Source organism: Cupressus sempervirens, chromosome 9, assembly GCF_028749045.1.
Source record: "Cupressus sempervirens isolate cs-2001-9-10 chromosome 9, ASM2874904v1, whole genome shotgun sequence".
In the NCBI taxonomy this organism is placed as follows: Eukaryota; Viridiplantae; Streptophyta; class Pinopsida; order Cupressales; family Cupressaceae; genus Cupressus; species Cupressus sempervirens.
The window spans coordinates 785,845,216-785,989,394 of record NC_143126.1 but is presented as its reverse complement, the minus strand read 5'-3'; the positions used below and the strand labels follow the sequence as shown (position 1 = coordinate 785,989,394).

Below are 144,179 nucleotides of genomic sequence, written 5' to 3'. Positions count from 1 at the left end.
CTTTCATATGCATATTGTAAAGTAATTAACAATATCTAATTTTGGGAAAAAATTTATAGAATACTGATTCAACCCCCCATCTTAGTATTATCTATTTCTAACAATTGGCATTGGTATTGGAGCTAAATTACTTATAAGAGGCTTAGTAACTTGAGTAAGATCCTTATGGATATGGAATAGTTGAAGGTGAATATCAAAGAAGCCCTTGAGAAAATTGATCTTCTTATGGAAGAAAAAGACAACCTAAAAGAAAGGTATGAATATGAAAAAGATTATAGTGGTAAACTAAAAGATTATATTGATTATCTCAGATCTAGAAAGGAATCTATGGAGAAAACTATTGATAGTGATGAGGTAGCAACATTTAAGAAAGAAAATGATATTTTGAAACATGAGTTGAAAATTATTGAGCTCAAGTTGAGTTTGAAGAAATATGATAGTAAGATTGAATTAGATCCAAATTTTGAAAATTCAAATTTATGATCTCATCTATCTAAAGTGACATCTAAATTAAATTCTATCAAAATAGAGCATGCAAAATTGGAAAAGTACAATACCATTGTGAAAGGAGAATTAACCTAGACCAAGTAATAGTTAGATAAGTTATATTCCAATAGTGTGAAAATTGATGAACAATTATTCTATCAAAGATCTTCTTATGATAAGATAGGTCATGGATATCTTATTGGATAAAAATCAACAAAGAAAAGTAAAGTTAGGAAGGAACTAGATCCAATGGTTGAAACCCCTAAACCTAAGGAGAATAATCAAAATAGGTGTGAACCAAGAAAATCTACAATAATACTTAAAGAAGTAGAGCAAGTCAACCTAAGAAATCTGATGAAATGAATCAAATAGAGAAAGTTGAAACACCTAGAGAAGTCAAACATGAATTCAAAGGTAGATGTTTTATATGCAATGAAGTTGGTCATATGAAGAGAGATTGGACAAGTAAGTCTTTTAAACCTATTACATTTTTATATTGTTATAATTATCATGGTTCTAGACATAAAGCAATAGACTGTAAGAATCCTAAATTTGTTAGTAATAATGGGAATAGTAGAAAGTCTAGAGATACTAACCTTGCAGGTAAAGATGGAAGGACAACTTCAAGAAGATCAAGTGATGGTGAAGGATCAAATGGAGTAAGAAGAAATATTGTGTGTTAAAAATGTAACAACTTTGGACACAATGCAAGGAATTATAGAGCACCAAATAATCAAAATGGAACCAATTAGAGAAGGAGTGTGTCTATATGTTAGTTGTACAGTAACTTTGAACACAAAGCAAGATTGCAGAATGAATAGAATAATTAGAATAAGTGTGAACCAAGAAAATCTACAGTAATACTTAAAGAAGTAGAGCAAGTAAGTCAACCTGAGAAATGTGATGAACCCAATCAAACAGAGAAAGTTGAAACATCTAAAGAATTTAGACATGAATTCAAAGGTAGATGTTTTATATGCAATGAAGTCAATCATATGAAGAGAGATTGGACACATAAGTCTTTTAAACCTATTACAATTTTCAATTGTTATAATTATCATGGTTCTAGACATAAAGCAATAGACTGTAAGAATCCTAAATTTGTTAGTAATAATGGGAATAGTAGAAAGTCTAGAGATACTAATCTTGCAAGTAAAGATGGAAGGAGAACTTCAAGAAGATCAAGTGATGGTGAAGAATCAAATGGAGTAAGAAGAAATATTGTGTGTTACAAATGTAACAAATTTGGACACATTGCAAGGAATTACAAAGCACCAAATAATCAAAATTGGACCAATTAGAGAAGGAGTACACCTATATGCTAGTTATGCAGTAACTTTGAACACAAAGCAAGATTACATAATGGATAGAAGGAGCTTCGACAAGAATCCTAACTATAGAAGGAATAATAGTGGAAATAATAGAAGGAATGATAATAGTAACAATAACAATTAGAAGGAAGCAATTAAAGAACATGTTGAATAATTCAAGGAACTTTTTGTATAGACAAAGGACCTAGTAAGTTCACTTGTGGTTTCAAAAGAACAATTTTTTGATACACCTGATGGAAGATTAAAATTAGCCATAGTGTGTGATTCGTCTTATTTGAATTAATCATCTTTTATCAAAGAAAGAGTACCAAAAAGGTGAAACATAAGTTAGAGATTGAGTTAGAAGTTGTAAAGTTATATAAAGGTAGAACCAATCTTGAGGAGGTTTTGGTTAGTAGTGCAAGTAATTTGGTAATCACATAAAGGAGAATAGAAAAAAAGAGGATTATTGGTTAATAGGAATGACTTTTTACAAATTTTGGTAGATACACAATTAATGTGAAGTTCAATTTGAAAGTTTTAAAGGATGCAAACAAGATTTTGACTACCATTCAATTGTGTGAAGAATTAAGGAGCAATTCAAAGTGATTTGATAGAAAGTAAAGGAAAATTTGAAGCATTCACAATTCAAAGTCAAAAAGCACTAGTTATGCAAAATTTAGGTTTTTTACGAAGGTTTTGAAGTGTTTGAATCGGTTGAAATGGAGAATCCCATTGTTAGTAATTTTAGTGAGAGGCAAAGGTAAATGTTTAAGAAGCACCCATTTATATCTCAAGTAGATGATCCTCTAGGAGCATTTTCACAAGTTTCAAAATACTTTTTACACATAGAAGATATCAAGGTATATATGCATTGCAAATTTGAGAGTATTGGAGACAATGAAATTCAAAAGGATTTAGACCTAGCATTCCATGGAGACTTATCATTGAAATAAGAGTTCACACACCTGAAAGAACTAAACATAGTGAATCATATGTTCTATATAGATTTTGATAATCATGAGTAGAGCATACTCATTTTGAGCCATATTCACAAAGGAATGTTTTGGGTTGGAAATCTTCCTATCAAAATTGAAAATGACATGATTCATAAATTACTTGGTTTGAGAAATGAAGGCAGAAACCTAGTCAATGAGAAGAATGTAAAGAAGATGGTGGAAACCAATCTGAAGACCAAATTAGATGGTAGGAATATGAGAATTGACCTCATTAAGAAAATTGATGTGATAGTGATCAACAAGATCATTGGCTACAAAATAAATCATAGTCCAAGCTTGTTAAACTCAGTACCAGTTGGATTTTTACATGCAACATACTTGATGAAAATAGAGAAAGAAAAGGTTAATATGTGTGACATTTTTAATCATCAACTATTGGAAAATATAGAGAAACTAAAAAAATCAAGAAGTGTGGTTTCAAGTTTGAAGCACTACTGATACATCTATTCTTCCAAGTTATTAGATAATTCCTTAGTATTCCTAATAGAAAATGGATAAAAATTAGTGCACCATGAACTTGGTGACATACTATTACAGGAAAAAATCCAAGGAGAGGATTGTAGATGATATAAAAAAATTGATGAGAATATTCCAAGAAAAAATGAAGAAAAGACAGAATTATACCCTCATTGGTGGAGAAATATAAAAAGGATATATGTTTCATGGTTGAAACAAATGTAACTTGTATGGAGGTAGTAGATCCAAGGGTTAAGTTCATAGACCCTCTGGGCTATGGGATGAGTGAAGATGTAATAGAAGGGTATGCAAAGATCATACTTGAGCTCGAGAAGGAAAAAGAAACTCCTAGATGGGGAATCTATATAGAGAAGATTAGAGAAGTGGAAAGCAAGCTCTACAACAAGGAGATTAAGAAGAATGTTGAGAAGAAAATTCAGACAATTCTCCAAGATCTAGAATGACTAGACAAGAGTATGAAGAAGTAAAAGGGATAGCATTGGAGATGAAGGCTAGCAGATAGTCTGAGGTGTTTGTGGCCACACCTCCAAAAAAAGTAGGACTTTTTGATGGAGTCACCATAGTAGAGTCATCTTCGTAGATACCTATTGTGCCCTATGTCATAGTTGCACAAGTGCAACCTATAGAAGACTAATGTAGATGTACAATTTGTTGAGGAGAAATCCATCACTCTTCCAAGCACCAAGAAGTCTGAGAGACTCACAAAGGTCAAATATAAACCTACTAAGTCCCCAAGAAAGAATAGAGTCAAGCAGTAGGCAAGTGGACCCGATAAGAGAAAAAAAATCTCTTAAAATTGTTGAAACAAAATTAGAAGAATCAAAGGATGAAGAGGAAACTTAGGAAAAGCCTGCAAAGAAGGTGGTAGATGAAGCCATAACTTCAGAAGGGAAGAAGATATGAAAACCCAAGGTAGAAAAACTAAATGTTTAGATCGTTAATAATGACAATTTCATTCAGTTGAATAAATACTATAGTATGTACACCAATATGGACATATTACAATTAGAAAATGCAATAGTTAGAAGTATGGTTTTGAAAAATAAAAGATTTGGAAATATACAAAGACATATACTAGAGGGCTTTTATAATAGATTGATAAATATAAGAAGAAGATAAATAGATGAAGACAAGAAAATCATGGATAATATGATTAGAAAGCTTTGCAAAATTACTACAGATGATGAAATTAGCAATATAATGGAGGGTATTGAACCTTTGTTAAGGAATAAAAGAAGAGCAATTCTTTTGATGGGAGATAACCACAAGGTGGTTAACAAGGAAACAAAGGAAGCCTTAATTAAGTACATGACCTATATGCCCTAGAATAGAGTATGAATAGAGGGGGAGCATTCCCTATGACTATTGAACTAACTACTCTAGTAGCAGAAGATGCAAAAGTTAAGGACACCAAGATGGTAGATCTATCTTCACAGATCTCAATTGGACATGACACAATGCAAATTAGTGCAATAAAAGTAACAATAAATCTTGCAAAGGATCCTTTTAAGGATTTTGTCGCTTGCATTGTTGGCAATATGTTGATTATACACCCTCCAATGAGGAAAATGAGAAAAGAAAAAGTGAAGCTGATGAGAACAAAAGGAAAGAAGATGAAAGGAGGAAGAAGGAAAGAGCATAAATTGAAAAAAAATAGATAGACGAAGAAAGAAAGAAGAAAAAAGAAGAAGAGAGAAAGAAAAGAGAAGAGGTAGAAATGAAAAGGTGGAAAAGAGTAAGAAAGAAGAGGAAGAAAAGAGTAAGAAAGAAGAGGAAGAAAAGAGAAAAGAAGAGGAAGAAAAGAGAAATAAAGAAGAAGAAGAAGAGAAAATTAGAGAAGAGGAAGAGAAGAAAAAGAAGGAACAAGAAGAAAAGAGATAAGAAGAAGAAAAGATGAAGAATGAATTAGAAGAGAAAAAGAAAGAGAAGAAAAAGAAGAGAAAGGAGGAAGAAGATGAGAAAAAGGTAAAAGAAGAGGAACAAAGAAAGAAGATAGAGGAAAGTGCACCTAGAACTACTCTTATCCTTGCAACACTCATAGGATTAGATGATGATTATCAATTAGAACTAATATCATCACTCAACAAGATCATGAATAAGAATAGGTAGGTCAAGAGTTTGCAGATAAATCTTATGGAGGTTACTGACAAATTGTAGGGATTCTTGATTGTGAAGTCATTTGAATCTGACCCTAAAGGTAGAGCCAAAGATGTGATTCAAGCATTTGATTTTGAATTCACAATTTTATCAAAAATTGCAGTAGCACAAGCTCGAGCAAAGCATGATGCACAAATGTTTGACACTATTTGTTAGAACATCATAAATGATTTGTTGACTCTTGATACATTCATCAATGCATTGAGGAAATACAAGCTTGAAGGAAAATATCTATATGCAAAGTGTGCAATATCTTTAGCTTTACAAAAGACATTGATGATGAACTGAAGAAGAATAATGTAGAAGTAAAGGCATTGGAAGATCAGATATGTCAACCCTATGTAACAATTGAATCAATTGAAGCATAGGTTAGCAAGGCATATAATGAAATAAGTCTATTGGAAGATAGAAATACAAGGAGTAGAAAGAGGTTCTTGCTTCTGAGAGAACACCTATAAGTGAAGTTAAGCATAATTGAATGTGATGCAGGAGCATCCAGAGGTATAAGGGCAATCCTGTGTCACCCAAAAAAATGTACTTAGACTTAGTTTCTGTTTTATGTCTTTACATTTTTGGATACCCATTTGGCTCAAATAAAGGTTCCAACTCTCATAGTTCAACTATCAGTGCATTTGAAAATCCCAAAAAAATAGGAGCATGCAATTTGACCATCATTTTGGTGACCTAGAAGGTGCGACTTGGCCAGATGAATGTAATTGAGATTTAGAGCATTCCAAAAAAAGAATCAGGTCGAAAGACCCCATGGTTTGGAAGTTATTGCAGTTTTTTGAGTTTTGGAGACCTCCTAAGAATGCTTCAAAGTCAGGTTTGGGGCATTAAATGACCTCGAAAAGGGTCGAAAAATGGGGACAAGCTAAGCTTGTCCATAGGGCTATAGAGCGCTTCGAGAGGTTTCCGAAAATGTAAACGGTTCGTCAATCGGAGCTACGGTTCAAAAGTTATGCCTCCCGGAAGTTCGGCTACCGTTTCTGGATTCTTCTAGATTTGCACCGACTTCTAACGCGGCTTCTGGAACCTTCTATTTTGTCGGTGGATGCCTACTAGCACTTTCTAGAATGTACTCCTAGTCCTTAACCCTTCGGGGTCTATTTAAGGAGACTTCTGGCATTGTAAAAGGCAGTTCGGATTGGAGCTTGAGAGGAGGTGCTAAAAGGAGAAATATTCTCCAGAGTTATGCTATTGTAAGCCCATAGGGCATGTTTTGAAGTTTATTTTCTCTGCACTGTTTGTACTAGCTTATTTTCTCAATTAATATAATTCCCCTTTTCTATCATGTCCATTCTGTTGTTGGGTTGTGTCCCCATCAGAATGTCAGTTGGAGAAATGTATGTTAGCCAAGACATCCTTTGACAAATTCATTTACTTAGATTTTAATGCAATGGAGATTGCATCTTATGGTCTATGCACTCTCCTCAGCATTTCAAAAGTAGTAAAAGACTCATGAGAGAAGAATATGAAGAATCTTATAGTTAGCTTTGGAGACTGTATTTCTCACCTATCAGCCTAATAGGGAGGTAACACACTAAAATTTTGACATGTAAATAAGTTTTGACACCTTTGTCATTGATGTCAAAGGCGGAGAAGTATATAGAATTTTTTTATAAGTATAAAGAAAGGGGGAGTAGTTGTACAAGGTTGGATAAGGAAAAGATGGTAATATGTAATGATCCACAATTTTGTAATTTTTTAATTTTTGTAAAGTCAATTTTTGAAATTTTTTTTTATGTAACATTTTGGGACTTAGCCAATTTTCCCATATATTGCCATCAATCCAAAAGGGGGAGATTTTTGGAAATATGAATAAGTTAGTAAGGTTAGAGGTTGTCATTTATGGTAACATATTATTGTGGAATAGAAGGAAGAACTTATAGTTAAAGATTTCATGATTGGAGTAAGAAAATTGTCTAAGTATCATATAGTTTATTACTAGTACAAAGGTAATTTTGGTATTTCAAAGTCTACAGTGATAATCAACATGTGCACAGTTAAGGACAAGAAGACTAGAGTGTCATGATGATGTACCTAAGTGAACATATTAATATAGTCAATACAAATGAAGTTAGAGAGTAAACACTAGTAAAGGAAGAGAAAATGACACAACATAGTGTATCATAAAAAAAGGGATAATAAATGATTAAGGTCATGAAATAATTACTTAATTATTTAGGGATAAAATCCTATATGTTTACCCTAAATTAACATGATGTGTGAAAGCGTCAAGCCGACTGCATAAGATTTTTTGCAAAAGAAAAAAGTATAAGTAAGAGATCACTACTTGCAAAGTGTGTGGATTGTATGTAATGCGAATACAAAGTATATGGTGAATATTATAACTGAGCATATGACATGTGAACTTGTATAAGAGATCTATGATGTGAAATTTTATGTAAGATTAGAGATATGTGAAATATAATAGTCAATAGATAAGAGGTTATTGAATCTATCCTATTTTGTTTAAGGCACTAAATTGTGTAATTTCTTGTTTGGGCAGTGATCTCTTCTTGCATACATATGTAAATGTAATACCAAATCCTAATAGGGTTGAAGAAACTCCTAACAAGGTTGAGTCTTTTAATAGGGTCTAGTCCTCTAACAGGGTTGAAGCAATACTATATCTCTTCTTACGTACATATGTAAATGTAATACCAACTCCTAACAAGGTTGAAGCAACTCCTCACAAGGTTGAGGTTTTTAATAGGGCCTAGCCCTCTAACAACGCCTAAGACACTATATAAAATCCATAGACTCTTAATTAGGTCAATATCCTCAACATGATTCTTTTTTTTAGTGGATCATTTTGTGGGTACCATCCCCACCAAGGTTTTCCCTTGTCCAAGGTTTCCCAAAGTTAACAAAATATGGTGTTATGAGTTCTCTTTGTGTATAGATTTATTCATTGTTCAACATTACTAGTTTACTTTCATATGTTTTATATAAAGTAATTAACAATATCTAGTTGTGGGCAAAATTTTGTAGAATACTGATTCACCCCCCTAGTATTATCTATTTCTAACATAGTCTTATAGAACCATAGGAGTCGATTAAGCCATGCAACAAACCCTGTGAGGGATGTTGGTTCAATGCCAATAGGAAGCAGTCATTAAGGTTATGACATACTTTAGGGACATTGAAGTGCTAGAAAGACCTAAAAAGACAAAATAATGTTAACCACTTTTAAACCTAGCAAAGGAGAAGAGAGAACAATGTTGGGGGAGGAATGCATATTCCAACTACAACAATAGTAGTAGCAAAGAACAAAAATATGAAAGAGGCAAAAACCAACAAAGTAACAAAAGAAACACCATCATATGCACCTCAAATTACAATCAACACTAATACAATAAATGCTGATAGTACAAATATCGCAATAGATGTAGGAAAACATCCTTTCTAGGATTATGGCCCTATTGTTAACAATGTGGTAGACTACACACATTTTGAGGACAAGGAGAAGGAAGATAAAGAAGAAAAAGGAAAAAAAGTTGAAAAGAAGAAATAAGAAGATAAAAGGAAGGATCTAAATTTGGCTACTTTAGTAGATGGACTTAAAAGAGTTTATAAGGGAGTGCAAAATAGTTAGAAAATAATTGCACAAGAAAATTCTCATTTTTCATTACAAATAAAAAATGTAGAGATTGAAATCAAAACTATTATGAGTTAGTGAGAATATGATGTAGAGAAATTAGTTGATGATAGCTAGAAATTAAAAGAGACATAGGCTACCACTCCATTTGGAGATGCAAGTAGAGAAGAAAAAATTTCTTCAAAGTCACCCCTTGAGAATTTGACTACAAACATAATGATCTCTACACCACATATATCATTTGAAGACTATAAAATAGACTAGCTTATTAAACTATCACCTTTGGCAACTAGAAAAATAATTAAAAAGAGAAGAGGGAATAAAGGGACCCAAGAAATTTTTTAGAGGATCACAAAGAAAATGGGGAACCTGATAAATATATAAATCAATGAGGACAATGTACAAAGAAAGGAAACCAAAATGTTGGAAGAATTTCATAGTAACTTTTAGACTATGATACAAGTAGCTATAGATAAGGCTCATATAGAACATGATACAAACCTATTTATAAAGGTATGGAAAAACATGTAAGATGACTTAGCTAATCTAGATATCTGTATTAAAGAGTTAAGAAGAAATATTCATGAAGGCAGGGAGCTACATGAGAAATTTGTGTTAGCACATAAACACACGAACACATTCACATCTTTCATCAAGGAAAAAGAGGATGAATTGAAGAGTATAATTAGTGAGATCAAGAATACAAATGCTCAAGTGGTTCAATTCAAGCAAAAGATTAGAAAAAATTATTGTGAAAGGAGAATTTTGGAAAGCAACAATGAGAAGTTATTGTAGAGGTTCTCTTTGCTAAGAGAATTTCTATCTATGAAAATTAACATAGTTTAGAGATAGATGGAAGAATGTTTGAAGGAAAAATAATAATACAAATATTTAAGTTATCCATTCTTTCAAGTAACTGAGTTAGCATCCTATAGATTATGTGCACTTATTACATTGTCAGATTTTATGAAAGGAGCATGGAATGAAGGAATAATCAGCTTGAAGACACAATTTATCAGCATAAAGGAATGAAAGGTAGACTCCATATTTTGAAATGTATATAGTTTTTGACTCATTCTTGTCATTCATGTCAAAGGGGGAGTGATAGTGTATGGAAAATTGTTCATGTAATATGTAAAGGAGAAATAAGGTAGAGTATAATGAAAGGGGAGTAGAATATGTTGGAATAGTAGAATAACTTAAAGAGGGGGTGAATTAGTTATCCAAGGTCTAATAATCCCAATAAAAGTTTTCAGTGCTTAAAAAAACTCATACATATATCTCCTTATCATGTATCTTGCATGCATCCATTATATCATTCAAAACTTAAACTTGTAGGTTACTGTCCTAGGTCAAAATCACTTTGCAGAAATGTAAACATGAAACATAATAGAATCATTCACACATATGACACAAGGATTTTACATGGAAACCCAGTTTGGGAAAAACCACCAGTAACATGCCACTAATTCTCACTCTTCTAAAGTGATTTCCTATGAAATGCCAACCTTGTTAAAGGTTACAATAAAAATTGTTAAATGTGACCTAGTTAAAAGATTTCAATCATCCTATTAGGAGTGAGCCTTTTTTAGAGGACTTTAGACCATTGCATTAGAATGTTACCCGATTAAAGGATTTACAAATGATTGTTAGGTCAACCTCAATCCAAAGGATTTACCCTAAATTGATACAATTATTAGAGAGTAACTATAAGGCTTTGATCTAATAATAACTCACAACTCACTTGAATATTATAGATCTCTATTTTAGTCCTCCATTCTGCTCGGCTTCATTCACTTCAAATCTAATAGCTTGTTCACCCTTCAAGCATTCATCATCTTAAGCCTTCTTGCTTTGCATGCCAATTGTATACTCTATAGTTTGATCACCATATGAAGAAACACCCTAGGCTCCTTTTCTTCCTTGGGTTCTCACACATGCCAACTATTGCTTCAAGCCTTGTATCCCCTTATAAAGAGAATTTAAGTTTTTTTTTGCTCACCCACAATTGTTCGTCTTAAGATTAGGTTAGATTCATTGAATCTTCCCTCTTTTCCATTTTTCTCCCTCTAAAAAATTCCTTCAATATCCTCCTTGAATTCACATCAAAATGGTTTACTTTGAATTCTATGCCACTAGCTCATCAATCTTATCTTCCACAGAGTTTACACAATCCAAGAAATCAACCTTGTCAACTTAGATTCATCAAATTTATTATCTATCTCATAATCCTATCACTTGACATTAACTAATCTCTAATGCTCGGAACACACTGTTTCTTGGTATCCACTAATAGTTCACTCGACACATACTAAAGTTTATTGATTCTCAACACCAACTAAACTTTACTTGACACATACTACGTTCACTTGGCATACACTAAATTTCCACTTTGCTTGGCACCAACTAATTTTCTACTCGGCTTGCACTAACATTTCTCAGCACCAACTATTCACTCAGTCAAGCTCAATAGACATATTTTTCTTTCTATGTTCTTCTAGACTTAGTTAGTGTATCCATCCTTTGTAGCCTTAAGTAGATAAATAATACACTATATCATCACTATCTTAATTGATCTTTGTACTCCTTTTACATACCATATAACTCAACCTTTCCTCTAGGTGCTCTTGTTATCTCATTTGATCAAATCCTCTTCATTAATCAAACAAATGATAGTACTCAATTCAACTAGGAAATTATCTTACCAATAAGTAGAAAGTTTTACATTAGTGATAAAATAATGATTTTAACACATTCTCATACTTGCATCAATATTTTCTCAACAATCTCCCTCTTTGGCATTGATGAAAAACGAATACCAACAACAATACCAAAAAGTAAATAATACCTTGTATTGAAATATTCCCCTCTATCAATAGCTTCCATCTTCTGTATAGGCTACAAACTTATGTTTTGATCAAAAATTCAATTCACTATTTCTTATGACTCCCTCTTTGTTAGTAACTTTAATCTTCATATCTCCCTCAATATTTCATCTTGCAGGGCTTCTCCCTCTGTTATATTAGGTTGTATCATCTTCCTTTTCTTTGTTTCTCCTTCTTCTAACTATAGATCTCCCTCTAAATTGTTTTTGATCTATTCTCTGACTCCCTCTCTGTTGGTATTTCATATATATTTCTCTTTGACAACAATGCCAAGGACTTGTCATCTCAACATGTAGATAGTAGAAATTTTAGGTTCTCCATCTAGCACCTAACTTGTGATTGATCTTCTATTTCAACTCTTTGATTACTTTAGGCAGACCCTAAAGTAAGATCCACTGCATCAATGTGTAACTTACATCATTCTTAGTTGATGAAGGGCACTTCTCATGCTTCTTAAATAGCTTTGGATAGTGGTATCACCCCTAGTTCACCTGTTAGATACTCATGTGAATCATTAGGTAAAGCTTTTGTGAATATATCAACTATTTGTTCTTTGGTATTCACATATTCCATCTTCACTTCTTTGTCTTGAACCACCTCTCTCCAGTAATGATACTTGATAGCTATATGTTTTGTCTTTGTGTGTATCACAGGGTTCTTAGATATGTTTATTATACTAGTTTCATAATAGTAAAGTATAACAAGTTCATTAATTTACTCCTTCATTCCTTTGAGTAGCTATTTGATCCATACAATATTGGTACAATTCACTATAGCATCGACATATTTAGCTTTAGCAGTAGATTGAGATATGCAATTTTGTTTCTTACTAGTCCATGTAACTAGTATCTTTCCCAAGAAAAATGCTCCACCACTTTTAATTTTTCTGTCATCAACATTTCTAGCTCAATCAACATCTATATAGGCTCTCAATTAAAATTTCTCATTTTTCTTGTAGTATAGATCAAAGTTCTATGTTCCTTTCAAATATCTCATAATTCTCTTAATAGCCATCAAATGATTCTTTTTAGGATTTGCAAAGAATCTTGCAACAATCCCAACAACTAATTCAATGCCAAGTCTGCTATGAACTACATATTGCAATTTTCCAATCATAGGCTTGTACAAAGTTTGGTTTACATTAGTAGAATCACCATTCTTTTATAGTTTATGTCTTGTCACCATAGGTGTGCTAATAGGCTTTGAATCTTCCTATCCAAAAGTTTTCAATATTTCCTTCAGATACTTAGACTAAGTGATGTAAATACCATATTGCATTTGGTACACTTGTAACCCAACAAAGAATTTAATTTCTCCAAACATGGACACTCAAATTCTTGCTTCATTTCATCAACAAATGTCTTGAAAAGTACATTTCAACTTCCAAATATGATATCATAAAAAAAAATCAGCTAGTAAAATACCTTTACCACCTTCAGTCTTCAAGTACATATTCTTGTTTTCATCAATTCTCTCAAAACAATTCTTCACAAGATAATTATGAAGTCTCTCATACCATGATCTAGGTGCTTTATTTAAACCATATAAAGCTTTGATTAGTCTACATACTATGCTCTTGTTGTTAGCATCAACAAATCCTTCAGTTTGTTCAATGTAAAACTCTTCTTCTAATATACCATTCAGAAATGCATATTTCACATCCATTTGGTAAACTTTGAAACCTTTGTATGCAGAGTAAGCAAGTAGAGTTCTTACTCCTTCCAATTTTGTAATAGGGGAAAATGTTTCTCCATAGTCTATTCCTTCTTATCGAGCATACCCCTTGCAAACTAATCTTTATTTATTTCTTGTGACTTCACCATTTTCATCTAGCTTATTTTTGTACACCCACTTGGTTCCAATAACATTCTTGTAATCTAGTCTGGGTACAAGTGATTGGGTTGTCTTCTTCTCAATTTACTCAATCTCTTCTTTCATGGCTTGACTTCATTCCTCATTTTCCAATGCATCCCTAACTGATTTAGGTTCATGTATTCTTAATGGAAATGTATCACTTCTCAACTTGTTTCTTGTCATAGGTCTAGCCTCTTTATCTCTAATAGTTTGTGTAGCAGGGTGATGTCTCTTGACATACTTTGACAATCTTAGTTATGCTCTATTTTCTTCAATGGATTTCTCAACTTCAGAATCACTATGTGCTTCTCTATCAGGTAATTTAGCATATTTTTCATGTGTATTGGTCTCATTATAAGAATCTACCTCTTCTTCATTTTGAAACTTGGCTCCTGATAGTAACTCAATTGCTAAATGCAGTTCAAGATTCATTGTATGTGACTTGGTAGTCACTAAAACTTGCTATTGTTGATTTTCAACTTGGTTTACAACATCGTTATCAATCATGTCATCATAGAAATACATAAAAGATTTATAATCTTTAGGTTTTTTGGCCTGATTTTTTGCATGATGAAATTTCCCTAACGTAGGTATAAAAAAAAAGGTTGAATCCATCGTTGGTAAATAGGGTTTCTTGTTTACTCATCCAGATTTTGTTTGCCTTTGAAAAATCTCGTTAAACCTTATGTCTCATTTCTTTTAAAGGTCTTGGGCACAAAATCTTTTTAAACTTTGGCTAATATTCTATTTTCATTTTAAAATTTTCACGCCCCCAAGCAGTCTTGTTCTCTTATGTCTCTCACTGTCTGATTCTGACAAAATCTACGGCTATCGCTACTTCGCTATGGTGAGTTGTCCACTTCTTATGAATAGCAAGGTAGCGAATGCCGCAAAACTAAAGAATGAGACTGTAAAATGGAGATGTTGTAGCCATAAAATATGTTGCGGCCAAATTTTTAGTCACATGCATTTTGTAAGAATTGTCAGAGTAGGAAAAGAAACCTAGTAAAAGGTGGGCAGAGGATATCACTAGAATATTGATTTTTTTAATGATTCACTACTTCGCTAATTGGAAAAACTAAGCATCTCACCATTAGCGACATAGCAAGAAGCTGAAGAATGTATTACACGGCAGCTGTCAAACTTCTCGATGGTCATTAAGAGTTCCAAGTGGCATAATAAATGATGATATTATTGTTGTGTCAAAACCATGAAGTGGGTAATTGTGATGTGACATGCTTTTACCTTCTAGTGCTGAGTTTTTGTTAACTCACTAGAGCTCACTACCTCACTATCAAAAAAGTTAGGCATCTCGCCGTTAGCAACATAGCAAGTTGTCGTGAAATGAACATATGGTGGGACCTAAGAAACATGGAAAGGTGATTGGGATTAAAATATGGTTTTTATTTTGCTAGCTGTGTAGGATTTATCACTTCATCAGTCTTCTGGACCCATGCACCATTCATAAAATGCAAGAGGGATTCTGATCGTCAGATCAAGCTGAGATCAATGATTCTCACTATCTTGCCATAAAAAGATGTGCATTGTTTACTCTTAGCGACATAGTGAATATGGGACCCACCATTGTTCTTCTAAACAATGCAATAATGTGTCATCCATAGGATCGAGATTAAATCAACAACTGTCACTACTTCACTATGGCAAGGTGCTCATTCTTTATGTATAGCGAGGTAGCGACCTGTCGACACATGTCCTCAGTTGCAAGTGGGTCCAAATGGAAATTTCATCAAAGAAGGAGTTGTATATGTGGTTAGTTCTCATTGGATTGACTGGTCATCTTGTCAAGTGGAACGCCAGTCACCTTTTTCCACATCCCTTGATCGTACGATTTTTAAAGATTGACGGCACAGGTTTAAATGAAGAAGGTGGTGCCACTCTATGTATTTATTAGAGATGAAAGCTTCACATGTGAGAAAAAATAGAGTATAAAAAAGAATATTTTCTCAGTTTCACCTTACATGAACAAAGATTTTGAGGCTTTTTTGAGAAAAAGCAATTACTAAGAAGATCATGTTGAATTTGGTAAGATTGTGAAGCAACCTGTTCGCGAAGAAATTGCAGAAGTATAGAGAGGAACAAGAATGGAATTCAAGTAAGTAATTACACTGTAATCTCTATAAATGTTTTAGTTCTACAAAGCATAAGTGAAGATGCCTCCAAAGAAGGAATTTTCAGGTTAGGAAAATTATTTGGATAGAAATGTACATGATGATTTGCTTGAGTTGCTTCCTCAGTCTACTATTGAGATAGCACAGGTTAAGAAATTGACCTCATTAAATCGTAGGTTGAGGATAGTAGATGGATTGTTTGATAAAGGAAACTAGGTCCGGGATGCTCATACCTCACAAACTGGTTTAAATTTGTTTAAGAAATGGTTTGTAGAGAGGAAACTGTTTGCCCCACATGCATATATATGGAATTTTGATCTAGGAAAGCTAGTGGTCCCCAGTGTTTTTATGGATTATGCTCTCCTTGAGGCTGTGAAAAAAATCTATGATCAAGCCACTAGGGTAGTAAGAAGAAATTCTAGTCACCATCAGCCCAGAGGAGATTAGAGAAGTTTTTCATTTAGGACCTCTCACTAGGTATCATGTGCCCATTAATTTGAATGATTTAAAAAAAGAATATATGTCTAAGAAGGATATAGTTAGACAAGGTGCACTGAAGGCCCATATTGGAAAAATTGGAACCCTACCAGCAATAACATCATCCTCTAAAGAACCTTTCAAGAAAGCATACTTCAATGCTAGGGCAATAGAGATATACAGGACCCTGTACAGAGTTTTCAAAGAGGATGAAGAAGATTTTATGCCTGTGAGTTTCATGTATGTGATTACTCAAATCTCTGCTTTCGGTGTGGAAATAATTTTTTATTTTTCTTCTTACTTAGTTGTTGAGATTCATAGTGGATTGGTTGGGATTGCTAAGGGCAAGGTGGAGAAGGTTTGGGGTCACTACTCTCTGTTGATGCACATTTTTCTGTTTAAAGGGGTGACATACTTTGGTAAAGAAATGGTTTTGAACAAAGAACAAGAAGCAGAAGCACTGCCAATTAAATTGTGGAGCATAGACATGACTGGTGAATCAAAAAATGTCAATTTTGTTAGATTTGACAGGTATTTTTCCTCCAAGCTAAGATGTCTTATATTGAGTGATAATCCCAGGATCCCTAAGGCACTAATGCACCTCGTTAGGCCTATGGATAAACCCCATAATTTGAAAGTTTCACATAATTGGGGAGAATCATCCCATATTCAGTTTCAACTATTATCAAAATTTATGGATTCAAAGGAACACCCCATGTACTACCTTACTAGGTGCCCTTAAAGGTAGGAGTAGTTGAATTCTTGTGGCAGTTGGGAGGAGTAGAAGAATCTTTTTTGCACAAGAGGGGGACGGGATCAATTTTTCCCACTTGCACAATAGCCCACCAGTTTGTAATAACCAAGGAGGGGTGGGTTTTCCTTTACAAATTTTTGGATCAGTATAAGATGGTTGTCTCTCACCCTCATTTTTGTGATACAGAGGGTTTCTATCATTTGGCTCTTAGGAATAGGATCAAGCTTGGTCTAGTTGAACATGAATTTTATTTTCTTGAAGATATAATAAGGAATGAGTACTCTCTATAGGAGCAAGAGACAAAGAAAGAAAAATGGAGAGTCTACTCAAAAATTTTGAGTTTTATTAATTATTTTGATAAAGATTACAACCCTCTAAGTAATGTTGTAACTACTGCAAATAAAATTAATAAACTTATGAATACATTCCCTGAAATAATGGAGGCAATGAATGAGAAGAAGCAATATTTCATTAATTCTATTCTAGATAAGGCCAAGGAAATAATGAGGAGATTGGGTTTCACTCCCAATATAGGGGCAGGTCCATTAATTGTTCAAAGGAGGCCAAGATATACTATCATTTAGAATCAAAGGCCCATTATAGATAAAGGAAAATAGGTAGTTGAATCTACTAGTGTTGTTCTTGAAGAAAGGCCTTCTGAACCTTCTCCTAAAAGGAGAAAGATAATAAGGGAAGAAGAACATCATGTTGAGGAGTACTCACCTTCCCAAACCCCCATGAGAATTGAGGAGGAGCAGCTCACTGATGAGCAGGTTAAGAAAATTGAATCACAAGGGGGATTTTTTGTTACCCAAGCAGAGATTGATGAAGGGAACCTCCAGGAGCCTCCTATGCCAAGTTTTGAATTGACTATTGCAGATTACAGAGGAAGGGAATTGGAACCTATTTTGGAAAAAACCAGTCAGCAATTTTTGTCTGATGATAGTTTTGTAAAGTCTAAGGCTTTCCATTAGTTTTCTTGGAGGGAAAACATGAATAGTTTTGATGAAAGATGTAAGAATTTGCAAAGAAAGCATCCAAAAATGGATGAAACCTCCATTACAAATCAAATAAAGGAATAGATGATTCAAGAGTTCCAAAGGATAATCCCTGAAGAGGGGAGACAGATGGTAAAAGCTACAAATATTTTATTATTATCCAACTGAGACATTGCTGATGCATTAATTTTCAATTCTATGTCAAATAATTTGGGATTGCAAGATCCAAATAAAAAAGAGTTCTTGGGAACTGCATTTAGTAATGACCAAGCTGCTCTTGTCATGTGGTCACTGAGAAGAGGATCTAGGGCTATTCCATCACAACCTGATGATTCAAGATTGATAGGGAATATCATTGTAAGGAGAGTTGCTGACACCTCACGTGTACAAGCAGCCCATATGAATGTGGATTATTCTCAATTTTCCTTGGCTACTGCAGAAAGTGAGGAAAAAGAAACGATTGAGTTACAGAGCAAGTATGAGGCAGTTGTGGATGCCTACAATAAAGAGGTAAAGAGGAGAATTAAACTTGAAAACAAGTTTTTGGAAAGGTCCACAAGGCCAAGAATAACATACCCTCACCCCCTAGTTGAACCTTTCAAATCCACCCCCCTCATAGAAGTACCAGATACACCCCAAAGGCCAAAGTACTACACAACAGAAGATTTTGAGGAAGAAAAAAGTAAGCTGTGGGCATTACATGTGCAGTTGGGGTCAAAATATGAAGATAAATTGAGAAAAGCTCTTACATACTTGGCTAATAAAATTGAATGGCCATTAGTTAATGACCAATTGGCTAGGGTGGTAAATATCTGGAATGAATTAAAAGAAAATGATGAGGCTTTAAAGCCTATTGTGAAAAAATGGGGAAAGAAACAAAGGAAGAGAGAGGTGACCTTTTTGTGTTACTTTGTTATAAGGTCATCACATGATATGATTGAGAGAACCTATGACATGGTTGTTGATCTCCTAGAGTTTGATGAAAAGAGAATTCATTTACAAAGAATAATTATTGGCTATTTAGATAAATATAAGAAGCAAAGGTTTAGCTTATTCCCTCATGCCCTAGATAGAAAAAATAAATTGAAAACTAAAGATGAATGGACCAAGCAGTTAGATGATTTATTTTTGTTAGAATGAATAAAGTTATCAATGAAAAAGGGCATGCATGGTGGGCTACAAGTAATGAAGAAATGGTAAATGTTCAACTATTCTTTGATTCTTTGAAACAAGAATTCGTTAATATTGACAATAAGGCAGAGTTTGTTATCCAAAAGCAACAAGATATTTTGTAGTTTGATTGGCCAGATGACACATTGTTTGACAAGTGAATGGTAGAAATAGCTCCTAATGAATAGTTTGAAGAAATTGAAACTGACAGTGATATGGTGCAGGGTGATGAGATCCAAATCATTGACACTACCACTACACAAGGCCCATAGGAAGAAGAAGACAAGAGTGATCAGTCAATTTTAGTTGTAGGCCCAGACTGACAGGATGCTGACACAACCGAAGAAGAGGGAAAGCCAGAAGTTACTCCCATAGTACAAGATAACGATGTTGAAAACCCACGAGTGGAGGTTAACCTACAATCATCATAAAAAAATTCATCATTAGCTAGCTTGGCAGTTGCATACACGAAGGAATCAGAATAGCAGCCAAATCAATGACATCAGAGGATGTAACATAAAGGGACCCACCAAAAGGAATGTTTGATCTAGAAATCTTTTTGTTACTCACTTTTTTATCATTTTGTGATAGGTGTATGTAAATATCTCTTGTCAAAGACACCTGTCAATTATCTTAGCCTGAAGCTTGTTGCATCTCACATTATATAAGTGAGATTCTAGGGCTAGAGAATGGTCTGATTCTTAATACTTTTTAGTCATATACTTAGTTTGTTTTTGGTCTAGTAATTTTGAGCAAGTCTTATGATGTATTTTCTTTGCAAGTTTTCTGAGAATACATGAATATAGAATGACCTATGTGTTTCTTTCTATGGTCATTCTGGGTTAACTCCATATGTATACAGTTTTCAAGGAAAATGAATAAAAATTATGAGTTGTCTCCATATCAGTTCTTTCTAAATTTTGTCTCCTCTTGATTACTTAGTTATCTTGATGTTGTGTGAGTAAAAGCTTGTGCAATTGAATGCAATCCATTTAGGTTGTATATTTTTTCATCATTGCTATTAGTTCAATGAATTAAGTAAAAGCTTTGATGAATTTGATAAGGTTGTTGTAGTAATGGGAAGGATGTTTTGAATGATGAATTATAGTAAAAATTACTGATAATATTTGTTGTAAAGAAACAAATCAGATCCATGGAATTGTAGTAGACTTTGAATCCCAATGAATTAGGCATTGGTCAAATTAATTTAGTCAATCAGAGAAATAGATCATAGATGAACATCAAATGAAAAGTTATAACCAATTCCACTTTTGTTTCCTAAAGATCTTCAAAGCTGGTCAATACTTGTTTGCATGAAATATTCTAGCCTTAGTTAGCCACTATTACAAAGAATATTTGCAAATCTATAGAAGAATTTATGACCAAATCTGTTAAATGGAATGCATTCTGTTTAAATGCCACAATTAGCTATGTGTTTAAGGATTGAGGATGAGAATCAGAATGAAACTAATGTAGTTCTTGCACAACAATAGTCAAATTTGAATTATCCCTAGGTATACCCACCTTGGTTTTGCAGAGCCTAAAGTGAAGGAAACCATTCTTGGTTTCGTAGATGTTGGGTCCAAATGGTTTGCATATGTAATTGAAAGTAGGAAATGGCTAATCCTTAGATTGCATAAGTGTTATCATTCTGGTATTACGCATTTTGTTTCTCAGTAGTTTACAAACACCAACAAGGTTCTTTTGCAGGTTAAACTTCATTACTTCTATATATTGATCTAATTTCACATTTGCACTTTCCACAACTTTGTCAGTGTTAGTAATTAAAAAATTATAAGCTTTACTCCTTGTGGAATAGCCTAGCAATACACCTTCTTCACTTTTAGCTTCAAATTTTCCATTCATGTTATCCTTAAGAATATAGCACTTGTTTTCAAATACCTTAAAATATTTTACATTAGGTGAGTATTTATACCATAATTCAAAATGTGTTGAATGAGTACCTTTCTTGACTTGTATGCAGTTCAAGGTATAGACAATTGTACTTGCATCTTCTCTCCAATATTTAAAAGCAACATTCTTCTCCATCATGATTTTTGTGGCATAGTCCATCATAGATCTATTTATCCTTTCAACAATCTCATTTTTTGGAGGGGTTCTAGTTGTCAAAGTTTGTCTTTTGATTCCTCTATCATTACAAAAAATCTCAAATTAATTTGATGGAAATTCTCCAGCTCTATCAGATCTCAAACATTTCAATATCTTATCAGTTTCCTTTTCCACTCTAGCCAATTACCATTTAAAAATTTGAAATGTATCATATTTTTGTTTCAAAAACATATCTGTCATCATCCTAGAATAATCATCAAAAAATAGGATAATGTACTTGTCAGCTTTATAGGTTTGTATTGATTGGTCCACATAAATCAATATGAACTAATTCAAGAATTCATTTTGAATGGCGAGTCTTGCTTTTAAAACTTGATTTAGCCATCTTTCCTAACTAACATTGTTTACATATTATATTGTTTGGTTTCTTCAATTTTGGTAAACCTCTAACTCTCTTCATCTTACTGATACTCATAAAATTATCAAAATCAACATGGCATAGTCTTTTGTTTCATAGCCACGCATCATCCAATTGCACAACTAGATAAGTAGCATCATTCATGTCAAGGTAAAAAATATTACCTCTAGTTTTATCACCATTTCCAATTAGCTCTCCATTAGCATCTTAAATCTTGGCTTTTCTATTTCCAAATTCAACCTTAAAGCCATTACTATTCAGTTGTGACACACTTAGAAAATTATAATTCAATCCTTCTACATAATAAGCATTGTCACAAATGATCTTATATATCAATTTAATTGATCCTTTTCCTTTGATAAGACATGGTGCATCATTCCCAAATCTAACACTATTACCATCATAATGCACAAGGGAATTGAACTTACTTTTATCTCTAGTCATGTGATTGGAACATCCACTGTCAATAATCCATCTTCCACTCTTATTCACATAGAATACAAGTTTAGTTGCCTAATCTTCATCTGAATCATCCTTCATTATAACATAGACAACTTCGTCCTCATGATCATTAGATTCTTCATTGGATTCCTCTTTAGCAACGTAGCAAGATTTCTTTCCTTTATCTTTGTAATCTTTATTGATCTCATCTCTTTTTCTTCTGAATTTTTCTCCAGTTCTATTGTTCTTCTTCTCTAGACATCTAGCAGCAATATGACCAACCTCATCACAATTGAAACATATGATAGGCATCTTACCTTTGTATTTTCCTTTTCTTCTATGAAATCTCCTAGCCAACAATGCTTCAAGTTGTTCTACATCCTCCTCATCTATATCACTATCAGTTTGGAAACATTTTTTCTCTTTTTCTTTTTCTTTTCATTAGGTTCTTTTAGTGACAACTTAGCTTTACAAGAAGATTCAACATTCTCATATTTTAAGTTATCAAAATTAGAGAGTTCAAAGGTAGTAAGCCTACCTATCAGTCCTTCAAGTGTCAGACTAGTGCCAGCTATACATCTTAGTTCTTGTATGGAAGAAAATATAATAGCATAGATGGGAAAAAGTGTCTTCAATACTTTGCTCAATATAGTATCATCATCAATCTTATCAGTTTCTTGTCTTATAGCATTTACAACTTCTTTTATTCTAAAGAAATACTTAACAATCTTCTCACCTTCTTCCATTCTCATGTCATCAAACTTACCTCTAAGACTTTCAGATTTGGTTCTCAAAACATTTTTGTCTCCTCTATAGATGGTGTGAAGAAAATCCTACATCTTCTTTGTAGTATCACAATCCTTGATGTCATAAAACTCATTATTACTTAGGGTAGATGTCATCTCAAACATTGCTTGATTGTGCTCTTTCTTCTTTTTCAAATCTTAGGAAATTAGGCTCCAACAGGGTCAACATGTTCAATAGTAATGGTAGTTTGTGCATGATCACCAAGTCCTCCTAGATGTAGCTTCATCAAAATTTTCCATGCAGGAAAGTTCTCCTTGTAAAGCTTGGGTACCTCTCTCTTAGGCATTTTGATCTTTAACTTATAGTACCTTCAAACTATCTCTCACAAGAAACCAATGCTCTGATGCCAATTATTGGAATAGTTTAGATTACTGAGAGGGGAGGTGAATCAGTTATCCAAGGTCCAAAACTTCCAATAAAAATTTTAAGTGATTAACAAAAACTCATACATATATCTCCTTATCATGTATCTTGCATGCATCCATTATATCATTCAAAACTTAAACTTGTAGGTTACTATCTTAGGTCAAAATCACTTTAAAGAAATGTAAACATGAAACATAATAGAATCATTCACACATATGACACAAGAATTTTATGTGGAAACCCAATTTGGGAAAAAGAACTTGTAACATGCTACTAATTCTCACTCTTCTAAAGTGATGCCCTATGAAAGGCCAACCCTATTAAAGGTTACAATACACATTGCTAAATGTGACCTAGTTAAATAATTTTAATCACCCTATTAGGAGCGAGCCTTATTATAGAACTTTCAACCATTCCATTAGAATGTCACCTAGTTAAAGGATTTACAAATGACTATTAGGTCAACCTTAATCCAAAGGATTTACCCTAAATTGACACAATGATTAGAGAGTAACAATAAGGCTTTGATATGATAATAACTCACAACCCACTTGCAGATTATAGATCTTTGTTTCAATCCTCCATTCTATGGCTTCATTCACTTTAGCTCTGATAGACCCTTCAAGCATTCATTCTCTTAAGCCTTCTTGCTTTGCATGCTAATTGCATAGTCTATAGTTTGGCCACGATATGAAGCAAGATGCTAGACTCCTTGTCTTCATTGGATTCTTGCACATGCTAACTATTGCTTCAAGCCTTGTATCCCCTTATAAAGAGAATTTAGGTATTTTTTCACTCAACCACAATCATCCATTTTAGGGTTAGGTAAAATTCATTGAATCTTCCCTCTTTTCCATTTTTCTCCCTCTAGAAAATTCCTTCACAATCCTCCTTGAATTCACCTTAAAATAGTTTACCTTGAATTTTGTGCCACCATCTCATCAACCTTATCTTCCACATAGTTCACACAATCCAAGAAATAAACCTTGTCAACTCAAACTTTTTGAATTCATGATCTAAATCACAATCCTATCACTCAACATTAACTAACCTTTGATGGTCAGCACACACTGTGTTGCTCAGCATCCACTAACAGTCCACTTTGCACATACTAAATTTTACTAATGCTCAACACTAACTCAACTTTACTCGACACATATTAAGTTCACTTGGCATACACCAAATTTCTACTTTTCTCGGAAATAACTAATTTTCTTCTCGGCTTTTAATAACATTTCTTGGCACCAACTATTCACTCAGTCAAGCTTAACAAACAAATTTAGCTTTCTATGTTCTTCAAGACTTAGTCAGTGTATCAATCCTTTGTAGCCTTAAGTAGATAAACAATACACTATATCATCATTTTCTTAGCTAATGTTTGTTTGTACTCCTTTTACATACCATATAACTCAACCTTTCCTCTAGGTGCTCTTGTTATCTCATTTGATCAAATCCTCTCCATCAATCAAACAAATGATAGTACTCAAATCAACTAGGCAATTATCTTACCAGTAGGTAGTAGGTTTGGCATCATTAACAAAAAAATGATTGTAACACATTCTCATACTTCCATCAATATTTTCTTTATGGTACATTATTTTAAGAGATATAAGGATGTAAATATGGTATAAATAGAAAATGATCTACCATCATATGAAGAACTTCATATTTTTTGAGACTTTGATTTTTGGGACTTAGCCAACTTTCCCAAATATTGTCATCAATGCAGAAGGGGAAGATTGTTGACCATTTGGCTGGGTGTATTAAGTTTGATTTCTTATTCATGGAAACATATACTTAGTATTAAGTGAGAAAAGTATGAAGATAAAGTTTTGGTAGAAAGACTTACAAAATTTGTGAAGTGTCATAAAGTTTATCTATCAACACGAACATAGTTTTGATTAGTGAGCTTCATAGAGACATGATTGGAATATGCATAGCTAGAAGATGATAGTAAAGTATGTTAGGATACCATATTTGAGTGCACAAGTTAGTATGATTAGTATGGATAGAGTTATTACACATTTACCAATTGTAGTATTAAAATTAGAATCAGATAGAGTTAAGGAATTGGATTTTTTAGTTAAGAAATTATTTTTTTAGCAAAAAAATTACTTCACCAACTAGGGATGACATCCTAAATGCTAAACCAAAGTGATAAAATGTTAGTTTTGGATTTTGGGATGTGTGAAGGTATAAAAGATGACAATATAGAAAAAAATGGTACAAAGCATAGTCTTGAAATGAGAAGTTGTGTAATATTGTGTGAAAGTATTATCAATGTGACGATATTATTCTGTGATGCAAAATTTGATGTTGAGAGAAGTAAAAGGAAGTACATGAAAAGATATTAAAATGAGCTACAAAGATCATATTATATATTGGAGATATCAACATTTACAAGATTTTATTATATCTATTTCTTTTGTATAAAAATATCATTGTATATTGCATGTTTGGGAAGTGGGTTGATCTTACATACATAATGTAATTATAATAACAACTCCTAATAGGGTCGAGGCTTCTAACAAGACTGATATACTATACATATGTAATAGACTCCTAAAGGGTTCAATATCATTCACAAGATACTTTTGATTAGAGGATCATTTTTTGGGTACCATTCCCACCAGGGTTTTCCCTTGGCTAGGGTTTCCCTAGTTAACAAATCACAGTGTTATGTATTGCATTGGTTTATGGTTTTGTTTAATATTCAACTTAATCATTTTAATTATTTATTATAGTTATAATATTTTTAATGATATCTATTGGGACTCAAAATTGAAATGTTGATTTTGAGTACCATTCTAAAAACTAAGTCTAATCAAGCAAGTATAAGAACTTTTCTTGCATATGTACCCAATTGTCATTTTGAAGCCTATGATATGTTTCAAGTGTTTAACACCTTTTATTTAGTACATAAATGTGTTTGATGATGATAATTTTCCATTTTGTGTCATTTTGTGAAGTTTCATTTTAAGCATTTGAGAAATCTACATTTTTGCCTAAGTGCCAAACAGTGATGTAAAGCCAAGTTTGCAATAAAATATCTTGCACCTGGTAAAGATTCAATAATCACCACTTTGGGAATGTCTAGTGTAAATATCATAGAATTTATGTTTCATATTTTAAGTTGTTTCAATTTTTTTTGACAATGTTTTGAATCCCTCAAATTTGGTTGTTCATTATTGTCAATTTGATGCATATTGTTTAGAACTTTGGGAAGTCTTGTTTGATAATGAATATTTTATGACCCATTGAAAATTTTGAATAAATGGTCATAAAATTTCATTTTAGTCATAAATGAAATCTTAAGTTTGAAATTTCAAGATCCGATGAATTTGTTTGATAAGTTTTCCAAACTGATTCCATTTGAAAAAAAAAAAACTTTAAACTGCCCAGTTGTCCTTTATGATAGTTTACCAGAAGCTTTTTTAGACAAGTTATAACTTTGAACTAGTTGACCCTATTGGGAAAATTATTTTAGTATTACATTCTAGGGGTTAGAGACATGTTATGTTTCATATTTGAGATTATGACGAATTTGTTTGTCTAGTTTTCAAATGTGATTTCAAATACAAATTTTAATGTTTTATTGGTAACTAAAAGTGCAAATTGATTGATAAGCCTATTTGGATTGTTATAATTTCAAACCTATAATAGATGAAAAGAAACTATTTGTACCCCTATTTCTTAGACTAAAAATAATCCAAGTGTGCCAAGTTTCAAATCTTGATGACTCTATGCACATACTTTCCCAAGTCTTGTCTGTTTGCAAAAATATTTTTTCGATGTGTCCATGTTCTACATTTCCAAACAGCCAACTTTGTGTACTTACTAAATTCATATAATTAGTCATCATTAGCCTAAATTATACATTAACATTCTCCTTAGAAGAATCTACCAATGCCTCGAGTTTCATCTACTCAAGTGGTCGCTTGACCAGTTTTTAAAGTCTAAACTGGATGCAATTTATTGTTTTTGGCATGTTTGAATGCAAGAATAGTTTGATAGGGGGTGATTAATATCTTTTTATCTGGTTGTCTTCATAAGAAAAAATCTAATAGGGTAGGATTTTGTAGACCAGAGAATATGAATGCAAAGTTTTAGGGCCTAGTCAAGTGATCTTGTTAGTTTTTAAAGCCAACTCAAAGGCCTCTCAACATGGAAATAACAGATTTCCAAAAGAGAGAAAGTGAAGTTTTAGGAATGATCAAGCAATATTTGATTTTGAATCTAAGGATTGGTTTGAGAGATTAGGTGTTTAAGTTTGATTTTTTTTAGTTGGACACACTCTGGGGCTTAACTAATTTCATCAAATTGACAAGATATTGTAGGTTTTGAATGTGTTAAAAAAGGATCCAAATTGATTATAATTAGATAAAATGGAATGATCTAAGATTGGTGTGAACCAAAATATAGATGAAGTATTCAAATTGCCTCTCATGTTATGAGCTAATGGTACCCTACCCACATTAAGGAGATACCCACTTGGCATTGGCATGAGTTTTATACATAATGAAAGGTGATGTTTTCCCATCAAATGTGATGCCAGAAAATGCTTGCAAGACAAGGTTTTCAATGAAAATGGTCTCATTTAGTGTAATATTGGAGAGACAACTATCAAAGTTGAGTGTAGAGAGAAATCAATGAAATTGTTGATGCATGTTAAATATTTGCAATATTTGATATGTGGACTATGAGGAGATAATATTTCTAATCCATTGACAAAGATGTAGATGTGTTTGATAATATATTGACTGTACTCAAATTTAAGTCTCTATTTCAAGCTTCATTTCTTGAAATTGATCACACATACAATAAGAGAATGACCTATTCAAATAAAATTTGATGTCTACACATCATACAATAGACAACGCAAATCGTTGATACAAGAGAAATTCATAATATTGATTATTCGTAGATCTGGTTGAACAAACATTGACCCCATATGACCATTTGCATTTTCAAATACAAATCTAAAATGTTTTCCAAATCTATGCCAGAAGCACAGGATAACTTGAACATTGACTAGTGTCAATCACTCCCAGTTAGAAAGGGATAGAAGACATTGTCAGAAGTTATCTGATTCATCAGATGTCCACATGGCTATAAAAAAAAATGAGGTAGATTGCACAAGTCTAAGATATAAAAATGCTTATAGTTCAACCAAGGAAAATATATGGATGGTAGTGTGAAGTCAGAATGCCAAAAATTGAACTATAAAATCAATGTGTAAAGATTCCTCCATGCAAAGGACTATGAGATTGAGGGCATACATGTGGAGCTATGGTTGTTCGAACTAGTGACTGTCTAAATAGCCTTTTGATTTCCTATAACAACCATCACTAGATTCTTAACACACATTTTAAAATGACATCCATAGTATGCATCAAAAGGAAGGTGGATTGGTCCATTGGTTTTTTACAACACATGTTAAGTCTAGCAAAGGGGTGATGTCATGGATATAGAAAATGAATGCAAAAAACCATGTAAAATGTTTGGAGCCAACCAGTGAGGATACTTGAATCAATGAGAACCTAAGAAGTATGATCGCTCACTCAGTATTCACTCCAAATGCACACCAAAATTAGAGGGTACCATTGTGTGTGAGCAGGAGGTTGTTCCTTGGTCTATTCTATTTATCCCACATTTATGGTAAAGAGGAGTTTCTACTTGTTTAAAACAACCAAAACACAAATAGCAACTATTTTAATCTTTTCTTGTAGATAAGAATATAAGCTCGTATGGGACTAAACTAGGGCTAGTTAGAGTATTTGACATAATTTTGAACATGAAGACTGAGAGAAAATGATGTGATGTGACAACCAATTTGACCAAGGAGCAACTGACACATGGTAACCTAAGAATGAATAGGAGTGTGACATGTGGCACACAACCCAAGGAGATGAGTTGATAGAGGTGGGCACATAGAAAATTGTTACTATCTCATGTTGATGTGGCAAATGAGTGAGTTTAGGATAGTGCACCAAATTTTGTTATGTGTCATCAGATCAACAGTCATCACTTAGTCACCACATAAAGATGCATGAAAGATAACCAAAGTGACATGGTGACCCAATCATGAGGTGACATGTGGCACAATGTGATAGTCATCCTAGGAATGATGTAGCTAATTTGTGGACCAATCAAAATGTGCCATGTGGTGCCTACATGGCAATAGTACTCGACTAGGTGTTGAAAGAGTAGTAATTGTGTAGTGGGCGATGAACCACATGGTGACACATGTCACTTGGTCAGTTAACTAGGTTTGACTCAGATTTGAAAAAAAAAAAAGAGAAAATTTCACAGTGTTAAAAATATATATTTTTTATTACATAGCTCAATCTAAACGTGTAGGTCATTTCAATAAATGGGTTTTATATTGTAAAGTTTAATCTTTATAATAAGGAGAATATTTGCAAAGTTTCAATGGGTCTATTCATCCACTTTACCTAGAACTTCAAATCAATGCCCTAGACCTAGTTTTTAAGCCAATATATGACTATTTTAGTTTTTCTATTAGGTTTTGCATGTGTATCAGTGGTTAAGAATTATTTGCAGATTTGTCTGAGGTACTCCAATTTTAATTGATTTCTGGTTAGGTAGTTCAGATTTAGTTTGTGACAAAATGGTGAAATGGGTGTCTGCCAAATTTGGAGAGGGTCATGCTAGCAGTGTCATTTTGCCTTCAAATCATTTTAATAAGACTTTTGACAATATTTTGATTCCAAATCTGATGTTTCATCAGAAAGGGGTTTCTCATCATTCTAGAAGAGATATTTTTAGAGTTTGTTATGTACAATCATGATATTTGATCCGGATTTTAGTTGTAGAAAAATGAGAGAAGCTTTGTTTCAGAAATGGATGGAGATTCAAGTGGACAAGTGTTAGTTTGATATTAGATCTAGGATATTCATTCTTCTATATCTTCTTCTTCTTTCTCTTTGTATAGGGTTGGATAGGTTGGTTCCAGATTTTTGGACAAGTTCCATAGTTGTGATTTTACCATTCTCTTAGCATTCTCTTTGTGTGAACAACAATATTGAAATTCTAGTGAATAGTTTAGATCTATATGGTGTTTTATAAGTTATTTACATGCATCTTGAAATTATTTTCTTTAAAGAAATTACTACGAAAGCAACAAAAGAAATCATTTTCATTATGATTCTTGTCTCCTATATGTGTTGTTTGTAATCTTTTGTGGTTTATGATTAAAGATTGTAGATCTCAGTTACAACTAGTTTTGGGATGTGTATTTTGATATTTTTTTATTAATTCAAAGAATCATGTAAATGTTTGATATGTCTTAATAGGGTTGCAAATTTCATAGAAGGATCTGATGAGTATGAGACTCAGTTTGAACATAGATGTCTGATTCACAAAGTGAATGGATAGATCACCAATATATTGATGTATGTTGTGATTTTTGGAATAGCCAATGGATAGGGCATTGATCAGTCATAGGATCTGCATATATCTTGTTGTTTCATATGTGGGTTATGTTGATAATCAATCAATTAATCAAAATCATTTACCTTTCATGTTGTAGAGATGAAAAGGATACCCGCACTTAGCTTGTGAATCTTATAGGTCATGTTATTAGAAATTTCATGTCTTTTTCATTGCATGAGCATAGAAGGTTTTGGGGTTTTTGTCTACTTAATATAGAATTAGATTTATGTTTAAGTAACTAGTTCCATGTGATTGAATATGAGGTCTACCCACCTAATTTGTGTAGAGCCTGAACTGAAGAAGGAGTTCAGCCTTATAGTTGGGCTCGATGTCTAAATAGGTGTGTTTTATATGGGAAGTAGTTATACCTTAGACATATTTTCTCTTATCATTGGGTTCTTCAAATCTTGTTAAATTAGGAGCCAACAAAATGGCAACTCCCTTGGGGATGTATTGAATCTTTCTAGTAGACGAACCTTGGGAACATAAAAAGAGATTCAATATAGCAAGAAAGGCATGAATTTTTTTTCTACAACAGTAAGGTTGTGATGTTTGTTCCATTTCCTTGTTGAGGATTCATGTCTCTTAGTAATGTATTATCCATTTACAACAATAGCTTTGAGATTTTGATGTAAATTGCATTGTTACAAGTGAATTCATCATCAATTAGTTCATCTATATGTAAAGTACTATTGTAAAATTCTCATTCAAGAATGATCATATGTGTTTTCCTCTTTTCTAAGTGTGTAAATATCCAAGAGTAGTTTGATGATTTTAAATTTTCCCACAAGTTGAAGGTTTGTTTCAAATTTATCAAATAAGAAATTATTCTTTAACTTCTTTCTCACAAGTGTGAGTAACGACTCAAAGATCACTGTACTAGTTGTAATTGATTTCATATAAAATATTTAAAGGACTTTCAACATTTTGTTAAGAAAATTTGAAGCTTTTGTGAGTAGTTCTTGAAAAAAGAAGTTATAAGTTCTTGATTTACAAATTTGAGTGTTTTTTTCTCTTACTGATTTCATGGTGGTTGAAGTGTTAAAAAGAAAACCACATATGTGATTTTGTAGTCCTCTTTTCAAGGAGGTGGTGGCTCTACATGGTTTTCATGTATGGTATGAGGGAGTTTCATGCCTACAACTGTTCCAAATCAACACATGAAGTTTCAACATTAACACTTAAGGTACTTTAATTTTCATGATTTTTCTTTCCATGAGAATTAATTGGTAAAAGTAGTGCCTCTATTTGGCATATTTAGAACTAGGAGAAAGAGGTATAACTTTAAAATGGATTTGGAACTTGAATCTAAAAATGGTTTACCAAGTTATGAAAGTGTGTGTGAAGACATTTCTATGTTGACACAGGAACTTTATTATCAACTCATTACTTTCATAAGAAATGAAGTAGGAAGTGTTCAGGATCAAATTAAACTTCAAGCTTACATGAGGTTTAAATCAAAACTCATAAATATTCATGATTCACTAGGACCTAAAGAATCTTCATGGCCTATTGTCTTCCTAGATGTCTTCATGCCTAATTCAGTCAATTGGTCATCATATTTGAAATTTGAAAAGGCTATCTAGGTCAAAGAATCTATGAAAATGATTGACAATTATTTACTTGAAATTGGATAATATATTGATTCTTTCAATGGTGAATGTGAAAATGTTGAAAATCATAATGAGTATGATGCATCCTATGATGACAATACATATCATGATTGTAAAGATGAGGATTCCTAGCTTAATGAATTGGATGAATTTAATCAACAGTTTGAAGATAAACATGTGACTAATTCTCCTTTTTATGACAATATGCATGAGGAGGAAAAGTATAAGAGAATTGGGGATCACTCTTCTTGAGATGAAAATTAATGTGATAATGTACCTCATGTTGAAATATCACATAGAGAAGAGAAAATGTTTTGTAATAGGGCTCCTAGTTGTTCAAGCTATGCTTTTAATGATCTTGTTGTTATAAGTTTTTCATATTATCTAGACAATAATCACAACCAAGAAGGGGAGACTTGTGATGAAGTCACACTAAGTACTAATGAATTTTCAAAATTATTGGCTCATGATTTTGAGAGGCACACATATAATGATTTTTCAAAGTTGTTTATGCAATTTTAAATGAAGGTGAAAGTAATACTAGAGATGTAAGGTATGATGCATATTTGGATCTTTCTTCCTCTCATGATTAGCATACATGTTGTAAAAAGACTAAGCATAAACATGAAGGATTTCATAGTAATAGTGCACACAATGAAGATGGATCTACTAATTTATTTGGTAAAGAAGGCATTGATGATGATATATCTTTTTTTATGTAATCTCCCTTATGTTGGCCATACTTTAGTGATGTGTAATGGTCAAGACCATGAAGAAGTTGTTTCTTTATCATATTTGGGAAAAGTGGTTGACATTTATTTGCATTAATGTATAATTAGTTTTGATAGTTCATGTGAAGAAGAGGATGATACTAAAAGTTTTGATTCATATTATGAGTTGTCCTCTTGTGTTGATAAATCTGAGGATACTAATTTTCATAGATTCAAGGTTCATTCCAATGAGTTATTCAAGAAAGACAATGATCATAGTAATCAACATATTATATGTGAACACTTTCCTAGTAATTCTTATATCTTGGTGATTAATCCATTGTTTGAGTGTGAAGAAGTTTTAGCACATGTTAAATTTGATTAGATGAATGATAAGGTTGTAAATGAGGAGGAATCAGATTTCATATACCCTTCACAAATGGATACACAAGGTGAGTTTCAAATTCATGATGTATGTAACTCATTGAGTCAAATAGTGTATGAGGCCTTTGTGTTTCCATTAGATAGCATGCATCAGTCATATGTTGATGAAGGGATTTAGTTTGATTTTGAAGTCCAAGAGCATGTTGATTTGTTCTTCCATAGTGAGTGCTATGATGATTTTCATTCTAGGTTTTGCATGCACTATGAAAGTGAAGAGATAAAGTTTGTTTTTCGAAGTGAACTAATTGAGAATGTTGATGTTGTTGGTAAAACTAATAGAAATGATATTTTTAGCTTATCTCAAGAAGATGTCCATGAAAATCAGGTTTATGATAGAGGTAAGAATCTTTGTTGAAGTTTTTGGTGGCTCAAGGCCACCATTTGTACAATTAGAAGTAGATTTTTTGTTTTCAAAAAAGTTATTCTAGAGAATTTTGGAGTTGTCTCCTTCACCCAGAGATCTAGATCCTTTCCATGCCAAAAAGGGACATGCATCCCCAAATAGGGCCACTATTGGGGCTCAAAATTGATATGCTAATTTTGAGTACCATTATAAAACTAAGTCTAATAAAGCCCCTATAAGAACTTTTCATGCATATGTACCCAACCATTATTTTGAGGCCTATGATATGTTTCAAGTGTTTAGCACCTTTCATTCAGTATATACATGCATCTCATAATGATAAGTGACTATTCTAAGTCATTTCGCAAAGTTTCATTTTGACCATTCGAGAAATTTGCATTTTTCCCAAGTGTCAAATAGTGATGTGAAGTCAAGTTTGTAATTGAATATCTTGCACCCAATAAATATTCGCAACTCACCAATTTGGGAATGTCTAGTATGCATATCAGAGAATCTATGTTTCAGATTTTGAGTTATTTTTATTTTTTTGACAAGGTTTTGAATCCCTCAATGTTGGTTGTTCATTGTTGTCATGTTGATGCACATTGTTCAAAATTTTGGTAAGCCTTGTTTGATAGTGAATATTTTATGACCTGTTGAACATTTTAATGAAATAGTTATATTATTGCATTTTAGTTATAAATGACATCTTAAGTTTACAATTTCATGTTTTCATGAATCCATTTGATGAGTTTCCCAAATTGATTCCATTTGAAAAAAATCTTAAAACTGCCCAATTGTCCTTTATGACATATTACCAGAAGTTTTGCTTGACCAATTATAACTTTGACCCGGTTGACCCTATTTAGAAAAAAAAATTGTATTCTTGGGGTTAGATATATGTTGTGTTTCAAATTTGAGCTTATGATGAATTTGTTTGACTAGTTTTCAAACATGATTCCAAATGCAATTTTTAAAGGTTTACTAGTAATTGAAAGTGCAAATTGATTGGTAAGCCTTTTTGGAATGTTATAAGTTTAAAACCATAATAGATTAAGATGAACTAATTGTACCACTATGTTCTAGACTAAAAATACTCCAAGTGTGCCAAGTTTCAAATCTCGATGAAACTATCTGGACACTTTCCCAAGTCCATTCCATTTGAAAAAATTGTTGTTTTGATGTTTCCAAGTTCCGCATTTGCAAATAGCCAACTTCATGTACTTTCCAAATTCTTCTAGTTATCCATCATGAGCCTAAATTATACATTCATATTCTCCTTATGAGAATCTACCAACGCCCTGAGTTTCATCTACTCAAGTGGTCATTTGACAAGTTTTCAAAGTCAAAACTGGACGTAACTTATTGTTTGTGACTTGTTTGAATGCATGAATAGTTTGAAAGAGGGTGGGGTGAGGGGGGCCGGGGGACTTCGGTGATTAATGTATTTTGATATGAATGTTTTCATGAGATGAAATTTGACAAGGTAGGAGTTTGCAATCTTGAGAATATGAATGCAAAGTTTTAGGGCCTAGTCAAGTGATTTTGTTGGTCTTTAATGCTAGCTCATAGGCCTCCTAGAATGAAAATAATAGGTTTGTATAAGAGCAAAAATGAAATTTTAGGAATGATCAAGCAGTTTTTGATTTTGAATCTAATTAGTGAAAGAGCCCACTGGATTGGTTTGAAAGATTAGATGTTTGAGTTGAATTTTTTTTTAGTTGGACCCGCTCCAGGGCCCAACTGATTTCATCAAATTGATAAGATATTGTGCAGGTTTTGAATATGTGTAAAAAAAGGAGCTAAACTGATTCTAGTCAAATAAAATGGCATGATCTAAGATTGGTGTGAACCAAAATACATATGAAGTATTCAAACTGTCTCTCATGTTATGAGCTAATGATATGATGTCCACTTTAAGGAGATGCCCACTTGGCATTGGTAGGAGTTTGATGCATAATTAAAGGTAATGATTGACAATCAAATGTGATGCCAAAAAATATTAGAAAGCCAAGGTTTGCAATGAAAATGGTCTCCTTTAGTACAATATTGGAGAGACAACTATCAATGTTGAGTATAGAGATCAATCGGCGAAATTGTTGATGCATGCTAAATCTTTGCAAAATTTGATTTGTGAGCTACAGGGAGATAATATCCCTAATATGTTGACAAAGAAGTAGATTTTTTTGCTAATATCTTGACTCTAATAAAATTTAAGAGTCTCCAATTCAAACTTCATTCCTTGAAATTGATCACGTGTACAAGAAGAGAATGAACTATTCAAATAAAATTTGATGCCTACACATTCTACTCCAGACAATGAAGATTAGTGACATAAGAGAAATGCATAATAAGGATTGTCCACGTGGTTGTACAAACATTGACCCTAGATGACCATCAGTGTTTCCAAATACAAACCTAATTTTTTTTCCAAATCTACGACAAAAGCATGGGATAGCTTGAACATTGATCGATGCCAATCATTATCAGTTAGAAAGGGATAGAAGACATTGCCAAATGTTGTCTGATTCATTAGATGCCCACACATCTATAAAAGAAAAACTTGAGATGGATTGCAGTGGTCTAAGATATAAAGTTCTTGTTGTTCAACAAAAGTAAATAAATGGATGGTAGTGTGAGGTTGAAATTCTAGAAAATGAACTATAAAATCAATGTGCAAAGATTCCTCCATGCAAAGGACTGTGAGGTAGAGGGTATACAAGTGGAGCTATGGTTTTTCAAACTGGTGACTATCTAAATAGCGTTTTGATTTCCCAGACCATCCATTAGTGGAGTCTTAACACACATTAAAATGACATCAATAGTACACATTAAAAGGAAGATGGATTTTTCCATTGATTTTCCACAGCACGTGTTAAGCCTAGCAAAGGGACAATGCCATGGTTGTAGGAAATAAATGCAAAAAGCCATGTAAAATGTTTGGAGCTAGCCAGTGAGGAAACTTGAATTGATGAGAACCTGAGAAGTATGACTGCTCACTCATTATTTTCTCCAAATGCACAACAAAGAGGGTAGTGATGTGTGTGAGTAGGAGGTTGTGCCTTGGTCTCATTTGTAGTAAAGGGGAGTTTCTACTTGTTTAAAACAACCAACACACACATAGAAAGTATCTCAAGCTTTTCTTGTAGATAAGAATATAAGCTCATGTGGGGCCTACTTAGGGCTAGTTAGAGAACGTGACATAATTTTTAATGCAAAGATCAAGAGAAAATGACATGATGTGACAACCAATTTGACCAATGAGAAATTGACACGTGGTAGCCTAAGAATGAATAGGAGTGTGACACATGGCACACATCCCAAGGTGATGAGATGGAAAAGGTGGGCATGTGGAAAATCATCACTATCTCATGATCATGTGGTAGGTGGATGACTAGGAATGCAAAAAAGCAATGTTCCAACACATGGCAGGCACACTAATGTAGCAAAGTGATAGTTGGCATGCAAATCAAGGTGATGAGGTGGAGTGAAGACACCATGTGTCAAGTGATAACATAGTCATGATGACATGGCGGTGTGTTGGTGAGGCATGTGACAAAGTGACATGCTGACATATGGTAGATGAGGGAGTTCAAGATAGTGTACCAAATTTTTTCATGTGTCATTAGATCGAGAGTTGTCACTTAGTTGCCATGTAAAGTTGAATGAAAGATAACTAAAGCAACATGGTCACCCAATCACAAGGTGACACACGGTGCCATGTGGCAGTCGGCCCAAGAGTGATGTGGCAGATCTCTAGACCAATCAGAATGCACCATGTGACACCTAGGTGATAGCAGGACCCAACTAGGTACTGACAGAGTAATAACTATGCAGTGGGCAATGAACCACAAGGTGACATGTGTCACCTAGTCGGTCAACTAGATTTGACCTAGATTTTAAGAAAAAAAGGTAAATTTCAAAGTGTTAAAAATAATAATTTTTTATTATTTCCCTCAATTTGAATATGTAGGTCATTTTCATAAATGGGCTTTATAATGTAAAGTTTAAACTTTATAATAAGGAGAAATATTTACAAAGTTTTAATGTGTTTGTTCATCTATTTTACCTATAATTTCAAATGGATGCCCTAGACTTGGTTTTTGAGCCAATATGTACTATTATATATCATTGAAAAGCTCTTAGAGTCTACATTCCATTTTTGCCATAAAATTTTGCATTGATATCAGTGGTAATAATTATTTGCAAATTTTTCCAAGGTACTCCAATTTTAACTGATTTCGAGTTATGTAGTTCAAATTCAATTTGTGACAAAATGGTGAAGTGGGTATCCGCAAAATTTTGAGAGGGCCATGGTAGTAGTGTTATTTTGCCTCCAAATCAGTTTAGTGGGATTTTTGGAAACAATTTGATACCACATCTTATGTTTTATCTGAAAGGGGTTTCTCATCATTCTGGAAGAGATATTTTAAGAGTTTGTTATGCACAATGATGAGATTTGATATGGATTTCAGTTGTAGAAAGATGAGAGAAGCTTTGTTTCAGCAATGGATGTAGATTCAAGTGGAAAAATGTTAGTTTGATATAAGATCTAGGATATTTATTCTTCTATATCTTTTTCTTCTTTCTCTTGGTATAAGGTTGGATGGGTTGTTTCCAAATTTTAGACAAGTTCTATAGATGTGATTCCACCCTTATCTTGGCATTCTCTTTGTGTGAACAATAGTATTGAAATTCTAGTGAATAGTTCAGATCTATTTGGTGTTTTATGAGTTATTTCCATGCATCTTGAATGTATTTTCTTCAAATAAATGAATACGAAAGAGGAAAATGAAATTAGTTTCATTAAAATTCTTGTCTCCTATCTTTGTTGTTTGTAATCTTTTATGGTTTATGATCAAAGATTGTAGATCTCAGTTGCAGCAAGTTTTGGGTTGTGTGTTTGATATATTTTCCATTGATTCAAAGAATCAAGTAAATGCTTGATATGTCTTTATAGGGTTTCAAATTTTATAAAAGAATTTGATGAGAATGAGACTCAATTTGAATATAGATGTCTAATTCACAAAGTGAATGGATAGATCACCAATATCTAGATGCATGTTGTGATTTATGGAATACCCAATGGTTATGGAACTAATTAGTCATAAGATCTACATGTATCTTGTTGTTTCATTTGTGGGTTATGTTGATAATCAATCAATTAATCAAAATCATTTCCCCTTGCATGTTGTAGAGTAGAAAAGGATACTCATGCTTAGCTTGTAAATCTCATTGGTCATGTTATTAGCTATTTCATGCCTCTTTCATTGCATGAGCATAGAAGGTTTCAGGGTTTTCATCTACTTAATAAAAACTCAGATTTATATTTTAGCAATTGGTTCCATATGAAGGAATATGAGGTCTACCCACCTAGGTTTTGCAGAGCCTAAAGTGAAGAAGGAGTTCAACATTATAGTTGGCCATGATGTCTGAATAGGTGTGTTGAATATGAAAAGTATTTATACCTTAGAAATATTTTTTCTTATCATTAGGTTGTTCAAATCTTGTTAAATTAGGAGCCAAAAAAATCTTTGGCATGCCCACAATGGACATGCATCCCCAAATAGATCCACTATTGGGACTCAAAATTGAAGCATTGTTTCTAAGTACCATTATGAAAACTAAGTCTAAATGAGACCCTATCAGAGTTTTCCATGCATATGTACACGACTATCATTTTGAGACCTATGTGTGTTTCAAGTGTTCTACACCTCTAATTTAGCATATGTATATGTTTCATGATGATTAATTTCCATTCCAAGTCATTTTGTGAGGTGTCATTGTGAGCATTTGTCAAATCTGCATTTTTGCCTTAGTGTCAAACAATGACAGGAAGCCTAGTTTGCAATTGAATATCTTGCACTTGATGAAGTTTCATGATTCATCACTTTGTGAGTGTATATGCATATCAAAAAATCTATTTTTTAGATCTCTAGTCATTTTGACATATTTTAATAAGGTTTTGAATCTCTCAAAGATAGTTATTTATTGTTGTCATGCTAATGCACATTGTTTAGAATTACAAGAAGCCTTGTTTGACAATGAATCTTTTGTGATCCATTAAGCATTTTGAAGAGATGGTCATACTACTATATTACAATCCTAAATGAAATCCTATGTGTGCAATTTGAAGATTTGGTGAATCTGTTAACAAATTTCCCAAGTTGATTTCATTTGCAATTTCTCAAAATTGTTCAATTGTTCTTTGTGGTTGTTTGCCAGTAGCCCTATTTGATCAATCATAACTTTGACCTAGTTGACCCTATTGGTAAAATTATTTTTGCATTACATTCTAAGGGTCGTAGATATGCTATGTTCCGAATTTGAGCATATGAAAAATTCGTTTGACTAGTTTTTTAATGTGATTCCAAATGTCATTTTTGAAGTTTTACTAGGTAACTAAATATGAAGATTAGTTGAAGGTCCTGTTTCAAATGTTATAACTTTTAAATTGTAATAGATGATACCAAATGGATCACACCACTATAGTCTAAACTAAAAATACTTCAAGTGTGCTTGTTTTCAAATCTTGACAAATCCATATGCATACTTTCCCAAGCTCATTTCGTTTGTAAAAATCATTATTCTACTAGTGTTCACAATTTTGAAATTCCAAATAGTCAACTTTGAAAGCTTGCCAAATTCAACCAGTTATTTGTCATGAGTCCAAAATTCATTGTCGTATTCTGCACGTAGAAGCGTATCAATGCCCCAAGTTCCATATCCCCAAGTGATCATTTGATCAATTTTTAGAGCCAAAACCAAATGCAATTTCATGTTTCTTACATGTTTACGAGATAAGTTTGAAGTAGGTGACTTTGGTGATTAATTTTTTTTATATGAATGTCTTCATAGGATTAAAATTGATAGGGTAAAGGTATATGGAACAAAGAACAAATACATCAAATGTCGGCCCCTAGTTGGGTATTTTCATTAGTTTTCAAAGCTGTGCCAAAGGCCCCTTGGCACAAAATTGTACAATTTGGATTAAAGTTTAAAAGCAAGTTTTTAAAAATATTCAAAAAATGATTGATTGTAAATCAAATCAATGCCAAGGTGGTAATGGATTATTTTAGAGGTTCTGGTGTTTGAGTTTGAAAATATTTTTAGCCAAGTCCACCTTGGACCTGATTGAGCTTCTTTTTATGTCATTATTTTGATGGCTAAGATATTGATTATCTTTGAAGCCTTGGTTTGAAATGACCAAATCATAAATGGAGATGTGTTTGAAAATCATTTGAGGCATTTTCTCTATATTACCACATTGATAAAAAAATAAGGGGAAATTCTATTCAAACAAAGGATTTTGTGCATTTAGACAAAAAGTAGAGTAGGCATAAGTCAAGTTTCCAGTTGTTAGTGAAATTAAGGGAAGTCATTTGTTGACCATTCAAATGAAGAAAAAAAATATTAACACCAATCATAGATGGAAATTGATGAGTCTCATTTACCAGTTTGATGTAAATTCCTAAAAGTTATATATTAACCATTTCCAAAAACATGACTTCAATTGTCTAGAAACAATTGCAACAATTTTCTTACTCATTCATCTTTCCTTCCATATCTTCCATGGCATCTTTGGTGAATAATGTTAGTTCTAGCATTTCAAAAGAATTTTTTGATATATCCTCAGAGCCTACAAGAAATTTCCAAGTGGTAGTAGTTGCCACATCAACAATGGGCATTGGAAAGGATGGGAAGCTTCCATGGAAACCATCCTCAGATCTAAAGTTCTTCAAGGAAGTCACATCTCACATGCCAAATTCTTCAAAGAAGAATGTCATCATAATGGGTGTTGACATTATGGTCAAATCATTTGTTAGTTAGTGACTTAAAACTTAATTAGTTTGATTGGTTACATTGCTACCAAGCTTCACAAATAGAAAGCAACGTAAACTGAGCTTCACAGTGTCTACTAAGCTTCACAGATAGAAATTAGTTTAAGTCGAGCTTGACAAAGTCTATTGAGATTCATAGTGTAAACCAAGTAGGAAGAAGTGTTACCCAAGCTAATAGTGTCTACCAAGTCAACCATATTAACCAAGTAGAAGGAAGGTAGTGTTGAACCGAGATGCAGTGTCAACTGAGCCCTTCAATGTCTACCAAGTTATCCAGTGTTTGTTGAGTCATCAATGCTAATTGAGTTCACACTACTCCTAAGTGATCAATGTGGACTATGCACCAGTGTCAACCAAGTGTCGTAGCTTTCTAATTTGATAGTGTTTCCAAGTGTAAAAATATCATTTGAGTGGTCTTCAGAACCCAAGGATCAGTAGTAAGCCAACTTAGTGAAGATTATTTGAATTTGGTGTTGTAGTTGACTCCAAAAGGTAATTAATTGGATTGGTATATATGTAATATATCTTGTGTGATCCAAATGATAAAGAGTAACAAGAATAAGAAGTATGAGTGTGAATTAAAAGACAAAGAGCTACAAGCAGTATAAGGAAAGTAGAATCTTATCTATCAAAGCAAAGTGATTAGTTTACATCAAAGGAATTTAATTCAGCAAATTGAGTTGTAGATCAGAGATCTACTACTGATTCATCCTAGTATGTGCATCAGTCAAATCTTTTAACAAGGTGGACTTAACAATCTTATGAAGAATCTCCTAACCAAGTGCACACTTCATTATATTGTATAAATCCTTTTACAAGGTGGACCTAACAATCCTTATTGCTTCTAACAAGATAGATCACCAAAAGTGATCAATTATAAGCTTTAACAGGATAACTTTATACTGTAGTACTAAAGATTCTCGGTATCATCCCACCCAAGTTTTACTTTCTATTTGAAAGGTTTATGGGTTACCAAACATTGTGTTATGAATGTTTTATTGCTTTCAATCTTTCATGCATGTAATTAGATCATATTAGATTGTGAAGGTTTAATTGGTGAATTAAAGTAAAAGTTTTATTGGTTCCTAATTCACACCTCCCCTAGTCACCTAGTCTATACTACATTTCCAACAATTGATATCAGAGCTTTGGTTCTCACATTAGAAGTTTAGTAGCTAGAGAAAAGATTAGAGGAAATGGAAGTATATAGATTGGAGAAAGCTATTGAAAATGAAAATCTAGATCTATAATTGGCCATGGATCAATTCAAGATAATGAAGGAGCAACTCTCTAAATCCCTACACAAAAGAATTAGCAGTACAAATGAATGAGAATCTCTACATAGAAGAGAGAATTGAAGATATTTTAGATGATAGAAGTTCAGATGAAGTTGATGCAGCAATCAAATACCTACTAGAAAAGAATCTCACTCTACATGAAGAAATTAGAAAACTAAAAAGAGAGCAAGAAATTCAGTCAGTCAGAATGTGCAAAATCATAGAGCAAAAGAACATGGTAGAAGAAGATAAAAGATTGCTAACTGAAAGGATATAAGAAAAGGATAATGAAATTCAACACCTATCTCTTCAGCAAGTAGATTTGGTAAACCAACTAAAATTGTGCCAATCAAGAACTTATCAACTTGAGGATAGACAATGAAAGATTGTAGAATGATCTTAGCATAGAAAGCAAAATCAATAAAATCTCAAGAAAGCATGAATCAATTGAATGAGAAAAATCAATTCAGACACAAAGGCAAAGAAGGATTAAGCTATATTAATGGAAGAAAATCATCTCAACAAGGAGCTCAAAAGAACAAAAGGCCTACATGTAATCATTGTGGAAAAATAGGGCATAAATCAAACAAGTGTTAGAGAAATGGTAAATCAATATTTAGTGGAAAATGTTATAGTTGTAACAAACATGAACATAGACCAAGTGAATGCATAGAGAAAACCAAGTTTGAAGGAAAGTATTTCAATTGCAATAAACAAGGGCACAAATCTTCATATTACGAGACCAAGAAATGGAACCCAGCAGAATCAAAGCTATATTTGGTCAAGATTACAACACATGGTGTAGATGTCACTTTTGTGGTGAGTATGGACATATTGGAACAAATTGCATAAAAACCCACATGAGGAAGACAGACACTACAAAGAGATGTTTTGTATGCACAAAACTTGGACATCTAGCTAGAAACTGTATGAATTGAGGTAAAGTTGAAGATGAAAAGAAAGAAAAAACTAACATCAGAAGTCAAATGAGGTAGCAATGGATAAAGAAATCTCTAGAGAATGTAAGTCAAAGTCCTTAAAGTGTTGACAGCCAAGTCAATGAGTTGGGTGACTCAACCATTTCAAACAAATTAGCCATGGAGATTATTGGAATTATGATTTAAAGGAGATATCTCATACCAATTCTAGTCAGCAAGCAAGAAGATCCAAATCAGCATTTGAGATGCACTAGGATCACTGAGTTAAGATGTTAGTTGAAGTAATGTCTTCGACCTTACCAAGATAGGTCAGACTGTAAGACCTTACCAAGCTAGGTCAGGTTGTAAGACCTAATTGAGCAAGGTTAGGTTGCATGACCCAACTGAGCTTGGATGTAGTTGGCAAGTTTGGAGTCCCAACCAAGTGTTGAAGGCGTATATCGAGTTTAGAGACCTAATTGGGCATATCTTTATTGAGTTGAAGATCAAAGGCATTTTTTGAGTTGAAAAGTCTATCACCGAGATGTCTAAAGTACCACTCATTAATGACGACTTATAGAAAAAATTTGGTTAAAAGAAAGAAATTGAAGGTTTTGTTTTCACTGCAAATTTTAGAGAAAATAGAGCAGAGCATCCTTGAGCCCCCGAGTGATTCAGAGCAATCTTATCACAAATTATCTTTGCATCACTGAGAAAAATGCCACCTTCATCTAGCAGAAAAGTGCAGAAAGGTTCTAAGATCTTGGTCAAAGGTGCTCAACATGAAACTCCAACATTCAAACTGTCCCGAGTGATCGCAGAGGAATTTGACCAAGTTAGAGCACAATCACAAATCCCTCCAGAGGTACTCTTGATTCATGATGTTAAGTCATTCTATCATTGTTTGATTTAAGAATTAGGTGCCCTAGAGTTAAATCAAGCATATGAGACATTGTGTGTGGATGGTAACTTGAAACCTGAGTTCAAGCACTTGGAAGAAAAGGGTTTAACCCACATTTTGCATATGCTAAGGGACTTTCAAGGAAAATGGATTAGGCTTATCTTGAGTCAAGTCTATGACATATGATTCTAGCTTGATCAACCTATTTAGATAACAAAGAAGATGATTCATAGTATTACTAGGTTAGCTATGACTAGCAAGGAAAAGACAACCAAAACCCTAGGTCACATTGAACTAGCAAAGAAGATTCTTATTGAGTCGGATGGCAGAGGAATGAAGTTGAATGGAGTTATAGACATGGAAATTAATTTTAGGATTCATGTAATTGCTCACAAAATCTATAGTTCCAGCCAACTTAGTAGTATTTTGTGTGAAGCTGTTGACCTAGCATTCAAGGTGATCAAACATAATCTACCATTTGACCTTGCTGAGTTGCACTAAACTAGCTAAGAAAGAATATGGAGAGCATCCGAGCATCAAAGACTTATCCATGTAAGTTTGACTAATTCTTGGCATGTCTATTCTTTTATGTTCATAAATTATTTCCTTCCAAGGGCACCATGGTATGGAAGGATATACCTATTATATATCAGATAAATGAATTTATAGTTGAAATGGGAGATAATCTTGAGGGAATTATGGATGCATATTTTGAGACATTCAAGGAGAGAATGTAGAGAAGATTTAGAATTCCCAATCAACTAGTTGATGACTATGAATAGGATATCTGTTTCCTTGTGGATTGTGACAAGGTACACATTCAAGTAGTTAGGCCAAGAGTGGCATGGGTAAAACCTCTTGGTTATGAGGTAAACATTGATGACACAAGAGATATCATTAAAGCTCTTGTAAATGAGCACGTGGATCCTAAGGCACCATAGTTTAGTACCTATGAAGAGGCTAAGACAAGGATTTCTATGGAAATCAAGTTACCTCTGATTTTGAAAAGAGGAACAAAGAAGGTGGAGAAGAACCAAAAGGAAAGCAATAAATTTGGCTCCCATCTTCTCCTCACAGAAGGAAAGGGAGATGACAATGAAGAAGAAGAAGAAGATGTAGAGGAGGAGGAAGAAGCATAAGAGGAACCTCCTAAGAAAAAGGGAAAAGTAATTATAAGAAAGAAACCTACAAAGTCATCTCCTATATTCTTCACCAGAATGCTTGCCAAGTCAAGGAAGAAGCTTAGGCTTCAAGATGAAGATGATGATGAAGAAGGGCAACAGGTAACTTTTCAAAAGTCTACTCCTACATTTGAAGAAAGGTTAAGACGACTAATAGAAGGAGGAGGTATGTCATATCTCAAATCTCTCAAGTATGAAACTCAGAGAAAGGAAGAACAAAACTAGATTAAAGAAGCCTTAGTACCAAAAATGGCTAAATGGAAGTATTGTGCAAGTGAATTGAAGAGTCAAGCTCCATATATCATACTAAGGGAAATGGCACCACAATGGGACAATATTGTAGTAGTTTACAGGGATATCAGGGAACAAACTTGGAGAAAGGCTATGCCAGATCTTTCTAACAAGGAAGTGAAGGAAGCATTGACCAAGCATGAACAAAAGCTAACTGCCAAGTTCAATGCATTCCTGATCCTGTCAAAAGATATTGAACATGTTGTGCAATCAAATACAACTACATGAAAGAATATCTATGGATTGCATGTTGTAAAACCCACTAAAGAAATTGTACAAGTAGATGATGTTGATGATGAGGAAGATAATAATTGAGAAAGATGATGAAGAGGATGAGGATGATCTAACAATAAGTGAGGATCTTCTTGAGATTCAAAACATTCAAGATTCAAATATTGAGAAGATTGCAGCAGAGTTATGGCCTCCCTTCCTAACTCTTTGAGCAAAGCCTTAATGTCATCTAGCTCAGAGAAAGTTGCAATCAAGTCACAGACAATTGAACTAAACATTATTCCACCAAGCACTTAATTGACTATTGGAGCTATTCTACTGAGTGCAATGATGAGTGTTGTAACTACCACTTCATTTATTGAGCAACAAGCTCCACTCTTCATAGCAGCACACCAGACCGAGTCTCAGCAAAGTATTACAAATATTCCTACTATTGTTGTTTCTCCTATAAGTGATATTATTTATGCTTCTAGTGTTTCAACAATAAGTGCAATGATAGTTGAGGTTAAGCCTCAATTGAGCACAAAGGATTTGAATAAAGGAAAAGAAATTATTCCTTCTATTGTTCAATAGGAAAAAGGTAAAGAGGTAGAAGCCTCCAATGACAAGATTGATCTAGAGGATACATAGTTATTCCAAATTGGGATCTTTCTAATGTTGCTCCTAATCAAATGGACACTCTAGGATAGCTTTGGAAGAAAAGGGAAAAACAAAAAAAGCTGAGAGTTGAAAAGAAAAAGAGGAATCAAGTGCTTGAAGACATTAAAGGTATATTTTTTGATGTACTTAGTATAGAGGTTGATGAAAAGAAACCTATTTCAGATCAACTTGTTGACATAGTTCACAAGTTTAATGAAGAATTGAATGTGTTGAAAACAAATTGATACAAGTATGATAAATGTGTTTCAGTCATTGTGTTGTCATTGATGTCAAACCGACTACTTTCTTGTAAGACAATTACTTATATAATTTATGCACTATCATTTATTTGATTGATGAAGAGGATTTGATCAAATGAGGTAACAATATCATCTAGATAGTGATATTATAGTGCATAGATAATCTACTTAAGGTTGCAAAGGTTGGTTACACTAAGTAAATTTAGAAGAACAAGTTAAATGAAGTTTTTCTGCTAAGCTTGACCAAGTGGATAGTAGGCGTCGAGCAGAAAATCAGTTGGAGCTGAGCAAAGTCAATTTTAGTGTAAACTGAGTGAAATAGTGTAAGTCAAGTAAAGTTTAGCTAATACTGAACACCAGTAAATTTTAGTTTGTGCTAAGTGTTTTGACAGTGGATGTCAAGCAATGTAGTATGTGTCGAGCATCAGAAGCCAGTTAATGCCAAGTGTTAGCATTATGAGAAAGATTGAGAATTTGATGAATCTTAGCTAACAAGTTTGATTTCTTGGATTATGTGAACTATGTGGAAGATAGGATTGATGAGCTGGTGGCACAGAATTCAAGATGAACCATTTTGAGACGAGTTCAAAGAGGACTAAAGGAGAAGTTTCTAGAAGGGAATGAAATGAAACAACGGGTGGATTCACTGAATCCTACCTAATCTAACCTAACCCTAAAATAGACGATGGAGGATGAATGGTAAAATATCTTAATTCTCTATTTAGGGAGATGGTTGGTCAAAAGAAAGGGTTGTCACTTGTGAGAACCTAAAGAAGACAAGGAGTCTAGGGTATTTGCTTCATTCAGTGACCTAAGAGAAGGGACTACATTGGCAAACAAAGCAACAAGACTTAAGGGTATGGATTCTTGAAGGGTGAACAAGATATCAGAGTTGAAGAGTGTGAAAGCCAAGTAGAATGGAGGATTGAAATAGAGATCTATAATCTACAAATAAAGTTGTAAGTTGTTGTCAAATCAAGCCTTTTTGTTATTCTCTAATCATTGTATCAGTCTAGGGTAAATCCTTTGGATTAAGATTGACCTAACAATCATTTGTAAATCCTTTAACCAAGTGACATTCCAAGTGAATGATCTAAAATTCTCTAACAAGGCTCACTCCTAACAAGGTGGTTGAAATCCTTTAACCAAGTCACATTTGATAGTGTGCATTGTAACCTTTAACAGGGTTTTCCTTTCAATGGGCATCACTTTAGAAGAGTGAGAATGAGTAGCATGTTACTAGTGGTTTTTCCCTAAATTGGGTTTCCACATAAAATCATTGTGTCAAATGTGTTATTAATTTTTTTATGTTTCATGTTTACATTTCTGCAAATTGATTTGACAGTAACCTACAAGTTTAAGTGATTACATAATCTAATGGATGCATGCATGATGAAAATGTTTTATTGATATGGGTTCACTAAGATGTGAAAAGTTTTAATTGTACATTTGGACCTAAGATAATTGATTCACCCTCCACCCCCCCCTCTCAGTTATTCTAAAGAATTCCAACAATTGGTATCAGAGCCATCTACTTAAGAGGACTAGTTTGAAGGTACTAGAAGCACAAAAGATCAAAATGTCAAAAAGAGAAGTGCCTAAACTTAATAGAGATAAATTTCCTACATGACAAAGTTCAATGAAGCTACACCTAGTAGGTCTTGGAGATCATGCATAATCTACCATTGTTGTTGAGCATATTGATCCTACTGGAGCCCTAACTGTTGAAGATCTGAAAAAGAATAAACAACACAACCAAGCAATGTTGGAGATTGCCTCTACCCTAAGCTATGTTAAGTTTGATGATATCAAAAGTATTGATAGTGAAAAGAAAATGTGGGATGCTCTACACACTATCTATGGAGGTGACAAGAATGTTCTAAGAGCCGAAGCTGAAAGTCTCAGAGGTAAGTTCAATGATATGAGAATGTAAGATGGTGAGAATATTTCTCAATATTGCTCTAAGATAAAAGATGTTGTTAATGCAATAAGAGGAGCTACTGGTACAATAGATGATGATACTGTACCAAGCAAAGTTTTGAGAACATTGCTGCCTATATATGCTATTAGAGCTTCTACAATACAAGAACTAAGATGTATACCAGGGAATAATCTAAGTCTTGAAGGTCTACTAGGTAGGCTCACTACTTTTGAGCTATCTAACTTAGATAATTATAAACCTAAAAATATGGAATCTACTTTCAAAGCTAAGTTGTCATTGAAGGAACCTAATGAGAAGAAGAAGAAGTGAAAGGCAAAATATGTGTCTAGTGACAGCGATACAGATGAGGAAGATCTTGATAAACTTGAAGCACTATTAGCAAGGAGATTTCATAGAGGTAAAGGAAAGTTAAAACGTAAGCTATGTATCATGTGTTTCAATTGCAATGAGGTTGGTCATATTGCTGCTAGATGTCCAAAGAAGAAGAATTACCAAAGGTGGTGACAAGTACAAATTAAAAGTAGAAGAGATAAAGACAACAAAGACTACAAAGACAAAGGCAAGAAGTCTTGCTACATTGATGAAGAGGAAACAAAAGAAGGATCTGAAGATCATGTTGATGAAGTGGTGTATGTTTCAATGAAGGGTGAATTTGACAAGGATGAGGCAACTGCACTAGTGTCTTGTGTGAAAAAGAATGACAAATGGATCATTAACAGTGGGTGTTCACATCACATGACTGGAGATAAAAGTAAGTTCATTACCTTGATTTACTATGATGGAAATAGTGTAAGGTTTAGTAATGATGCACCATGTCTGATAAAAGGAAAAGGTTCAATCAAGCTCATGGAAAAGATTTTATGTGGCAATGGTTATTATGTTGAAGGACTTAACTATAACTTGTTAAGTGTGTCACAACTAAATAATTTGGGTTGTAAGGTTGAGTTTGAGAACAAAATTGCTAAGATAAATGATAATGATGGAAAACTAATTGTAAAGGGTGGTCAAACTAGAGGTAATCTATTCTACCATGATAGAGAGGATGCTACTTGTTTAGCTTTGATGATGTGTGGCTATGGCACAAGAGGTTATCCCATGTTAATTTTGATAACTTGGTTAGTATTAGTAACATGAAAAGAGTCAAAGGTTTGTCTAAGTTGAAAAAGCTTGACAATATAATTTGCAAACAATCTTAGTTAGACAAAATGAAAAAATCAAGTTTTAAGAGTAAGATTGTTCATACTGACTTTTGTGGACCAATTGAAGTGTAAAGCTACAAACGAGATAAGTACATTATGTTGTTTGTTGATGATTATTCTAGAATGATGATAGTTATGTTTTTGAAATAGAAATCCAATGCTTTCCAAATGTTTAAGTGGTACTTAGCAAGAGTTCAGAAAGAAACAGGTAAAAGTTTGAAATGTTTGAGATCTAAAAGAGGAGGAGAATTTATACCAAATGAGTTTAAGATGTTTTGTAATGACAATGGAATAAAAAGACAAACATTTACTCCTAGAACACCCCCCCACAAAATGGAATTGCTAAAAGGAGGAACAGGTTTGTAATGGACTGTACTAGGACACTCATGATGGAGAAAAATGTTACTTTGAAATACTAGAGAGAAGTTGTAAGTATAGCTATCTATACCTTGAACCGTGTACAAGTCAAGAATGGTACTCATCAACACCCTTTGAACTATGGTATGGATACTCACCTAGTGTAAAATATTTTATGGTATTTGTCAACAAGTGTTATATTCTCAAAGATTTTAGGAATGGCAAACTAGATGAAAAAAGTGAAGAAGGTATATTTCTTGGTTATTCCACAAGAAGAAAAACTTATAAGTGTTTAAGTATTAACACTAACAAAGTTGTGGAAAGTGAAAATGTGAAATTTGATGAATATATAGAAGTATATGAGGTTGAACCTATGAAAGAACTAGAAGAATACAGATCATTTCTATACTTTTATGAAGGTATGCATATTGAACAAGATGATTTAAATCAAGTTCTAAGCTAACAAAAAAATTGAGTGACTGTTGAGTCACATACTATGAATGCCAAGTTGCATTCAGGAACCAAGCTACATTTAGGTGTTGAGTTATAGAATGAAGCTGAGGCACATTCTGATTCTAGAGTTAGTGTACATGAAAGAGATGTTGAACTGCCTGATAGAGAGGTACATACTGATTCAGAAGTTGAGAGACCAAATGTAGAAGCCAAAACTAAACCAAGATTGTTTAAGTATGTCAAGAGACATCATCCTATTGCACAAATCATTGGTGATAAAGATGTTAGACCAATGACAAGGAACACGTTGAGAAATAATACATGTTTGTTGAGCATGCAAGAACCCAAAACAATGAAATATGTCTTAGAATATGTGGACTAGAGTAAAGCCATGGAAGAAGAGATTGAACAAATTGAGAAAAATAAGACATGAACTCTAGTGCCTAGATCAGGAGACAAAAATGTGATTGGTACCAAGTGGGTATATAGAAACAAGTTAGATGAAAATGGTGAAGTCACAAGGAACAAGGCAAGATTAGTCTATAAAGGATATGTAGAAGAAGAAGGGATATATAATGGAGAGACATTCACTCCTGTTGCAAGGTTGGAAGGAGTAAGAACTTTACTTGCTTACTCTGCATACAAAAAGTTCAAAGTTTATCAAATGGATGTTAAATCTACAATTCTGAATGGTATATTAGAGGAAAAGGTTTATATAGAATAGCCAGAAGAATTTTTTGATGCTAACAACAAAAACATGGTATGTAGACTAAACAAAACTTTTTATGGTTTAAAGAAAGCACCAAGAGCATGGTATGAGAGACTTCATAACTATCTTGTGAAGATTGGATTTAAGAGGACTGATGATAACATCAATCTATACTTGAAGATAGAGAAAGGCAAAGGTATTTTTTTATCTTAAATTTTTGTTGATGATATCATATTTGGAGGTCAAGATATTTTATGTAAGGCTTTTGCAAATGAAATGAAGCAAGAATTTGAGATGTCTATGTTTGGAGAGATCAAGTTCTTTGTGGGTTTGCAAGTACATCAGATGAAATATGGTATATATATCACTCAGTAAAAGTATGTTAAGGAGATACTAAAAACTTTTGGATTGGAAGATTCCAAGCTAGTAAGCACACCTATGGTGACGGGACATAAATTGTCAAATAATGATGATTCAGCCAAGGTGAATCAAACATTATATAGGTCTATGATTGGTAAATAACAATATTCAGTACATAGAAAAATTGATATTGCATTATTTATAGGGATAGTTGCAAGATTCTCTGCTAATCCCAAGGAGAATAACTTGATGACAGTAAAGAGAATAATGAGATATCTAAAAGGAACAGAGGAGTATGGTCTATACTACAAGAAAAATAAGAAATTTGAATTGAGAGTTTATATTGATGTTGATTAGGCTGGAAATATTGATGACAGAAAGAGCACCAGTGGAGGAGCATTTTTATTAGGCAAAATGCTAATTACATGGACTAGCAAGAAACAAAACTACATTTCTCAATCTACTATTGAAGCTCAATATGTTGCTACTGCGGTAAATTGTACAAATATTGTATGGCTCAAATAGCTACTCAAAGGTATGAAGGAGGAAATCATTGAACTGTGATACTTTATTGTGATAATACAAGTGCTATAAATGTTGTTGGCCAAATTTGCCTTCCTGCCAAAATTGCCACATTCAAATTCAAATGTTAAACGGTCATGCCCAACATTTAATATTAAACAATGCCAATGGAAATATGAAATAAATGGAATTAAAACCTTATATATTTCCATATTCTCCTAAGTTTACTTTTGGGCTTCAGCAAATTTTTTGACCGTCAGATGTTGCATAGATCCACAGCGGGCACTTTCCTGCTTTTTCAAAATGAACAACCTTTAAATAAAGTAGGGAAGTGCCTCACTATCATGTGGCATGTGGGTCCTATTTCCTTGTGGATCACAAGAAAAGTAAAGCTATCATTCAAGTTGGCATACAAAAGGCTCTTGGTTGGCTGAGGAACCAACACAAGTTGTTAGTGGATCACGTGTTTCCATCCACCATCAGATCGAAGATGATCAACGTTGGGCACTTTTTTGCTTGGTCAAGATGCAAGTTTTTTTTGCAAATGCGAGCAAGCACCTTGCTGCCACATGGATTATGTGGACCTTTCGCTATCAAAGCCGCAAAGGTAAACTTGTCAGAATAATCGGGTAGTTGTCAGAGCATGTTGGCATGCATTGGTAGTTTGGATCATTTCATTGGTTGAGATACTGACTGTGTAATCAATGGGACAGTTTTGTTCTTTGTCATCGAATGTAGGAAGATCTATGGTTGGCACTTCCCCACTTTATGAAGTTACAAGGATTTTAGATGATGCAAGGAAGTGACATGAAGACATGTGTCCTTGCAAGCTCGAGTAGAGAGTAGCAATTTGCAATGGCGATTAGGTTAGTAGTTTCATAAGCCTTCACGGTTAAGTTAGGAGGATGGCAAGGTTAGCTGGCCAAATGGCAGTTAAACTTTCAAATACCTAGTGAGGTAGTAAAAAGAAATAATGCTACTGGCCCACGTGGCTCATCTTGGTTGCAAGAATTTGTTTGATTGCTGACCTCACTGATTGTAAGCTAGAAATGAAGGAAATTTGGGTTTCTCACATAATCTGATCTTTCTAATCAATCCCAACCACTCCAAATTAATGTTGGATTTTAAATGATGCAATGGACACTCTTCCCACCATCTAATCATCTATTTTGAGGATTTTTAGCATTGATTGGTGTCATTTCCATTGCTTTAGGGTTTGTTCTAGTTAGGGTTTCCATGATTTTCATGCCTCTGCAAGTATACCAAATCAAATCTATTGCTTGAATCACCTCGATTATTCTCTGAGCATTTGATGGTAGTAGTTGTAGATAACTTTAGTTAGAAATATCTTAGTTATGCCTGAGCTATAAAGGCAAATTTATTAATCTTTGTAAGGGTTTATCTTTCTTTGATTCTCTAGTATTGCTTCTATGCATGCTACTATAATTTCTCATGCCTCTAAGCCATTGTAATACTTTGTTGAGTCTCTATTAGCCATTAACACACTATGCAAGATTTTTTTGCCTTTGGTTAATGTTTTTGTCTATATTTTGCAATTTTCATGATTGTATCTACTTTTGGCATTTGAATGATATTAAATGAAGTCTCCTCCTATAGTATTCTTTTCTTATCTGATCTACATGTGGTCATTGAATTAAGAAAATTCTATATCTATATTCTTTGAGGTTATAACTAGTTAATTGCATATTTATGGGTAGAGATAAGGTCAAACACTCTATTTTGGTGCATCACCCCTTAGGTTAGAGTAGGTAGATTTCCTTTCATGCATTCCTTCTCCCTTTTCCTCTCCAAGTGTAATTAGGTGCACCCTGATAGTAAAGGAAGCCAACCTTCTCTGAAGACTCAACCTCACAGTTCAACTACCAAAGCTTGGAGGTTGTTTCCATATTCCACAAGGTTGTCCTTAGGTAAAAAACTTTGGACGAGGGTGCAAACTTTTGCGACAATAGTTTTTGACATGCCCAATGGGACACTATAACAAGAAGATTTCAAGTCTACTAGTGTCAAAAAGAAATTTTCATAATTATGCTGAAGAGATAGTAATAGCTTTAGTATTCAAGCCTTCAAGAGGCTCATTCTTCAAGTGCTTGGCAACTTCGAGCTTCAAATACATCTAGTTTCATACCTAGTTGCTATGATTCATGCCCAAGGCTAAAATAAGCACATCTTCTAGAAGAAAATTTTAGTATCAAGAGCTAACATTTTCAAATCCTAGAAGAAGAAAGACTAGATTGTCTCTATCACTAGTTAGGAGCATAGAGGAAATACATACCCTTACAAGATCAATCTCCACTCCTCCTGTTGTTAGATCTCAACCTAGGTTTCCATCAACTCATATTAATGGAATACTTTCTTATATGGCTAGAGCTCATGCTTTTTCCACCTTTAATGGTGGGAGTCCTTTCTTATTTTCCCAAAGACATGACATACCATTAGTTGCACTTAAAAGCATACCTAAATTTACTAGAAAAACTTCTATCTCTCCCATAGAACACATTCAAGAGGTTACAAATGTGTGCAATATCCAAGGTATTATAGAAGATGATGTGGCTATTAGACTCCTAGCTTCATCTTTAAAAGTGAAAGCCCTAAAATGGTATAGGGCCCTATCACATGGTTCTATAATGGACTAGGATGGATCAGGAGCAAGACTATGTAAACACTTTGAGGGAAAAAATGACTATTTGTCACTTTTAGAACAACTAACTACTATAAAAAGAGACCCCCATGAATGTATGATTGATTTCGACTATAGATTTTAGAAGACATGGAACATAATACGTACTTCAGTGAAGCCTACCCCTGAAAGTGCCTTCTTGCATTACCTCAAAGCTTTTAACAATGACATTGCCACCACAATCCAAACCATGGGAGGAGATACCTTACCTGATGCTTATGAAATAGCAATAAGGGTAGAAAACATATTGATACAAGGAGGAAAGTTAGCTCCAAGACCCCCCATGCCTTTCTTCCTTGATATCCTGAAACACCAACTAGCGATGGCGCCTATTCCCACAACTTCCACATCACAATCCCTTGTTTTAGTCCATCAAGCCTCCACATTCTCAAATGGAATAGAAAAAATCAAGGAGATGATATAGTCTATGATGTTGAACATAGATAAAAGATTGCAAGGCCAAGAGAAGAAGTTGGAAGATAGCTTCTCTGTGATGCAGAAAGTGAGAAACAAAGTGGTGACTTTGGAAAGGTAGCAAACTCAAGGTAATAAGGCTCACTAATTGTAATATCAAACTCTGGACAATGGTAGGCTTCCAAATCACAACTATGGGAATACTTCTTTTGATCAAAGTAGGCAAAATAGTCATGCTTCTACCTCAAATGCAAATCAAAGTAGGGCCATAGTCTCTCAAAACAATATGGCTCAAGATCAAGATTTTTGTCCCTCCTGCGACTACTCATTTTCCTATTGCATGTGTCAAAAGGTTGAATCTTATTTAGCTTTGACCACCCAAGAGCCTACAACAAGACATTCATATAATGAGAACCAACCCAAAGATGCTTTACATATGCAAAGATAGGGTGATTGCTCCTTCATGAATCATCAGGTAGAGGAACATTATAATGTAAACCAGGACTTTGTTGCTCACAAAACTAGGAGAAAAATAGGAGCTATTGAAGATGCTACCCCTCCTCCTCCTAATCAAGCTTCAACGTCAAATTCATCACCTCATTTACAAGCAGCAAATGAACAAGCCAATACCCTCCAACAACAAAAATAGAGTAATTCTAGAGGAGATATGAATGGCCCCTAGGTTATTCCAACTCAATCCCTAGGTCAAGAATTTAATGATATATTTTCTTGGACATATGATGATTTAAAGGGTTTTGACCCAAGTTTCTTTTAACATATCATAGACTTGATTGAAAATGTCAAACTAGTAAGGCAAAAATAGAGACCAGTGAATCCTAAGATTGAACCCTTAATGAGAAAAGAGCTATCTAAGCTAATTGAGGATAATATAATTCTCCCTATCAAACACTCATCATGGGTAGCAAACCTTGTCCCTGTTAGAAAGAAGAATGGAGAAATTAGATTGTGTTTAGATTTTAGGGATCTTAACCAAGCCTCTCTTAAAGATCACCATCCCCTTCCTTCCATTGAGCAGATATTGTCCAAGGTCAGTGGTTCAAAGAGGTTCTCATTTCTTGATGGATTCTCTGGTTACAATCAAGTATTGGTCAAAGAGTTTGATAGATACAAGACTGTATTCACCACCAAGTGGGGCATCTATGCTTATAGTAAAATGCCTTTTGGTCTAACAAATGTAAGTATCACATTTCAAAAGGCAATGGAGATGGCCTTCAAAAACATGATTAAAAGTTTTGTATTGGTTTACCTTGATGATATCATAGTGTATTCAAAAGATATAGTAGATCTTAGACATCTCAGACAAGTGTTCATAAGGTCTAGAGAGTTTGGGGTATCCCTTAACCCAAGAAAGTGTGTCTTTGCCACCAATCAAGGAAAATTATTAGGACACATTGTATCAAAGGATGGTCTAACTATTGATCTATAAAGAACAAAGGCAATACTTGCTCTCTCCCATCCTAGTCATAAGAAAGGTCTACAAATTTTTCTTGGTGGAATAAATTTTGTGAGGAGGTTTATCCCTAATTTAGCTACCATGGTGAAACCTCTTACAGCCATGCTTAAGAAAAATATGGTCTTTTCATGGACCAAGGAAGGGAAGGTAAGTTTTGAAGAGATCAAAACAGCCATAGCCTCAGCCCCTACTCTTATCAATCCAAATTTCAATAAGGATTTCATTCTTTATACCTTAGGTGGTGAGTCAAGAATTTATGTTGTCTTAACTCAAGCAAATGATAAGAATGAGGAATAAACTATTGCCTTCTTTAGTGGAGGGCTTAAGGAATATGAAGACAAATATAGTTATGTATAAAAACAAGCCCTTGCAATCATAAGAGCTTTGAAGAAATTTAGACACCTTTTGTCTCACAACAAAATCCATTTGTTAGTACCCCATCCAAGTGTGAAGGACTTTCTTTTGAGAAGAGATATTAATGAGAAGAGAGTTGGATGGATCCTAAGGTAATGGAGTATGATGTGGACATTTAGATTACCAAGTTGGTAAGAGGGATGGTATTGTGCAAACAGATGATCTCATCTCAAGAGTCAGATGAGGAAGTTGTCTTGGTATTGACAAAGGAACAAGACGCAAGATATGATAATCCAAAGAGTTGGATGGATGACATGAAGACTTTCTTAATAGGAGATGGATATCCTTAAGGGTTGGATAAGGCTAAAAGGAGACAATTTAGATTATAGTCAATCCCCTATGCTATAGTTGATGGTACCCTATTTAGGAGAGACTTCAATGGAGCCCTATTGAGATGCATTGATACAAACCAAGCTAAAAGAATAATCAAATAACTTCATGATAGTCTTGATGGTGGCCACTTTTTAGTGAGGATAACTGTGATGAAGATCATGAGAGCTGGCTACTACTGGCCATCCTTATTCCATGATTGTCATAAGTATGTGAGAAAGTGTAAAAAATGTGCTTTCTTTTTAGGTAAGCAAAGACTTGCAGCTCTTCCACTTCATCCCATTTAGGTGGACCAACCTTTTTCTCAATGGGCATTGGATTTCATAGGCCCTATCAATCCTCCTTCTAGCTTTGGCCACAAATGGATTCTAGCTACTATGAATTACCTCACTAGATGGACAAAGGCAGTTGCATTGAAGGATGCCACAAAATCTTTAGTTGTTCTATTCCTTGATGGAATTGTGACCAAGTTTGGTGTCCCTTCAACAATTATTTTAGATAATGCAAAATCTTTTGTAGGAACTCAGATTTGTGCATGGGCAGTTGATCATAATATCTATTTAAGCACATTCTCGAACTATTATCATCAAGGAAATGGATTAGGTAAGTCATCTAACAAGAACCTAATTAGAATTATGAAAAGGACTATAGAGGATAATTAGAGGTGTTGGCATCAAAAGTTGAAGACAACACTATGGGCTGATAGAATAATGCCTAAGATGGCATTACAAAATTCACCCTTTATGTTGGTATATGGCAGGGAAGCAAGGCTTCCAATTTTATTGGAATTCCCATCTCTAGAACTAGTTCATCAATTAGAGCTAATGAAAAGTGATTCCATGACAGTAAGAATGGAAGAGCTGATGGATTTGGAAGAGAAAAGAAAACGAGTCATGTAGACCCTAGAGGCACATCGGTAGCAAAATAAAAAAGAGCTTTGATAGGAAGGCCAAGGTCAGAATCTTCAAAGAAGGTGATCTAGTATTAAAGTGGGATGTAGATAGGGCAAAACCAAGGAGGCACTGAAAATTTGATGTACTATGGAGTGGTCCCTATGTGGTCATCAACTGCAAACAAGCCAATGATTTCTAATTAAGCAGGCCTAATAATGAAATTATGCCTATTCTAGTTAATAGAATATATCTTAAGTCCTACTTCTAATAAAAGATGAACATTTCATGTATATAATTAGGTTAGTTTCCTTCCTATGGTTTCCTATTTTCAAGAAGTGCACAAGCACATGTGTTTTGTAGAGGTTGCATGGGGTTTTGGTTCATGGTTACAGTTGCAAAATTCTTGTTTTGTAGTCAGAGGTAGGATATTCAGAGTTTTGTTGTTACAAAGGTAGGGTTAGCATTTCATAACACATAGGATCCTTTTTTTTTACTCTATAGTCCAATGCATGTGCAAGCCACTAGTCTTATGCATAGTTGGCTTGCATCCCCCCTTAGTTGCTAGAATTGTCGGCCAAATTTGCCTTACTGCCAAAATTGCCACATTCAAATTCAAATATTAAACGATCACGCCAAACATTTAATATTAAAAAATGCCAATGGAAATATGAAATAAATGGAATTAAAACCTTATATATTTCTATATTCTCCTAAGTTTACTTTTGGGATCTCACAATTTTTCAGACCGTCAGATCTTGCATAGATCCATGGCGGGCACTTTCTCACTTTTTCAAAATGAATGACCTTTAAATAAAGCGGGCAAGTACCTCGCTGCCATGTGGAATGTGGGTCCTATTTCCTTATGGGCTATAGGAAAAGTAAAGGTTTCAGTCAATTTGGCATACAAAAGGCTCTTGGTTGGCTGAGGTATTGACACAGGTTGTTAGTGGATCACGTGTTTCCATCCACCGTCAGATTGAAGATGATCGACATTGCGCGCTTTCTTGCTTGGTCAAGATGTAAGGTTTTTTGTGAATGCAGACAAACACCTTTTCGCCATGTGGACTTTGTGGACCTCTTCCTATCAAAGTTGCAAAGGTAAACTTGTCAGAACAATCAGGAAGTTGTCAGAGCACGTTGGCATGCATTGGTAGTTTGGGTGCATTTCATTGGTGGAGATGCTAACTATACAGTTGGTGGGCCAATTTTGTTCTTTGTCACTGGATATAGGAAGATCTATGGTTGGTGCTTCCCCACTTTGTGTAGTTGTAAGGATTTTAGACGATTCGGGGAAGAGACATGAGGACAAATGTCCTTGTGGGCTTGGGTGGAGAGTAGCAGTTTGCAACAGTGGTTAAGTTGGCAGTTTCATAAGCCTTCGCAGTTAAGTTAGGAGTATGGCACGATTAGTTGGCCAATGGGAAGTCAAACTTATGAAGACCTAGTGAGGTGGTAAAAAAAAAAAATTATATTAGCCCACGTGGCTCATCTTGGTTGCAAGACTTTGTTTGACTGCTGACCTCGCTGATTTGTTAGCCAGAAATGAAGAAAATCGTGTTTGTCCCATAATCTAATCTTTTTGATCAATCCCAACCACTCCTAGTTAATGTTGGGTTTTAAACGATGTAATGGACACTCTTCCCACTGTCTGATCATCGATTTTGAGGAGTTTTAGCATTGATTGGCACCATTTCCATCGCTTCAAGGTTTGTTCCAGTCAGGGTTTCCATGATTTTCATGCTTCTGCAAGTGTACCAAATTAAATCTACTGATTAAAACATCTTGATTATTCTCTGAGCATTTAATGGCAGTAGTTGTGGAATAACTTTGGTTCGAAATATCTTGTTATGCCTAAGCTATAAAGGCAGATATTGTAATCTTTGTAAGGGTTGATCTTTCTTTGATTCTCAAGTATTGCTTCTATGCATGCTTCTATAATTTCTTATTCCTCTAAGCCATTGTAATCCTCTACTAAGTCTCTTTTAGCCATTAACACACTGTGCAAGATTTCTTTGCCTCCGGTTAATATTTTTGTATATATTCTATAATTTGTATGATTATATCTACTTTTGGCATTTGAATGATATTAAGTGAAGTCTCTTCCTATAAAATTCTTTTGTTGTCTAATCTACATGTGGTTGTTGCATTAAGAAAAGTCTGAATCTATATTCTTTGCGGTTATAACTAGTTAGCTACGCATTTATGGGTAGAGATAAGGTCAAACACTCTATTTTGGTGCATCACCCCTTAGGTTAAAGTAGGTAGATTTTCTTTCATGCATTCCTTCTCCCTTTTCCTCTCCAAGTGTAGTTAGGTGCACCCTAATAGTAAAGGAAGCTAGCCTTCTCTGGAGACTCAACCTCACAATTCAAGTCTCATAGCTTAGAGGTTGTTTTCATATTTCACAAGGTTGTCCTTAGGTAAAATACTTTGGATGAGGGTGCAAACTTTTATGACAACAAATATATCAAAGAATCATGTGATGCATACAAAGACTAAGCACATTGCAATTAAGTATCATTACTTAAGAGAATTAGTTCAAGTTAAAGAGGTGAATATGAAATATGTCAACACAAAAGAGCAAATAGTTGATATCTCATAGCTTAGAGGTTGTTTTCATGTTTCACAAGGTTGTCCTTAGGTAAAAAACTTTGGACGAGGGTGCAAACTTTTATGACAACAAATATATCAAAGAATCATGTGATGCATACAAAGACTAAGCACATTGCAATTAAGTATCATTACTTAAGAGAATTAGTTCAAGTTAAAGAGGTGAATATGGAATATGTCAACACAAAAGAGCAAATAGTTGATATCTTCACAAAAGCATTACCTAATGATTCTCATGAGTATCTACCCCTATCAAAGGCTATCTAAGAAATATGAGGAGTGCCCTACATCAAACAAGATGATTAACATATGTTACACATTGATGTAATGGATCTTACTTTAAGAGCTACCTAAAATAATCAAAGAGCTAGAACTACAAATCAGTCACAAGCAAGGTAACTGAGGGAGAAACTAAAAATATTCATATCTACATATGAAGATGACAAATCTTTGACATTGTTGTCAAAGAGGGAGAAAGTGTACTTAAGAATCAACTGAGGGAGATGAAAGAGAAATCTTAATCTTGCTAAAGGAGAAATCCTTACTGCTGAGGGAGTAAGTGTACTGAGGGAGAAAGTGTGTTTGCTGATTACATCTACCTAGTAAGAGGGAGATAATGTTGAGGGAGATATAAGAAGTGATCAAGAGGGAGTCGTAAGGATGAGTTGATTGTATGTTGATCATAATAGAATTTTGTAACCTATTCAGAAGATGTAAGTTGCTAATAGAGGGAGAGATTTTAATACAAAGAATTATTATTATTTTTGGTATCTTGATTGGTCATACTGATTAAGTTTGGTTAGTTTGGTTTGACATCAATGCCAAAGAGGGTGATTGTTAAAAATAGATTGATACAAGTATGATAAATGTGTTTCAATCATTATATTGTCACTGATGTCAAACCTACTACTTGCTGGTAAGACAATTGCTTATATGATTTAAGTACTATCATTTATCTGATTGATGAAGAGGATTTGATCAAATGAGGTAACAATAGCACCTAGAAGAGAGGTTGAGTTATGATATGAAAAGGAGTACAAGAATCAGTTAAGATAGTGATATTATAGTGCATTGATAAGCTACTTAAGGTTGCAAAGGTTGGTTACACTGAGTAAGTTTAGAAGAACAAATTAAACGAAGTTTGTCTGCGAAGCTTGACCGAGTGGATAGTAGGTGTCGAGCAAAGTTCGTGCAAGCTGAACAAAAAATTAATTGGAGCCGAGCAAAATCAATTTCAGTGTAAGCTGAATGAAATAGTGTAAGATGAGTAAATTTTAGTTGATGTCGAGCACCAATAAACTTTAGTTTGTGCCGAGTGTTTTGACAATGGATGTCGAACAAAATAGTATCAAAAGCTAGACAATGTTGAGTGTCAACATTATGAGAAAGATCAAGAATTCGATGAATCTAAGGTAACAAGTTTGATTTCTTGAATTGTGTGAACTGTGTGGAAGATAAGATTGATGAGCTGGTGGCACAGAATTCAAAGAGGATTGAAGGAGAAGTTTCTAAAAGGGAATGAAATGAAATAAGGGGTCAATTCATTGAATCCTACCTAATCTAACCTGACCCTAATGGACAATGGAGGATGAATAGTAAAATATCTTAATTCTCTATTTATGGAAATGGTTGGTTAAAAGCAAGGGTTGTCATGTGCAAGAACCTAAGGAAGATAAGGAGTCTAGGGTATTTGCTTCATTCAGTGACCTAAGAGAAGAGACAACATTGGCAAACAAAGGAAGAAGGCTTAAGGGTATGGATGCCTGAAGGGTGCACAAGCTATCAGAGCAAAGAGTGTGAAAACCAAGCAGAATGGAATATTTGAAACAAAGATCTATAATTTGCAAATGAATTTGTAAGTGTTTTCATGTGGAGCATAATCAAACTTAGAGGTTTATTCAGTGTAGTTTTCCTCTAGATTATTTATATGGGGGTTTGGAGGTAGCACCCCCAAGATGGGGTCAAGGGGTAGCACCCCAAGTGTGCTCCTTATTGCACTACAGAGTGGGGTAGACGAGCAATGCCCCCGTGGGAGTTTTCAAAGGCAACACCCTCAAAACCAAAAATGACCTTATATTGTAAAAGGCATTAGCTACTATTTTTATATTATTCTAGCCATAATTTTGTAAGCGACAAAAAGCTTATATAAAAGGCTTAGGGTTAGGGATTTTCATAATGTGTGATGCAAAAATTGGTTCTTGTGGCAGTATTGGGTTGTAAGGGATTACAGATTGTAATTAAGTTGTAATCATTAGATAATAATAATATTGGACTTGCTATTGGTAGATGTAGCCCAGGAATTGGGTGAACCTTGTTAAATCTTAGTGTCTTGTGTTCTCTTATATGTGATCTATTATTTTCTAATATTGGTTATATTTGCATGTAACTATTATTTCTGTCTGAGGTTAATCCTAACAAGTGGTACAAAGCCAAATGGTCATTTTTATTTTAGTGACCCTTTACAGGAAAGTCTCACGGTTGAGGGGGAGCAATCGTAGACGAGGGTAAGCTGAGGGTTGACAAGTTTAATGGGCAGAACTTTCAGTTATAGAAGATGCAAATGGAGGATTATCTCTATCAAAAGGATTTATGGAAGCTATTGGAAGAAAAACCTAAGAACCAGGAAACTATGACAAATGAGGAATTGGAGATTTTAGACAGAAAGGCACTTGGAAGCATTTGGTTATGCCTGGCTCCATCAATGACATTTAACATTACAAAAGTGAAGACGACATAAGAGTTGATGAAAACCCTAATGAAATTGTATAAAAAGCCCTCTGCTTCAAATAAGGTATTTCTCATGAAGCATTTATTTAATATGAAAATGGTAGAAGGTGGATCTATTGCAGATCATTTAAATGAGTTTAGTATTGTTACTAGTCAGTTATCTTCTATGGGTATTAATTTTGATGAAGAAATTAGGGCTCTCTTGATTTTGTGTTCTTTGCCTGAAAGTTGGAATGGCTTGGTAATGGCTGTGAGTAATTTTATTTCTAGATCTAATACCCTAAAATATGATGATGTGATCGATGTTATTTTGAGTGACAAAACTCGTAAGAAATCCTCAGGTGGATCTACATCCAGAAGTGTTTTGAATGCACAAAGAAGAGGCAAAACGACTAAGAGAGGAAATAATTTTGGAAATCATGAGAAATCAAGAGGAAAGTCAAAGAGGAAGAGGTCTCAATCCAGAGAACTAAAAGATTGCTGGTATTGTAGAAAAATAAGGCATACAAAAAAAGATTGTTGGACTCGACAAAACAATGAAGAAGATAAAGCAGAAGGGAACAAGGAGGTAAATGTGGTAAGTTACAAATCCGAAGAGGATGCTTTGCTTCTTTCTTTAGAAAGTATTGATGACTCATGGGTTTTAGATTCTGGTGCTTCATTTCATGTTGTACCTCATAGAGGTTATTTCATTGATTATGTCCAAGGGGATTTTGGGCTTGTTTATTTGGGGGATAATGAACCCTGTCAGATTATTGGAAAGGGAAAAGTTAAAATTAAGTTGCAAAATGAGAATCATTGGCTACTACATGAGGTAAGACATGTTCCAAGGTTGAGTAGGAATTCAATTTTAGAAGGGCAACTCGGTGATGAGGGTTGTGTAGTTACTTTTAATGATAAAAATTGAAAAATTTCAAAAGGTTCCCTTGTAGTAGCGAAAGGTGTGAAAGTAGGCACCTCATACCTTTGTACAAGTCATATTGTTCCTTCTACTTTGATTGTTTCAAAGAAAAATGAATGTTAATGAACAGTTTTTGCAGTTGAGCAAGGAGAAAAAATAGCTACTATAGATTGTGATACATTGTTGTGGCACTACAAACTTGGGCACATGAGTGAGAAAGGTATGAAAGTACTTCATTCATAGTAAGTTTTACCAGGTCTGAAATGTGTTAATATGGATTTCTGTGAAAGTTGTGTATGGAAAATAAAAGAGAGCAAGTTTTGTGAAGACTAGGAAGGAAAATAAAAGTGAAAGATTAGAGCTTGTGCATATAGATGCATGGGGACCAACTCAAATATCTTCCCTTGGTGGCTTTCATTATTATGTTACATTTATTGATGATGCAACTAGAAAAGTATGGCTTTATTTCCTTAGACAAAAATCTGATGTATTTCAAACTTTTAAGAGATGGAAATGCTTGGTTGAAAATGAGATTGGTAAGAAATTAAAATGTTTTAGATTTGATAATGGTGGTGAGTATTGTAGTCATGAATTTGAAAATTATTGCTCTGCTAATGGTATTTGTAGACATAAAACTATTCCAAGGACTCCACAGGAAAATGGAGTGGTTGAACACATGAACAAGACTATAATGGAGCATGCAAGAAGCATGAGGTTGCATGCAGGGTTGCCCTTAAACATGTGGGCAAAGGCTATCAACACTATTGTATATTTGATTAATAGAGGCCCCTCTACTCCTTTGGGTTGTGATATTTTAGAGGAAGCATGGGTTGGTAAGAAGGTGAGTTATTATTTTCTCAAAACCTTCGGTTGTGAAACATTTTTTCATATAGATTCTAAAAATAGAACCAAGATGGAAGCTAAGTTAAATAAATATGTATTTGTTGGATATGAAATTGATGAATTTAGTTACATGCTTTGGCATTTTGAAAATTGTAAAATTATAAGAAGCAGAGATATCATATTCAATGAGAATGTATTGTACAAAGATCTATTACAGCAACATGAGAAGAAAGAAAATGATTATGTAGTGCTGGATGATACTCAAAAAGGTGATGTTCCAACAATTCCTCATAATGTGCAACAACTGCAACAACAAATACCACACACTCCAGTGAATGTTAGATGGTCAACAAGGTTAAGTAGACCTCTAGAAAGATTTTCTCCTTCCTTGTATTCTATTTTACTTACTGATGCTAGTGAACCTGAATGTTATGATGAAGTTGTGTAGGTGGATACTAAAGATTCAGTGGGAGTTTGCAATGAAAGAAGAATTTGACTCTCTACTGAAAAATAAGACATGAGATTTATCCAAGTTGCTTGCAGGTAAAAAGGCTTTACAGAATAAATGGGTTTACAAGTTGAAAGAAGAAGATAGAAGTTAGAAAAGATTTAAAGTTAGCTTAGTGGTAAAAGGATTTGCACAAAAAAAGGGAACTGATTTTGATGAGATATTTTCTCCATTTGTTAAAATGACTTATATTCGCACTATTTTAAGTATTGTGGCTACTACAGATTTGTATTTGGAGCAACTTGATGTTAAAACAATCTTCCTTCATGGTATTTTGGATGAAGAGATATATATAGCACAACCACATGGATTTAAGGTCAAAGGTAAGGAGAACTTAGTGTGTAAATTGAAGAAAAGTTTATATGGCTTGAAGCAAGCATCTCGGCAATGGTATCTGAAATTTGACAGGTCTATGCATGAGTATGGATATAGTAAGTGTCATTCAAATCTTTTTGTTTATTTTAAGAGGTTGGATGATGACATCTACCTTATTTTATGTTTATATGTTGATGATATGCTTGTAGTTGGGTCTAACATGGATCACATTAAGGGGTTAAAAGAAAAATTAGCACATTCATTTACTATGAAAGATTTGGGGGCAACAAAACAAATCATTGGTATGAAGATTTGCAAAGATAAGAAGAATAGGAAATTGACTTTATCTCAAGCTAATTATATTGAGAAGGTATTGCAACATTTCTCTATGGAGAATCCTAAGCTGTCAACCACCTTTACTTGGTCATTTGAAATTGACTAAGGAGATGTGTCCCAAAACACAAGAAGAGGAGGATAAGATGTCTAAAGTACCTTATACTTCAGTTGTAGGAAGCTTGATGTATGTTATGGTATGTACTAGGCCAAATATTGCACATGCAATGGGAGTTGTTAGTAGGTATATGAGTCATCTAGGAATTGAGCATTAGAATGTAATTAAATGGATTCTCAGATATTTGAGAGAAACATCCAGTAAGTGTTTATATTTTGGGGGCTCTACTACTGATTTATAGGGATATGTTGACTCAGATTTAGTAGGGGATATTGATACTAGGCGAAGTACTACAAGTTATGTATTTACTGTTGGTAGGGCAGTAGTGAGCTAGGTTTCTAGATTATAGAAGGTTAATGTTTTATCCACTACAGAGGCAGAGTATGTTGCTGCTATAAAGGCAGCTAAGGAGATGATATGGCTTCAATTCTTCATGGAAGAGTTGGGACATCCACAAAGGGATAACCATTTGTTCACAGATAGCTAGAGTGCCATTCATCTTGCAAAGAATTCAGCTCTACATTTAAAAACTAAACACATACAGTTGTAGTACCATTTCATTCGGTTAGTTTTGGATGATAAGCAGTTAAAGCTGGAGAAGATACATACAGATGATAATCCAACATATATGTTTACCAAGGTAGTAACAAGGGAGAAGTTGAACTCCTACTATCTATACAAGAACCCCACCGTCAAGATAGTTAGGACACGATAGTTTTGGGCCTTGCAGGAATGCCCTATAGTTGATAGCAAGGACCCCCATGGTTGGATGGGGCTTTTCTCCTGTTGTGAGCTTGATAAGCCCCTCTCTTACTCCTTAGGTTGCAGTCCTCTCCCGAAATCAACCTATTGGGAGATAGCTTCACCCCTCACCACTAAGATAGAGGTACTTCAGTGTCGGTTGGTCTTCTCAACTAAACAAAATAAAAAAACAACAAAGTCCAAGGTGGTTTGATATATTTCAATGGGAGCTATAGGTTTAACAGTGTTATGATCAGTCTCCAAGTGGGAGGTTATTGTTATGGAGCCTAATCAGTCTCCAAGTGGGAGAGTGTTGTGATGTGGAGCCTAATTAGACTTAGAGGTTTATTCAGCGTGATTTCCCTCCAGATTATTTCTACGAGGGTTTGAGGGTAGCGCTTCCAAGACAAGGTCAAGGGACAGTGCCCCTGCGAGGTCCTGGGGTAGCACTCCCTATCGTAGTACAAGGTGGGGTCAACGGGCAATGCCCCTGCAAGGGTTTTGGGGGGCAACACCCCCGAAACCAAAAATGATCGAAACTAAAAATGACCTTATATTGTAAAAGGCGTCTCATTATTCTAGCCCTAATTTTCTAAGTGGCAAAAAGTTTGTATAAAAAGGCTTAGAGTTAGGGATTTTCATAATGTGTGGTGAAAATTGGTCCTTGTGGCGGTACTGAGCTATAAGGGATTACGGATTGTAATCAGGTTATAATCACTAGATAATAATAATATTGGACTTGTTGTTAGTGGACGTAGCCTAGGGATTAGGTGAACCATGTTAAATCTTGGTGTCTTGTGTTCTCTTATATGTGATCTATTATTTTTTGATATTAATTATATTTGCATGTAATTATTATTTCTGTTTGAGGTTAATCCTAACAGTAAGTTGTTGTCAGATCAAGCCTTACTATTACTCTCTAATCATTGTATCAGTCTAGGGTAAATCCTTTGGATTAAGGTTGACCTAACAGTCATTTTAAAATCCTTTAACCGGGTGACATTCCAAGTGAATGATCTAAAGTCCTCTAACAAGGCTCACTCTTAACATGGTGATTAAAATCCTTTAACCGGGTCACATTTAACAGTGTGCATTATAACCTTTAACAGGGTTGGCCTTTCACAAGGCATCACTTCATAAGAGTGAGAATAAATAGCATGTTACTGATGGTTTTTCCCAAATTGGTTTTCCACATTAAATCATTGTGTCAAATGTGTTATTGAATCTGTTTTGTTTCATGTTTACATTTTTGCAAATTGATTTGACAGTAACCTACAAGTTTAAGTGATTGCATAATCTGATGGATGCATGCATGATGAAAATGTTTTATGAATAGGGGTTCACTAAGCTGTGAAAAGTTTTAGTTGTATATTTGAACTTATTCTAAAGAATTCCAATAGAATGGACAAGAAAAGCTATTGCAGAGGGTAGAAAGGAAATTTGATAACAAAGTTTTGGAGAAGGTTGTACAAAAGATTGCCATTGATCAAGTGGAATTGTCCACTAGTCTTACTACTTTTGAGAATTATGTAAAAAATGTTGTTTCTTTATTTGTGAAATCAAGTGATGCATCCAATTTCACCAAGGAAATAAAGGACAAGTTGTTTAAAATTGATATTGATATGAAGGCAAGTGCACCCCAGTTGCCGCTTGACCCAAGCACTAGCTCTGCACATTTTGTGAAAATCAAGTATCTGACAAACTTGCAGGCAAAATTGTTAAGGGAAGAAGCCAAAATCAGGGCTACATCGCCTTGCAATCAAAATAAATGAGATCTTACATTGTCACTCTTGGATATGCGGTCTTCTACAATCTCATCAATTATGCATGAACATGCCATGGTTTTAGATCTCATATATGTAACTTTACAACCATGTTATGACAACTCGTCCATTACTAGCTTTCAACTTGCTAGCCCAACCATCATTCTCCAATTTGGCCTCTACAAACTTGAGTAGGTCCTATGATTTTTCCTCCAATTAAACTCGCATGAATCTCTGGAATCAATAGCTTCTCTCTCCAGTGCTTTGGCCAAAGCTTTCACTTCACATTATATAGGAACTTCTTCAACCTTCATTAAATTACGACTAAGTAGATTAACTAAGCACCTGTCATGGTGAAAATTAGGTTATACAATGGATGGAAGAATTTTGTATATCACATTGATATCGATTAATGCAACATTGATCTTTTGAGAGTTCATCTCTATACTTGTTTTTGTAACCATATGGTCAATGCACTTTGTACCCTCCTTAGATAATATAACTTGGAGATATTTACAAAATAGCTTCGCTTTCCAAACGAATTAGAGTATAATCTACAAATTTTACACTCCTTTACTTTTACTCTTTTTAAAACTAAGTGTATAGTCAATTATTTAATACAAATTCTAAGATTCTAAAAAATATTAATATTAGCATTTATTCATTTGCATACATGTTGCTTTGGTGTATAGGGTAAGACGAAAAGACGACCAAAACCTTGTAATAGTGGAAAAAAATTGGAGCAATTTTTTTATTATAGTTGAATTTGAGATTAGGAAAGTTTACCATATATGCGGGTTTGGCATCAGATTTGTTGCTTAAGCGTTTGAACTGGTAAATTGCATCATGTGAGGGTTGTGTATAGTCCCCGCTACCATTGGAAATCACGAGGCATGACTACTTGGAGAAGCCCTAACGTGTCAGTGTAAAGGAGAGGATTAGCTGGAAATTAATGTTGTTGTTCACCTTGCGTTGGGCTATTCATGAAGCAGTCATTGCTACGAGTACAACTGTGTCGGTCAAACATTCAATTATTTTTAAGACCTTAAATTTTTCCGGTGCCTTAAAAGTTTTGCCGCAAGAGACATTACACTCTCCGACTGAAGTCTGCTATATAATAGCCTATCGACTAAACATAAAGCGTTTTGACGCAATCGCAATCCTCATTAATGAAAATGGGGAAATAAACTACTTAAAATTGCCTAAATATGGGACTTTGGCTTTAACTTCTGCTTTCTCCTTCAAATACATACTGATTGGGTCAATATGTCACACCCTAAATGGTTTGATTTTTGCTTTAAATCTCTTAGTGCTAAATTTGGTCCTTGGCTGGTTGATTTCTTACACTTTTTAGTGGCATGTCCATATGAAAATTTCACCCATTATTCACATTGCAATCTGAAAATACGTTGCATGTGATTTTGCTTGACATTTGCTATATGAGTATTGCAATATACAGCTGCACTTTTGATCAATAAGTACTGCAATATTTGAAAACCACCCTGTTGTAAATTTTGATTGTTGCAGTGACAAGACTTCTTGGACATAAATACCTAATAAATTGGTATAAATCAAAGATTTTATATGTTAAAAATAAATATGAATTGCTGGAAGCTGGAAAACTTAAGCTTAATTGATAATTTAGGTAGAATGCTTGTGGATCATTGGTACTGCAGGAAAGATGCATTTTTGGTACAATAGGAAGTACCTGGTTTATGATGACCCCATATTTATTAATTTACTTCTTATTTGTTGCCAGCATCAAATTAAGACAGAATAATTTAGAAAGAGATTGTCTACATAATTGGGAAGTAGATGATAGACAACTAAATTGCAAAATTTTAGACAAATTAAACCTCAGCATTTGTATGCAAGAAAGTAAGTGCAACTGAATTTGAGTAAGCACGTCTCTGCTCTGTTTATGTGTAATTATCAAACAATTCTTAAGCCACTTTCAGAAAATTGTGTCTGCTAAGGAGAAAGCTTAAAAATTTTGTATATAAAGCAATTTATACAAGTTCATTGACAATTGATGTTTGCATCATGCTTACTCCAACCATTTCCAGTGAAGATTTGTATTGTCAAATCTCGTTTAGCTTCTTTGAATATAGTCGAGGCCAGTCTGCGAAGAAACTTCACTTGCAGTTCCACACAAAAGGGTTGACTTACACTTAAATTTGTTATCCATCTATACCTAACCAATGCTGGACAGTACAGTGGATATACTTGCGCAAGAAGCAGGGAAGTAGATAATTTCAGAGATACATCTTTTTATCTCTGGTGTCAATTGAGGAATATATATCAGTTTAGAAATAATTTTGATCACAGTGTGGGCAGTGATTGGACCTGTCATTGGATCTGTCATTTTGATTGAACTGCAAATCGCATCAAGGTGGAGTTTCATCTGCAAAGGGGAAATGTAAGTTACTTCAATTTCAGCAGACTTGTATTCACAAATTCTGCAATTAATCAATTAATCAAGATAATTCATTAATGTATTAATTACCCAAAGGTTATATGGTTAGTTCAACTGTGATAGCCAATATCATATACAGCAGTGTCAGGAAGTCCATTCTGTTGTTGTCCGGTTTATTGCCCCCTCCTCTTCAATCTGCCGCCTCTTAGAGGACCCTTCATTTTTACAATCAGTCTCCTTCTGGTCCACAAAAGAAGCAAAATCTCTCAGAACACTTCCACTGCGTAGTGAATCATCATCAGGTCTTGGATAACGCCTGAATTGAAGAGCCAAACGATATGCAAATACAAGAAGAGCAGCAATGGCTGCCACTCCAGTGACCAAGAAAATACCCCAAAAGCTAGTCAGACGAAGTTTGTTTGGTCCATCCTGATTGATATGTGAATTGCACCTATTTATACCCAACCACTTATTATGAATTCGCTGAAGTTCCCCTGTCTCTGAAAGATTAAGTAATGCTGTTGATATGTCAAGTTGTAGAGGGGAGCCCTTTTGGAAAGCCTATTAAACAACAAAAATGAAAAGGGAAACATTACAAATCAGAATCTCAAGGAAAAGTACAAATTTCTGTCATGAAGACAAAATGAAAATTGCAGAGGTGTGTGCTTTTGGCCAGATAAGTTAGTCATGGCCACAAGTGAAGAGAAACTTACAAATCCCCATCCACCTTTGGTGAATGGCTGACCAGCAATACCAAAACCACACCGATTTGATAAAAAGAGTTCTATAGCTGGAAACTCATCTACAATTGCACCCACACCTCCGTTGTTAACCCCATCAGAGAGTGCTTTAGCATATTTTTCAGGAGAATCAAGGGGGATTAGCCTGGATTGGGCTATATTAAGCTCCCCAGACAAATAATTTCTAACAAAGGACCCTGTCAGATAACCAATTGGGAGATTGCTTGATATCAAATCATCAATTCCTTTAATTGTGGGTGAAAGCTGTTGCACAGTAAAGATTGAGGTCAAACTTGCTGTATAACTTGAATTGATGATTAGAACTACAAATAACCATATAAGTAAAACCATCCGTGCAAGGCTGCTCACGATTTGTTCTCCTGCATCAATCCCCAATTGTTCTGCCTCAGATTTATAGGTTTGAAGATATAAAGAGATGAATACAATTGATGTTTCTTGTTAAACACTCTAAATATTCACTTTTGTGCAGTAATCACAAAATCTGGGGACAAAAAGTGTTTCTAGCTCCAGGAACTTGCTTAGTCATTATAAGTTCAAAAATATTAAGCAAAATACCACCTGATTAGTTATTGTCAAGACAAATACACCTAATCACTGTCACTTCCCTTACCAGATTAAAGAAGTTCACAAAACATAATTGAAGCGAGAAGCTGTAAAACTTACTATGAGCAAAAAACATGGTAGAGAAGGAGAACCTGCACAAAAACATTACAGAAGGTAGTAAGATACCCACTTTTTTGTAAGGTGTGAATCATAATTCAATAACTCTTAACTAGGAAAAGATTGGCAGACCCAAATTTAACTAGTACTAGGTGACTTGTCAAACTCAAGAACTTCAAGAGATACTTAAAAGTCCTTTATTAAAACCATAAATTTTATGCACAATACTTTACTCCTTATAAAACAGCACATAAGATGGATTTGTAAAATATTGACGAACTGCTTTTTCTTAAATTTGAATTTAAAAAGAATATAATATTGCATTTGCATGCAAATAGAACAATTGATATGTATAGACTATGGAGTGTATTGTAATGAAAGGTTACACATCAACGGAAGTTACAACAGACAAGAATTTCCTCTTTCCTGTATACATTCTAGTGATAGTTTGAAGCCTTCTTGCAATCAGATACGGCTCCACCCTAGTACTAAAGATTGTGGCTCCAGCCTCAGATTAGATGGCAATAACTAGTCTAGCTCAACATCACCTCCCATTATGTCATTCAATCCAACAGCTTTCTTTTACTATACATTCATTGCCTTTCTCAACTTAAAAGTCTAGTTGATACATGGATCAATCTCATCCAAGTCAACCAACTCTTGAATAGTTTGTCGAGTCTCCTCCTCAAAAATAAATAAAGTAATTGAAGACCCATAGCCCATTTCAATTTCCTGTAGGCTATGGGACAAAAGAATGGAAATAAATTCAAAATAGGACTGAAATTGGTTCCAATCGTCTCTTCAAAATAGCAATCATATGTTATTAGTTCCTGCCATGGTAGGATACTATTGCATCTGTTTAGGTGCAATTTTTAGTTCCTGCCATCCAATCAGACTTCATTATTTTTGAAGCTTATTAATTTAATCCGAAGTTTGATAAATTATAAATGACATATTTATAAATTTATCTTAATACTATTTATCAATCTTTCTATTGGCTGAGACGAACAAAGGCAAGGGGGCAAGATAATCTTCCAAGATAAAAATTTAGAAAAATTCCCTGTACTAATCTGGAAGCTTCCTCCCTCCCTTCTTTGTCAGCACTCCGCTGCTATCTTTCGCACGCCCAGCTCCATCTTCATATCATATTTTTCTGAGTTGCTAGCTGCTACACAACCCTGCTCCCTTCTGCACTAAAAATGTTGAGCTCAAGGTTAAAGAGGGCTATTCATAGGTGGAGGTGGTCGAATTTCTTTGCTCTGGTCATTTGTGGACATTGGTTACTAGCTTCTTCTCTTATTATTATAATGCTACAATTTACAATTATGAAAGGTTTTTGAATTTTAATTTCATAATTTACAGTAGCTTGATGTTCATTTTAAAAGAGGCATGACTGCATGTCTTCTTGGTTCTCTGGCATCAGAAGGGCATTTTAGTTTGCTTGTTCAGATTCCATTTAAAGCTGAATGTTGAATATACTTGAGATATTGTTTCAGTGCTGTATTAGATTTTTAGAGTTACAGTTTTTGTGGTTGTTTATAATTGAAAAGTTCATCTGCCAACACATAATCTGTATTTAGTGAGTTTCACAAATGACATGCTTATGTTGATTCTTGGATGAACTGCATGACTACGTTCCATCAGTTGCTTGGGATTTTGAAAGGGTCCATTATTTTGATAATGGGCCACTCACTGTTCCATATCTTTTTTTCCTGGACACTGAATTTTTGCTTTTGGCCAGATGAAATATTTTTAATTTTAAAATGCTGCATATATTAACCCCTTTAATGGTAGCCTACTAGAATTCATGCGGCAGAACAAAAGATGAAACTATTGTTGTTTGACCGAAACCACACCATACAAAAAAAGTAAAACTAAATTTCAGGTGCTTTGGCGGAATCCGTTGAATCTCTCTGTACACTTCACTGTTACAATAATATCAGTCACATTTCAACCCACATCGCACAATACATTTGCAGTCCAGCAACACAGTCGAAATAACCATTTGAAATTCAATTTCCTCATATCAGAAAACACCCTACTTTGTTAGACAGTGCATTATTATTGAAGTTCTAGATAAACTTCTTGGGTCTATCACAAGTTTCTTCATCAATAGATATTAAATTTATGGCCATGCAATACATTATAATTTTCAGAAATCCATCAAGAAAAGTCTGTCAATCAAATTTTCTATTCATAGAATAAAATTGTCAAATTGCAATGAGTAAAATCAAAGTAATTGAGCTAAACCAGCTAAAGAAAAATAGTAGACCACAATCATATAACTCATTCAGTTCCAATGTACTTGCAGTCCCAATGCTGCACACAGCCAAATTGAATGAAAACAAACCAGAAAAAATGAAATGAATTGAATTCTTCCCCTCTACTCTCTCTCTACTTGAGTGCCCAAACCCATATAAATTAATAGAAACTACAAAATAAGAAAGATGAAATGACAAGACCACATTACTATTTTTATTCTTTCGGAAATTAAACTTCATTCCAAATCATAATGCAAGCACAGGCCTTATGAAGACACTTGAATGATTTCATATTGTTTGCTTTCTTTATGAATTTATCATTAAGATGAGCCATAGAGGGAAATAGGCTTTATGATAACTCTTCATCTGTAAGATCTACAAGCCTTTACGGCGGAGATCTCAAAAATTAAGTGGCATATTCATCGAGAGCTTTTATAGTACAAACCCCTTTTGATTTACACACTCATTAATACCTTCAAATCTGCCTGTTCCTTACTCCACCTGATCAAGCCAGATGCAAGTTCTACATGACATAGAGAATGCAGAAACAGAGCCAACCAAATGATAGTCCATAGTATATTTAACCTCAGTCTCTGTTTCATTTATCACTCTTTCTAATATTCTCATCGTTTCTTTGACTCTACCTATGTCTCCACCTCCACCATTTTCAGTTTTATTGTTGGAATAAAGATGCAGGGCTGATTGGACAAAAAAAAATTACAGTCATTTCACAATGTCCATCCCATTCTTTGATCATCTTCCTTCCTATGCCTTTATATGCAGGGAAGAAATGATTATGCCTTCCCACAATGCTTCAGCAGCTAAACAAATGGGAAAAGGCATCAGACTGTTCAAGCCATCTGTCTTTAAATTGCATGTCAACACCTGAACACAACTAGCTATATGTCATCCATCCCATTTTTTGGTTTATTTATTATTAACATCCAAAGTTGGGGTGGAATAAGTTCTAGTTTAATTCCATAAAAAATTATTGTTTGCATCAGAAAATATATATGGCAGTGATTATTAAATACGAAATCTGATATAAATAATATTATAATATTTTAAAATTATTTATTATTAATATTTTATATTTAAACTTGTTTAACATATTTTCTATCATAATCTTTTACACTAAAAATACGACTTCAAATGAAAAATAATTTTTTAAAATTAAAATATTAATAAAAATAATCCCGTGCATCCTTCTTGGGGCTGTGATATGAAAAACCTGAAGAGGGTTTTTGGCTAGGCATCTGTTTTACTCTGGCCATGGCACTGCATTTCTTTTTACAGTCTGGTTGCAGGTGTTGTAGACACCATCTTTTGCCTAAAGTTTATCTGCAACCCACGCGTGTTTCTTCTACAAAAAACGTGACTTCTGGATGCCCTTTTTTTGCAGATAGGATCTGCTCATGCAGACATTTTTTTTCCATTTTTTACTGAAAAAAATGGTTGTTTTCCACTTTTTTCTGCTACACTGAAGACGTCTAGGGTTTCTCAAACCCTTAGTAGCAGATCCACACCCTGCAGCTGTGTTTTTTCTGCAAATTCACCACTGATTTCAAGCTTTATTCCAGCCCAAGACGTTTCTGTTCGAAACCCTATTATTTTTGGCTCAAAATTAATTTTATTTTCAAATTCTTGATGGGTTTTTTGAGAGCTCATCTCGGTTGTCAGATTTATTTTGGTGCCTTGATTTTTGTGCCCCAATTTTCAAGCCAACAGATCCAAAATTTGACATCATATTCTTTCTAAGTGTTTTGCGCTCTCTTCTGGGTACCCCTTCAATTTTTCTGGGTCTTTTGTTTTTTTCCTTGAAGTACATGCCTTCATAGATATTCATGCTTTTTCATTGAAAAATTGTGCTATGGCATCTGTGACTAACATTCTGCTTGAGGGCAATTCAAAATTTATTGGTCGTAATTATGGCACATGGAAGCAGCAAATACTAGCAATCTTTGAATATCGGAATATTGATTAGATTGTTTTGGGTGTTATACAGTGTCCGATAGCACCTAATACTAATCAAAATACATGGAATCTAAATAATCAGGAGGCAGTAATGCTTCTCAAATTATTCGTAGCCAATGAACAGCTCCCTTAGATTCCATTTGGCAAGACAACTGCTGAGATATGGGAGCATCTCAAGAAACTTAGTGAGACCTCAAATAAAAGCGAAGCCTTCTTTCTAAATCTTTCTAAAGAACCCTTTGTTTTGTGTTTTCATGGATGAGTAGAAATCACTCCAGGAACACTTGAATCGGATTCAGGAAATTCGTGATTAGTTGCTTGCCATTGGACGCAAGAAGGAGGAAGAGGACATTGCGGTCATAACCCTTAGGAGTTTACCCAAGTCCTACAAGCATTTTATTGACTCTCAACATCACTTATACTGGTGTTTATTTGAAATTCACAGATCTTTGCACACTTCTGCTTCAACAAGATCGGTGGAAACAATAGTTCGGTAGCAGTTCCAGCTCCACCTCCACCTTTGCTGCTAAATCCTTTTACAAGGATAAAGAAAAGTCTCAGAAGGCTCCAGGAAAAAGAATATTCAATGCAACTATTGCCACAAGTATGGTCACATGAAGGTTGAATGTTGGAAAAGCTCAATTGCCCAATTTAAGCAATATGGTTCCTAGCCCAAAGCAAATAGTGCAGAGCACACTGAGCAGATTGAATCTGTCTTTTACGCCTTCATGGCTAAAAGACTTGCAAATCATGTGAAGTTGTTTGCCTGGTACATTGATTTAGGTGCCTCTCGTCATTTCACCCCCCATAGAGACTAGTTCACTGACTACCAGCCTTATTTAGATTCCGTTATTTTTGGTGGTGGAGAAGAGTACATTGTTGTTGGCAAAGGCAACATTTAGATTCAGCCCACTGGGAGGAATCTCATTTTCCTTATTGTCTACTATGTTCCAAGGATAGAACTAAATCTACTCTCAGTCAGTTAGTTGTTGTGACACTCTCCATAGTTGAATGTCACATTCAGTGCACATTAGTGTACCATCACTGATAAGGCGACTCAGTCTATTGTTGCAGTGGATCTTGAGGATCATGGTCTTTTCGACTTACTATACCTAGTGATTCTCGGAACTTAGCTATGGTTGCTCGGTGGTCTTCTATCAAAACACTTTGCAATCAGCGGTATGGACACTTAAACATGTATTATATCTCTCAACTTGCTTGGGAAGAGCTCGTCCTCAATTTGCTAGAGATTCAGACTCAGCAACTTGGAGTTTGTGATGCATGTCAGGCTGGGAAGCAACATCACACATCTTTCACCGATCGTGATTCATGGCGAGCTTCTCAGGTACTTCATCTTGTTCATGTCAATATCTGCAGCCCTATGGCCACTCTCTTTGTTGTTGGGTCCAAGTATTTTTTGTTGTTTGTCAATGATTTTAGTAGAAAAATGTGCATATATTTTCTTAAAAAGAAATTAGATGCTTTTATTGTATTTCATAAGTTTAAACCTTTAGTTGAAAGAGTCTGGGAAATCTATTATTACTCTTAGGTTAGACAATGGGGGGAATTTTGTTCTAATAAATTCTCCAGCTTCTTGGATACTCATGGTGTTAAACACCAATTAACCACACACCACACACCACACATCACAACAGAACAATGTAGTTGAACGTCAGGACAGAACAATCACCAAGATGGCTAGATCCATGCTCGAACACAAACATGTTCCGAAAAAGTTTTGGGCAAAAGCAGTTAACATTACGGTTTATCTTTTGAAGCGGTCATAGTGGTCAAAGGTAAGACTCCAGAAGAGGTTTGATCAGGTCACAAGCCTGAAATCGGTCACCTGAAGGTTTATGGCTCTCTTGCTTTTGTTTGGATCCCTAATGCATCACACACCAAGTTGGATGCCAAGAGTCAAAAACTCATGATTGCTGGATACAATAGTCTTCACAAAGCCTACCGCTTTATCGACACTGAGACATCCCATCTCCTGTATAGTTGTGATGTAGTCTTTGGTGAGCGATGAGGACCATTCATGCCTGTTTCTCCTGTTCCTGATCTAGCAAACCAGCCTATGAAGGCTCATAATTTGAGAGTTAGGCTTCCATTAGGTCCACCTGATGGGAAAGCTCCACCTACTCTTGAAACTCCACCTATACCAGTGATCCATATACAGACACCTCCAGTTTCTCCTACAGGATCAACCAGATTTTTAGATGCTTCACTTGAGTTTGATCTAGATTCTTCTGATGAGGAACCTGATCATAGAGCATCTCCTAATACTAATGTTGATCAATCTCGTCTCCAACCTAAGTGGTGGGCTAAGACGCTTGTTGATCTTCGAGATGATGATATCATTGATGGGAGAATTGCTCAAAAAAATAGAAAACCTACAAAGTCAATTAATTTTCCTCTTATGGCCAACATTCACAGTGTGTTTGAACCTTAAACATATTCTGAGGCTAAAGGAATTGCAGAGTGGGAACAAGCCATGACATCTGAACACAAGAGCCTACTGAAGAATAACACCTGGGTCCTTTCTGATCTTCCACCAGGGAAGAAACCCATTGGCTACAAATGGGTTTACAAAATCAAATACAAATCTGATGGTACTTTGGATAAGTACAAACCTCGTTTAGTTGCAAAAGGCTTCTCTCAATGTCAAGGCATTGAGATGAGGAGACCTTTTATCCTATTGCAAAGATGAGTACGATCAGATGCCCTAGCCATAGCAACACAGTTTGGCTAGGTCCATCAAATGGATGTGAAGATTGCTTTCTTGAATGGTGACCTACAAGAAGAGGTTTACATGATGCAGCCTCCTAGTTTCAAGGTTGTTGGTAAAGAACATCAAATTCTCATATTAGTGAAAGCTCTCTGTGGCTTGAAGCAGACCCCTTGGGCAGGGTACATGAAAATTGATTAGTACCTCAGTGAACAAGGCTTTTAGAGGAGTTCTTTGGACTCAAATTTGTACATCAAAACTACTGACAATGACATCATCCTTCTAGTTATTTATGTGGCTGATTTGATCATTACTAGCAGATTGGCAATTTTTATTGAAGTAATCAAATAGAGTTTATGCCAGCCTTTTGTTATGACTGACCTTGAGCTCATACATTATTGCCTAGGTTTTGAGGTTTGACAGCAGTCTTCTGGTTTATTCATTTCTCAGTCCAAATATGCCTGGGCTCTATTAGACAAATTTCATATGCAGGATTGCAAGCTTGCATCTACACCCATGGAAAAAGGTCTCAAGTTATTAGACAAGTCTAATACTCCTCCCATTGATGATACTACATACAGGCAACTAGTAGGCATCCTTATCTACCTCTCTGCTACTAGGTCTGATATCAGCTTTGCAGTCAGCTACATCTCATGTTTTATTACAACTCCGAAGGCCAATCAAGGGATAGCAGCAAAGTGTGTGCTTGGTTATGTGAAGGGCACTACAGATTATGTCCTTCTTTACTCTTGGAGTTCTAATCCTAGACTCAATGAGTTCATAAGCTTAGATTGCGCAAGCTCTACTGACAATACAAAGCCAATTTATGGATGTGTTCAGTCTGGATCCGCTGCTGTCACATGGACCAGTATGAAGCAGCAGGTAGTTACTCTCTCCTCCATAGAGGCTGAATACAAAGGGGCAGTTAAGGCAGGTTGTGAAGTTGTTTAACTTCATCGAATGTTTAGGGATACGCAAATGTCACCAGCAAGACCGACCACTTTGTTTGTTAATAACAAAGGCATTATCAAATTAGCACAGAATCTAGTCTTCTATGAATGAACCAAGCATGTGGATGTTGACTGTCACTACATACGACAGCTGGTTGAAGACGGGACAATAGACTTGCAGTATGTTTCTACAATGGAGCAAACTACAGACATTCTCACCAAGCCTCTTGGTTTTGATAAGTCTGTCAAATTCAAAGGACAGTTTGGTGTTATAGATAGATTAAACATTAAGGGAGGGTATTACAATAATAGATAACATCTATTATTATCTAATGGTTATCTATTTATAATCTATAGTAAATATTAGAATGGTTCTAATATTTAGTTAGCTTGTAGTTAACTGTTAGTTTTCTATTAGCTCGAATAGAATGTTTCTATTCTTTACGATCATTTCATACGAAAATATCGTTCATTCTTTTGTGTATATTGACCTCTTGGTCTTTGTTAATATCAAGCAAGCATTTTACCACTTACTTTGTAATAGGGAAATTCTAACAACCGAAAGGTTGCATCATTCTCTTGTTTGGAACAATTGCTTTTAAGGGCAAAGTTGCTACGATTGAAAGCTCTTTTTTTGTTTCGCTTTTTCAACCATATCTTATACATGTAGCACAACAATGCTAGCTTTCTTTTGACATGAGCAACAAGATTCTAACACATTTTCTTCTAGATTTAATTTTTCACAAATTGATTTCAGAACTATTTGTAGAAACTATAAATGCATTCTAGAATAATTTGTATTTCTTAAAACTTTATTTTTTAGGCACGACAAGTGCTTGAGTCAAAATAATTTCAGTATTTATAAATACAACTAGTACCAATACTCGAGTCTTTCATTTTCTGATATTGCTTCAACAAGTATTGATATTAATATTATTTTTTGTAATAATTACTGGTTATATCAGAAATTGTATTAGTTAAACTTCTATTGCAAAAAAATGTTGCTACAAAGCATTTCTCTTTCCTCATTAACTCTTTGTTGCTTAATAGCAATCGTTGCCTTCCCCATTACACAAAAAATACAACCAACTCACATATGGCAGGAATTATGATGCACTATGCCTCTTGTTATTGGAAGTAGTTTTAATGAAACATTATATGGCCCATGTTTTCCTTTATTTGAATATATTTATTTAATAATCATTTAGAAAAACAACTATTTTACTTTTCCAAATATTTATTTACCACAGCAGTAATATCTCGAAACTTAACTATCCACAACAATAACATACATGCAATATATAGCAATAAGGAACACAAAACGAACACGTTATTTGCATGGAAACCCTTGCAAGAGAAAACCATGAGAAAATATTGCTTGTATAGGTCTTTGGGTGGTCACCAACCTACTTTATTAACAAAGCTCCTTTCTTAAGCACCAATCCATTTGAGACACCAATCTCCAACAAATTGGCACCAATTCAGTAAGAAACACCAATCTCTTTCAATGCACGGCAGCAACCTTCCCGATAATGATATACTAAATTTTTGGAGCTTATTTTATCAAATTCAATTTGTCTACTCAAATCTAATTATCAACCCCATCAGAAACTGCTTCAAGCCTCTTTCAAAGATCTGCCAAAAATCTGCTCAAAATATCTTTAATATATCTGCAATAGTTCTGCACATATAATTGCCATGATCTGGCCTTTAGATCTGCTACAAACTTGGATTAGATCTACTCGAAAATTCTGAATCTTTCTTGTTTAGATCTTCTCTAAAACTGGGAATAATATTCAATAAAAAAATTCTTCTATCTTTCAAAATAATCTCTATTTCTTCCTTGCAAAAATGCCCCTCCATCAAAGAGATACAACTTTCCAAGGTTTTCAGTGCAATCATATATTTTGATTTATTTAGACTTCTTTTGAAAAAGGAGAAAAGGTGGGAGCAACTCAGCCACCTTGATTCAGTCAAATTAGGAAAGAAGATTTATTCGATCACATGTACTGAAGATTCGTATAATTGAATTACATGTAATCTATCTTCTGCATCTTCAACAATATGAAGAAAATGTTGGAACTGCTTGTTTACCACATGGGTAAATAGATTAACGCATACAGACAAAGAACAAGAACAGCAGTACTCCTTTTATTATTTGCATATGCCCAGAGATTATATAATGCTTCCAATGATGATTACAATGATTTCCCACAGTGTACATATACCATTCCGAAGAACCTTCCCAAAGGGGTCCATCGGCTACATAACAATTACCGAAGGGTTTCGTAGGCTACATGACAATGCTAATCTACCCGTCGGCTACACAATGTTTATTGACGACATCAACCTGTTGGCTACACACTTTCTACTGACAACATCATCCCCCCCAAAAGAAAAGTCGTCTCCTGGCGACTTCAAAACTAACAAAAGTAAGAAGCCACAAAATACAATATAGAAAGAATATACACTAGAGAGGAGGTTGTGATCCTGAAGAATGTTGTGTCATCGGTAGAAAGTAAGTAGCCGACGAATTGATGTCGTCGGTAAACATTGTGTAGCCGATGACATCAACCCGTCAGCTACACACTTTCTACCGACGACACAGCATTCTTCAGGATCACAGCCTCCTCTCTAGTGTATATTCTTGTAGCTGACAAGTTGATGTCGTCGGTAAACATTGTGTAGCCTACAGGTAGATTAGCAATATCGAGTAGCCGACGAGTCTCTTCGGGAAGGTTATTGTTATGTAACCGACAGACCCCTTCAGGAAGGTTCTTTAGAACGGTATATGTACACCATGGGAAACCACTATAATCATCATTGGAAGCATTATGTAATCTCTTGGCATATGCGAATAATAAAGAGTACTCTTGTTCTTGTTCTTGTTCTTTGACAGACCCCTTCGGGAAGGTTCTTTAGAACGGTATATGTACACCATGGGAAATCACTATAATCATCATTGGAAGCATTATGTAATCTCTTGGCATATGCGAATAATAAAAGGAGTACTCTTGTTCTTGTTCTTGTTCTTTGTCAGTATGCGTTAATCTATTTACCCGTGCGGTAAATACTGTTGAATCAATCTAGTAGATTATCAACAAAGGCTTCGTACTTGATGAAGCATTCATGGATGATCACCACATTGAGAGTCCCTATCTTATGTGCCACTGTATTCTCTTTGATGAGTAGCCAATTGCCTTTTGATAACTCAATGTAATCAAGTAGTTGTGTATTCCCCCTTGTCATTTTTCTGCATCCTGAAGTTTCCAACACTTTGGCAACTTCCTGAGAACAACTTCCCCATCAGCAATTTTTAACTAATTCTTCTTCTTCTTCTTTTTGAAACAAAGTGTTTGGTGCATTCCCACACGAACTCAAGTTCTCAGGCATCAAATGGGAAAGGTGGAGACCAAATGAATTACTACTTCTTTTGATTTGAAGCACACCTTGACTTGAAGAGTTCGTCGTAACATGAAAATTCCAATGAGTACAGGTAGATTGAAGGGATTGGATCAATGAAGGTGTTAGACTTTGTTTTGCAATAGCAGATTTACGAAGAATAGGTGTTCAAAGTATTGATTAGATACTTATGGAACACGTGACAGCTGGAAATGAATGGAATAGCATGTATTTGGACAAATAGGGCAAAAATCAGACTTAGAATAATGGATTGTGTTGGGTGGATATTTTGCAACCGACAGTTTTGGGTAAAATCCAATTGCGAAATAGGATTACCAACCACAGCGTGTGAGATAGAGTCTCTCCTACCTTAAAGGGAAGGCTCCCCCTTCTCACCGTTCCTTGGATCAATTCAAGGTAAGAAAAAAGTTGAGAGATTTAGTAAGGGGTGTTACCAATATTCTTTCCTCTTAGTTTTCAAGAAAGAACCCTCAAACTATGGTTCTATTTAAAATTGTAAACGGTGATACCAATAAACTAACAATAACTCAAAGGCTAGTTGAAAGCATACTAGTTTGGCTCTAAGTCCTATTTAATCTATTCTATAAAAATAACCTCTACCACTGGGGCACAAAGACTTCTAGAAGTAGAGAATTCTAACTATTTTTCGTGAATTTGAGATGGCAATACAAGCTACATTCAAAGTTCCTAGTCTATGTATTGCCACAACCGCTCCCAGTCAAAACTTCGACTCTGATTTCTTCTTCAATCACTATGCTCTATTATTGAACACACAATATTAACATGAATCAAAGACAATAGGCCCAAATTACAGTCAAGGCTTCTAATTTTCTCTATCACAATTGCTTCTAGTCAAAGCTTTGAATCCAATTGCTTATTTTATTCATTTTTCTCTCAATTTGTACTACACAATCAAAGTTATGCTTGCACAAATGTGGTAGAGCTTTCTTGCATACAACAAAAGATAAAAAATTATTTTACAATGAGGGGGCACTCCTTTATATAGACAAAGGGGTTGAGAAAAAGATGAAGAAAAAAGTGGAAGCAACTCAACCAACTTTGACTTAGTCTAACTAAAAGAGAAATTATTTGGTTACATACAACTACACATGCAACTCGCATTACATGTAATTGTATCCTTTCATGCAATGCATCCTCTCCAACTACAAACATGAAAGAAAAGACAAAAGAAGACAGAAGAGAAGGAAACAATCCTAGGGATTGTTCTGAAGGACCTTGTACTTGGCGATGCAATCTCGGATGATAATAGGATCCGGAGTTCCTGTATTTTGTGTCACTACCTTCACGTGATAACCATGGTGTTGCGTCTTTTGATAGCCTCTAACTCTCTTTGATGAATTTTCCATTGTCATTTGAAAACATGATGTCATCAAGTTTTTCTCACTCAAATTGTTGTGAATTCTCCTTTGTAGATCAACACAAACTGGAGTCTCTGACACTCTGAAGACCTTCTCAACAGTGCCCGGATGTAAACTCAAAACAACTTCCCATCAACACCTTTAAATTTTTTTCTTTTTTTTTTGGTACTCTTTAAACAAAGTGCTTGGCGCATTCCCACACAAACTCAGGTTCTCAGATAAACATTAGGAAAATGGAGACCAAATGAATTAAAGCTTCTTTGATTCGAAGCACACCTTCTTTACTAGATGTCTTCATTCTTTATAGAAATTATGGCATATCCTGACTTGCTGCAACATGAAAGTTTCAATAAGATTGAATCGATCATTGGAAAATATGGATTCTGACTCCATGAGAATATTGGCAAAATGGATCTCTGAGGAACAGTATATTCGGAGTATTCATTAGATACTCATGGAACATATGCAATGAATTGGATGTGATAAAGAAAGTACACGCTGAGGGCTAAATGGGACTTAGGAAGATGGATGGCATGTAAATGCGTATGGAAAAAGGATGAGTTCTTATTAAGATGTCTTGAAGAATGAAAGCTAGGTGCATGGGAATGCGTGTAAATGATAACTTTTGACTTTAAAAGTGTGACCTTTAGTCAAAAAGGGTTCTCTAGATGTCATCACACAAAGGAATTTTCATGTAATCATGACATACGATTAGGTGCAGAGAGTGAGATGCATGAAAATCAAAATGGAGAATGAGATTATATGTATGTGCGGATGATGGATGGAAATACATGTAATCGCATGTGAAGAATGAGATGCAATGTGCTATGACATGGAAATGAAAGGTGGAATAAAATGATGCTCTTGCATGAAATGAAAGGTGGAGTGAAATGAAACATGCTCAAGTTCTTGGGAAAGAACTTGGAATTTCTTCCAAAAGAAGAAAAACGAAAAAGCAAGCAAGAAAACAATGAAAACAAGCACAAAACAAACACATGCCTTTGCTCTTAAACTCAAACATGTCAACAAACAAGTTGCTTTCAAGTGCAAATTCGAATTTGGAGTTTGGGGAAAATCCAAAAGTGTGAAAATGAGAGTTTTCATCATATTTACAAGAAAAATGCACTATTCATGGCATATATTTGGACAAATGTGCAATAACAAGCCATAATATGCAATAGAATAGCAAGATAAGCACAAATTAATGAACAAGATTGAAAATGTCCACTTACTTGAAGATCAATGAGCCAAAATAGCAAGAATTATAGACTTGAAGACCGATTCTCCTCCAAATCTGGATTAACAAATAAATATTTGACTTCTTTTGTACCTGCATGTAATAGACATTCAATGGTCGAATTTGACATAAGAATGCCAAAAACGTAGTCTCCAAAGACAATAGCATGCATTAAAATTCAAAAATGACTCCTCGTGATCAAAGGTATGGGCTAGAAATGCCATTTTTTGAGTTTTTTGAACAAAAATGTGACTTTTTTATGCAAAAATTTGGGCCATTTTTGCAAAAACGTAGCGAAAAATGCATGTTTTTGAGTCATCTTTGGCTTGTGAATGCAAAAACAACTTCTCCAAATGCTAATACATGGATCCAAATGCAAACAAGTGACTTCAAAATGCATAAAAGAGAATAAAAATCCCAAATTTTTGGGCATTTTTAGCAAAAACGTAATTCATAAAAGGCATGAAATGAAGTTTTTTTGACATTTAATGGCAAAAACGTGTTCTTCAATAGTGTGTGTGTGTGTGTGTGTGTGTGTGTGTGTGTGTGTGTATGGATTGAAATGCCAAAACGACTTCTACTTGAGCCAAAACGTGAGCCAAAAATGAAGATTTTAGGCATTTTTCAACAAAACCTGCTCTTGAATGGAGCTAAAAATAACGTTTTTAGCAAGAAATCTCAACATTCAATGTTTAGAAACCCATAGATTTACAAAAACGACCCCAATGGAGAAGATTTCAAGAAATTTCATGAAGAAAATCAAGCAAAAACACCAAAGACATGTTCTTGGTAGCCCATTGCATGAGGTTTTTCAAAAACGGGTTTTGGAGGACCAAATGCATGTGTTTTAATGCAAAACACACCTTTTGGAGGTGTTTGCACATATTTGTTAGAAGGCAAAACGCACCTTTTGGAGGCCATTACATGTTTTAAAAACATGTTATGGGCATTTTCAAGGCAAAAACACACCTTTTGGGTGCATACACATGTTTTAAAAATGTGTTTTTTGCCCAAAAACGGGTTTTGGAAGTGCAAATACATGTTTTAGGTGAAAAGCTCACATTTTTGGTTCAAACATATTTAAGTTACATGCATATGTGTTTTAAGTGAAAGGCTCACCTTTTTGGTGCATATGAATATAACACATAAAGCTCATCTTTCTAATGTCTTTGCACATTTTAAGTGAGTTACATGCAATAGCATCAAAAAGGTCCACCTTTAAGTGACTTTACATTCTAAGTTGAATTTTACATGCAATGACATGAAAAATGTCCACTTTTGATGAAATTTTACATGTAATGACATGAAAGGGTCCACTTTTGATGACTTTAAGTGATTTAATAAGCACATGTCAATTTAATTTCAATAAAATATTACTTAAATGAGACATAATTATATTTACATATCATATTAACAATATAGCATGTAAGTATTATTTAATAAGTAATATTTACTAGAGTATTTGATTTAAATGTCAAAAATTAAATTGAACTATATAGTTAATATAGTCACTTAAGTGAAAAATCAAAAAGAAACTCAACTTAAAAATATAACATAAAGTGCACTATATTTACTTTAAGTGAAAATTTAATTGAAAAAGTAACTTAAAAACATAATATAAAGTGAATTTAAGTTTATATTTTTCAGAAAGTGAATGTCAAATTAAAAATATAACATGATATTTTTTAATTCGTGTTGTTGCATCAAAAAGTCTCACTTTTTGGGCACTAAAATGGTCATATCTTTTGACTGACAACTCCAATTAAGATCTAAGTTAGATCAAATCGAAGGGAAACCAGAAGCCATGACTTGAGCAAAACCAAAGGACTAAAAACCAACAAACAATCAAGAATGAAAAAAAAGATGTTGAAGGCTTCAAAAACCAAGCACGGGCTCAACGGATAGAAAAACAAAAAAGACTTGACGAAAGCCTTCAGTAAAAGAGTCCATTTTATCAATTGGTACTGATTGGTTGACCAATACAAACTAATTAAATAATGAAATAAGCTTAGAGAAATACGAAACTAACTTGGAAAAGTTTTGTACTGTTACCTACATTTTGTGGTGACAAAATACATGACAACAACTTGCATGTAGGCAAGGATGGGGCTTTTGTTTAAATGGCCAAGAATGCAAATTGGATGTATATGGTGGTGACAAAATGCAAGACAACAAATTGCGTGTAGGCAAGGATGGAGTTTTTGTTTGAATGGCCAAGAATGCAAATTGGATGCATATGGATATGTGCAAAATGATAACTTTGGTATTTAAAAAGTGTGGCCTTTAACCAAAATCAGGTTCTCTAGAGGTAATTGCATGTAAAAATGCTTCATCTTTACTTGAGATAAATATGTAATTGGGTTGGGAGGATGTAATTACATGTGTTGGAGGATGGAGTTTGGAAAATGGATTGGCATGGAAGATGAAAGCATGTATATGCACTTGCATTCTTAGGTGGAAATCCTCAACTTTTCTCCAAAAACTAACTAAAAACAAGCAACAAACAAGAAAGAAAAACTAAAAACAAAACAAAAACTTACCTCTTTCTATTGACTCAAACATGACAAACTTTAAAATCTCTCTTTATATGCAATTTTCGTTTTTGGAGTTTGGAAGATTTTTTGCATTTGCAATAAGAGGGTTTCAAACTTATTTAAAGATAAAATGCAAAATACAAGGGCTGCATTTGAACCAATGGACAACAACGAGCCAAAGAGCGTAATATTGTAGCAAAACAAGAGATACAAAGTAAGTTGAATCCTCTACTTACTTGGAGCTCAATAAGTCAAAAATGGAGGAAAGAGAAGTTTGCATGACCAAGTCTTCTTCAAAATCGGGTTCTCCAAATGCAAACGTATGCAACAACCAAGACCCTTCGAAAAATTCAAAATTTTAATGCGAATTGTGGTCTCCAAAGGCAAACACATGTGCATGAATAAACAAGATGTTATTGCAACCTTCTTCCTTCAAACGTTTTTGATGTAAATCAAACAGAAGGCCCAATAGCATGGGTATTTTTGCTTCAAGATGCCAAAACATGGTTAAAGTCATTTACATGCAAAATGTTTTTGTAGGATGCATGTATTTGGGTGTTTTGATGAAAAACGCACTATTTGGCTGTCTTTACATGTGACGGTTTGTCTATATTTGAACAATATGCCTTAAACATGCTTTCCACATGCATATATTAGCATAGAAGATGCAAATCGTACACTAGAGATCTTGTTACATATTTAAAATAGCATGGCAATAACAATTTTAATGCAAATCGCACTCTAGGAGGCCAAATGCATGAAACAAATGCATGCAAAATGAGTTTGTAGTGCAAATCACAGTCTATAAGGGCATTTGCATTTGATGCCTTTGCTGGAAATGTCTTTCCTCATGTAAATTGAACTTAAGATGTAAATGCATATTTTATTGTTGTGCTTTTTCATTTGTCTAAGTCAAACATGTCTCCAAGAGAAAATTTGCACTCTATAGATGCAATGACATGTTTTATTTTTGCTTTCAAGTACAAATCACACTCTAGAGATGTCATTACATATTTTAAAATATGTTTTTGACTTTCATGCATTTGGATTGGACAAGTCAAAATCACACTCTAGAGATGCATTTCCATATTTTGGTTGTTTGCATTTACATGCAAGAGCAAAATTGAATTCTTTAGATGCAATTGCATGCAACATATTTCAAAAAAGACATGTTATTGAGTTGCACAACTTAAAATTCCTATTTAGCACATGTCTAATTGATTATTGAGCAAATATCACTTTAAATGGTCAAATAGAGTACTTACACTATATAGTTTACATATTGTGTAAATATTTATTTAAAAGCAACATTTTAGTTAGATGTTTTAAATAAAACATTAAAGTAAATCTCAATATTAAATTAGACTATATAGTGCACTATAGTCACTTAAGTGAAAAATTAAAAAGCAACTCAACATGAAAATATAACATGAAGTGCACTATAATCACTTAAATCACGTAAGTGTTAAAGTAATAATAACTTAAAAACTGTAACAAACGAATTTTCCTAACCAATTTAAAACAAATATTTAACTAACAACTAATCTCATTTACATGACAATGACTTCCATTAACTAATTATAACGAGAAAGAAGTAACTGCTACCTAATTTATAAAGCAAATAAATAAATGATTACATTGCTATCATTTAAATCAATCTAACATGTTCAACTGAAAGTAAAGTAACAACTACCATCTTAAACATCTAATATTTTCAAGCATATATTTATGAACTATCTATTTATGCTCCCATGATCCCAAAGGTAAAAGTGCAAAAGAACATACAGAAATAATGGAGAAACTCCTTTGTCTTGTTGTTCAAGCCTCAACATTGGTGAGAGGAGAAGCATTGCCATAGGCTTAACCTCCCAACTGCGGACCATACTTATCCCACACATCCTAATTTAATAGAACGGCTCTCCCTACCTCGGGATCAGGCTTGGGATGTTCTTAAGTCTAGCCATCCGAGTATCATGGTGGTTTGAGTGTCCCATCAACTATTCCTAAATAACTGAAGCTTCTAGACAACCAAAAAAGATCTCATGATTGGCACATCTGCCTACATCTACCTTGGCCAAGGATTTCATACTAGGTTCGTAAACCCGATCTCCACCACTCGACTTGATAACACGTTTCATCATTAGGACATGCATGAGCTATTATATGTGTTTGTTACTTATTTATAAAATTTCAATCTTGGTTTTGTTTGCAGGTTAGATTTTACACCTCTTCATTAATCATTGGCCTTTCTGCCAGGTGAATTCCTCGGTGTCATTACATATTCTAATTCCTCGGTGTCATTACTTCAGATATCAGCAGGTAGCATAATGGATTATCTATACTAATTCAATCTTAATTGACTGAGGAAAATATGTTGATTCAAATTGAGAAAGAAGAAATAAAGTTAATGGTTGGGAAATACATGTGCATAGATATTGCTTTATACTACTCAATTGAATTCTCATGGTTAATCAAGTTTCAATCAAAAACAAGATATCAGACTACTGGTAAAAGTTATTGTGGTTGGGAGTTACGTATCTGACTATACTTTCTTTTCATTTCTCTGCTCAAAAACATTCGACAACATCAAGGTATTTAAAGGTAAACAAATTCTACAAAGGCATAGATATTTTTCAGAATAAAAGAGTACAGAAGCTGATTGAAACAAGAGTCGCATGACCTGATCTTCAAGCTCAGATTTCTTCTTCCGCCAGCCGGTAATCTTGGTCTCTGTTGTATATTGCCTTGTTCTGATTTTCTACCACTATTGGACTTAGAAGAATTCAGAGGAATGAATTCGGATTACAAAGATAAGAAGGTTTAATCTGAGGTTGTGGTTCACAAGGTTTGGTAACAAATGTAGCAGATTTGGGAAGAGAGTAGGAATATCGTAGAAGGAAGGGGTCTCAAATCCATTAATGATGAATCTTTTAATGGTCAGTCGTGACCTTTGGGCTACCGTCTATTAACAAGAAGGCTTTTCAAATCCTTCAAAAATTTGAATTTTGAAAAGAAAGAATGAGGGAAAAATAATTAAAAGCTGAAGAGTACAATTTTTATTTTTTTATTATTATTATAAGCCCTTATGTATGTTTACGCATGTATATCGATGAGGTGACATCAATAGATTATATAATTATAATTTATTTGTGTCACTTCATTTTTCTATATATGCATTCGTATTTAAGAGTTTATAATAATGATTAAATAAGAAAATTCAATAATAAATCTTCAAAGGTATGAATTATATTTAATTTAGATTATTTTTAAGTTCTTATTATATTGTTTTTTCTAATAGCTCATGCAGTCCTATAATGCAATCTGTGGTCAAGTCTTTGTATCCTTTCCAAGGTAGTCTTAGGTCATACCTGTCAATCTTGATGACTAGACCAATCGACCATCCCCTTCCGATGATCCTGTTTAGCAATGCTTCCCCTCTCTTCTATCTTCTTCCTGCAATCATCCAAGCAAAACATTCTCGCCAAGACATTAATTCAAAAATATATTGATTGTTAATTCCAATCAAACAATTGTCAATCATCTAATGACAGTTATAGGTTGCTTGATTATTTTCCTCAACGTCTATATTAACTAACTCATTTCACATGATCATGAAAGAAATAATTTGTTATCAATTGGTACAACATATATAATTAACTAACTCGTTTCGCATGATCAAGAAAAAGAAACAATTTGTTAACAGTTGATACAATGTATATAATTAACTAACTTGTTTCACATGGTTAGGAAAAAGAAATAATCTGTTAACAGTTGATACAACGTATATAATTAACCAACTTGTTTCACATGATCAGGAATAATTCGTTAAACCAATAGTTATGATCAAATCAAAAATTAGGGCAAAATTTGGGATGTAAGATACCCACCCCCTTAGATTTTTCATCGTCCTCAATGAACATAACAACAAAATCTAAGCAATACTTAGTTTATACAGGAAGGAAAAAAAATATTCAATTTTCAATTTCAATGAAAAGATAGGGATATCTTTCTAAAATGTCATGATAATCCTCCCAGGTGGCATTATCCTCAGCATATTGGTCCCACTGGACCTTGCACTGCGTCACTTCCCGATTTCGTAAGCGTAGCTTACATACCTCGAGTATTCTAAGTGGTCTTACCTCTACCACTCCTAGTTCTCACACTTGCAATAATTTCCAATCAATCATATGCTCATGATGGGAAATATACTTTTTAAGATATGACACATGGAAGACGTCATGCATCCTGGCAAGGGTTGGTGGTAAAGCAATCCTGTAAGCTACTGGGTTCACAACTTCCAAAACTTCAAAGGGTCCTACATGTCTCGGGGCTAGCTTAGCATTTTTGCCAAACTTGATAGTACTTTTATGAGGTTTAACCCTTAGTAATACCTTGTCCCCTACTAAGAATTCTCTAGGTGTTCTTTTGGCATCAACATAACTCTTGTCTGTCATTCACTTCCTTTAACCTTTGATGAATCTAGGTTACCTGCTCCTTCATCTCTAAAAGCATTTCAAGCCCAATAATGATTCTATCTTCCAACCGATTCCAACTCACTAGAGTTTTGCATTTACGACCATACAAGGCCTCAAAGGGAGCCATTCTAGTGGTGGACTGATAGGAATTGTTATATGCAAATTCTACCAAGGGTAAGTATGTTTCCCATTGGTACTGTCAGTCCATACAGTATACTCTTAGAAGCACTTGATTTATCCATTTTGTTTGACCATCTGTCTTAGGATGATAGGCTAAACTAATGTTTAATTTAGTACCCACGGTTGTAAATGATGTTTGCCAGAACCTAGAAGTTATCCTAGCATCCCTATCTGAAATAATCTTCTCCGAAATTTCGTACAACTTGAAAATCTCTTTCATGAACTTGTGGGCAATCTCGGGTGCTCCATCAGTTAAATTTCCTAGTATGAAATGAGCAACCTTTGTTAATCTATCAACCACGACTAAAATAGTGTTGTGTCGATTTTGTGTCATAGGTAACCCCTGCACGAAATCCATGGATATTACCTGCCATTTCCACTCAGGTACTTCATTTGGGTGTAATAGGCCTGCTGGGTACCGATGTTCTGCTTTTACTCTCTGGCATTCCAAACATCCTATGACAAACTCGATTATCTCCCTTTTCATCCCCTTCCAGAAATATAGAGACTTTATATCAAATAACATTTTTGTTATTCCCGGATGTCCTGAATATGGGGCTGAATGAAATTCACCTAAAATCAGTCTTCGGAGTTCAAGGTCATTGGGCACATAGATTCTGTGGTGATATCTTAATAATCCATCCTCTTCTAAGCTAAACTCTAAATACTTAGGATCTTGCGGGTCTCTGATAAGAGCTAAGCTGATTTCTGTATAAAACTCATCATGCTCCAAGTGTCATAAAATCTAATCCCTTAACCTGAATTTTATAGTAGTTATTGCCGAGATGTGTCTTCTCCAACTTAGGGCATCCGCCACCTTGTTTTCCTTACCTTTACTATAACTTATGTCGAACTCATAATCTACTAAGAATTCCAGCCACCTCTGTCTAGCACTAAGATTCGATTGGGTGAAAATACACTTCAAACTATAATGATCAAATCTAAGCTCAAAAGGTTTTCCGATCAAGTAATGTCTCCACATTTGCAAAGCATGCACAATTGCTACTAATTCAAGATCATGGGGTGCGTAATTTTGTTCATAGTTTTTCAGTTTCCTAGATTCATAAGCAATAACATGTTCATCCTACATTAACACACCCCCTAATCCTTCTCTGGATGCATCTGTTATAACTATGAACTACTTTTGTGGATCAGGTACCCTTAGAATAGGTGTTGTAGTCAATTTTTCCTTCAAAAACTCGAAGGCCAATTGACACTTCTCTGTCCAGATAAAATTTTTTCCCTTCCTTTGAAGTGAAGTGATCAGATAGGCTATTCTTGACAAATCCTGACAAACTTTCTATAGAACCCTTGCTAACCCCATAAAGCTCCTAACTTCGAATACATTCCTAGGTATGGGTCATTCCTTAATTGCTTTTATCTTTGACGGATCCATTGCTATACCCTGAGCTGATATAATGTACCCTAAATACTAAATTTCCTTTTGGTAGAAAGCGCACTTAGATAATTTCTCATATAGTTTGTGTTCTCTTAGTCTTTGCAGAACTATTTCTAAGTGCCTCTGATGTTCTTCCTCATTCTTAGAATATATTAAGACATCATCTATAAAGACCACTACAAACTTGTCCAGACAGTCCTGAAATATGTTGTTCATTAAATTCATGAAAGTTGTTGGGGCATTGGTTAACCCGAATGGCAACACAATAAACTTGTAATGTCCATACCTGGTTCTGAATGTTGTTTTATGTATATCCTCATCCTTTATTCGAAGCTGATGGTATCCTGACCTCAAGTCAATTTTTGAAAATATTGTTGCACCCTTCATTTGATCAAAAAGATCATTGATCCTTAGCAATGGGTACCGGTTTTTGATGGTGACTTTATTGAGCATCCTGTAATCTATGCATAATCTCATGGTTTCATCCTTCTTCTTTACAAACAGCACTGGGGCTCCCCATGGTGCGACACTAGGCCGGATCAACCTATCTAGCATATCCTGAAGTTGCATCTGTAATTCCATTAATTCTATAGTTGTCATCCTATATGGTGCCCGAGATATGGGTTCTACTCCTGGTATCAAATCTATGGTGAAACCAAACGCTCAAGAAGGGGGTAATCTAGGAAGTTCTTCAGGGAACACATCTTGATAATTCTTCAAATAAGGGTATTTTTCTTCGAAGGACTCTTAACTTTTGTCTGATTTCCCCATCTTCATAAATGTAGTCATCTCCATAAGTGGTGGTTTTAGGTTCCCTTGTGTCCTCAATCCTAACTGCAAAAATCTCACAGCGCTTTCTCCCATATCTTTTAAGTTGCATTGCAAAAATTTGTTTTGATCTAATTTCATGCTTAATCCCTGAAATGCTTGTTGGTCTACCTTGATCATCCACAAAGTTTACAATTTTGGCAAGATAATCTACTTTGGCCTTATGTTCACTGAGCCAATTAATTCCTATGATAATGTCGTATGACCCAAGGGGTGCTACATATAAGTTCAATTCCGCTGAAAAATTCGGGAAGTCAACCTAAGCTTCAAACAAGCATTGCTCTACCTTAGCCATTGACTGGTTCACATATTCGATTGTCTATGGTTTTGACATGAAACTAGATCTTTTCGGAAACCTACTTAGCAATCTAGGTGATATAAAACATTCAAATGCTCCAGTATCAATTAATATGGACACAGGGTTTCCGTAAATCTTACCCGTAGTTTCAATGGAGCCTATCTGTTGTTCTGCCTACCTATTATCCAAAGCTGCGTGAATCCTTTGCTGAAAGACTTGTTGCAGTAAAGGTGGTCGTTGTGGCTGGCTGATGTTGGGTTTACTGGGGCACCAGTTTACATAATGATCTCCTCCACAGTTAAAACATCCTCCTGGTGGTCCTTTCTTTTCATTATTCCTGTTGCTTTTACTCGTATTATAAATGCTTTTGGCATCCTTAGCTCCATTTCCCTTTAACTCTGGTTTGTTGTATTTGTAGTCCTTAAGTTGCTTTTTTTGAAGCCCAAAATCAGCACACTCTGAATTCTAGGTTGTCTTCCTCTTGTTGTCTCGGATGGAATCATCCTTTCTGATCTTGTGTTCTTGCCAAACAGCCTTCTCTAGGGCCTCTTCCATGGTTCGGGGAGTGAGAACATCAATAGCTCCTCCTATCCTATTGTTCAATCCCATAATGAATTTCCTCACCTTCAAATTGGTATCTTGCTGATAAGGTGGCACATATTTTAGCAATCGAGTGAACTTCTTCCAGTACTTATGTACTGACATGTCTCCTTGTTTTAAATTTTGGAAGTCTAAAAGCTTTTGATCATAAAAGGTTTGTGGCAGCCAATGTTTCCGGAATATGTTCACAAATTTTTCCCAGGTGATCTCAATGGTTCTAATGTTCTGTTCAACCTGGGTGTTCCCCCACCAAGTTGCAGCTTCTCCGATAAAATGATATATTCCCCAAACTGCCTTTGAGGTTTCAGAGAAATTTCTAATCTTGAAATACTATTCCATCTCAGTTAACCAAGCTTCTACTTCCTCCCCGGATTCAGAACCGGAAAACTTCGGTGGTTTTATTTTCTTAATGTTTGCTGATAAATCAGTCACCATCTCTTTCTTCTTTCGTTTCTCCGATTGCTTGGGAGAGGGAGTTCTATTATGCTCAAAGACTTCTATCTCCACTCTAAGAGGTGGTGAGGTTTGAGTTTCCTCACGGTTCTGCCCTATCTAGGCTGCCATTTGACTCATTCTTTTTTCCATGGTTTCTAACTTTAGTTGTGTTTCCTGCAAGATTTGGAGTAGCAATTCATTTGAAGATTGAGGGTTCTCACATATTATGTCTTGATTTACAATGTTTTCATTGCTATTCATTTTTATGTTTATGGTTCCCACCTATTAATTTACAATTATGTCAATTAAGTGGAAGGAGAGATTTTACAAAAAAAGAAGTCTTGCAAACATACGATTTTCAAATAACTTGATTCAACTTATTACTTCATTGCTTCACTTAGAGCAACTTTATTTACAAAATTTCCTCTATTGAGGATGTTTACATCAACATAACATTTAATCTTTCTTTTCAGCACTTAGTTTTGGTTCAATTTGGTAGATATTCCGCACCATCCAGGATCTATGAAACTATAAAAGAGGATTGCTCTGCCGAGCATTCCATCTTTAAATCAGCTTGTTTCTATATGTTGCTTTGCTAGCAAGAGTCCATCTGACTCTTTTTTTCTTCATCCGTTGAATTGCCTTATCCAGAGTTTCGTTGTCTCGGGTATAGAACAACTGGTGTAGTCATATTTAGTCATGTTTTTAATGACATAGGGGGAAGATGGGATGTTGAGTCTTCTTATGGGGTGTTTTACATACTTGCATCCTGTAGTCAATCCAGAATCTTTCAGGTTTCAAGAAGGTAGGGTGCCCTAGGTTCAATGTCAAACCCAGCGCTCTGATACCATATGTAACAAATGAATTTTCCTAACCAATTTAAAACAAATATTTAACTAACAACTAATCCCATTCACATGACAATGACTTCCATTAACTAATTATAACAAGAAAAAAGTAACTGCTACCTAATTTATAAAGGAAATAAATAAATGATTACATTGCTATTATTTAAATCAATCTAACATGTTCAACTGAAAGTAAAGTACCAACTACCATCTTAAACATCTAATATTTTCAAGCATATATTTCTGAACTATCTATTTATGCTCCCATGATTCCAAAGGTAAAAGTGCAAAAGAACATACATAAATAATGGAGAAATTCCTTTATCTTGTTGTTCAAGCCTCGGTATTGCTGAGAGGAGAAGCATTGACATAGGCTTGACCTTCCAACCACGGACCATACTTATCCCCACACATCCTAATTTAATAGAATGACCCTCCCTACCTCGGGATCAGGCTTGGGATGTTCTTAAGTCCAGCCATCTGAGTATCCTAGTGGTTTGAGTGTCCCATCAACTATTCCTAAATAACTGAAGCTTCTGGACAAACAAAAAAGATCTAATAAACGACACATCTGCCTATATCTACCTTGGCCAAGGATTTCAAATTGGGTTCGTAAACCCGATCTCCACCACTTGACTTGAGAACAGGTTTCATCATTAAGACATGCATGAGCTATTATATTTGTTTGTTACTTATTTATCTGATTTCAATCTTGATTTTGTTTACAGGTTAGAGTTTACACCTCTTCACCAATCATTGGCCTTTCTGCCAGGTGAATTCCTCACTATCATTACATATTCTAATTCCATGCAAGGTAGTGTGTTTAAGCATTGCAAACATTTGGATACGTTCCACTATACATGATTATCTCAGCTTCAAAGGCTAATTAATTGGTGTACGCTCGGGATCATTTTAATATTTGAAATCATAACACTTAAGATATCAGCAGGTAGCATAATGGATTATCTATACTAATTCAGTCTTAACCGATTGAGGAGAATATGTCGATTCAAATTGAGAAAGAAGAAATAAAGTTAATGGTTGGGAAATACATGTGCATAGATATTGCTTTATACTACTCAATTGAATTCTCATGGTTAATCAAATTTAAATAAAAAACAAGATATTAGACTACTGGTAAAAGTTATTGTGGTTGGGAGTTACGTATCCGACTATACTTTCTATTTCATTTCTCTGCTCAAAAACATTCGACAACATCAAGGTATTTAAAGGTAAACAAATTCTACAAAGGTATAGATATTTTTCAGAATAAAAGAGTACGGAAGCTGATTGAAACAAGAGTTGCGTGACCCGATCTTCAAGCTCAAATTTCTTCTTCCGCCAACCGGTAATCTTGGTCTCCGCTGTATATTGCCTTGTTCCGATTTTCTACCACTAACTTAGAAGAATTCAGAGGAATGAACTCGGATTACAAAGATAAGGAGGTTTAATCTGAGGTCGTGATTCACAGTTTTGGTAACAAACGTAGCAGATTTGGGAAGAGAGTAGGAATATCGCAGAAGGAAGAAGGGGTGTCTCAAATCCATTCATGATGAATCTTTTAATGGTCAGTCATGACCTTTGGGCTACTGTCGGTTAACAAGAAGGCTTTTCGAATCCTTCAAAAATTTGAATTTTAAAAAGAAGAATAAGGAGGGAAAAGGAATTAAAAGTTAAAGAGTTTAATTTTTATTTTTTTATTATTATAAGCCCTTATGTACGTTTACATATGTATATCAATGAAGTGACATCAATAGATTATATAATTATAATTTATTGGTGCCACTTCATTTATATATATATGTATTCGTATTTAAGAGTTTATAATAATGATTAAATAAGAAAATTCAATAATAAATCTTCAAAGGTATGAATTATATTTAATTTAGATTTTTTTAAGTTCTTATTATATTGTTTTTCCTAATAGCTCATGCAGTCCTATATTGCAATCTGTGGTCAAGTCTTTGTATCCTTTCCAAGGTAGTCTTAGGTCATACCTATCGATCCTGATGACTAGACCAATCGACCATCCCCTTCCAATGATCCCATTTAGCAATGCTTCCCCTCTCTTCAGTCTTCTTCCTTCAATCATCCAAGCAAAACATTCTCGCCAAGACATTAATTCAAAAATATATCGATCGTTAATTCCAATCAAACAATTGTAATCATCTAATGACAATTATAGGTTACTTGATTATTTTCCTCAACGTCTATATTAACTAACTCATTTCACATGAACATGAAAGAAATAATTCATTATTAGTTGGTACAACATATATAATTAACTAACTCGTTTCACATGATCGGTAAAAAGAAACAATCTGTTAACAATTGATACAACATATATAATTAACTAACTTGTTTCACATGATCAAGAAAAATAAATAATCTTTTAACAGTTGATACAACGTATATAATTAACCAACTTGTTTCACATGATCAGGAATAATTCGTTAAACCAATAGTTATGATCAAATCAAAAATTAGGGCAAAATTTGGGATGTAACAAAAACTTAACATAAAGTCATTTTTAAGTTATATTTTTCAAAAAGTGAAACTCAACGTTAGAATATAACATCCATTTTTCTAATATACAACTGAGCTTGGAGAGTCCACTAAGCACCTAAATGGTCATATCTTTTGACTAATAAGTCTGATTAAACCCTAAGATATACTGAATCGAAGGGAAAACCGAAAGCAAGAGATTGAACAAAACAAAAAGTTTAAAGCAAAGAAGTTTAAAGCAAAGTAAAAAATGCAAATAAGGACTTTAAAGGCTTCAAAAATCAAGCATAGACTATTAAAATGAAAAAGCAGAAAGGACTTGACAAAAGCTTTTAGTAAAAGGATTCACTACACAAATTAGGAACGATTGGTTTATATCAAATGTTGGCCAATTAAATAGCGAACTATCTCACAGATAGGCAAAACTTAGTTGAAAAAGTTTCATACTATTGTCTCCATTTTGTGAAGATAAAATAGAGGGCAACAAAACCCTAAAACCCCAAATTCATCAATATAATAAAATGCATAGAATGAATATCCCTCTCCAAGAGCTTGCTTTAATAATATTTGAATTCAAATGGTTTCTCCTTCACACCAAACGACTAGTGGATTAGTGTTTACACTTTTCACTTAAAAGGTTTCATTTCTCATAAAGCAACTATATGTTATAATTTCAAGTTGACAAATAATAAAGTCACTTTATTAAATAAACTCCCCCATTACTCCAAAATTAACCTTTTCACTAATATAATGGTATCTTGGCACACAAGGTGATCATCCATTTATAATGTTGAAGACTTGGGAAATCAATGATGCCAAAGATTGATAGAAATACTAATAAGAATGTGAACCAACAATTGTTGATGACCATTCATTCATGAAAGGAGAGGCAATAGAATCTTTGTAGACATTACATAAAGGCATGATATTTGAAAATAAAACATGAAACTCTACTTTTAAGGATCCAAGTTACAAAAGGTATATAGTTTTGCCCATTATTTCCTCCAAGGGAAAGATACATGGAGATGAAAGCATCTAGGTGATAATCCTTTTGAGTTGATCAAGGAAAGATAACATTCAGATTTGTGCAGACATAAAAAGGGTATGGTACAGAAATTTATGTTTGTATTCTTCGCAAGAATCAGGAGTTAACTTCTTTGTGAGAACCCAGTGGAGGATCTAGTCATAAAATTGGACAGAATGGTTGAGCATATATGGCATGGACCAAACAATGGCATGCAGCAGACATGTAAAAAGGGACACGGCTGATTCAGATTCAATTGGGCACTAAGCCATCTACGGACTTGTGACACGAGTCATGGAGATACTTACCTTTGATTGCCACACACTTGGAGCAATGGAGTGATACAATGCTTCTTATATTTGCAGTAACAGGGGAATAGTTCATAAGTCAGATTGATGAAAAATAGAGCAGTGAGTCATGTCATATATATACAAGATCTGAAGACAGCAATAGAGAAGTTTCAGAACTTAAATGTATTCAATGTTATCATTAAAAATAAAAGATGAAATATTGCTACAGAAAACTAGAATCCTCATCTTGGCAAGATATGTCCCGCAGAAAAGGATTCAGACCTGATCATACAATTCATTAAATAGACAAATCACAAAATATCAAAGTAATCAAATAACGCAACCACACAAGCATACAAGTAATGTGGATGTAACCCAAACAAGAAAAAGGAGTATATTTGTATCACCGCTAAAGACACAATTAAAGGTCTCGATGCACATCTTCATCAATGCCTTGGTTAAGCAACTCTGTCCATGAAGTGCTTGAAAACTACACACAAAGTCCTCAAGTAGGATGAGTATGGAGAAACAGAAGTCTGGTGTTGCCGTGACTACTGTGATTGATTCATCATTGGTATTTGTTGACACCAAAAATGATGACCAACTCTACAGATCCATCAGGAATTTCAAAATGCACAAAGTTGTTTGCCAAACAAGGACGGTTATCAGACATTGTGGAAGACATAGCAACGATCTGAGCATCATCTGATATACATGAAGATTATGGGTTCTTAAGAACAAGATCAATATGCAACTCATAATTAATCATCGGAAAAAAACAGGAATATGGAATGTGCAATGGAAGCCAAATTCATTACTCAGTGATGAAAATATCAAAGTCATCTGAGCAGGTCTATGGAGTTATGGCAACTTTGGAAACATAATCATGAAAATGTAAAATCAGGAGACTTTATTGGCTATTCTGCAATATGCGATTTCTAATTTAATCTGCACGATGAAGGATTTGGAGACATATACAGGTTTGCTTGGAGACCATCTTTATTGCTAGGAGCTGTCAGGAATGGAAGCCCGAATACACTAAACAGGTCGAGGCCAGTATGAATGGACATATGTGGATGAAGAGTGGAATTGTTTTAAAACTGGAGGCCCTCGAATATGGAGTCAAATTGTGAACCACATCATCATCTATATCCTAAGAAAGAGAACAATCAAAATGGGTTTGCATTCGAAGTTAACACTCTTGCCAATTTGGAGAAAGAAAATTGATCCAAAGTATTTTTCCTAAAGATTCATTAATATTTATATTTATAATCCATGGTTTACTTAAGGCGGTAGTTTTGAATTGTTGGCCCACATAAGTTATGTTTAATGGGAGCTATGAGATTAGTTTTGAAAAGTCACATTGGTTGGCATTAACAGAGTGACTATATATTTATAAATAGGAGATAGACAATACAATTCATAGATCTCTCCAATAATTTTTTTGCATACCATATAAGCACTATTGATATATACATTCCTTTATTTGGTAAAGAAATGGAAAGTTGAACTAAGCTCGTGGATATCGGATTGTTGGATAGAATTTTATGCTATTCTAGAATAATTTGTTGTGGATGGATCATCCATAAGGAGTGTCTCTATTGCAAAAAAAAATCTAGCATTATCTATAAGCGTATCTATTTTATTTATAAGTTGTGTCATTATTAAAAAAGAATTATTAATTTGTAATGTCCCCATTTTTAGCAGTTCCTACAGTTGGCCAGGTCAGTTCACCATCACGACCCTCATGAGCTGACAATGGGATTTGAGGGTCTCAGCAGTGTAGTTATAGGCTTTCCAGCAGCCTATGGTGTGTTTTGGCTCTGTTTGTCATAGTAAGTCAATCTCTTGGTTCCGATAAGCTCAGTTGAGTTAGAGGAGTTGGAGGATGCTCTCAGTTTTTATTTCGGGCTTCCAGTTTGAGCTCCAAGAATCTTGGAGGGAGCGTCTATTTATAGTAAGTCACCCTATTAGGTTCACTCGTCATCTTTCATCATCAGGATCACTCTGGTGTTGTCAGATTTTGATTCTAATGCCTCTTCAGTTGTTTTCGCAAGACAAGTGAATTATTATTATTCATATAAATACGCTAAGGTTGTTATTTTTGATAGTGTTGTTGGTTGGTCACCTCAGTATCATAGCTCATTGGAACCGGGACAAAAATTTTTAAATCATGGGATTAACAAACAGTGGCTTTACGTGTCATAATTTTAAGTTATGGTGGAAAAGGTCATTTTCGGAGCCAAAAGCAAATTAATAAATTAGATTGTAATAGCACTTTATTATATTTTGATGTTGTGTGTGGGAAGCTTCTTAAGTGAAGTTCATTTGGGAAACTTTGTGTTATTTGGAGATTATAAATATGAGCCCATTTGATGAGTAAAGCATCCAATTATTTGATTATCTTATTTTGCTCTTGTTGTCTTTGTGACATTTTTGAGTCTGAAGTTTGTGCCTTGCTGAAGTATAAAGGTTTGGGATCTACAGCTGAAGTATTGTAGATTTAATTATAAGAATCCACAGCTGAGGTATTGTGGACTTTTGAGTTTTATTATAGTCTCCTCTTTCTGTATTAACTGTGTGATGCAGGAGCATCTTGCATCAGAAAATAAAGTGGGAAATAATTTTGTTTTTGTTTGTTTTTCAGGAAAAAAAAACAGTTTAAAAAAAAAATTGTGGAGGAGAGAGAGTGACGAAAATTAGAAGAAAAAATTAATTAAAATAAATTTTAAAATGGAGAAAAGAGGGAAAAGGCATTCAACAGGTAGCATTATTAAATCTAACTTGTGGCTAGAGTGTTTATTTAAAATTTTAATGTAACTTGCTAAGCCGACTTGTGGCTTGAGAGTCTATTTAATGTGACTTGCTAGTGGCCGACTTGTGACTTGGTTTGGTATAAGTAGAGGGCTTTATCTTGTCATGTTCATTCATTCAGAGGAGTGAATGTGGAGTGTAGTTGAAGAGCGAGTTTTTCATGAGTCTGTAGATAGATCGCTGAATGTGAAGCAGTTTACAACAGGATTGTGATTAATCATCCAGCTTGGAGAAGAGCATGGAAGATGGAGTAGCTGAGTGAGAGAAGATTTCTAGAGTGTGTGGATAAAGCACCAAATGTGAGGCAGCTTACACTTGGATCTTGGATAAAGTTTGAGAAGAGCTAGTAGTTGCCGCTTGGAAAACAAGGAGATCGCTTGGTGGGCTTGCGAGCACAAATTGGGATCTTCCTTGGAGGTTTCTACCAGAGTGTGGATCTGAACTAGCTAGTGTTTGAGTTGGATCTTGAGGGATCTTGCAAAATTGTTATTGTAATTGCTTTGTATTTGGTCGTAACTGAGAAGGCCTTATAGCCCGGCGCATTGCATGTAACAGTTATTTTATGAATAAAGAGTTGTGACTTGGTATTAGATCTTGCATCATTATTTTGTTTCCTTTGTGTGGTTATTTGCTTGAGGCTAAGACATCTTTGGGAATTCTCCTGCCTTGCATTGCATCAAGTGGTATCAGAGAAAAGGTTGTTCCTAAGTGTGTAGACAAATCACCAAAGTTGAGGCAGTTTGCACCAGGACCTTGGGAGGACATGCAGATGGATCTATGGTTGTGAAGATGGAAGGTTGATCTTGTTCGGGAAGATTGATCTGTTGGTGATTTGTTGTAGAGGGTTTGCGAAGATCTTGGAAGATGGCTCCGAGAGGATTGGACCCTAGGATGATTGCAAATCTCCGTGATATAGTGGAGAGGAGGATTAATGAGACAATAGCTCGGGTGGACACTATTGTGGATGCTACTTTTTCTAAAAGAGTTGAGGAACCAAAGAAGAAAGTTCTATGTTATTGGAGTTGGAGTCTACCGACCCGGAAGAGAGCTATCTAGCCGGTTAAGAGACTTGTTTGAGAGAGGAGATGGCATAGCAAGGTCAAGGTGGAAGAGTTTGGTTTTGTTGATCAGTTTGTGGAGCCTGATACAGAACCTACAGAGCAACTGGAGATTGTCGTTGAGGATATTCCTAACCTTGTTGATGTTAGGATGGAGATTGGTTTTCATGATCAGTTGGTTGAGTCTACCATGGAGATTGTGAAGCACTCGGTTGTGGATGATCAAGTTTTTGTTGGTGGTGACTTGTATGTTGTAGAGTATCTTGTTGTGAGCAATGAGAAGGTTGGTGTTGTGAGTTTGGAATGTGTTGATGGAGATCTACATATTGTTGCTGATATGGAGTTTGTTACTCCTAGTGTGGATTCGCTAGTTGCTGATGTGAATAAAGTCTTGCCGATGAAGCATTACGTTCAATTTGTTCCTAGGAATGAACATGCTGATTGGATGGTTGAGATTCTGGTATTTGACAGAGTGATGCAGATGTGGATGATGTGCCAATTGGTTTTCTTGTCCCTGATGGAGTGGAAGCCTTTGGTGAATATGAAGATTGTTGAGGGTCTTTCTTTGGCGTCAAAGTGTGGGACACACTTTTCTATCTACCTAGGGAGTCTGATGCAGGAGCATCTTGCATCAAAAAATAAAGTGGGAAATAATTTTGTTTTTGTTTGCTTTTCAAAAAAAAAAAAGAGAGAATAAAAAAATTCTGGAGAGAGAAAGTAACGAAAATTAGAAGAAAAAATAAATTTAAATAAATAAAAAATGGAGAAAAGAGGGAAAAGGCATTCAATAGGTGGCATTATTAAATGTAACTTGTGGCTAAAAGGTTTATTTAATGTAACTTGCTAAGCCAACTTGCGGCTTGAGGGTTTATTTAAGGTAATTTGCTAGCGGCTAACTTGTGGCTTGGTTTGATATAATTAGAGGGGCTTTGTCTTGTCATTTTCATTCATTCAGAGGAGTGAGTGTGGAGAGTAGCTGAAGAGCGAACTTTTCTTGAGTCTGTGGACAAAGCGTTGAATGTGAGGCAATTTACAACAGGATTGTGATTAATCATCCAGCTTGGAGAAGAGCATGGAAGATAGAGTAGCTGAGTGAGAAGATTTCCAGAGTGTGTGGACAGAGCATCGAATGTGAGGCAATTTACACTTGGATATTGGATAAAGTTTGAGAAGAGCTAGTAGCTGCAGCTTGGAAAACAAGGAGATTGCTTGGTGGGCTTGTGAGCACAAGTTGAGATCTTCCTTGGAGGTTTCTACTAGAGTGTGGATCTGGACTAGCTAGTGTTTGGGTTGGCTCTGGAGGGATCTTGCAGAATTGTTATTGTAATTGCTTTGTATTTGGTCGTAACAGGGAAGGCCTTATAGCCCGGCACATTGCATGTAACAGTTATTTTATGAATAAAGAGTTGTGATTTGGTATCAGATCTTGCATCATTATTCTATTTTCTCTATGTGGTTATTTGCTGGAGGCTAGGACATCTCCTTTGGGGATTCTCCTGACTTGCACTGCATCACTGTGGCTAAGGAGCATTTATACAATTGAATATTATAATTTCTTTGTTGTTGGACGAGGGTTTAGTCTACAGATTAGAGTATGGTAATTCTGGATATCCTAGTTTGTTCGATTTGCATCAAATTAGCGTGATGGATTTATAGCTTGAATGCCAAGGGTTCTTGTATTTGGCATGATTTCTATATCAGTTTTGGGTAGCATTTGCAAGGGTAGACTAGGAATGCCAGATTGAAATTGGACCAAGCGGCTTTCAATTTGACTTTGCAACTACATTCTACAGCAAAGACTAGGTTCTTAATTTGTAAAATTCAGTTTATATTACATAGTTTGAAAGTAAACAGGTTGGCTTCAAATTTTGATTTATAGCAATCGGCCAACAATTAAATTCCCTTTTCATTATATTGTTATATGGTTTGTTGATGAATGAATTCAGAGGCTGGTGTGAATCATTTCAAAATTGTTTATTAGCGTTTGGTATTTATTTATGCAAAACTTATAAGGCCAAAATTAAATAAATTTGTGATCAGTTTGTTGTCCATCCTGATATTGTGTTTGAAAATTTAAGACATCATATATTCAGTGGTAATTGAGCTACTTGACAAGTGTTTGACAAAATGTCAAACCAATGAAATGTGAAAGAAATTGATGCTTGATTTAGCTATAACCAAATAGGGTTATTACAGTAGTCTCAGAGTGGTTTCCTGCCAGCTTGCAGGAATTGGGCTTAGTTTTTATTTTGTTCGATGTTGACTTTTAAGATTTTCAGATCTGATTTCTAGAGTGACCAGCACTTTATTTTTTTCAGCTATGGACAAACATAAGACTGGCAGTTCTAAAAGTCAGTGGAGTAATGAGGAAGTTAGCGTAAAATTGAATGCCTTGCAGGAGAGTTTGAAGAAACTGAAGCTTCACCAATAGAGATTGGCAGAGAGCTTGTCAAATCCCATGACAGTTGAGAGGGCAGCAAAGTATATGGTTTCTGCCTTTAGAAGGCCGACATCAAGGTTGCAAGGAAGGAAGCTTGAGTTTTCCCTGATAGGTGTCCATAATGTTGACGTACTTATATTTAGTACAACACCTGCTAGCCCCATCCGCAGTGTTGATGATGGACTCACTTCACAGAGATCAGTAAATGTGTCAATACCCTTGGTGGATAGCAGCATTGAGATTCAGTAGGTTGAGGCTCCCAGAGTTGTTGCAGCAAGTGCAAAGACAGTTGATGCCGTTGTTACTATTGACACTTCTGGCTCTCTCAAGGAGGGGATTATTATTGAAAATTTGTATGTGAGTTATCATAGTGTTGCTCCAGTACAGGATGCAACTGCTTCCTCATGTGGGACCAATGCATGTATAAAGTCACCTAGTTATGATGTTGGCGATTTGTATGTTACAGTAGAGTTAGTAGATGTGGGTTCATGCTCTAGTGTTATTGATTCACAACTTGACGTTGAGTAATGGGTGGAGTATTAGGTGTCAGCAGTTGAGGCTTTATTAGGAGATGTGGATGCAGATAATATGGACACATCTGATGACACATTTGATGATGCTATGAATTGCACCGGGTATGATATCCCTTGCCAGGTATCAGCTAATGACTCCGAGGAGGTTTTTGATGAGTCCCATGATCAATGTTTACATGATCTTACGTTTGAGGTGGAAGTTGAGACATGCGAGGAGATTGATATTGCAAGGGCTTCCATGTAGTGTTTGCCCTCGTTCACATCTTTCTGGACATATTGTTGCTATTATTATTATCGGACTAAGTTAGACTAGTTTTATGTTGATGGATTAGTAGTCTTGTTTTGAGACTATCAGACATTATGTTATGGATTCAGTTAATGTATGATGAGATTATTTAGACTCTACATTTTATGTATGCATAATGATTATTATATTGCTTTCAATTATTGATGATGATTAGTTAGATGGTTTATTATTTCATGTGTTTCATTATAGATACTTACCCCATACTTGCATGTGTATGGCGTGCGTGTTTGTTCTTATTGAATGGCGTTTCTGATGTGGTTAAGGAAGAGAGTCGTAGTCACCTGCTAGTCGGGATCTACACGATGCACCACTTCTTGCCATTGCCTGTTTAGCTTAGTATTATATATATTGTATGTACATGCATGGTTTTTTTTTAATGCAGGTTGCAGGTACCGGGTATTGACTTCCCTGAATTGCCAGGATGAGCGTACCCTATTACACTATCTCAATAATAAGAGAAGGGAGATAAATTCCTAAGTCCAAATCCCAAACCCTTAAACCATTTGTCCTAGTGAGGTAGGACAAGTATCTGGGTATTTTACTTTCTGAATCTGTCGAATGACATATTTTGTGATTTTTAACCCTTTAGACTGATTTTGTGTGAATTGTTCTATGATGGGTTTTCATATTTTATCTTGGAGGTCTATGGTGAATTTTCTATTAATTAAGTCTTAATAAATAGATTTAATTAATAAATTAATTATTTGGAGAAAATTAATATAATATCATGATCTTTGATATTTTGTCTATAATTAATTAAATGAGAATTAATTGAGAAAAAGAATTAAATAAAAGATAATAATAATAAAGTAATAAATAAATGATAATAATAAAAGTTATAAAAATTAAAATAAAAGTTATAAGCTTGCCTAGGAGTTAACGCACCTTTTTATTTCTCATATGTCAACAACACAGGAGTTAATGCACCAATTAAGCACATGGTGTCTACCATCTTATGACTCATCTAGAAGGTTGGAATAGACTCATGCTTAGTTGTCAACACCTTCTAGTTGTTTCTAGAGACATTCTAGGTGCTTCCTAAGAGGCCTTTATATTCGGGCACTCCTAGAGGCTTAGAGCGTTTTGGAGCACTGGAGGACTCGGGAACGTGAGAGAATGAAGGAGCTTGCTCTGCAGTTTCTGAGGAGAAGCAAATTAGCATCAGAATCCGGGTAGACTCTTGTGATTTTGCTTATGTTATTTCCACATCTTGCACTTCCTGCCTTCTTCTTGTCTTCCATATGCTTTCTAAGTGTTTTCCTATTTTGGTTGTATGCATTCTTAATATGGGTAGTAAAATTTTATTTGGGAAAATCTTATATGCGTAGATCTGAAGAGATTACGGGGCTCGGGTTTAAATTATAGCCAAATCCATTAGAAAATTTATTGGGTAAATTTGGAGAACAAATATTTTATGGATTTTCTTAAATTTGAAAGCCTTTAAAATTGTGTAGATATAGACATGTTTTAGATCTGCATATATATATATATATATATATATATAAGTTATGCTTAATAAATCTTTGCATATATTTATATATTGTATATATATATATATATAATTATCCACATGTTAAAATCGCTGCGAAAATTTACTTTTGTTAAAAATCCGAATCGCAATGGTTACAAACGTTTTTTAAAAACGTTATTATAAAAAAAAATTCATACTGCATAAGTCGGGGGGGGGGACGGAACTCGCACCCCGTACTTGTTGCCGTAGGTACTGCGACGACAGAGGGTACGCAGTACCCGTTGTCGCCGTAGGCCTTGCGACCACAGGGTACCACGTGCCGGCAGCGGTGTTAATATATGTGTATGCGTTTCGGTGGTTACGAAATCGGATTTCTCCATTCCGATTTTCTTAAAATGTTTTTAATATTTATCATTGCATATTAATAATTAAATATATATATTTATATATAAATATATATATTTATATATATATATATATATATATATATATTTATATATATATATATATATATATATATATATATATATATATATATATTTAGTAAATTTAAATTATTAGAATTGATAAATGATTTGTATTAAAAGTTCATCTTTTATAATAGTGAATTACTTGGTAATATTACAGTTTAACTATATAGATTTAATTAATTGAATTGAATTATGAAAAGAAATGTTTATGGAATTTAATTGGAATCTTGATGGGGGACGTTTTCAATGTAATATTATTTTAATAATTGGAAGATCGATTTATAGAATTATAAAGGGAAAACTTTATTTACCAAACATATGCATGGGTTAGAAAAATGTGCAAAACATTCTTCCATTCAATATCTAAGATTGGAAACGGAAACTGATACCTCTACGCTTAATTCAACTATGTGATTTTAATAAACCAAAACATGTGCTTGCATTGTGTTTTCTCTATGCTATTTGTTTTGGGTTTTGGGTTGACTAGTGTTGACCAGTTATATGACGTCTACCAGAGGCTCGGGGGTTATGATTGTGATGTCATGATAATGTCTTAATTTTGATCTTTATAAACCCAACCATAGTTATGTGATGGTATGCTCTATGAAATGTTTGTACTGATTTTTATTGTGTTCCAGTCTTCTTGAGTGAAGCTGAGTTATGTATATCTGAGACATTTGACTTAACCATTTTGAGTTATCGATCAATTATCCTTGGATTACTTTCCAGTCGCCATGATGGGACTGAAATGTTGATTTATGATGTCATGTTGTGACATGTTGGACTCGACCATTTTGGAGTCTTCGATCAGTATGATTTTGAGATATATTTTGGTTATTGAGAACCAATGATTATTATGATTATCAGGGATACCTTCAGTTGCCAATAGAGAACTGTTGTGGTCATGATTATCTATGATGTTTTTCAGATGCTCATGGAGATTTGTTGTTTATATTGTGGATTATCTTTTGTGATTTTGAGATTTATGATTCCATGAGCTTAGGGTAGGTTATCTGCTTGTAGTGTCAGGAAGTGGCTTGCAATGGGGGCCGGGGCCCTAAGAGGCTGCCAGGGTAACTCATTGTAAGTTGTTCTAATAAGTGAAAACATTCACACCTAATACTAACTAAATGAACCTAAAAAGATAATTGTTTTGTTCTCGCCCATGCCTCGAGTGCTTGTACAGACTAGGATGGGAGTAGAGAGAACGCTTGGTTGCGACCTTGCATTCCATAATATGCCTTGTCAGTATGAGAGGATACTAGTGGCCGCATGAGGATCGGTAGGGACCCGTGGAGTTGTAAGCTAACTACCAGGGTAACTTCTACATGATATATGCGATAACACTTTCCCGCTTGCATAGTAGGTTTCCTACATGTGATTGTGTGCCTCTGGGATTAGATGTCGATTTTGTGATTGGAACGTTTGAGTTAGTGTACTTTTAGGATTCCTGGACTTATAGAGATTTATGCTATGTGATTTGGATAGCCTGTTTGGGACTTGAAATTATCTCCTCAGTGCGGTGGGAGTGGACCACTTAGGTTCCACGCAGTCGGGTGGTAGTGCTTTATCACTCTTATCATTTGAGATCTGTTTGTGACACCGTGGCTGATGCATTCTTGGAATATGATGGTGGATATGTATCCTTATATTGATGGTTTGCATATGTAGATGATGATATCTTATGCTTTACTTTACATGTTAGATTACTTTCTGCATATGATGTAGTATGATTTAGGAGTGACATTCCTACTATGCTAACACCGATGATCTCCTCGGTGATTTGAGATGTTACGCACGGAGGGATGGCTAGGACTCACGATGGTCTAATGATGCTATTTACGGTTGGAAGGAACCGTGCACTTAGATATTATGTTTGATTACTTATGGTTATCTCTTATGATGATGTATCATGTATGATGTATGGTTTCACATATGTATATTCTTTTAAGCCTTTCATACCCTGTGACATGTACAATGGATGATTGAGCATTTAGAAATGTAATGTATAAACATTGGACTTATCATTATCATTTCATGTGGTTGTTGTATTAGATGGATTCAATAATGTTAGTTGATTTAGATGTAATTCAACATTAAGGATCTTTAAAGAATGTAACCTGTTATGTTTATGTTTACTTTTAAATGGTTATTGTTATTGCTTCCGTTATTGTGTATAAGCGGTATTTACTTTCATGTTTTTTTTTTTTTTTTTTTTAAATGCTACCAAACTTAGCGAAATTTTAGGTTAATTCTTTGGATCCCTTGGCGGGGCATTACATTCCATTTCTTCGGATGAGGAGTTGTGCAAGGGTGATGGCACACGTATAAGTGATCTTGTGGTGGGCAATTCTAATTCAGTTTCCTATCACAGTGCAATTAGTGAGACAGTGAGATTGCATAGGAGTCAAGGGTTACAGAGACATCATGTGACCAGTCAACTAAAGGTGAGTGGTAGTGACATTTCTTCAACTCTTGGGCATCATGATGTTGTCTGTTAGATGCTAGCTACATCTGATTGGGGTGCTCCTATGTCTAATGAGCGCAGTGATAGTACTCTTTCTCTAGTAGAGGTTCATGTGCTTCGAGAGGCTATCAGGATCTTGAAGCATAATTACTCGTAGCTAGTTGCTGACCGGGATTACTTTCTAAAGTGGGGTAGCACCCATTATGAGACATTGTTAGAGAAAGAGGAGGTGGTGGAGCTCACCCAAGAGCTTGAGGTGATTGTGGACTCTCTTCACTGTACTCAATGGGCTCTTCAAGAGTCACAGTCACAGTCACAATTGGATGAGGTGACCGTGGAATTGGAGCATGTTCGGACCACACCAACCCCAGATCTAGTTCAGTTGCATATTGTGGTTGGTGGTGAGTTTACTTCTATAGTTGGGAATGATGGACGTAATGATGTGGCCGACACACCCGTCCAAGATATGGGTGCAGTAGATACGGATGAGATGAGAGTATCAGGGGAGTTGAGCTCTCATGTTGATTTGCTTCCTTCTACTGGAAGCGAATCTATTTCTTCATTTCATACAGTTGATAGCATTGGACAGTTGGCAGTGCTACATTTTCAGAGGGATCAGTTGTGGGTCGCAGGGGAGCAAGTTGATGCTTCCACATATAATTTCTACTACACAAAGTCCTTTATGGAGTATCTATTGGAGAATTCAAATGTGAGGGAGGATTCATACAAAGTGTCTAAGGGTACTCTCATCCGAGGCTCTTGTGCTATTCAGAGGTTGGTGAGAAAGATTGTAGAGACTCTATCTACTATGCTTCCCCACAAGGATTTCGAGGTTGGGTTTGCTAAGAGGGTTGCCCAAGAATTTTCTCGACCAATAGTTCTGAATCAAAGATTGGAGCTATCTTCTGATTCCCAGTTTGATGATGATGAGCCCTTGACAGAGATCGGGAGTTTTTATCGGCATTACACTATGAGGAGTGCTCGTCACTTTTCTTTTGACCCACAGGTAGAGGACTTGGTTTCATGTCGGTGTGGGTTGGCTCCAGTTTCATACCATCCATTATGGGATGGTTTAGCACCATCTTTTGTAGATGGGATTGACAGCTGCAAGTTAGACCCCTTGCAGTATCTACACACCTGAGACAGTTTGGCAAAGGTTGGAGTTGGTAGTAGTGTTTAGTTACCTATAGTTGTTACCATCTCCACAATGCGGTTGGGTGTGAGCATCAGTTTGATGGGGACTCAGGTGTGGACAGAGTTGGTATTGCAGTTGGATTGAGTTCCGATGGGTTGTCATCACCATCAGCGTCTACAGTTAGTTTCTAGATGATTCTGTCATTCATATCAGTTATCTGGGTGCTAATGCTATAGGAGTTTCTTTTGCACAACAGGGATAGTATGCAGTTCCACCTTTGGAACCCAGGGGGATTGTGATGTTCATTTTGCTCTAGGATTGCTTGGGGACAAGCAATCTTAGGGAGGGAGGACTATGATGTCCTCATTTTTAGCAAGTTCTTGTAGTTGGCTAGGTCAGTTCACCATCGCAACCCTTGTGAGCTGACAATGGAATTTTAGTGTCTCAGTTGTGTGGTTATAGGCTTTCCAACAGCCTATAGTGTGTTTTGACTTTGTTTGAGGGACTTACTATTTATAGTAAGTCAATTTGTTGGTTCCGATGAGCTCACTTGAGTTAAAGGAGTTGGAGGATACTGATTTATTTTGTGCTTCCAATTTGAGCTCCAAGAATCTTGGAGGGAGCGTCTATTTATAGTAAGTCACTCCGTTAGGTTCATTCATCATCTTTCATCATCAGGATCACTTTGGTGTTGTCAAATTTTGATTCGGATGCCTCTTCAGTTGTTTTCACAAAACAAGTGAATTATTATTATTATTCATATAAATACGTTGAGGTTGCTATTTTTTATAGTGTTGTTGGTGGGTCAACTCAGTATCATAGCTCGTTGGAATCAAGACGAAAAGTTTTAAACTTGGGAACAAGAAACAGTGGTCTTCCGTGTCAGAATTTTAAGTTATGGTGGAAAAGGTCATTTTTAGAGCCAAAAGCAATTAATAAATCAGATTGTTATGGCACTTTATTATATTTTAATGTTGTGTGTGGGAAGTTTCTTAAGTGAATTTCATTTGGGAAACTTTGTGCCATTTGGAGATTATAAATATGAGCCCATTTAATGAGTAAAGCATCCAATTATTTGATTATCTTATTTTGCTCTTGTTGTCTTTGTGATATTTTTGAGTATGAAGTTTGTGCCCTTGCCGAAGTATAAGGGTTTGGGATCTACAGCTGAAGTATTGCAAATTTAATTTTGAGAATCCACAATTGAGGTATTGTGGATTTTTTAGTTTTATTAACATCTCCTCTTTCTGTATTAACTGTGGCTGATGAGCATTTATACAATTGAATATTATAATTTCTTTGTTGTTGGATGAGGGTTTAGTCTGCAGATTAGAGTTTGGTAATTCTGGATATCCTAGTTTGTTCGATTTCCTTCAGATTAGCGTGTTGGATTTATAGCTTAAATGCCAAGGGTTCTTGTATTTCGCGTGATTTCTATATCAGTTTTGGGCAGCATTTGTAAGAGTAGACTGTGAATGCTAGATTGAAATTGGACCAGGCGGCTTTCAGTTTGACTTTGTAATTCCATTCTACGACAAAGATCAGATTTTTAATTTGTAAAATTCAATTTATATTACATAGTTTGAAAGTAAACAGGCTGGCTTCAAATTCTGATTTATAACAATCAGCCAACAATTAAATTCCCTTTTCATTATATTGCTATATGGTTTGTTGATGAATTAATTCAAAGGCTAGTGTGAATCATTTAAGAAATGTTTATTGGCATTTGGTATTTATTTATGCAAAACTTACAAGGCCAAAATTAAATAAATTTGTGATCAGTTGGTTGTACATCCTGATATTGTGTTTGAAAATTTAAGACGTCATATATTCAGTGGTAATTGGGGCTGCTTGCCAAGTGTTTGACAAAATGTCAAACAATTGAAATGTGAAAGAAATTGATGCTTGATTTAGCTATTACCAGACATGGTCATTACATAATTTCTATAAACATTTTAAAATTCAGATAATTGGACTGGGTCATTATTGCATTTTAAACTTGATAATCATAGATATTGAGAGATATTTAATTGTTTCTAAATCTATGTCTAGTTTGTCTCCATATCAAAGGAGTTAAAGTGCATTCTAGACTAGTTTACAATTGCATCCGTATAATTGATCCATCGCGTCTGATTATTAATTTGTTTATAGTTTAAGTACATTAAACTTTATAAAATTGTACGTTTCAACTTATAATATTGACTTTGTTTGCCCATTTAATTAAGCACTGAACTTTATATTACTCTTGATTCATAATCCATATGCTGCCAATTGTTTCATATCTTTCCTTTGAAGAATTAATATATTCATTTGTTGCAACTATCCATAATAATTATTCTTTATTTAAAATATCCTTACATTTATAGAATCATTTACTTTTGTTATTAATTCTTAAGTTGCGAGTTTAAAGTTTTCTGTGATTCTTGCTATTAGGAAACTTTCATCGCATTCACATTTTAATTGATCTACTATAAGGATCTTGGATTTAAGTGTTTTGTCCAGGATCAGGTGTACCTGCTTGATTTTGCAGAGCCAAAAGTGCAAGGAACTCAGACTACACTGTTCAGTTCTGTCAAGTTGGCCATAACTGATTGGATATCCCAGCTTCAAGTTGGCAAGACTCGTAGAATTCCAATTTGCGGTTTTGGGAACCAACACGAGGTTCCTATTTCATGTGCCCGTGATTTCAAACTTTTCATCTAGATTCGAACAAGCTATAACACCAAGGTGTCCATTTACTATTTTTAATTATAATAGCAACCTTAGTATATATGATCAAATTATAACCAATACTGCACCCAACTTGCAAAAATGGCCTAAAAACACTAAAATTGAAAATCTAATAGCATAGGAGTGAAATCGACAATAAAGCATAATGAATGGTCTTGACTATGTGACTTACTAAAAATAGACGCTCCCTCCAAGAATCTTGGAACCCAAAACAAAAGTTAGAAGTAGCAACCTACAAGGACTCTTTGATAGGCTAAATCCAACTCTGACCCAACTTTAAAAATAGAGATATTACAAATTTACAACAATCAACATCAAAAGCCAACATCATATAGCAGATGTTGCACATAATGGTCCCAGTATGAGTGAGAGACCTACTAGAGACCCTACCACAACTAAAGGTGACAATCATCAACATTGGTGACACACCAAGCGGTCAAGAGGTTGGCAACAAAGGGAAAAGGGAAGAAGCACTAGAAAGCCCAAGAAAATCTACTTCCAAAAGTGGTGCCATAGACCCTAATGCAGGAGCATCCTTGGGTAGCTAGCAATCTTGCATCACCCAAAAACAGTTTGTGTTCTCTATTTTCCCATTTGGGAGTTCATGTGTGCGATTCTTCAATCATGCATTTTAGCATGTGCGATTTTGGCATCTTGAAGAGGATCTAACTTGGACCATCCTATGATTGTGCACCATATGGTTTCCTATGGCTTGAGTTATAATTCATTCTTCCTCGGGTACTGTGTTCTTCATTAGCACCTTGAGCAATCAATGGAAATTTGTTGTGCAATGCTTAGTTCTTGTGTGTAACACTTGGCAGCTCTTTGTAATGATTCTTGGATCATGTGAGGAACTGAATGTTGGATTGCACATCCTCGTGTGCTTATTTGCTCAATCATTAATCTTATCTTTGGGGCTTGTCCTATTTGTTGTAACACGTTTTTGTATTATTTTAGAAATATGAATCTTTGAGCTGACTTGCATGGCGTGATGGCTATTTATATAATGAATGATGTATCTCAGGGGGCAATGTGTTGATCATCAAGATGATTTTATCTCTGGGGCTTGATAGATAGTGAGAATTGGTTTGAGTTTGGTCCTTTGTAGTGGTCATAATCAGGAAGGTTGTACAACCCAACATGTTTGATGTCTATTTGATGTAAAAGATAACTTCTGATAATAAAAGTGTTTGTTTTCAGTTGTATCTTGGAGGTTTCTGCTATGTGAGTCTTGCTATAAGGTTTCAATATCTCCATCGGGGGTTCTCATATCTTGAGCTACATCAAGTAGTATCAGAGCCTTTGATTAAACAATTTAGATCTTATGGTTGCAAAATGTGGATTTGTGACTTGTGAAGCCCTAGATTCTTTGGTTGTGAGGTGGCAGATTGTGGTTCTAGCTCGCAATTGCAGAGGACTTACAAAAGTACTCACACAAAATTATTGACTGGTTACAAACCTTATTGAGTTGGTAATTCGTAGTGGTGGAAAGGCAGATTGCAAGTGTGGACAATAACATGTTGAAAGTGAGGCAATTGACACCTGGTAATCAAATTGTCGAAGCCGAAGTAGTTGCACCAAGGATCAAATTGAGGCATGTCACCTAGAAGGATTAACCCTTGGAGGTTGGAGCACATGATGGATGAATTCAGAACTAAGACAAGAGCTAAGATTTGTAATGTCTTCAATGGATTGAGAATGAATCTTGAGATAGAGGATGAAAATGAGGAGGTTGCTAAGGATCTTGAAACTATTGAAGTAGAGATCCTTGCAGAAGAAGAAAGATTGTTGAAGACTATGCCACAAATTGGTAAGTCATAGGATGGATGTTTCAAATTTCTTTGGTCCATTACATCCTGAAGATTTGATTGATTGGATTAATGAAATTGAACACTACTTTGAGCTTGGAGATGTTAGAGATCCACAATGGGTTAGGTTAGTACAGACTAAGTTGAAAGGTCATGCTTCTTTATGGTGGAAAGAGTTGCAAAATGATAAAGAGGATTATGGCGAAACTAAGATTCATAGATGGAAGATTATGGTTGTTGGAATCACCGTTGTTGTTACACCAAAGCTCAAACTGCCAATGAATATCACAACAATCAGGGACAAGGATCCACAAGAGGCAGTTAAGCACACATCACAAATCCATCAGTCTATGCTGAATAGTACCTTCACCTAGAGGGGACGAAGGCACCAACCTCCCAACAATTCCCCCTCGTCAACATGACCCAAGGAATCTGAACCCATAACCCAATGCTCTAATACTACTTGTTGGAATCACCGCTACCGTTACACCAAAAGTTTGAGCTGCCAATTAATGTCACAACAGCCAGGGCAAGGATCCACAGGAGGCGATTAAGAACATGTCACAAATCCATTGGTCTATGCTAAACAATACCTTCACCTAGAGGGGACAGTGGCACCAACCTCCCAACAATGGTCTATAGACTTAAGGCCAAATTCATACTTCAGGATTATGAACTATAATAGTTTAACAAGTTGCAAAATTTGATACAAAAGGACTTAATGGTTAAGCAGTATACCAAGGAGTTTTAGAAGATGCAAATCAAATCTGCACACTAGGAGTCATCTAAAGAAAAGGCAGCTACCTATGTGAATGGTTTGAGACTTAATATAGAGGATGAATTGAATATGTTAAGGATCAACACAATTGAGGATGCTTATCAGTGTGCTATGAAAGTAGAAGACAATGTAACCCTACGAGTAGGGACAAGCAAGTGGTTAGTGTGGACTAGAAGCGAGCAGTTGCAGCTGAATTGGTATTTGATCAGAGGATCCCAAGGAAGTGCGTTGACAATAAAGTTTTCAAAGGAAATTGCTTCAAGTTTGGGAAGGAGGGGCAGAGATTTTCAATGTCCTAAAGGTACTAGCAGCAGTTTCAGTAAGCAAAACTTAGTGGCACATGAGGATCAAGATGTGAATAAACCTGAAGTTGATATGGCTTCACCAGAAATAAGAGAAACTCCAATGCTTAGAAGAATTATGTTGAGTAAGCATGAAGCAGAACTAGTTCAAAGAAGAAACTTGCTTAGGACTATTTGTAAGTCTCTGGCAAATGTTGTAAAGTATCATAGATGGCAGTAGTATTAATAACCTCGTATTAGAAGAAATGGTACAAAAAATTAGATTACAAAGACTTAGACACCCACGTCCTTATGGGATAAGTTGGTTTCAAGATAATCACCAGGTGGAAGTCAAAGAGCAATGTCGTGTCAATTTCAACATAGGACCTTACAAGGATAAAGTATTATGTGATGTGGTTAACATGAGCTCTTGTCATGTTTTTCTTGGTAGACCTTGGCAATATGATAGAGAAGCTATCCATGATTGCATAAAGAATATTGTTACTATTGTAAACGATGGTCAGAAGTTTACCTCAAATCCTTTGGAGGATGATATAGATAAGAATGCAAGGAATTTGATTATTGTCAAGACCTACAATCTGAAGGATGTTGACCTTGTACATAAAGAAGATGCAGAAGCTAAGCCTGGTGGGATGACAATGATGCAACACCTTGTTGTTAGGCATGGGTTTGATCAGAAAGATCAGAGTATGCAGAAAAATAAGGTATTACCAACGATGCAAAAAGATTATGTGGTAAAGGACAAAGATAACAATAATACAACTGTAAATATTAATCAGTCAAGAGTATGTGATAAAGGTAAGTTACTCGAGCCTAATAGAAGTAGCAGAGTTGTTCCTTTTGTTGACAGTAAGAGGATTGAATGCAGCAACGGTAGGGTTGGTTGTTGGCAAAGTGATAAGGTATTTGAAGAAGAGGATATGTGGATTAAAGAATGAGCATTGGATTTATGTTTCGAATTTTGTGAGATGTTCATATGTTCCATCTTATGGAACATCTTCTTCTTACCTAGGGTGTCCGATGCAAGAGAATCCTTGGGTAGCTAGCAATCTTACATCGCCCAAAAACAGTTTGGGCTTTTTGTTTTTTCATTTGGGCGTTCAAGTTGTGATTCTTCAATCATGCATTTCAGCGTGTGCAATTTTGTCATCTTAATGAGTCCTTATCTTGGATCGTTCTCCTATGGTTGTGCATCATATGGTTTCCTATGTCTCGAGTTCTAATTCATTTATCCTCGAGTAGTGCGTTCTTCATTGGCACCTTGAGCGATGAGTTGAAATTCATTGTGTGATGCTTCATTCATACACAATGGTTCGTGGCTCTTCGCATGATTCTTGGATCATGTGAGGACCTATATCTCAGATCGCACATCTCCATGTGATTATTTGCTCAATCTCTAATCTTATCATTGGGGCTTGTCCTATTTGTTGGAACATAATGTCTAATTATTTTGGAAACGTGATATTTGACAGACCTGTGTAGCGCAATGGTTATTTATGTAATGTATTATGTATCTTAGGGGGCAATGTGTAGATCATCAAGAGGATGTTAACTCTAGGGCTTGATTGATAGTGAGAATCGGTCTGAGTTTGGTACTTTGCAGTGGTCCTAATTGGGGAGGCCTTATAGCCCAACATGTTTGATGTTTATTTAATGTCAAAGATGTCTTTTGATAATAAAGGTGTTTGTTTTCAATTGTAGCTTATAGGTTTCCACTGTGTGACTCTTGTTGCAAGGTTTGGACATCTCCATCGAGAGGTAATGCTACCTTGAGCAGCATCAGACCCTATGTTGTTGGCGATAGGAGTCAGATGGACCGCTGCAATGGTGGAAATGGAAGTGATGGGTTGTACCCTCAAAAACACCATTGCGGATAGAGGGTCAGAAGTAAATGTCCTTCTTGAAGAGACTTGGAAGACCCTTTGAAAACCAACACTCTGGCCACCAACTTTTCACTTGGTAGAAGTTGACCAACATGATATAAAACCAATTGGGATACTTGTGGCGCAAAAAGTAATAATTGGGACCTAACAATTCTTGCTTGTGGTCATCTCCTTGCAAAAAAGGGGGTAGAATGCCCTCCTTAGCAGACAATGGCTCATCATGGTGAAGGCCAACCACAAGTTGAAGAACACTCTCCATTAACAATGAAGGGAAGAAGTATATCATTGACCTCCAAAACCAAACAATGAGCTAGGAATTGGCATCTGATTTTGAATCTGATGGAGGGGAGTACATTGAGGAAGAAGGGATGGAACCCGATGATAAAGGAATATTGAAGCTAGGGAATTGCTCAGAAGATAAAACTAGCTCACTAAATGGATTATTTCACTGGCAAATGGCAGACTGTGAACTATGAAATGTTTCACCCCAGTTGCAATGTGTTAGAGACTCTAGAGATTGAAGTCGATGATATTGATACCTTCCCTCCCAAGTACAAATGGTACAAGGAAGGTGAGGCAAGGGTGGATGACACCCCAACCCATCAGTTCGAAAGGGACTAAGCAATCAAGAACAAACAACCAAGTATATAAAAAGTAATCCTCGAAGAAGGAAGATGACCCCAAGGTGATCCTTGTAGGGGATGACGCATTCAGGATATTCCTAAAGTATAAGGACGAATTCGCGTGGACATACAAGGATGTAAAGAGCATGCCACTAGAATTGTGTGTCCATCGAAACCCCCTCGTTCCAAGAGCATGCCTTGTATAGAAAAGATCATACCATATGAACAAGAATTATGTGGCAAAGGTACAAGAGGAAATTGAGAAGATGCTTGATGTGGGATCATTTTGAAAGTGCAAACGAGTGATTGGGTGTCCCCTATCATCATCTATCTAAAGAAGGAATCTAATTGTTGCCTAAGTTTCAGTCCATATCTTTTTTTGCTTTAGGGTTTAAAGTTAAGTCAAGTGTCAATGTATTGAGTCTAAGTATAGATTGCCCATAGGATGGCCTTTCTTCTCAGCTTCCCTTTGAGATAACCTGATGCGGGAAATCATATGAGCAATACATTAATTCTTGGCTACGTGATTAGGTTTGGGAGGGTTTGTTATGCATTTTCCTCATGAGAAGAAGGTCTAAATATCTCTAATGATTCATATTCTTTGTTCCTAATCATGTTGAATACAAGATTCATGTTGAGAAGCAGTTCTTTATGAAAGCATTTCTTCATCTCTGAAAGTTTCTAACTCCATGATCAAAGATCTATATCTGGAGAAGGATACATTTTCACAGATATATACAGAGAAAATGCAGAAGAGAACACTGAAGACTGAAGTTAAAGATTGATATACAGATCCTGAGAATAGCTTAGAAACAAGTTCAATTGAATTCAATATAGAATGAATGCTTAAAAATGCAGAAATGGCGAAGAACACGATCAAAGGTGGCGAAGACCAAAGTTGGAATCAATTCGATGAATTAAACACATCTAATTGTCCACATCAACAGGTTGAAAACTCAATTGAATGAAAGAACAGATGCTATTGGCCAGTTGAAAAGTCAAACGCTTACTTGTCAGACCCATTTAATTATTGAACAAAAAGAGAATGCATTCCACCGTCAGATCTTAAAAGATCAATGCTTCTTGCAATGTTGCTATGGAGAAATGTGTAGAAATTAGTCATAGCGACATAGCGACAATTCGCCACATGGAACTGTGGGGACAAATTCAATTTGTGAGCCGCAAAAGGTAAATGGGTTCCAGATTGGCGTACTGTGATTGGATAGATTCTTTGACAATGACAAAGGTGGGTCAATTTTGCAAGCACCGTCAAATCTTAAAAGATCAACGCTTCTCGCTATGTCGCTATGGAGAGATGCGTAGAAATTAGTCATAGCGACATAAAGAGAGAACGATACGTGTCCAATGGGCCATCACTTTTCATGCAACACAGTTAGAGTCTAGTCACGAGGTGCCAATGAGACAAAACAATCCAATATCAAACAGTAAAATTATGTCATCTGTTGGCCACAGTGTGCCTAGCTAGAAAGAGGGACCTGCACCGCAAAGTAAAGAAATTTAACATTTTTCTGTTATCATCGTCATATTGGAAAGAGATCCACGGTTGTCGCTATCTCACTATACGAAGTTGCTCGACTGTTATTCTTAGCGACAAAGTGACAAGAAGACACATGTACTCGGTGGACCTACGGTGGAAATTATAAAGGAAAGTCTCAACGTTTAAATCACGATCGTTGATTTAACATCAACAGTTAGAATTTGATTATGCAGTGACCATTAGAATATGAAATATATGGATTTGGTGCAAAAAGACAAAAAATGAAGGATAAACGATTTTCGACAGGATTTTCTGAGATTGCATGAAGGTGAACAGTCATGGTGTCTTTTCAAGAATATCATGGATTCATAATCATCAATAGAAGACACAGCATGAGCTCATATTGCGATATAAATTGGATATTTCCATTTTTTATTCTCTATTATATGACTGTTGCTCTGCCAAAATTTAGTGTAAGAATTTGCCTAAGGGCAAAATTCACCCAGGAACTAAGAACTCCAACACAAGCACAACTGTAGACCAGAAAGAGAGAGTATGATCAGAATGACGATATATTTATTCAATATGCAATGTGAAAGTACACTAGGAGTGCCTATATATAAAGGCCTCTGAGATACATCTAGAATACCTCGTAATCAGCATCATGATAAGGCATACAACCAGGCACATGTCCACTAGATATGGGTTATCCTCCATTAAGCACGGAAGTAATTGCGGTGATGAGAGGATAAGCCTACAAGGGTGTGACAAGCAAATCAATGTTGTAGATACCATGTGCTAAAATAGAGTTGCGTACTTCTATGTTGTCAACATGACAACTCAAAAAGGTGCACAAACTCCTAAGTGTCTCACAAAATAAAATAATAAAATAATGCATTAACCTAAGTAAACTTAAGTAAGTGTAAATAGTAAATACATATTTACACCAACATTTAGAAATGATAACAACAGACTATAAATGTAATCTCTTTTGACATAAGGTTGGCAAACTTGAGAGGTAATGGTTCTGTAATTCCATTTATAGTATTTTCTTTTCATGTTTTGTAGTCCATGCATTAGATAGTTTTGCACTTAAGTATTGAAAAACAATTGTGTGTGATCCTGTAAATAATTAGATGGATTCCACTTCATTTTGTTATTTGCAGTACAGTGATTCCATTTGCTGCTTTATATATGGTTATGTTTCTTCTCTTGATAGTTTCATACATGTTATGCATTTCATTGGAAATTAAAAGATAATATATGTGAATCTATTGGATACTTGTTGAATGCCATTTTAATCAAGGCTAATAGCCAAAGTAATTCCACTTGCCCTCATATGTATAATCTTTTCTTTCCCACTTCTGCATTTAGATGAGTAATTTACATTTAGAATAAAATTAGAAGTTAGAGAATATCAAGATAATCTGCTGCAATCATTCCATTGAGTGTGATAGGTTATTCATATACTTCTTGCCTAAATTGTTTGTGCTTACAAATAATTTGGTTATCCTTTATTGCTCTCAGGTTAATAGTTTATAATATCGAGAATTTTTTTATCATATAAAAACATTCACTATATATTATTGCAAGAATCATAGGGAGTTGTACCTAATCAATTCGGAGGGTAGTGATAGAATACATACACTGACCCAATTGTTGGTAAACATCATTTTGTATTTCTAAGCATTGGGTATCAAAGAGTCAAGATTATAAAATCTAATAGAAGGACAAATTGTTAACCAACACTAATCAAATCCGAAATTGCGTCAACTTCGGAAGCCTAAATGCCATCACAATCAAGGATCTTTTCCCCATCCCTTTCACGGACAACATATTGGAAGAAGTGGCAGGATATGAAATGTACTCATTCATGGACGGGTTTTCTTGCTACAACTAGATTGGCGTCACAAAGGAAGATAAACTAAATACAAAATTTGTTGCGGAAGACAGGTTGTAAGTGTCCTAAAGGATGCCCTTTGGCTTGTGCAACACCCATGTCACCTTCCAAAGGAACATACTTCATATTTTCAACAAGATGTCCGTGGAGAATTTTAAGGCATTTTTGGATGACTGGTCCATCCACAACGGGAAGGAAACCCACCTAACCCCCTTGCATTAGTGTATGGAGCAATGTTGGAGGGCATGACTTGCACTTAACCCAAACAAGTATCGAATTATTCCATCCTCCCAATTAAGGAGTTCTTTAAATTGCTTGTCTTGATATCTTTCCTCGATCCTTCTTCATATCTTAAACTTGTCGACCTTCATATTGTTGTGTCCTTCCAATTGATCTTAGATTTCCAAAGGCAATTCAAGATTGTGATAAACTTCTTCGTTTGTAAAAACTTGATCATTTTCCTTGTTCTTTAAAGTCTTCTTGATGTGAATCATGTCATTCAATTGTTGATGAATCCTTGGAAAGACATGATTTCCATGTTGTGAAGTCTTCCATATTCACGATTGTCATGATGATCTTCATTATTTGTCATCTCTAGCCCAAAACTTGAACCTTGACCTCATACTTGATCTTCTTTAATCTTCCTTCTTGTCATCATGTTCAACTCCTTGAACTAATACTCTTCATGACTATCATCCTTGCTTTCACACCACCTGCGATGTGAAACTGGTGGATGGCAAGTTCCAAAGGAAGTGTGGGCAGACAGAACATGTCTATTCCGTAATATGGGAGCGGTAGAGACGGAGCAGCACTTTGTCAAAGATTGCCTGGCATACAGTGACATCAGATCTAGTTATACAGAGATATTACAAAACAGGGACTTGAAATACTTATTCGAGGAGGATCAAGTGAAGAGAACAGCGGCTCTGATTATCAAACTTCACCAAAGGAGAGACAAGTTAACCAAAACTCTGCAGCTAGATTAGTTCTGCTCCTACCTTGGGGGGGTGATCGTGTGGCTCCCATAGGCTACTTTAGCCTCATGGACGTTATTAAAATCTATCATATCATATCATATCACTGATCATTGTGTTGAAAATGAAAAGAAATAGAATACCTAAAATCATAATTGCAAATTAAACCTCAAGTAAAAGGAATGCAACAAGATTGAGAATCCTTGAATTTGAATTGATGATCCATATTGAATTTTTTTAAAGAGGACTCATGTTGATCGATCTCCAACAGAGATCTGTGATACAACATCGATAACATCATCAGAAATTCATAAAAAATGCTCCACAAAACCCCTCCTAAAATCTGGAAATGCATGCAGTTTTCACTTGAGAAAATGAAGCTTTAGATCTGGAAAATGCCCAAAATGGTGAAGCAATTGCTCAGATCTGTACGTGAGCTTTCTTTTCCTTCTTAATAATTGCTTCCTCTGCAAGCCCGATTTCCTTAACCTAGGGAATTAGCCATTGAGGTCTGATTCTGAAAATTGTTCTTTATAAGCACTTGACTTGCCTTGATTTTGTCCTCAAATTTGAGTTGCTGATACAATTTGCTCTTACCTGGGGCAAAAACTGTTTGCAAATCTGATAAACTTCACCCTCTTTATATGATATTCACACCTTTCTGGACTTCTGTTTGAGAAAATATGACTTGAATTCTGCTTGTGCTACACGATTCCCCTTCTTGGTCTGCGAAATCACCTCTTATCTGATTCTGTCCAATTTCAAATTTGATGAAATAGGTCTCATTTTCTCCTTGTATCATCTGCTTCTACTTTTTGGAAATCTGCCCTTCTTCGCATTTCACTGCTGATTTGATTTCGCCTCTCAATGTTTGAAGTTGAACAGTCCATCTCCAGGTTCAAATTTCTCTCTTAACTCCTTAAGTTTGCTCCAGATTCACATCTAATCTGCTCTCAAGTTGCATTTGAGTTGAATTGAATGATCCTGAAGTGATGCCTTTTGATCCTCATATGTGATTAACATGAAGGGGTGCAACCCAATCACTTCAAGAAGGGCCAACCCAGAAATTTTATTTTTGTATTTTAAATCATTTTCTTGTGGGCACACATCTTGAGAACTGCCCATGGCCGACCTCAACACTTGATTTTCTTACAGTTTATATCTCCCAGCAAAGAGTGGAATTCAAACCCTACCATGAAATTTTCTTTTAACAGTGGAAATTCATGGTAGACCGTGAAATTCCAATCTTGGTTTCACTTTGTGGAAAATCAAACCATGCCATGAAGATCTTGTCTCGTGAAAGGTGCAGATTATGGTTCCACTCTTAATTTTCATTTTGCTTTTTAAATTTTCCCTTTAAGGTTGACCATTTTCGCAGTTGACCACAAAATTCCACTCCTCACTTATCTTTCATCTTTCATTAACATTTAACCTCTGAAAGTAAAAATTTGAAGAGCATAACGAAGTATTTTAATTTTCAACTTATTAAAGCATAGAAATTCATAATTGACAATGAAATTCCACTCTTCTCTTCACCGTTGAAACAACTTTTATCATTAAACTCTTGGTTTCAATTATCCTCCAAAGGGTGGAAAAATGACCTCTTAAAGGAAATTCATGAACTTTGGCTTATCTTGACCCGAAGAAGATGATGACCAATATTTTGACATTCTTTTGCAATTCTCACACTTAGTGTAATTTTCACAATGTCACCTTCAATTTCCAACTTTCGCAATCACAACATTTCAACTTCATACTTCTTTCATAAATTGATCAATATTAATGATCTTTAGCTTATCTTGACCCAAAGAAGATGACAACCAACATTTTGACATCTTTTTGCAATTCTCACACTTAAATTTTCACAATTTTACTCTTAATTTCCAACTTTAACAATCACAACAATTCAACTTCATACTTCTTTCATAAATTGGTCAGAATTCAACCCCAACTTGACAAGATACTACAACCTTCCCAACTGCCTAGGAGACCAAGAGACTCAAGTGACTGCCAAGCTAGACTAAAACTAACAAACACCCCCGACAAACTAAGCTAAATGCTAAGCAACTAAGCAAAACGAAGATGTGGTTCCCATTTGCAATGTGACGTGTTTACAGTACAACACACCCCAGATATAAATTCCCACCTCCCATCATCACAGAAACTCACAGAAACATAGGGTTTTGTGGATTTAGAATTAATAATAAAAAGCATTGCTTGTTAACTTCCTACATATGACCATCAATTCAAACATGATTACAAGCTGAAAACAAATCCAATAATTTATTCTACATGAAAGGCACAAAGCAGAATCTGCACATACCAAAAGATGGTAACAATTTGCTTCTGTGGTTCCCCACGGAATTCTGAGTTTAGTTTGTGTTCCAAGATCCACACAACAGCCCCTATGACAAGAAAGAATGCAGCAGTTGTAAACCACATCTCTGGTGTAAATGGCTGCAAGAAAGCCCAAGGATTTGAATATTTCTTTTTGACAGGAACTACCACCACAAGACCAGCCTCCACATATGGTTGGGTGAAGTCCACATCCTTTGATCTGTTTTTCAAAATTGTAATGTCCCCAACTGCTGCATCAAATTTCTGTAGGATTTCAGGTGTAAGTAGTAGCTCTAAATAGAATTCATAAAATTATTAACTTTATACATTACCAGAAATATGGAAACTAGAGGCATGGATAATGAACATTCAAACAGACGAACTAATGAATTAAACAAGTTTGTTAGATACAAACCTTTAAAGCAACCTGTTCCACAAGCTCATTGTAAATGGGAGGTGATCTGTCACTTCCATAAACTACAAATTCATGAGGAAAAGTATAAGATAACTTATTTAATGCAGCAGTAAACACTTCGATGCAGTAACCATTTGCCACATTGGAACCTTCTACTTCTGCAAGCTTCTTAAATTCTCCCTTTTTCAAGGAATCAAAATTCTAAATCGCCTGCCATTTCTTGGGACTGTCCACCCTCGTGGCACTTGATTGCTATAACCAGGCCATATAAGATCATTAACTTTTTTATTCAAACTAGATTTGTTGTTTGAACTTACAGTTTGACTCTCGGGAGGAATAACAGATAGGCCAGTTATATTTGACCAGTAGCTGACCTTTTGGAACCCTGTTCCAAATATATTGATTATCTCAAAATCCGGACCATACAAGTCACCTCTTGCATCCAGTTGTATTGGACCAGTTAAGCCCATAAAGTTAGTTTTTAATAATAGTCTGCGTAGCTCTGGACCTCCAACAAAGACTTTGAGTTTTGCTACCTCTGATTCATTTCCACTTGCATTAGATAGCTGAAGATAATTTGCAAATGAAATATTTATCCTTCTCTCCAAAAAGGTATCAATAGCATAAGCAACGGCCCATACTGTATCATAAGCATATAAGCCAAACACATTCAAGCCTGCATCAACAGCTCCAGATTTCTGCAGATTGTTCCATCTTACTGAAAAAGCATGTCGCTTATCAGAATCTGGAATATGCCGCCGCACAGTAATGACCCCTTGCAATGACTTTATTACATCTAAATCAAGTGCAAGGGAATCCAGAGCAGTGGACAGCCAATCTGTGGCAATCCACACATAGCCACTACTCAGCATTTTAAGTCGGTGTACTTCAGTTAAAAGTTTCAAACCAGCATCTGGATTCATATGAACAACAAAAACTCGAGTTGTCATCAAAGACAAATCTTTTAAGTTACTTTCCAGGTCACTCCTAGTGATTGTTGGAGGCATTCGATATTTATGAACAATATCAGCTGCATTCCCAAGTGCATCACCCAGTGCACTTATTCCATTCCTTCCATAGTCATCATCTACATAAACTGCAATAACCTCTTTCCAGTTGAAGTAACTAATTATAGCAGCAATTGCTGTCATCTCAGAGAAATCACTATGCGTCAAGCGAAGAAAATAAGGATACTGAAGCGAAGAGAGGCTCGGATCCGTTGCTCCAAATGATAATAGTGGTACTTGAAGTCCATTTGCTATGTGTGAGATAACATGAGCAGTCACTGAGGATTGTGGTCCTATAATTGCCACCACATCATTTTTTGACAACTCTAGAGCTGCAGTTGAAAATACATCAAATGTAAGGCATTAGCCATTGTGGAGGTATTTTGATAGAAAGGAGGCAACAATGATAAAATTCCCTAAGAATCTGAAACAGTCAAAAAGTGGACAATAAATTCAATATGTAATTAAGGCCTTCCAATCAAATGCAAAAAATTTCAAATATTTTAGAGTTGCATATGAATTAACTTTATGTGATTTGAAGATAGAAAGGCTTATAAACCTTTTTTATATAATATCCTTAAAATGTCCCAGATACTGAACGGGGTGCATAAATGCCATTTCATGAATAAGCCAGGCTACCCTAGATTAAAGTTCTAAACTATAAGGGATGGATTGCAGTAGAATTTTTGTTGGTCATGCTTCAACACTTCTCCTTTCTACACATCTGGCATGCTTCTTGGAAGAGTAGTTTCTTTTTGTTGACTTTCTTCCAAAGCATTATCTGCAAACATTTCAACAGTGGTGTGGTTTTATTTTGGCTCTATAACTTAGCTATCATTCAGATAAGTTTAAAAATTTCAGGGCACGGTGAACATATTCTGTCCCTTATAGGCAAGCAGGCAAGCTTGCATCCTCAATCGAAATACAAACATGAACATGAGTTGCATATTCCCAACTAGCACTTTGACAATATAAAATCACCAACAATTATCCTGAACAAAGATCGTCAATCAGTATGCTGCAATGAAGCATACTATTGGCACTTTCATGTAGCTACAAACAAAGTAAAGAAATGACAATTTATGTTTACATCCCTTCTTTTGCCATTTACATTAATTTGCTTGTCACTTCAAATGTGATATTAAAATCTCATTCACTTAGATCCTTGCTGTTTGGCTCCACTCCATTGCAGTCTCGTACGCAGGACATTATTCCCTAGCGTTCACCAAAGCCAATGAGAATATCAATGATTGAATTCTAATCAAAGCTCACAAATTTAACAGATCCTGATGCCTTAGAATATCTGGTTTGTAACATCATACCAACCCTTGATGACTTCAGTTAATACTGGGATAGAATGGTTCTTCAGGCTGCAAAAGACTCCAATGGAGGGATTCAAAATCAGATAATGTAATGTCTTGTTTAAAGAAAACCTTCTGGGATGTTTTGGCCGATTAACTCTCTTAACACTGTTTTCAAAAACTAGATTTTCCAATACAAAACTTCTAGGATAATATTGAGGTGACCGACCATTTAATAACTTCCATTTCACTTCCCTTTGGTTTATGTTTAGTAGACGTTTGTCCTTTCGGTGTGTGATTTTCGGTTGTATATAATAGGAGAGATTTAGGGACTGGGATGGGATAACCAATTAAGAGGATCTGTGCTGTAATCAAGATAAAAAATAACGTTTCGGATGTTAGTTCATTTTAATTTTCCAAATACTGTTACCAGCTGCAACTAGATTTATCCTTGCAGATCTGGGAAAAATTTGCATAAAATATTTTATTTAAATTTAACATTTCCCATAATTACAATATTGGCCATAATTTTCAACAACCAATAGAAGTTCTATGCTTTTACTAAAGTCTTGGATGACACCATCACATTTGTTATCATACGAAATGGAAAGATATCCCAGCTATTGTGTAGTTCTGAAGAAAGTTTCTTGCCTAAGTTTTCATAGGTTCTCCATGGCGAGGTCTGTGAGGTCTGAAATTAAAGCTCAACTACATATTTGTCTGCCATTTTCATTTGCCTCAAGATCGCAAAAAGTATACGTTTGAGCCAATACCCAATTATGTGAAGGAAAGCCTCGTGCCAGGTCCGCAGAGGTGAGATTGTTAGGCTATTAGCGTTACCCGGTTGGTATGATTCCTCCTGCAATTACATGCAATAACAGGAATGCCAGGAACACTGGTCATGACAAAAGGTACATAATCCTTGATGAATGTTTTTCCCATCAGCCAAGTTCAAACTAGGAAGGATAATAAAGAGCGGATGTGTGTTTGAACCCTAAGCAGCATCTGTTGAGAACGAAAACCTCCATGTTTAAGTAGCAGCTAAAACTAGAAACGCATAGACACCGTAGAGAATGTTTAAATTTAGGTTTCAATTGTTTCACTTACACTGCCTTCACTTGTTAATATCCATTTTTTTGGAGTTGGGGGGCACGTTTGACATGTTTCAGGTGGCTTTCATAGAGTAAACAAAATTATGGAAATATACTACTTAATCAAAAGTTTCCCCTTATTAAGGAGTCTGTAAATACGCGTCAATGTTAAATTTTCATACAGTTAGATGCCAATTTGTCAAAACAATTTTAGCATAACATTAAGTTCAATCCCTATAAATAAACAAAGAAACAATAACCGAGCATGTAAACTTAAAATTCTAGAGTGAACTCAGAGCTGCAGAAACTTCCTATACCTGCTGAAGTAGCTATGAAAGCACTGCAATTGGAATCCATCATGGTAAGCAGAAGTCGAGTACCATTGAGCAGAGCTTTGTCATTATTCACATCCTCCAATGCCAACTCAATAGCCTTCCTAGCCACTCTTCCAATTGTGGAATTATAAGCCGCAAGGGCACCCACATTGACAGTTGCAGGTCTATCTCCATTTTGTGCTAAGCAGAGGCATGTCCAATTCAGAAAAACCGTTATAGAAATGAAACCAAATGCCAGAAGTGACACCCAAGTGGAATTCATTGGGGAGGAACACTAGAACTTATTGGTTTCTATCTACCCAAAGTATAATGATTTTTAAAATTGTTTCCGACCTTGAGCAACCTCATAATCAGCAATGGTGTAAGCTTGAATCTCAATAAAATTTTCAGGAAATGGCAAGACTGATGTTGATATGAATACTTGGGTCCAAACTATCCTCCTTTACTTGCTCATTCGGACAATTAAATGACTTCGAATCACAAGTTGCCATAGCTACAGATAAAAAATGTGACAGAATTGCTATTTTAACCAAAAATCGGACACCGAAAATGAATCGGAATCTCAGATTGCCGTTGATGTGACATATTGGCGTTTTTACGAAAAGCTAAATCCCAGATAAATGATGGAAGACACCCTCCCTGTAATGGCCCAGGTTTGTGGGTGATTGATAATTAATATTTAAAGTTCCTCCAAAATAATCCGAATGCCCGCTCCGTGAAGTGGAAAGAGCAAAAGTGGAATCAAAACTATCTTTTTTACAGAGGAAAAAACGAAACATTGAAAAGATTTTGGGTTTGATATTTTGTTTATTTTCTCATTAGAGGGGCCCATCTGTCCGCCCACCTGTTTTACGTTGGGGTTTAGACTTGTAAAGTATTAAATTAAAAGCATAATAGAGTTAGTGTGAATGGTATTTCTATTCGAGCAGGAAAAAAATGTTTTCAATCATGTGTTATGTATTTGGACAAGAGAAGCAATGCATCATAGTTCCTGCCTAACACTAATGGTTGTAGAGGTGTAGATGAGTGAGAATATAAATTAACATTATGAATGCATTAATTTTTGCCTAGAAATGCACTTGTGATCTAATAGGATTGCTCATATTTTGTTGTTAAATTCTCGTTCTAGAAATGTGCTTGTGATATGATAGGATGGCTCATATTTTGTTGTTAAGTTCTTGTGTTATATTATTATATCTTTGGGCATTTAAGCCCAAGAATAAGAGGCCAAAGTCTCCAATATGGCACTAAGTACTTAATATCATACTACGATCAATACATATGCTTTAGACAAATTTGCACCTTCTACATTGACAACTTAAATTATGTGCAATGAAGAAAGATATCCATACCAATATTTGAAATATAGAACTTGAAGAAGTGATGAAGCATTTGGAGTATCGCATTATATGTTTAAGCATACCATGCATGCTACTAGACAACCATGAGTAGTTGGAATAACTCCCCCAACTATGTATTAAATTATGTGCAATGAAGAAAGATATCCATACCAATATTTGAAATATAGAACTTGAAGAAGTGATGAAGCATTTGGAGTATCGCATTATATGTTTAAGCATACTATGCATGCTACTAGACAACCATGAGTAGTTGGAATAACTCCCCCAACTATGTATTATTCTCATCTTAATTATCAAATGGAACTCACTATTTTTAATCATTAGCATTGGACAAAAACTAAGATAGAGATATAAATAGAAATAAATAGTAGTATACAACAATAACAACCTAAACATATATATAAAGGAAAAAAAGATAGATAATATAGAGGAGGAAGAGGAAGAGAGATAAAATAGTAAGATAGAGTGATACCAACATAAGTTTTGTGTGTGTGTGTGTGTGTGTGTGTGTGTGTGTGTGTGTGTGTGTGAGAGAGAGAGAGAGAGAGAATTAAATATAATTATTTTTCTTAATAAAACAAATAGTCAAAATAAAATCATGGTTATAATAAAAAATTAAAATATATTATATTTTAATTAATGAAATTAAGAATTTAATTTTTATATTAAAACTCACACTTTAAAAAAAAAAATGAAATGTATTGAAATATAAAAATATTTCATAAGTAAAACTAATTGTTTAATTTTACACAATTAGAGAAGGTTTACTATTTAATGTTTTGTATTTCCAAAATTTTCATAAAATTAAGTGATTTTTAATTATGAAATAATATCTATATAATTTAATATGTATATTTGTAAATAATAAATAGATGTAATACATATAAATTTGATGTTGATGAATAAATATGATGTAATAAATAAGAAATAAAATATAACTATTTAATTTTAATACATAGTTTATAAAAATCTAATAATAATTTATATATCTTTTAGAATTGAATTATTTCTATTTTGTGGTTATTTCTTGAGTATGTTTTTTGATATAAAATATAATTATTAATTTAATATTAAAATATATATTTAAGTTTTAAATGTATTTAAACTAAATGATAAATTGTTTAAATAAATAATATTAATAATAAGAAATAATATAATTTAAAAATTGTAACACTTATCAATTATACATATTATAAACACTATTATAAAATATAATTAAAAAATAATATTGTTTAATTTATTTTTATTAAAGTAAAATAATAGTAATAATTTAACTACTTTTATTAAAAAAGCAAAGTTTATAAAAAAAAGAAATTCAAATACAAAGATATAACATATTGAAATTATATTAAAAAGACATATTTATTAGTTATATATCTATATAAGTACAATTTGAACTTATGCATTACATGAAGTTTTAGTAACAAGTTATATCAAATAGTCAAAAATAAACATCAATGTAAAACTAATAATAAATATATTTAAAATAAGAAATTAAAAATATTTAATAGATTGTGATAATTAATATTGATTAGACATGTGGTGTGAGGTGGAAGATAAAATGATTGAAAAAATAAAATCTTATCAGCTTGTCACAAATGTGGAAAAGATAAAGTTATAATTAATACATTCATTAATGCAAAATGAGGTTGTTAGAAAATAGTTGTATTTTTTGTTGAAGAAAATTAATTTTCTCCCCTACCCAAAATAGTATGGACCAATAGAATGGATGAAAAATATGATTTATAAAATAATGAAAAATCAGAAAAAGATATAAACATTTGAAATCTCATATAATCTTTTAAATTCTTTGATTTGATTGGTTAATATTAATGTCATATTTGGATTGACATGAATGCATAAGTATTGCTACCTTGGCAGGAACTAATAATAATAGTATAGAAAAGCGAACAAAACAAACAGACCATCAAGACCACCTTGTGTAATCTCTCTTTGCTTTTGGATGTCCATCCTTATGACGTAAATCCTCATAAATAGTTGATTTTTTAAATCATGTTTTTTTCTTATAAAGTAGTGGATCATAGAATTTAGTGTAAATGGAGGGTTCAAATTTTAAAATACTAAAAAATCTATTTTTTAACGTATAAAGATTGAATTAATTAATTTGATATAAAGATTGAGGTTGATCTCTCCAAGGATCTCAAGGATTCCATGGAGATTCAGATTGGTTCCCACACCTTCTCTCAGAAGATGCTTTATTTGAACTTTCCAAACCCCTGTTATAGGTGTCAGTCAATAGAACACAAGATCAAGGATTGCCCTCTGGCAGTGCCTAGGATTAAACCCCCACCCAAGGATGCTCCTGTTAAGCCAACGGAAGGAAAATAAAAAGAGGAACGGACCATTGTTGGGTGCAAGGGCAAGGCTTCCTCGGCCCCCAAACAGTCGAATGTTGCTTCAGCTTCCACTCCTCCTGTACAAAATAGAGCGCAAACCTCAACCATTACAGGGTTGATGGCAGTTTCACAAGAGTCAATTCTTGTTGTTTCACAGGATTCAAACCCTGTTGTTTCTTAGGGGAGTTGCGAGGGCTACCACTCCTATAGTGATTCGCACTCCGCTTGTTGCATCCTCCTTTGAGACTCAAAATTTGTAGTGTTCTCGCAATCCTCCCGGGCGTGTTGAGAACCCAGATGAGAAGTGGTGAGTCATCACTTCCAAAGGATTTCCCTCTGGTTTCAACCTAGTTTCTATTTTTTTGCAAAATAGCTACTCCTCCCTCGAGGACGAAGAATAAATGGAAGAGTTTTCATGACTTTTTTTATCATGGAATGTATGAGGTCTTACAGACCTCTCCAGAAAGTACTATGTCCTAGATACCCATCATAGACTTGGTAATCTAGATTTCCTTTGTATGCAAAAGACTAAAATATTTGGTTTCAAGCTTTCTTTTGCATGTCGCATCATTTGGCCGGACAACATTATGTTTTCTTTTCAACATGAAACTGGTAGAGGTGGTGTAGTTACTCCTGTCACCTCGTCTTCATTAAGTTATTATTTCGCATGGTTCTGACTTCATGCACAAAATTATTTGGATTTTGCTTTCTATCAACAATCATTCCTTTGATATAGTTAATGTTTATGCTCCTAATGATGATGTGGAAAGATCTCAACTTTGGTGTTGGATGGCTAACAACTTGCCTCCAACTACTTGGGTTATGTATGACGATTTTAATATGGTAGAGTTGGCTTCTAACAAGGAAGGTATTTTGCCTTGTCATTGGACAGTTGGGGAAAGGGAAGCGTGGTACTACATGTACAATAAATTGGGCCTTTTTTATCCCAATGCTAACCACCACCACCAAAATGGGGTTTGGCACACTTGGTATAATTTTCGAGGTAGCTTTGACCATATACTAAAACGTCTCAATCGTGCCATGATTACTGCACAATTTTTTTTCTCCTTTTCTAAAGATCAAGAGTTAACTATCATTCATCTATCAAATGTGACATTATCTGACCACTATCCCATGTATTTTACCATTTCTTGTAAAATTGTTGTCCAATGATCTGTCAGAACACATTTTTTCCTCAACACGTCAGTGCTAACACATGCTTCCACTATTGCCTGCATCCTACATGTCTAGAATTGGAGCCACGTCCCCATTCTCAAATAGGTTAGATTCAATGGTGGAATGATGTTGTTACCAAAACCGCTAGTTTTCTTTGCATCTACAAGTGGCAATTAGTTGTTTTCAAAAAAAGATCTTATGAAGCCAATACCAAGGCTCTCAGGAAGGCTTCTGAAGTTGTTACCTTTAACCCATTTGATTCTAATTTTCAAGTCTAGCTTTCCAAGCTTCATCATGATAAACAGATTGCTGATAATTGCGCTTCTTAGGGTGCCCAAATCAAAGCTCACCTCCATTGGCTAAAGGTTCATGATAAAGCTTCTAACGAATTCTTCTAGGCTCTTGGAGCCCATCATACCAACCTTGGGATTAAAAAGATTAAACATGGCAATACTATTCTTTCCAATCTCCCTAACATCTTACAAGATTTTGTACATCATTATGAAAATGTTTTTGCTTCACAAGGAAACTCGGTTGCCCAAGAGGAAGCTCTTAGAAAGTGTATTTTTGTTACTCCAAACCGCTTAGCGATCAAGCAACAAGATTTCTATGAATAGCTTCTCACCATTAGGGACCTTAAGGAGGTTGTCTTTTCTATGGCAAATGACAAGTCCCCTAGGTGTGACTAGTTCTCCTGTGAATTTTACAAACACCTTTGGGAGTCTATTGGCAAAGACTTGCACAAAGTCTATCTTGAAGCCTATCACACTAAGAATTTAAGAGAAATCATTAACAAAGGAAACATCAAATTCATACCTAAAGCTAGTGACCCTAATTTGCAACTAGCAGCCATCACCTTACTTAATGTGTCATACAAGATCATTGTTAATGCCTTATCTCTCGAGATTCGACATCTTCTTCACTTAATTGTGCACCCATAACAAACTAGTTTTTATCAAGTCCAAGTATATTCTTGACAACATCAATGTTGTTTGGGAAGGCATGGAGTGGGCTTGCAAGTCCAATCAGTAGACTCTATTTTTGAAAATTGATTTTGCCAAAGCTTATAATTGAATTGAATGGGCCTTTATTTTGGCTATGCTCTAGGCTTTGGGCTTCAACACTAACTTTCTTTAGTCTATGGAAATGCTTGTTGGTGATGCTAATGCTTGTATTACCATTAAAAACTCTCAATTTGAAGCCTTCAGTCTCTTTTGATCTATCTGACAAGGTTGCCCTTTGGCTCTAACTTTGTATGTTCTTGCAACTGAAAAATTTGGTTACTTACTAGCCCACAATGTTCCTATTGGTCTGGTTCATGACATTTCCTTGTCTAAGTCTTCTTCTTAGCTTGTCAATGGATCTCTTGGAGGATGAGGAAAATATCACAAATGCCTTGCAATACTTGGACACTCTTTGTCAAGCTTTTGGTTTGGCTATTCAATGGCGCAAGACACTCTGTTACATGCAATCTTTCCTTTTGGCATTGCCTTGGCTTGCTTAATTCGAGTGGAAATGGGTTACTCACAAGGAGATATTCCACTTTTTGGGCATCCCCTTCGCCTTTCAAGCTGTGGAATGTTGTGCTCATGAAAATTGAGAAAAAACTTGATTATTAGATTACTAAACCCCTTTCTCTTGCGAGGAAATTACAAGTTTTCTGTACAGTGTTGGCAACTACTCATGTGTATTACTCTTCTTGTTGAGTTCCTTCCAAAGCCTCCTATCTCAAGCTGGAGTATTTTCTCTATGATTTTCTTTGGGCTTCTAGGTTTTATCATCATGGTTTTCATAGGGTTGCTTGGAATTTTTATTGTCTCCCTAAAGAGTCTAGCGGCCTTGGCTTTCTTTCCACACACAAGCAATGTAGTGCCTCTCATGTTTGTAGTTTGTACCTTGTCTATTTTGATTCGAGAGATACTTGATACTCTAGTTGTTATTTGTATTTGGTGATGACTTGAGGGTCATATGTTATACTTTGACTCAATATCATAGATGCTTTACTGCTATGTTGTTCAGTTTATCATATTTGCATGTTGATGCCATTTTGAGATGATAGTAGATCTATGATGATATCTGATTATATGGTATTTGGGCATATTTATGATTATGTTATGTGATGGATTTCATGCTATGGTTAATTATTTCATCCTTGTATCTTTTATGCTTTATGTGAACATGAGTGATGTAAATGGATTAATTAGTCATTTAATGCATTATAGCTTCAGCTATGATATTATTATGCAATTGCACTTGGTCATGTATTTTAATGTGTAGGATTTATATCCCTAATAGTGTCACATGGATTTAGTGATTCAACTTTTCATATTTACCAATGTCTTCCTTGTATGGTTGATGTACCCTTATTTTAATGGTTTAAATTAAAGCCTTTTGGTGATTGATAAATCTAAACTCATCTGCATTATGTGATTAGACCAATAAATGTGTCTGTGCATTTAGAGGTTCACATTGTCATGAAAGTTGTTTAGTGATTTTTTTTGAGATTTTGGGTTTTTGAGCTTTAAATCTTTTCAAATTTAATTTTTGGTAGCTTTGCCTTGGGTGAATTCCTATAACAAGGAATAACTTGTTTTCTTTTGGGTCAATTCGGAGTTTAATTAGTCTAACTGGCTATGTACCCTAATCGAATATTCACTTGAAAAGTGAATAAGTATTGAAAAAGAGTTCTTATTATTCACTTCTCACTTTTTCAAAATAGAAAGTTTGAGAGCTCTTTTGAGAATCATCTTCTAAAGGATTCGATTTTTGTTCAATGTGGGAGTTGTGAGCATGGGTTTTTCATGAGATCAAACTCATTGGATCTGGCCCATGGAGCTCTTGCTCTGCCGTCACTTTTAACAATTTTGGCAGGATATTTATTTTATTTTGTGGGTTTCAATTTCTACCCCTTTCATTGTTAGGTAGGGCCATCCCATTTTATTGTTTCTTCTTCGTTTCAACTTCTCTTTCTTGTAGCAGTATGTTAGGAGGCTGAGAACTAGTGTTCCCCTCTGTTTTTGTTTGCTAGTTTTGCTCGGTTGGTCAGGTATGAATGTTTTCCCTATTTTTGGGATGAGGGTTTGGGGTTTTGAGCTATTATGTAGTCCATTTTTGCATACGGTGTCCAAACTCATTTATTTTTGGATTTTTGGGGTTTTTACACCCAAAGGCCAAATGGGTTTTAATTTTGATTTTTTCCAAATTTTGGAGTTTTTTACGTCATTTTACATGTCGCTTGATTTCCTCAAGTTTTCTTGGCACAATGTGAGTCATGGACCTAGATGATCTGTTTGGATATTAGTCAAACCACTATTGCACTTTTACATTGTATTGGGATGTGTGTTGTGTTTGTCCTCTCAATTTTTTTTCGGTTGAGTAACTTTCTGCTTTGTGTTCTCATCCAGTCCTTGTGTTATGATCTTCATGCTAGTGGTGTGCCACACATGAGTACATGCGCGTACATCTGTCAGGTGACTTGCGAGGCTCGATCTTTTGTGGTACTTCCAGACGTTATGATCATTGGGGTTGGGTTGGGTATTTGCATGCCTACAGGCACTTATCATTGGATGAGCATGGGTAAGGTAGGGTAGCATATGGAGGGTGCTTTTATCCTATAGCCTGGTGATCATTGTGCCTAGAGGGTTGGCAAGGGGAAGGAAGTTTTAAATAAGTGGTAACTAAAACAACACATTGGGTGGTAATAAAACTTAAGATAATAAAATGGTTCAAGATGTGCTCCTTCCATTGGGAAGTCTGAGCTCCCAATATTAGCTTGGGCTTGTTGATGCCAAGTGACTCTCCATAATGTCAGCCCCTACTTAGTAGCCCATTGAGTGTCTAACCAGGACTTGTAGTTTATGCATTGTCTATCTCTTGGTTTCAGTCATCATATTGTCTAGCATGTGTGTTAGCCATGGACATTTGTTTTGTGTGCTTGTGGTTGGATCATTAGCTCCATCAATACGACAAGTGTGGACCTACAGGTGCCACGTGGTTGGGAGGCATAGCTACCTACACCACTACCAGGGATCGGTGTATAGAGACAATCTTTTTCCTAATGCGACTGTTGCTGGATGTTTTCACTTGGTGCTTCGAGTTTTGGAGTATGCTTTCTTGTGATTTATGCTTTCATTGAGAGGCTTGTATATCATGTTTAGATGATGTTATTTATTGACACATTTCCTTACTTTGATGATTAGCATGTGATAGGTGATGTTATCTACTTGTAGGATTATCTTATGCTTTACTTCTAGA

General features: G+C 34.9%; 1 pseudogene across 1 annotated transcript; it reads right to left on the bottom strand.

Moving 5' to 3' along the window:
• Nucleotides 1-71,988: 71,988 nt before the first annotated feature.
• Nucleotides 71,989-135,429, bottom strand: LOC149541070 (glutamate receptor 3.4-like; annotated as a pseudogene). The gene is made up of 7 exons (XR_016356469.1): nucleotides 135,014-135,429; nucleotides 131,298-132,636; nucleotides 130,869-131,146; nucleotides 73,990-74,021; nucleotides 73,279-73,685; nucleotides 72,656-73,126; nucleotides 71,989-72,553 (listed from the first exon to the last, which is right to left on the bottom strand). The product of XR_016356469.1 is annotated as a glutamate receptor 3.4-like (transcript).
• Nucleotides 135,430-144,179: the final 8,750 nt, after the last annotated feature.